Consider the following 144,179-nt stretch of genomic DNA (forward strand, 5'->3'; position numbering starts at 1 on the left):
CCTGCCGGGGTCTGAGGGCCCACTGACCACTGTGTTGCAGGTATTCTGTTCAGTCTCGGAAGGATAGCTCTGGGGCAATGTGCTCGCCTTGGAAGCAAGACGACACGGAGCAACACAGGTTCGATCCCCAGGTCCGCGCTTAGAAATCTCTGGGTATTAAGCGTGTTATAAATAGCCTATCATATCATATCATACCACCTCACTTGTATTTCGCAAAGGGCAATACTAGACTAACCATATGAATTATTTTCTGATGGAAGGTTATCATACCAAGATGAACAGTGTGGTACACTCTTATTGTACCTCTATGAGAGTGGAAAAGGGGACAAATAGCACCAGTGAGGGTTCCTGTATGCTTGCATTAAATCACAGAGCATTTCAGGACTAGAACAGTGATCAGAGATCTCTATATTCAATAATCAAGTCTGTGATAAAAGGATATTATGTGTGAATCTCTAAATTCATAACAGATGCATGGCTTGGTGCTCACATCACTGTTCACAACACTCACCCCAACATTAAAATGTTTGTAACCATGAACCATATATAATCATTTGGACAACTTAAGTTTTTGGATGTGAGGCAACAATGGCTGCAACATCAGCCACTGAAATGGGGTACAAGGTTTTTTTTGCTTCTTGTTTCGGGAGAATTTTAGATGAGGAGGGGCTGGGTCTCAGTGTGAGCATGCTGAACCCCCAATACAGAAATATATTTTGGGAACTATATCTATAGACAGGACAGTATACTGTAGAAGAGAGCCCAAATAAACAATGCACAGTGAGGAGTGTACCTCATACAAACTTTAGCCTGACCAGTAATAAACTGAAGAAGCATTTTAAACATAAACGGCTTCTAATGAATGGTAAAGGGTCCACAGTTCCTCAGCCACTACCTCCTCACTATTACGCAGACCTCCGGGGTTATTTCTGCAAAAACCAGCAGGCCCATGCTTTATTTTACAGAGCTGGCATAAGCATCGCTCATTAGTGCTGGCCTGCAGCTAGTGAAAGTCATGGTGTGGCAGTGTAGACAGGGCGTTTGGCCTCGTGGATTTACAATTAGAGGCAACCTCTTTGATTGCTTTATGCGTTTAAGTGTGGGCACAGTACGGCATGCTCGTCAGAGCCACATGCACAAAACCGTCAAGTATGCTAATGTATGGACATTGCACACATAAGACAAAGACAGACATATGTGCTGGTACATACAGGAGTGCCAGTTAGATGCCATTAACCGACAAGGTGGTGGCTTGTGCAGCGCACAAATCGTTGCTGCACACATATCACTGCATTGATTTACCATGGACTACTGTCTGCATGGTGACACACAATTAACTCTATTTTCCTAATCAAGGTGCCAAGTGACATTGAGGTGCCATCTGGTGTGTGCTAGGCAGTGGCTGGCTTGTTTAGACAATTAAAAGACCGTTCATGCTGAGCGGGTGCATTTAGTCCATGTCCCAAAGTAGCCACTAGACCACATAGGCAAGAAAATTACAGTTAACTTACTCAACGATGCGCCATATTTTACTAGAAAGTAATATACAAAAACATTTTTTTGGTGTGTCAAATAAAGAGACATGAAAATAAAGAAAATAGCTTAAAACGTTTTCTGTGTGGCATTTTAATTCTCTTTGAAGAATGCATGGGTTTGGGCAGCTGATACTTGTGCTGACCTGCTGAATAAAAAAGCCCCATGTTCAGTTCTTAACACTGTGTAAAGACAATGGCTTGTTAAATGAGCCTTCACTTATAAATTACCCCACTTGAAAGGCTGTCAACACAAAGAATGAGGGGCACGGGGTGTGTGACCCCCAGATCATCTCACACACTGCATTTGGAATATGCATTCCTTCATTTGCATATACCGGAAGCATCTCAGTCATCCACAAGTCGGCAGAGAGCAGCCAGCCGCATATCTCAGAGGAGCACCCACAGGCACAGAAGGCTGTTTAATCTGTTGTCCGGCCAGACCAGAGTCAGCTTTCTGGGTGGGCCCTTTACTGCGCTGCCCTGCTAAGCTATTTAGCTCTGCGCCCGGGCCTTCCTCCGCTCCTGTTGGGGAAAAAAGAAACAGGGCTGTTTCTGCCCCCTTGGTGGCGCAAAATGCAGCCCGACAGCCATGGAGCAGGTTGTTATCTTGGTCGTTCTTGTTAACTTTAGGCAAGACCACAATTCCAGTACGTATTGCAGGTTTCCATAGTATTCTGGTTAGCACACACTGCAAGTTTTCACAACATCCCTGTATATACACTGGGCAATTGTGAGATTGCTTACCAGTAACCTTCCTTACTCCTAGGGCTAACCTTCCTTGTCCCAGTACTCACCAATGAGGCTTGTGCTCCCACCAGAAAACTCTATTCCCAAACCTTTTGTCTAGGCTATGCCCCTCCCTGGGTGGTACAACCATGCAACCTACCCACAGACTCTAGTTTTTAATGCCTGAGCGGAGTCACTGGACCCTTCCCGCAAAAGGAAGGGCGAGATGCTACGTCTGTACTGGGACGAGGAAGAGTATGCATAGGAGGAATGAAGACTACCAGTAAGCAATCCCACCATTAGCTCCACAGCCCTCTTACTCGTCCAAGTGCTTACCTTTAAGATCTACCAAAGCCATCATGCATGGAAAGGCGTCCAATGACAAATCACCCAAACACAGACTGCGCGGCACTGCACCCATCACCACACTTTATTGAAGCAGAAGAAAACAGACAGGAAGCGCAGAGCCCATCAGCCCGTTCCTGAACGCACCCAAAAGAAGTGGTCTGGCGATTGACCACATTTAGTCTGTAATGTCTGATAAGGGTGTCGGGGGAGGCCCAGGTGGCCGCCCTGCAGATCTCCAGGAGTGACATCCCCTGCACACTAGCCCAAAAAGCAGTTATACCACTAGTGGAGGGACCCTGAGCTGGACCCGTGGGATGCAACGCCCTCAGGTTCTAAACCATCAGGATGACTTCCGTAATCCACCTACTAATGGTCAATGTGGAGGCCTTTTCCCCGTTCTGCCAGGCCCAAACATGAACAACAGTTCATCAGATTTCCAAAAGGGCTCTGTATGATTCAGGTACTCCCGGACCACCCGTCTGACATCTCAACAGTGCCGTTCCCTCCCAGCCTGAGAAGCTGGGTTTATTTTATTTTTTATATTTTATTTATTTGACATTTGTATGGTGCCTATACAGCAGAAAGTGTTTCCAGGCGCCACAAAACAAAATGGGAGGTTGAACAGGAGAGGATAAAAACAAAAGACGGTACCACTAGGCCTTGTGACATTCGATCGTGCAAGTGCAGTAAACAAGTGCAGGGGGGAGGAGGCCCCAGGTCTAAGGCAGGCTAGGTGCTAGGGGAGCCCAAGGAGGGCAGTGAACAGGGGGAAAGGGGTAAAATGTGCGAGGAGTAGGGGTGGACCAGGCTCAGTAGCCTAGTCAGGGAAAGAGGCCTGAAGGCAAGCGTTGGTAATGGGATACTGTAAAAGACTAGCAGGAGGGCTTGGCCCCTGTAAGACTCAGAAGGGACCAGGCACCCAGTCGTAGCAGCAGGAAGGATTAGCAGGTGAGTGGGAGATGGAAGGGGAGGAGAAGAAGAACGTCTTGAGGAGATCCGGATTAAGTCTGAGAGGGGTAGGGACGACATTCCAGAGGGAGGCTCCTGCCAAGGAATGAGATCTACCCCCCAACGTTCTGCTTGGCAAAACGCTTGAACTGCAGGGAGTTAGAGCTAGAGGACCAAGGGACTCTAGCAGGGAGGTATTTAGGGAGAGAGAGTTGGATGTAGCACGGCCCCAGGGCCCGGAAACCCTTGTGGATGATGCAGAGGGTCTTGAATTTGATCCTTGCAGCCACTGGGAACTTCTGGAAAGCTTTTAGCACTGGAGAGATGTGGTCCCTGGCTTTGGGGCCAAGGATAAGTCTTGCAGCCCTATTCTGGATTAGTTGAAGAGGGCGAAGGGAGGAAAGAGACAGATTGAGGAAGAGGCTGTTGTGGCAGTCCAGCATGGAGAGGACCAGAGGTCTGGAGACATTGAGTTTCTGAGGAAGGTGAGGAAAAGGAGAATGCCTCTGAGGATGTATGTATGTATTTTATATATTAGGCATTTGTAAGGCCCTCATACATCAATGATAAAACATTTCTAAGCGCCCACAGGGCAAAGGGAAGGGAACCATGGAAACAGCAAGACAATGGAAAATGCAAAATACAGACAAAACGGTCCTACTAGGCCTTGTGAACATGTGGATCATGCAAGTGCAGAGAGAGAGAAGGGACAGGGCAAAGGGGTAAGTGCTAGAGGATCCATAGAGGGCTGAAGTGCCAGGACGGTAGTTGCAAGCAACAGGTAAGTGCAAGTGCACTTACGAAGGCAACAGGTAAGTGCAAGTGCCGGTTGCGAAGGCAACAGGTAAGTGCAAGTGCCGGTTGCGAAGGCAACAGGTAAGTGCCAGGCAATGACCACTAGTTGGAGGAGGGGTCACCAGCCCATCCAATAAGTGCAGGCCTGTGAGGCAGCACAGGGCAAGTGGTGCCCAAAGGGAAGTGCAGGGGGAGGGCGGATGCTGCGGGCGATCGGACAGAAGGCCAGGACCCAGAAGGACACATAAGGTCCCTGGCCACCAATCACAGCTACTGTGGGGTAGAGCTGAATGTGGGCCTGCTTGCCAAGGTCCGCGATATGAGGGGAGAAGGAGAGAGAGGAGTCGAAGATCAATCCAAGGTTTTTTGCCACACAAGAGGGTGAGGGGAGGGGGCCCATGGAGGGCGACCAGAGATTAGGGGGAAATGAGGGGGTAGGAGTCCCAATGAGAAGGATCTCAGTCTTACTGGCATAAAGGCAGAGATCATTAGCAGCGCACCATGCCCGAATAGCTGTCAGATAATCGGGAATGAGAAGGGAAGGAGAGGAGGTAGAGGAGGGCAGCTTAAAAGAAAACTGTGTGTTATCTGCATAACACTGGAAATGAGAAGAGAAGGTGGAGATCAAGTGGTCAAGTGGGTAAGGTAAATGTTGAAAAGCCACAGTGAGAGGCTAAAGCCCTGAGGGACGCCGCAGGCAGAGAGAGAGGTAGAGGCGTACAAAGGGCCCATTTGAACCTTTGAGGGCCAATGTGAAAGGAAAAAGGTCAACTAAGCTAATGCCTGGTCCGTGATGCCCAGAGTATTGCAGAGATGATTTAAGAGAGTGGCATGATTGACGGTGTCGAAGGCAGAGGACAGATCAAGAAGGATGAGAACAGAAGGAGAGCAGGAGTCGAGATTAGAGAACAAGTCTCCACAGGTGTTCAGGAGAGCAGTTTCCATTCCGGAAGAAAGCCAGAAGCACAATCACCTCCGAGAATGGTACAACCTTTGGCATGAAGGATGGACCACAGAGCAGAACAATAGCATCCTGGTGAACCTTCAACAAGGGAGGACTGCATTGGAGGGCCCCAATTTCCCCTGACCATCTAGTGGGCGTGATGGCCATGAGGAAGGTGATTCCTTCCTTGTGGCTGCAACCTCAGATGCAAACCCCAGGGGCTTGAAAGGTGCCTCCTGCAATACATCCAGCGCCATGAGGTGGTCCCAGGTGGGGTCCCTGAAAAAGGCACGGGTCGAGAGATGAAAACATTCTTAAGGAGCCTGGTCACCAACACCTCCCCTTCATTTGGGAAAGCCCAATGATCCCTAAAAGCCTTGATAGCTGACAACTTGATGCGTAAGGATGAGGCGGGATCCCCTTTCCCACCCCTTCCTGCAGAAAACTGAGAATGTCGGGGAGCCCACAATCCAAGGACGAGAGATCATTACAACTGCACCAGGCCACAAGGTGCAGAGAGCCCTAATTGCAGCAAGCCCCTCTGTTCAACTTCCACACCAATTATGGAATCGAGTGGCTGGAGACGTGGTCCCGAGGGCGCAGTAGAGGGGAAGGCCACCGGGCGATCAGCCACTGGGGTGCCATACACTACTCCAGCAGGGAGGGAACCTGCGCAGCCACAGCAAAAATGTTACCACCAGAATCATCGAGGCCCCCACTTCCCTGACTGCCTCAAGACGACTGGTATTAGGGGAATGGGAAGAAAGGCATCCAGCAACATCCGGGGCCAGTCTGACAACATGGCATCCATTCCCCAGGCCCCAAGAGACTGGAAGCAGTACATTAACCTGGTGACCTGGGCGTTCAGGGGGGAGGCAAACAGATCCATCCATGGGGTCCCAAACCTCTGGCAGATTTCTGAAAAGACTGGTGGCCTTCCCCTCTACCGGTAATCTCCATCTGGGCCAGCCCGCTGCCACATTGTCACCCCCTGTTATGGACCGCTTCTAGGGACACCAGGGCCTTCTCCGCCCACAGAAGAATGTCCGTTGCCAGCACATGCAGGGCCACGTCCTTCGTCCCTCCTTGCCGGGAGATGTAGGAAAGGGCTGTGGTATTGCCCATGCTCATCATCAACGCCTGGCCCTTCAGCAGCTCCTTGAAGATGTAGAGGAGCAGATAAACGTTTTCTTCCCTGTTCCTGCCCCCTCACTGCCATCATATTCGAACAGTGGAAGAAAAGCCACAGATGGGACCCACTGAATCGTTCCTATACCGCATCAAGTGTGTGTGAGACATTATGCAGTCAGACAGCCATACAGAATGCACCCGCGCACTGAACGTGTGATAAGATGTTGCATGAAAGAAAGCCACATGGGAGGGTTCCGCTTGCCAAGATGTCAGAATGCATCATGGACAGGCATTAAAGTGAAATCTGGCGAGGACAATGTGGTGTCAAGAAGAAAATATATGAACCTATGTTGAAACGATATGAAAATATGAAGTAACAATGTAACTGATGCACTGAGAGTAACATGAACCTAAAGCTAAAGTAATCGTGGATCTAAAGAAGCTGCAGTAACTTACTGACCAATAACTGTAAATATGCAGTAACGCAAGGTAGAGAGAAAATGTATAGAAGCTTGCTATAGAGGAATATATAACGTGGCAGGTTCGGCCATGTTAGGAAACATTGAATTTAACTAAGCCACCTCAGAGACAGACCGAGGCTGTGAGAATCAGGAGATGCAGAAAAATAGCCCTGTGAGCAGACCCGACGATGAGTCAAGGTTGGCCCAGAGCGAAGATGCTATGTTAGGGGATAAGCGCAGAGCACAAAGGGAGTGCATGGATACGCTCTGAATGTGGGACATTCGTTATAGATGAAGGAAGACGAAAACATCTGTGCGAGCCAAACTGCTGGTCAATAAAAGTGTATAAAGTTCATATGAGATAGAGTCAGCAAGTGTCTAGAGGCCAAGAGGAGCAACTGCACCCTGCATAATGCAGGAATATAGCAGGAAATGTAAGGTTGAAATGCACACATGTGTGGTCTTTTCACGTGTGACTCAGAAGTCGAAAACAAAGGCTGTTCATCAGAGCCTCAAGTTAAGATAATGGTGTGCTCACACTACTCCCTTGAGTGTTCCAGGACAGTGAGCAACAACAAGGTCAATTACAGATGGAAGACTTTGCTGATGGCCTACAGATGACAGATGATGGGCTGATTGGTAAAATGAGGAGTAGTCTGACGCGATTCAAAGCACCTAGGTTTCGTTTCACGTACATGCTGCTAAAGAGCCGAAAGTGCAAGGCTGGGATAGTATGCCAACCAATCAGTGGGCCTAAGGGGAAACCAAGCATGCAATGTTGCATAGACCAAGCCACTGTTATGTTTTCCACTATATTCAGTACTATATGTGTTTAGAGGTAGTTCAAGGCATGCCCGACAGACAAGGGGTAGCCAGTAAAGCACTAATCCTTATATGTTCTACAAGTAGATATGTTCTCTTAACCAATCCCTTCCCTGTAATATTGGTTTTGTATTTTGCCACATAGAATAATGTCATAGATGATGTATATTGAGGTATAAGACCTACATGTAATCAAACTTGGGTGTGAGTGTGCATGCATCAGTACGATACCAGTCAGTTGACTCTACTTTATTAAACTGGGAATAAAGTTGTACTTTGCCATATCCTTCAGTCTGTCCGGTTATTTGGTTTGTGACCATTATTGTAATTCCATCTAGCACAAAAGACGCTTCAAAGTGCTACAGCACAAAGACTTTCAGGTCCCGCCCTATAGCTGTCAGCTCCTTCCAGTTGGAGGACCAGTGGGACTCCATCAGGGACCATTGTTCATAGTAGCACAGGTCACGCGCAGTGGCTGCCCGTCCTGCTAGCGTTTGAAGCAAGGATGATCCTTTGAAATTGAGTCAAGCTTTGACCTCTCTGAGGTGAGACCTCCACCATCTTAGGTTCTCCTTCAGGGCAGGCGAGATCGGGATGGCATGCTGTAAACTTTGGGAGGAGGGTACACGATCTCTGAGGATGTGAATCAAAAGTCAATTTGTAACAACATAAACTTCTGCAATCTGTCAAGGACTTTCGATTGCACAAAGCATTTGACTTGACCTTTGTATGACCACCTTAACACCTTCTAGCAAGGCCTCCCCTACAACCTCTTGGTATTTGTAGTTTCTTTACTCTCAATGTTCAAAACAGTCTCTTTGTTCAGGAGAGGGGTACCAGTCAGAGACCTTTCAACTGAGCGCCCACGTGGCGCCGGTCCACTCTGTCTCTGGTACCAACTTTGTTCACAAAAGACCTCTTGTATATTTATCTTCTTAATGTTGCCACTGCAACCTTGAGCCTACCACGATGGCAACCATGTCTCCCCCCCTGGCTATCAGCGCGGGAGGGTGCCATGTACCCCTGACATCCGTAAGACCACTCGCCAGCTGCAATTCTCGGTCTTATGTTTCTTTCATAGAAGGCTTTGCAGGTCTGGGTTAAAAAGGGCCAGGGCAAATCCCTCTTTAACGTCCTTTTAGGTCTCGCCACCTTTCTCCTCCATTTGAACTGCCGTCCTGGAATGGCTGCTTCCTCGTGCCTTCGGCCTTGCTCGGAGTGTGCTCATGTGCTCCGCCTTCTATCCCTATGAGGAAGAGAAAGGATGGTCAGGTGTGTCTAGTTGTCGGTAATTGCTGATTCTGCTTGACCCTTGTGTTGGGACATGTCAGGTAAGCGACTCAGGTATTGGTCTGTTTTCGTTCATGCTGTGGGGAAGTGTTTGTGTTAGAAAAGGAGGGGTTGAGTTTCTGAGTATCCTACCGGGCAGGATGGGGAAAAGGTGTCGTAAGGCAGGGGATATCGCATCTCACCCTTCGGTGTCCCACTTCTTCTCCCTGAGGATCCCTCATCCAAGTGATCCTCCCTCACTAGTCCATCCACAGGAACTGGATCTAATAGCAATGGCCGTGTCCTGGCCACCTGGATGACAGATCCCTGGGGACTAGTCAGTGAAACCCCTTCAGGTTTCTCAAAAACCAAGAGCAAACACAATCATAAAGGTATAACAGGCACAGTCAAGAGATATACCCCCTTGCCTTTTATGGTACCATGGGCATAGGAAAGGCTAAACTCTCAAGAGGGGTGTGAATGTGGTTCAGTAGCAACCCAAACTGTGAAGTATAACAGTTCAAAATAAAGGAATGTCCAATCAAGGTTCTATAAAAAATGTATACACTTTTAATTAAACACACCATATGCAATAACTAACTAGAAAAACACTACACAAAACCCACCCCTGAGTAAAGAACACAGAATATGCAAAGCTAGTAGATGCGGCACTCTGGGTAACGAATCAGGGTTGAAAGGCAAACAAAAGCAACAATGTTCTTGGAAAAGGATGTCTACTTGTGGGCAAAAAGCTAACCAGTCTCTGTAGCCCACAAATCGACCAAGAGGACAGGTAGCATTCAAGAATGCCTTCTTTACCGTTCTTGGTGGTTCAACAGTGCCGAACCAGGCTTCTTGGCACTGTGCAAAGATCAGGAGACAGCAAAACACAGCAACAGAGGGTCCTGCTGGTTCAAATGTGTTTAACAGTTCTTGAAACACACTCCAAGCAGTTCAATGGGAAAAATCACTATGATCCCGGCTGTCTTGGCTCTCACGGTATTGTGAGTACCAATCCAGGGGCTCAGGGACAAGATTAGTCCTTTTCTAGTCCTCCCACGAGGGAGGCTGGCACACAACTGAAGGGGTCCTCCAATATTGTGACATCCTGAGTACCGCTGTGGCTGGCAGAGAGGCTGTCTTGCTCTAACAAGGCTGAAACACGTGTATGGGGTTGCTGTTGGTATTCTTGTTCAGAAGCAAATTGCTTTAGCATTTCGGTGCTGGATTGCCCATGTGGGAGGGGCAACGACTGATGTGCAAATGGATATTTCCCATCTGTGAAAGGTACAGTGAGCAAAAAGCGATGGCTGCGGACTCTCAAAGTGGGAAGAAAAAAACACAGAACAGGCTATCATGCCATGTTCTTTCTGGAGAGGGGTGCCTGCTACCTTTTTTGAAATAATGTTGCAAGGAACTTGGGGTTGCTCACCCTGAGTTACCTGGGGGAACCCAGACGTGACCCCCTGCTCACTGTGCTCAGAGAGGCACAGCTCTACCTCACTGATGAGGCCCAACAAGGCTGAAACACGTGTATGGGGTTGCTGTTGGTACTCTTGTTTAGAAGGGAAGTGCCATAGCATGTTGGTGCTGGACTGCCCATGTGGGCGGGACAAAGACTGATATGCAAATGGATATTTCCCAACTATGAAAGGTACAGTGTGTCATGAACCACCGGACGCGTCCCTTCTGGACTTTGTGGTCCCTGACCCATAGGGGACTGAACTCAGCAGTACTCCCAACATGGCCGCTGAACGTGAAACGCTGTTTGCCAGTCTCCGCGTTGTACGCTCTGCATTCTACAAAGCAGACAAGCCCCCGTGGCCCTGCGCGTCTCAACGCTACCGCTTGCAGTAGTCTGACGTGTGCTGCCGTAGTTCGTACAACAATTTCCACTGATTCCTGGTTCCCGGTCCCCTAATTTTCCTCCTCCTTCATCCTCCCCTTTTTTGTCCTCACCTTGCAATCCTGGATTTCCTTCGCACTCGCCTTCCGAGTGCGCTCCTCGCCATTTCCTGGACTTTTTTCCCAGACATCTGAATGCTCCCTGGAGACGGGACTCGAACCGCACGCTGGAAACCGAGGACTCACGCACAGGGTTATACAAGACCCGAACGGTGCAAAAGAAGACTTCATCGAAGAACTCGAACAAACAACACAGACAGGTGAGAATGAGGGAAACCTGTGACAGATTGAGACACCAACAAACTGATACAGTTACGGACATGGAGGATGCAGTTCAAGACCTCATGAGCGGCATGCAGGAGTTAACAACAGAAGTTCCGAATCTTAAGGCCGAGAATGCTGCATTGAAACAACTAGTCATGTCACATGATTCCGCGACCAAGGAAAGTGTGTTGCTGGGTGGAGTGGTGGATAAATATGATGGCTCATCAAAGAACCTTCGTGGCTTCCTCGATTTGTGTTTAGTGCACTTTACCTTTAAGCCCTACTACTTCTCCACCCCCAAGGCAAAGGTGGGCTTTATGATTTCACATCTTTCCGGGAATGCATTAACTTGGGCAACGCCCTTAGTTAATTCGGGTGATGCCCTCCTGGATGACTATGATGGTTTTGTACGGGTGCTAAAGACCATGTTTGACTGCCCAGAACAGGTTTACAGTGCCCAAGAACGCTTATTGGCCTTCCAACTAGGATCCCAGGATACGCTTACCTATGTAACACGCTTTAAGCAATTGGCCAAGGAAGCAGACTGGTCCTATGAGGCCTGTTTTACCCTCTTTCGAAGAGGGCTGAATGAAGAGATAAAAGACAGGCTCTCATGGACCTCTCTTTACAAATAGACTTTCGTATCCAGGAAAGGAAGGCGGAAAACAAGAAGACTAGAATGCCCTACCAAAGACCTCTACAGAACCTTCCTCTAGACCTGAGCCCGCTCCTTCCCCGACCACAGACTCAGAACCCATGCAACTAGGAGCCTTCCGCGGACCAATAACTCCGCAAGAAAGGATGCGACATATTCACACCGGCCTGTGCATGTACTGTGCCTCTGATAAACATCTTGTGAGAGAATGTCCATTAGCCCCTCCACAGCGTTCGGGAAACGCCAGCTTCTGATCCTAGATGGAGTACAGCTTCGGGAGAGAGATGTTTGCTCCACATCTATTCCATCCTTGAACTCTCCTGGACAAACAATCTTGTGATTCTGCAGGCCTTTCTATCGCCTTCCAAGAAAGAATCCTATCCCATTCTGGCATTAGTGGATTGTGGGGCCATGGGGATATTCATAGATCATGATTGGGTTACTACCCACCATATCCCTTATGAAACATGAGACATCATGAAACCTGTAGAGGCTATCGATGGAAGACCTCTTTCTTCAGGACCCATAACCCTGCAAACCAAAGAGATCCTGCTTTCAATAAACCACCATCAAGAGAGGATCAAATCTGACATCATAAGATCTGCCCATTATCCAATGATACTGGGTATGCCCTGGTTACAGAAGCACAACTCCTACATCAACTGAGCGGCAGGATCCTTGTTTCTTGGTTCAGAACACTGTATGTCCCACTGTCTATCCCTGAATTCCTTGTCAAGATTCTCTGAAGATAAGCGAACAGACCAGCAAGGTCCATTCACGGTCTCAAATATCATACAGGTTCCCAGGGCCTATCAGGATTACACTGATGTGTTCTCGACTGCCATAGTTCAGGCCCTACCCCCTCACAGACCTGAAGACTGCGCTATTGATACTGAACCCTCAGCAGTGATTCCCTTTGGAAGGATGTTCATTCTATCAGAACCAGAGAAAAGAGCCCTCCGAGAATACTTGGTTACCAATCTGGAAAATGGCACTATACGACCATCCAAATCCCCGGCGGGAACCTCGTTGTTTTTTGTTCCCAAGAAAGATACCAAGAAGCTTAGGCCTTGCCTTGATTATGGTGGTCTTAATCAATGCACCCTCAAGGACCGCTACCCATTGCCCTTGATCTCCGATATCCTGCAAGCGGTGAGAGGAGCTGTAGTGTTCACGAAATTAGATCTCAGAGGTGCCTACCATCTGATCCGTATAAAGGAGGGTGATGAATGGAAAACAGCCTTTAGAACACCTTTTGCTCATTTTGAATACCTGGTTATGCTCTTCGGACTCGCCAATGCCCCAGCGGTCTTCCAACATTTTATGGACCGGGTGTTTTCGATATGCTGTTCCTCTTTGTCATAGTTTACCTGGACGATATACTGATATACTCCAATGACCATCTGAAGCATGAAGAACATGTCAAAGCAGTCGTACAGCGTTTACGTGAACATAAGCTCCTGGCTAAACCTGAGAAATGCCTTTTCCATGTGTCTACTGTTCACTATCTTGGATTTGTCCTTAGCCCAGAAGGAATTGGAATGGGCCGCTCGAATGTTGACTCCATTCTATCCTTCCTGGGGCTTGCCAACTTCTACCGAAAATGCATACCTTCCTTTTCGGAGATAGTACAACCGATCATTACATTGTTGAAGAAGGATACTCCCTTTCACTGGACAACAGTCCAAGATGTGGCATTTCAACGATTGAAGTCGGAGTTTACACAAGCCCCCATCTTGGCTCAACCTGAAAATTGATCGACCCTTCCTAGGATGCCTCTAACTACGCCATCGGGCAGTCCTAAAACAGGAATTTGATGACAAATTAGAACACCCCATTGCCTATCTTTCGCGCACCTTGACTCCTAGCGAAACCCACTATTCTGTTCTGGAAAAGGAACTATTAGCCATCCGTCAAGCCGTCACAGATTGGTGTCATCTACTCCTGGGAGCGAAACATCCTGTTCAGGTCTGCACGGACCATCGGAATCTTCAAGTTCTGCAATCCCTGGAATGTAGGAACAGTCGTCAAGCCCGTTGGGCCTTCTTCTTTGCCCAGTACCAGTTTCAAATCCATCATGTTCCTGGAACACACAATATAATTGCTGACGCCTTATCCCGATGTCCGGACTATGAAATTCTTGAAGACCGACCCTTCCCAAAGATGTTTCCCCATACAATATTTGTTGCCCAAGCAATCAGTCTCCTGGAAGACATTCGGATTCAAACCCAGTCCTCTGGCATCTGGAAGGAGTTTACTGGGAAGAATCAATGGAATCTCAAAACAAAGGACGGATATTTGTTCAAGGATAATGGTCTGGTCATCCCCACGCAGAGATTGCGACAAAGGATCACAAGCCTATGTCATGACACCCTTCATTCAGGACACCGTGGCATCACCAACACTCTCAGTTTAATACAAAGACAGTTTTGGTGGCCGAAAATGAAAGATGACGCCCAGCATTACGTCCAGCATTACATCCAAACCTGTGCAGTCTGCACTCAAAATAAGCATGATAACAAGAAACCGGCGGGTCTCCTGCTCCAACCAGCGCTGCCAACAAGACCTTGGGAATTCATCGCTACGGACTTTATTGTGGAACTACCACCTTCCAGGGGATAGACAACTATCATGGTTACCATTGATTTATTCACTCACATGGCTCATTTCACACCCTTTTATAAACTACCATCCTCCTCTGAACTTGCTGGAATCTTCCTGGAACACATATTCCGACTTCATGGACTACCCTCCAAGATCATATCTGACAGAGGACCTCAGTACATATCTCAGTTCTGGAAACACTTACGTTGTATACTAGGAATTCAACGTGCCCTCTCCTCAGGTTATCATCTACAGACCAATGGAGCTACTGAACGCATGAACCAAACCCTGGAGCAATATCTTCGCTGTTTTGACACCAAGGTCCAGGACGATTGGTCACTTCTAACACCCGTGGCTGAATTCGCATACAATAATTCGTACCACTCGGCTGTCAAAACCAGCCCATTTTTCTGTAGCCAAGGATTCCACCCTTCGATTCCACCATCCATACTCCCACATCCTACCCCAGTTCCTACAGTTGACTCCTGGATTGAAACCTTCATCAACGTACACAGAGAAGCCAAAGAACACCTCGAAAAGGCCCAAACAAACACCAAGCATGCGGATTCCAAAAGAAGACCAGGGCCTTCATACGCAGTGGGTGATAAGGTCTGGCTATCCTCAAAACTACTACCTTGACACTTACGACCAAATAAGTTGGCTCCCCGGTACTATGGCCCTTTTTCCATAAAGGAAATCATTAACCCAGTGGCCTTCCGACTCAAACTACCAGAATCCTGGAAGAGGATCCACCCAGTTTTTCACACTTCTCTGTTGAAACCATACGCCCAGTCCTCCCGGACTGCTCCAAGATCTATCCCTGAGGTTGTCAATGATCAATTAGAATACGAAGTGTCCAGAATATGTGACTCCAGGTACAGACGTGGTCAGCTACAGTATCTGGTCGAGTGGAAAGGGTACCCTCTGTGATGCTGGAAATGCATCAGAGGGACAGGGCCTCCGTATCCTTGACCTTTATTGCCTTTTTATCATGTGTTCTGTCATATTTTACACGCAGGAGTTCATGTGGGACTCCTGGTGGTGCAGCTCTCTCTCTTTTAGTTTGGTGAACAGACCCATGGGATACCCTTAGGGCACCCATGGGTGGGGGGTACAACCCTGTGCCCGTAGTGTATGTTTTTGGGCACCTGTGGGTGGCCCGCAGAGCAGGGTATGGGGTTGTGGCAGCTCCATGCTGAATCTGACAGGTGGCTGAGTATCCTCCATTTTGGGATACCCTGGCCTTGCCATTGGAATCAGTTGATTCCTGATGGAAAACAAGATGGCCCCTGTGGCCTCTTGCTTTCTATTACCTATTACCTTGTTTTCCCAAAGTCCTGGGAAGCCCTGACTCTATCCCTTCCCCCTGACTGGCTGTTGGGTGGAAGTTCCATATATGGTGTTGTTGTGAAGTCCAGTCCAGACTGACTGGAGCCTTCCCAGTGACTGTATGTTGTGGGTACGCCCTGTGGGTGGGACCTGGGTGAATGGAGTGTGTGACCAATATGAACTTCTTGTTGTGGCTGACTGGTTTCTGGAATGAGAGACAAAGACTGAGACAGCCCTGCCCGAAAGTGGCCTGAATGCAGTGTGTAGTGTTGAATGGCTGGGTACTTGTCCCAATCCACATTCCTTTTTGTGAGTGTCTGAGGCGGAGGAGGATGGCCTGAATGCACTGTGTGCCTGATTGGCTGACTGACTGCATGAAGGCCCTTCTGTATGATTTGCTGCTGAGAGTGACCCAGCAGTGTGGATGAGAGACATGATAGTTTATCTGGGGACCTCTCACTACTGGACATTTTTCAGAAGCTGTGTCTACACTTTAAAAGTAACTGGAACTGCTGATCCTCGACGCCCAGCTGGAAGACAAAGACTTGCTGTTGCACTTGCTTTGACCTGATCTGAAAGCTGCGGAACTCGTCAAGAACTGATCCGAGAGAGGACCTGGTAAGGCGCCCTCTTCCTGTGCTCCGAGGGACCATCGAGCACCGCTAACCTTCGCCGAAGCTCCCTGGAAGTCAGACCCTCAAAAGGCTGCCGACCCGAGACGGGACTGCTGAGGAGAACGGAGCAAAGCAACCAGACTTCGCCGCTGTCGAAGTCTATTGCCGTCGACCAGGGTTTGCAGGTTTGTGTAACCGCTGGAGGCCCGTCGAAGTTGTTTTGCCCAGCCGTGGGGACCACTTGACACTGTGCCGCCTACGACCGGAGCCGCCCGCTCCTTTGCCTAAGAACATTTGAATGCAAGGACTCCCTTGTCCGCTACGTCGACCGCTTTGTCCCGCCGGAGAAAGTCGAGGACGACCAACGCGCCGAGGAGAATCCGCCGGTGGGTTTTCCGCCACCTGAAGGCCACAAAGACTTCGACGACTTGACGCCCTTGTTGGGCCACAGTTCTTCTGAAACTCTTTGCGGTCCTGAACAATCCATCGCCAAGGTGCCCCGCACACCTCATCCTCGCAGGACGTCGCTGACGAGCACCGCCTGGATCGACATCGGGGTATCAGCACCCTTGAACTTCTCATCGCCGCCGTCGACGATAAGTTCACCATCTTCGATGCCTCTCGACGATCCGTGGCTCCTGCTTTAAAGGGAGTCACTCAAGAAGGATCCTTCTACGTGTCTTCGAAGAACTCTACTCCACCAGGTACATTGGGGGGGTAAAACCTTAATAGGAGGAAATAAGGCTATTGAACAATATATGGACTGGGCTTGTGCTATATATCTTCATTTTACAGGTTGCCCAGGTGGGGGGATCTCCACACAGAACTGTGTCTATCGGTAGAGGCCAGCCTTCTGCCTATTGTTTCAACCATCTTGCGTTCCTTCCCATCTCTATTGCTGGTTTCCTCTTTATTTCTGTGTGACATTTTAACCGTACAGTTGATGCACTTTAATGAGATTTTATAACATTGGTGGTACCACTTTAGAATTGTATATATTTATCATTGTTATTTCCGAGTGCAAAGTGCGTTATTGTGATCGTGTACATACCTTTGAATATTAATTATATAAAGACTGTGTTTTCAGTAATACAGTGTGTGGACATTCCTTTGTGGGGGTTCGAAGACTACACTGTACTTAAGAACCAGCCTGCATCACCTCCTGAGAAGCTAGGCCTTGATTGTTCGACTACGTTACCAATAAAAGAGAATCTTGGCTAGGGTCCTCTGTGCCTCTCCTCTACCATATAGAGAGCGGAAGTACAGACACCCCCCTCCAGTCTTTACACCCTCCCAGTGAACGCACCTGGGAACCAGTCAAAAACATAAATGCCCCCAGACTACTTCGAAGGTACCACCTTATACACCCGGGTAAACCTCGGAGGAACTGGGTTTCGGAGGAGGCATGCTGTCATGAACCACCGGACATGTCCCTTCTGGACTTCGTGGTCCCTGACCCATAGCAGACTGAACTCAGCAGTACTCCCAACATGGCCGCTGAACGTGAAACGCTGTTTGCCAGTCTCAGCGTTGTACGCTCTGTGTTCTACAAAGCAGACCCGCCCCTGCGGCCCTGCGCGTCTCAACGCTACCGCTTGCAGTAGTCAGACATGTGCTGCCGTAGTTCGTACAGCGATTTCCACTGATTCCTGGTTCCCGGTCCCCTAATTTTCCTCCTCCTTCATCCTCCCCTTTTTTGTCCTCACGTTGCATTCCTGGATTTCCTTCGCACTCGCCTTCCGAGTGCGCTCCTCGCCATTTCCTGGACTTTTTCCCCGGACATCTGAACACTCCCTGGAGATAGACTCGAACCGCACGCTGGAAACCGAGGACCCACGCACAGGGTTATACAAGACCCGGACGGTGCGAAAGAAGACTTCATCGAAGAACTCGAGCAAACAACACAGACAGGTGAGAAGGGGGGAAACCTGTGAGACAGTGAGCAGAAAGTGGGAAAAAGCCACAGAACACGTTATCATGCCATGTTCTTTCTGCAGGGAGATGCTTGATAACTTTTTTGAAAAAATCTTGCTCCAGCAGCAGATCACTTCTCAGGTTCCTGAGAGTCCACTCGAGGGACTTGGGGACAAGATGGGTCCTTGTTCTTGGGCTTCCAAACACGGGAAGGCTGGCACACAACTGCAGGGGTCCTCTAACACAGTGTGGTCCTGGGTACCGCTGTGGCTGGCAGAGGGGCAGGTTCAGTTCTAGCATCAGTTCATCCCCAGTGGTCCCTGGGGGTGGTTAGAGGATAGAGCTGGTCTGTGCCTTGGAACACCGGCCTTCACTTCAGAACTGGAGGAATTCAGAGAGGACTGCTCTCCCAGCAGGGTCCAATCAAATCTTCAGGATGGTACAAGAGGATTCCAGATGATTCCAAGAAGTGGTGGGAGACCCCTTCCTTTATAGGTGGACTAAAGCTAGCCTACTTTAGGGGTGCAATCCCTGCTCTTGAAATGAGTGGACTTTTTCCCTTATGATGTCACACACAAATTGCTTTGCTCCAGAGGAAGGGGTGGGGACAGTAAAGAGAAAGAGAGACAAAGAGAAATAAAATGGCGGAACCCTCCAAAAACAGTGCAAACCACTCTCTGACTAGCCTAGCTCCGCCCTCTCCCTTTCTCAATAAGAATAAAGGCCTTTAGAAAAGCAGCACCCTGGTGTGAGGCTACTCGCTATGAATGGGGGTGCTCCTTTGATGCCTGGGCCCAGGGCAGCTGCCTGCTGTGAGGCTGTCCCTGATGGAGGGTGTTTCCTGCCCTCACAAAGAGATCAAAGAAGAGGCATGGTCATTCAGGTGTCTATCACGTCAGGCTCAACCTGTCTGGCCCGAATACACGAGCCTTTAAACGGGGGGCAGAAAGGACCCAAACAACTATCGCCCTATAGCCCTGTTGGACGTCAGAGGTAAGGTTTTTGCCAAACTAAATTTGGCAGGTCTGGAAAAATAGATTTAGGCATCAGGCAGGCTGGACCACTGGCAGTCAGGCTTTGTTAAAGGAAGGAACACGTCTTTCAACTTATTTGTGTTCAACCTTTTGAGGAAGAGGACAAGAAAATCCCAAAGTAAACTTTTGTGGGCGTTTATAGACTTGGTGCAAGCGTATGACTCAGTGGACAGAAGCAAGTTATGGACTAAACTGTCAAAGTGGGGATGTCCGGGTGACCTATTTGAGGCCATCAAGGATCTTCACACGGACACAGATTTACGAATAAGGCTGGACCAAGGGGGGTCACTGTCAACATCAATTCTAACGGCTAGAGGCCTAAAACAGGGCTGCCCGTTGGCGCCGTTCCTGTTCAACCTGTTCTTCTCAGACCTTCCTGATGCATTGAGCAACACACAGAGCTTCCCTCTAACATAGGTGGGGTGAAGACTGACCACCTACTGTAGGCGGACGATTTGGTCTTAATAGACCAAACTTCTGTTGGGCTAAAAAGGCAATTAAAAGCTTCAGAACACTATATGCTTGAGAAGGGACAAAGTCAATATGAAGAAGTCGAAGATCGTGACCTTGGGACAAGGCAGGGGAAGTAGCCCAAGAGAGAAAGCATGGTACCTGGAAAATGAAAAACTGTCGGAAGTATCCTCAATGGTATACTTGGGGTGATCTATAAACACTGCCTTAAGAAACTACCCACAAGAATGTATGCGTAGGAACAAAGTGAAAGCACTAACCTCCCAAGGAAGGCTGATCCAAAGGAAATATGGAACATTTTCCTTTATCCCAGCAATAACATTTAATTTATGTATTTAATTGTTTTTTAAATTGTGCCTAATTCCATAGCTGAGTTCGGTTTCTAAGCACAGATCTGGGATCTCTCCTCTACTGCTCTGCGTGGTCTTGCTTCCAGGACCAGCTCGTTGCCCCTGTGCTATCCTCCAACAATCCCTGTGCTATCCTCCAACAAAAGTTCACACCCACACTAAAGTATGGAGGGTAAACTTTCCTGGGCCAACCTTGAAGAGTTTGGGACTTCTTGGGAAGCATGTAGCAAAGTGTGCCCTTATGGCGGTAGTGGGACTAGAGCTGGGCCTAATCTCGCTCGAAGCACATATCACCTGGAAAAATCTTGCGCTCTTTTGGAAAGTTGTAGCAAGGGACCCGATAAGAGGCTTTAGGACATTGAAGTGGGCTCTACAGTGAGGAAGAGACGGGGGTTGCAGGATTGGATGAGAACTTGTAGGGGCGCATTGGTCCTTGTAACAGTGTGGGAAGACCGATTGATGTCTAATCCTGAGTATCTGGCTCCAGGATTGGATGCTGACGCAAGACAACGCGAGTAAAGCTAAACTGTGCTAGAAAGGGGTCCTTAGAACGCTCTGCCTAAATATTTGTCAAGGGTTCCACGCTGTGTAATAAGAATGACATTCATGAGATCTAGTTTGAATTTGCATCCCACCCAGGAGGTCTTGGCAGCGAGAGGCAAAGGGGCCAAGAGACACCAGGTGCAGATTATGTGAACTGAAGGATGGGAAGGAACTCTGAAGCACTTGGTCCCACTTTCCAAGGCCCTCACACCTCTAAGAACGCGAGCAGCACTGGGTGACATTTCTGGAAACTTGACGTCACACTCCGCTGATGATTGGTGGTTTTCTCTTCTGTCGCGAGAGAAGACCTCCTTGATTATTGCTTCGACGAACTTCCTAGACGAGATTTTTAAGGAAATAGCCAGTGGGTGTGGGAAGGGCTTGGGATTGCACCCCACGGGGAGTTGATGCCCTGAGAAGGCTGCTGTCTTTGAACAAGCTTTTAGCTGCTTATCTAATGTGGAGGGAGACGTCTTTCCTTTTGGTCTCTTCTATTGTTCAAATAAAGGTTGAAGGCGTACAACTTTTCTTAATTGAAAAGCGATGATGCTGTCTAAATAAAAAAAGGCACACACCTTCCACGGCTGAGCTGGGCTCACAGGAGCGGGCCCATTTGTGATATGAAATTGGATGCGATTGTAATAATTATCAGGATACCATCCCCCATACTATAACTCAGGTATTCAATGCAGCCCCTGCGCTCTGGAGACTTGGACTTTCACTGCAGCTGTCACAGGGCCCCCGCGACCCCTGCACGGCCCCGGCTCCGTGCCACCGTAGAGCAGGGGCTGCAGGTCAGGGGGCTGATGCAGCAGGGCACAGGTACACACTATGCTTTCGGCATAGAGCTTATGAAGGCGGGATCTGATGGGCAGGTTATCCTCTCAGAGATGCAAGTCCCGCATCATTGTATTCATTTAATAAAAATGAATAAAGGCAGGGCTTTCACACCAGTTCCAGGCTCGCCCAGTGAGGGCTGGGGGCCCCGACTGCTTCTCCCATGCCCATATACCAGGACTCGAACACCTGACAGGTCTTAGCCTTCCATCAGAAGCCACCCTTTGCACTTTAGCCCCCGCAAGCGTTGACCCTCTTCAGGGCATTCGCCCTATACTCCCTTGAAGCAGAAAGCTCCCCAATAGGGTCGCCAGGTCCCCTCCAGAGATTCGCGAGAGGCCAGGGCGTGCGAAGTGTAAGCAGGCTCCTGTCCGGGGCCATTAATGGGGCTGTCGGCCCTCCTGCAGCCGGCGCGCGCTGGGGCCTGCATTCAATCAGCGAGGGCTGTGGGGGGGAAACATCCCATCTCCCGCATAATGGCCCCTGTTGCCGCCAAAGGAGATTGGACCCTGAACGTTCAGCACGAGCCAGCAGCTCGGAAATGAAGCGAGGCAGCTGCTCCGAGGCCCCAGGGCCAGCCAGGCTCCGAGGGGACCCTCGAATAGCCACTTATCTCCTAAATAGAAAGCCCTCCTGGCGGGAACCTGCGTCTCATGTGTGCTTTAGTCACCATCAACGTCGCTCTTCCAGCCTGCGCAGGGCTGTCAGCTGGCGAGGTAGCTCGGTGGGCGGCGGGCCTGCTGCAGACTCAACTGCTAGAAGACAGTGGCAGACTTAAGGAAATGACAAAGGGCCCTGGAGGCAGGTCATGAGGCGGAGCCTAGAGTGGGCGGAGTTGCACAATGATGAACTTTAAAAGGGACCGACTCTAGCTGGGCACAGCTGGGCCTCCTCGTCAGGTGTTGATATTGAATGATCAGGCCTGAAGCTGATGATGGAAATCACAGGGTTCTGGGCAATGGGAGGGGCGTTACAGGGGGCAATATCACGGGATAATTCCCACAGCACGCAGATCAATTTTGTGCGTGTCTCTGGTCGTCTTACCCAGGGCTTTAAGTGGGGTAAGAAATCGAGAGGGGGCCCTCATTTGGGGGCGTGGCTTCTGGGAGGGGCGTGGCCTAAAAAGCGCGCAAATCGTAAGGTCTGCACACAAATATATATACATGTTATATATCTGTGTGCGTACCTTACTATGGTTTGTGTACTTTGCAGGCCATCTTTTCTAAACATAGAAATATGTAACATATGTTACATATTTCTATGTTTAGAAAAGATGGCCTGCAAAGTACACAAACCATAGTAAGGTACGCACACAGATATATAACATGTATCTATATTTGTGTGCAGACCTTACGGTTTGCCTAGTTTTCAGGCCATGTTTTCGGGTTTATAAAAGATGGATTTGAAAGTACACAATTCAAGCCATCTTTTATAAAGCTTTGACTACGGACAAAATTGTCCATCGGCAAAGCTTTATAAAAGATGGCTTGAAATGTGTACTTTCAAAGCCATCTTTTATAAACCTCGAAATATGTCGAGGAATCCCCAGGTTCGCTGAGGGTTAAAGACGCCTCGGCGACCTGGGGAAACAAAGGGACAGTAACTGCCTCTGATGACCCCTCGCGCGAGGGGTCACCAGAGGCAGTTACTATGACTGACGGAAGTGGCAGCCAGGCACAGCATCACTGTGGTTGGCTGCCACTTCTGTCAGCTCGCCTGACTTCATCGACGGCATAATGCATCCCGCCAATGTTGCGTGCGGTGGGACTGGGGGCCCCGGCAGGGCCCTGGCTCAGCCCCACTTTTTGGAGACTGCCGGGGCCTGGCCCCGGCAGGCCCCGGCCCACTTAAAGCACTGGTCTTACCCCACACACTTGTAATGTCATTGAACACCAAAGACTTAAAGGAGTTCACATTTTAATCTTAAAACATACCAGGGGTTACCTTTTGTGGGTGCTGCATGGGGCCCTTGAAAGACCCCTTACCTCCAACCCACCCCCTCCATATCTCCTGCAGCTGCACAGGGCGCTGCTGCAGGGCAGTGACTGGAAATGGAGCGGGAATAGGGCAGGATAGAGAGGGAGAAAAGTAGAGAAGGGGCAGGAACATGTACACTGAGGGGGCAGGAGAGTGGAGAGGGAAGGAGGGCAGAAGCGTGAGGGAGAGACTGAGGGTGAGGGAAGGCAGGAGATAAGGTGATTGGAGGAGCCAGGTGAGGGTAAAAGGGTGACTGGTCACAGAGAATGAACGAGGGCAGGAGAATGGATGGGGCAACAGTTAATGAGGCACAAGAGTGAGGGGGAACGCAGGGTAAAGAAGATTAAAGGGGGGAGGGGAGAGGGCAGGGGTTCAGGAGTGTAAGGAGAATGGGGAATAATGGAGGTCTAAAGAGTCAGGGAGAAATGAAGAGTGGGGGAGGGGAGGAGAAAGAGAGAGAAAGGAGGCAAGTGAGTGAGGAATAGCGAGTGGGGGTGCAAAGGCAAATGGTGTGTGATGTGGGCAAAGGAGGGAGGGACACATTGAGTGAAGGAAGGCAGGTGAGTATGCACATAGCAGCAGAATGAGGAAGAGGGCGGAATATTAGAACCTTAGTCGGCGCCTCAATGCCTACACTGATTGCGTTACACAAGTGTGATGAGGATGAGACATGAGACGGACAAAGACGACAGGATTAAAGGAATGAGGCAAACACAGGGGACGACATAGTAGGAGTGGGGAGTAAGAGAACAGAAAGAGTGGGATAGTAGAGAGGAAAAACAGAGGGCAACAAGAATGCTGTATTGGAGCAAAAGGAAGCAGGGGAAAAGGAGTGAAAGGGCGGCCTATTTGTGATGCGAGGTGGGCAGGGGCGTGCCCTTAGCTGCCCACCTATACACAGCCACAGCTGCAATAGATGAATGAACAGGGAACCATTAACATGCAGCCACTTAGATAAGATTGTATTAAAAAGGGCCAAAAAGATCCACATGGCTGACGGAAATCCGCTTTATGCGAGTTCTCCGCGTTCACCTTATACCAAGTTGGCAGCTGGACAAGCCCAGAGGCAACCCAACGTTGGGGAACAGGGCTGGGTCTGTATGGTGACCAATCACCCCGCATTTAGTGGCACTGTTCCATTTTCACGGGCTGTGTCTCGCACACAGCCAGTTCAGGACAGGAATAAGCCCCAGATTTTCTGGTCTGAAGCCAGATCAGCTGTCCAAAGCTTCCCAGCTCACACTTTTCATGTGATAGTTAACAACGCAGAGAAGCACAACACATTTCCCACTGCCCCCCCCCAGCACCCCGAGGTTCAGCTTTGTGCAAACCTCATTTCAATAAACCGATTACAGGTTGATGATCCAGAGACAGGGGTGCCTGGGTAAAGACTGTTGTCCCTTAAAAGGTGTGATTGGTGGGTGATAATAGATGGGAGGGGAGTATAACGCTGCATGCTGTGTAAAATATTGGCTCAAGCAGATTAACTTTCGCTGTGAATATGTTTTTTCAAACCAAATGTGATTGTTTTTGGTCGACTTACTTTTGCAGGCTGCTCCTGCAATCTGACATTCAAAGTGGTGAAAATAAAGCTATACATGTCTTTTTACTTGACCTACTTCTATAACACTGTATGGAATGTCTGATAGGCTTCTTATGTGATTTGTGTTTTTTAAGGCATTGCTAGAAAACAAATTATTTATTTTTTGGAAATCCAAACCTTAAAAAAAAATACTTATGTGACCTATCACTGGGAAGATATGTAGTCAAGAGTTTAAATCACAACCTGGGTCCAAATACTAATTTCACCACTGTGGTAAAATGTGTGATCCTTGGCAAATAATTGAATCTCAGTGCCCGCTCTGCTGACACTGAGTGTTCCTAGAAGTGATTCAGTTTGTAACCTTTGCTGTGAAGAAAAACCCTTGTGGTTCACTAAACTATCGAGTTGTTGCATATTAGTAATAGTGACCTTTCATATATGAAACACCAGAGTATTCTCTTGGCTTACACGTGAAAACATCTTTCAATGTCTTTGTCAATGGTGTCCTATAGCACTGACGACTGATGTCACTGCTTGTAAGGTTATTTCAGCAATTATCGCTTCTGATCATGTCAATCCATATCATGTAAATTAAGTCTCTGCATATCGTTTGCTGAACAGACCCAGATAGGTCCTGAAGGCAAATCGAACATGTCAGTGCCTTGTATGCCTAGCAGTCCCACGCTGTTGTGATTTCGTTGCATGCTTCCAGCATGACCTATTCCAATCTGTATGTGCTTATCCAGTGCTGTTTGTTTTCTTTGTATTCTGGGACTTGTAGTTCCACTTTTCCCATTATAAAACTCAGACCACAAGTCCCAGAATGCAAAGAAAAAAACAGGATTGGATAAGCACCTACAGATTGGAACCGGTCATATTGGCAACTAGGTTGTTTTGCTGTGTATATGTCCAAGAGCCTCTGGAAGTGGGTGACTTTGCCTTGCGTGCATGTTACAGGCTGAGCTTTGCTGGCTGCTGTCACCTTAACTGGAGATCACCTCTTTGCCTTTACTCTGGTTTCATCTGTGTTAGCACTTTGCTGACAGAGCAATTATTAACTTTTCAGTGTCAGTTTAGTGTTTCAGCTACCCTCAGGCTGCCTGCCCCGTGAGATTAAAGACCATTTCTTTGTATCCATTCATTCTTTGAGCAAGTACCAAGATTTCTGCTTGTTATTCCACTGTGGCTGCTGCCAGCAGGGAGGTATCAGGGTGCACCTAAGGCACCCGGGGGACTGCTCCAAGCGCAAAGTTCACCTCTGCTAGCAGGGCATGTTGAAGGAACAATTCTGGGTCCGTCGGTAATTAACTGCTAATGCATTCTGGGAGTTAGAGTCTTGGTAAATTTCATTGAACACAGTTACCTTAAGCAGCAGATATAATGATTTATAAAAGGAAGGGGCAGGGCTGGAAAATGAACTCTGCCCCAAATGGAAGCCCACTGAGGACTTCATACCAAGTAGAATCCCCCGAGGGCGCATCAAATGGAAGCCCACCCAGGACATCTGCACAAAATGGACACCCACCAAGGACTTCTGCACCAAGTGGAAGCCCACTGAGGATGCACCACATGGAAGCCCACCCATGACCTATGCACCAAACGGAAGCCCACCAAGGGCTTCTGCACCAAGTGGAAGTCCACCAAGGACTTCTGCACCAAGTGGAAGCCCACAGAGGACATCTGCTCGAAATGAAAGATTACCTAGGACTTCTGCACCAAATGGAAGCCCACCAAGGACATCTGCACCAAGTGGAAGCCCACTGAGGACATCTGCACCAAATGGAAGCCCACCGAAAAACATCTGCACCAAGTGGAAGCCCACTGAGGACATCTGCACCAAATGGAAGCCCACCGAGGACATCTGCACCAAATGGAAGCCTGCCAAGGACTTCTGCACCAAATGAAAGTCCACCAAGGACTTCTGCATCAAGTGGAAGTCCACTGAGAACATCTGCACCAAATGGAAGCCCACGGAAAAACATCTGCACCAAGTGGAAGTCCACTGAGGACATCTGCACCAAATGGAAGCCCACGAGGACATCTGCACCAAGTAGAAGCCTGCCAAGGACTTCTGCACCAAATGAAAGTCCACCAAGGACTTCTGCATCAAGTGGAAGTCCACTGAGAACATCTGCACCAAATGGAAGCCCACGGAAAAACATCTGCACCAAGTGGAAGTCCACTGAGGACATCTGCACCAAATGGAAGCCCACGAGGACATCTGCACCAAGTGGAAGCCTGCCAAGGACTTCTGCACCAAATGAAAGTCCACCAAGGACTTCTGCATCAAGTGGAAGTCCACTGAGGACATCTGCACCAAATGGAAGCCCACGAGGACATCTGCACCAAGTGGAAACCCACAGAGGACATCTGGTTTAGTTTAGTTTAGTTTAGTTTAGTTTTGTTTAGTTTAGTTTAGTTTAGTTTGTTTATTTGTATAACGCAGCCAAACTCTGGGGTAACTGGGTGCATTAACTTGTAGAACAACATAGGTTACAAATGATTACACATGCAATGAGATGCAAATGACAGTAATAAATACAATAAATAGCAAAGGGACCAGGTTACAGGATGGTCTGAGTCAATGTGTAGCACAATTGTTGCAAAGAGGACCAGGTTAACGAATGGTCCGAGTCTATAGCTAGCAGTGATATTACAACATGAAGGGGTTAGTAAGGGTAGATATCAACTGTGTGTGTCTAAGTGTCGCAGTGGTGCCTTAACAAGGTTGGTGTTACTGAGTTGTGAGCAGAGCCTTCACCTTGGCTCTGAATGGCCAGAATGAAGGGTCAGCTCTGATGTCCATGGGGAGTGAGTTCCAGCATTTCGCAGCAAGCACAGGGAAGCTTGCTCCCCCTGCTGTTTTCAGGTTGAACTTAGGAATGTTTAGTTGGTGCAGATATGGGGATCTGGCCGATCTGGAAGTGCCTTGTCTGGTAAGTTTGTCTGATAGGTAACGTGGTGCTGTCAAGGAAAGGCATTTATGTGTAATAACGAGTGATCGTAATTTAATTCTGTCACGAATAGGAAGCCCGTGAATTTCCTTTCAAAGGTGGAGATGTGGGCCTTGCGTGGTAGATTGAGGGCACATCTGAGGGTGCTGTTCTGGAGAACCTGTAGTCTATTCAGATTGTGATTAGTTGAACCAAGAAAGAGTGTATTGAAGTAATCCAATCTGGTCAGAATCAGAGCTCTAGCCAGGGTGAGGCAGTTATTGGTAGATAGGAATGGTTTACAGGCATTGATGAGTTTATTAGTGTAAGGAGTGAATGAGATAGTGGCGTTAATTTGTTTTTTAAGCGAGAGTGTGGAGTCATGATACACGCACAGTGTTTTTACTTCTTTTGAGAATTTTATAATCTTACCGTCAATGGTAAAGGACTTCTACCATGGGTCGAGTTTATTGAGATGGGACTGGCAGCCCACGATCAGCAGTTCCGTCTTGTCGTCATTTAAGCAAAGGCTTTGGGGAGCCATCCAGGCTTGGATTTCAAGGTAGATTTCATTTAGTTTTACAACATCTTTCTCATAGCAACCTGTGAGGGTGATGAGGACCTGGGTATCGTCAGTATAATTTGTAAATGTGACACCCAAATCATCAAGACGGTCCAAGAGGAGTTTAGTAAAGATGTTGTAAAGTGTATAGGAAATACAAGACCTATGGGGGACGGCGCATTGGATTGGGACAGGGGCAGCTGCAGCCGATGGAGTGAAGACCCTGGCCGTTCTGTCAGACAGGAAGGATTAAATCCAATTGGTGTCATGCTTACAATAGCTCTGCGGTAGTATCTGGAACCTCCGTCCTGGACTATCCTCTCAACTGCTCCTCCCCTTGAGAATGACTGCATCTCATATAAGTGTGTAGTAGGCTCTCCGTCCTGCTCTCTCTCCTCAGCATGGGTACAAAGTCCAGCACCATCAGTTACTTCACTGGTGAAACCAACGTCCAGGCCTGCTGCGGCGTCGGGTAGGTGCTTGTTGTGCTTTGCGAGCGAGTGCTTATTCTTTAATGAGCTTTCTTTCTCTCCTTGCTTGCTTGCTGTCTCTTTCTGACCTTCTTCGGTCTTTGGTCAAGTGATGCTTGTCCTACTTTGGTTACTACTCACTGTTTTCTTGCGGATTACTGCTGGCTGCTTTTGTGCATGCTACAGTTCTTTCTCCCTTTTCCTATAGTCTTTTGCACTGCTTGCCCCTCCCAGTAATGGCAAGTCCTTTGCACGTGTGTTTTGCACTTATTTTCAGCAATACTAATTGTCGGTGTCCTCACCACGTCTTTGTGCTTTGCTTTGCAGGTTCCGAGATGTAGGGCGTGGAGAAGGGGCCGTGTGCTGTCTAGCGGCTTCCAGCTAGAAAGACACAGAGTACCGAGGGCATAGCGGGCTGACGGAGCTGCTACAGGCGTCGCGGGAGCTGGAAACTGGTAAGTAGAGACTTGGAGGCAGCCGGGCGGTCCGCGGGATGACAAGAGCTGCTGCAGGCGTCGCCGGGTCAGGAAACAGGTAAGCAGAGTCTTGGAGGCAGCCGGGCGGTTAGATGCAGAACGCAGGTAACTGCGCGTGGCCAAGCAGACTACTGCTGGCTGTGATGGATCTCCGGAGGCACGATGAGCGTGCGCTGCCTTAGGGCAGTTTAACGCGAAGCGTGGGATGGTGCCTGGGTGTGGCTTAAATAGCCAGCCACACCCAGAGACTGGAGCACTGTCTGTGGTTTTCTGCAGGGCTGCATTTCCACCATGTTGGGTGATTTAGCCCTAGATTGGATAATGCAGCTGGTGCTAGGCGCTCCATGCCCTGGTCCAGCTGGGTTGCTTCCAAGTTCCCCACATGGGGTTGTGAGGTGAAGTCCTGTGAGCCCAATGGAAGGGCATTGGGGTAATTATGTGAGAGTGAGTTATTGGGTTGGTGGAGGTCATGACAGTACTCCTCCCCAAGACCCCCCCTAAGGTGGAAACCATGGGCCCGGGTTTGGTGGGGTGTGTGCGATGGAACATTTTTACTAACCGGGGGGCGTGGATATGGTCACTGGGTTACCAGGATGTGTCTTGTGGGCCATACCCTTTCCATTCAACTAGATAATATAACTTGGATCTTACGGTCTTTGAGTCTAGTATATCCTTGACCTCATATTCTAGTTCTCTGTCCACCATTGTAGGTGGTGGGGGTGCTTGTAACCGGGTGCCTGGATGGACAGATTTCAGGAGTGACACATTTCCCACTGGGTGGATACGCATGCTTACTGGTAAGGTTAGCCTTACTGCCACCGGGTTGATGATTGCTTCGATGGTGTAAGGACCTAGATACCTTGGCCGAAATGTTCGAGGTCCTTTCATTGGGACGTGTCTCAAGGCCAACCATACTGCGTCTCCGACTTGATAGCTTGGCGCCACCCTCCGATGCTGGTCTGCAAATTTCTTATGTCTTTCTTTAGCCTTTATCAACTGTTCTGTGGCCTCCGTAAACGCTTGCCTGATGGTTGCATGCAATGTTTTCACTGCTGGCATTTCAAGTTCCTCTGGAGGATCAAAAGGAGAGGTTTGTGGGTGTCGTCCGTACAGAACATAGAATGGGCTTTGTCCGGTGGTGGAGTGCTGCGAGTTGTTGTAAGCGTACTCTGCAATCCATAGAACGTCTTTCCAAGTGCTTTCTGATTGATGAAGTAAAGATCTGAGGTATTGCTCAAGTGTCTGATTAGTTCGTTCCGTTTGGCCGTCGGTTTGTGGGTGGTGACTGGTAGATAGGCGTACATCCAGCTGAGCTAGTTCACAACTTTTTTTCCAGAACTTAGAGATAAATTGTCTACCCCGGTCCAACTCTAAGATCGATGGGAAGCCGTGTAATCTGACTATTTGCTCCAAGAATACCTTGGCTAGGGTGTATGTTGTTGGTAATCCTTTCAAAGAAATGAAATGGTCCATCTTCGAGAATATATCCACTACAACCTGTATTGTATTGTACCCATTGCAAGGGGGCAGGTCCGTAATGAAATTAAGGGACAATGTATGCCATGATGTGGGTGGAATGGCTAATGGATGTAGAAGGCCCGCTGGTTTCTGTTTTTGGGATTTGTTCTGTGTACAGGTACCACAAGAGAGGACGAACTGAGTGATGTCTTTTCGCCAGGTAGGCCACCAGTAGTTTCTTTGGATTTTGGCCACTGTTTTGGCTATTCCAGGGTATCCTTCTAGTAATGTATCGTGATAGGTGGCGATGATCTTTTCCCCTTGAGTTTCAGTCGGTAGGTAGAGTCGTTCTCGAAAATAAGGCAAGCCGTTGATTACGGTATGTTGACTGCTATTGGAAACCTAGGTCTGGAGTTCCTCTTTACCCATGTGTTGTAGCATTTCGGTCTTCAGTTCATCTAATGGAGCAATTGCTGTGACCCCTAGGATTTTACTTTCAGGTATTATGGCAATTGGTTCCGCTTCTTCGTGGATCTTGTCCTCATTACCCAATCGTGATAATGCGTCGGCCTTGCCATTGTACATCCCAGGACAATACGTAATGTCATAAATCGTATTGCTTTTACATATTGTAAATACTATTTCTTCTATTATGTCATGTTTGCTTTTTATGTTTCCTTAGATTGCTTCTCTAGCTTTGCTTTTTTTCTCAATATGATTCTATGTGGACAATTTCAAATCTTATTTTGTATCTCTTTGTTGATCTAATTATGTGTAAAGGTTTGTACTAAACCATATACAAAAAAAAAAAGATTGCCACCATAAAACTCAACAAATGTTCATGATCCTCACTGACTGTGAAATAATGGGCCCTTTTTACTATGTGGCTTTTCTTCCAAAGAGAGATGGTGAAGAGGAAGGGAAACGGCAGTCAAGGATATGGGGCTGATCGGTCCAGATGGAATTTCATGTTTATCCTATTTATCATAATAAATGTATTTTATATAATTGTATTTCTGACTTGTTTCTTTATACCCTTGTAAATGAACCAGTGAGTATTATGTAGTATATATGCACGAAAACAAAATATATATATTGTGAAATGCAACCTATCTTGTAGTTCAGGTTATTTCTATGGCTAGGTGAGATGTCCAGATCTTCTGTCACACTGCCAACCATGTCCAGATGTGACGTTCCACTACTAACCATGTCCAGATCTTCTGTCACACTGCCAACCATGTCCAGATGTGACGTTCCACTACTAACCATGTCCAGATCTTCTGTCACACTGCCAACCATGTCCAGATGTGACATCCCGCTGCCAATTCGGAGCTTGGTTACAACATGAGCATACATGTGTGTGCAAGTGCCGATTGGTTAGATGTGGGAACAATAAGGTTATGATATAGATATGCAGGTACATTGTGGCATGCGTAGATTTACAAGGCAGTTGGTGCTGCTGGTGCCTGTAATGTGGAGAGAGTTGCGGGCAAAGTCAGCGGGTATGTGCCTAGATGTCGGCATCTTTGAGCCAACTAGTGATGCTCTGGCGGAACCTGTGATAGGTTTGATTGATTCTTAGAGGGGATGGTAGTGAGTTCCATAGGTGTGCTGCCTTGATCTGGAAGCTGCTGCCTCTGATTTTGGCACGTTTGTATCTGGGGACCCAGAGGTAGTTGGTGTTGGCGAGTCTGGTGATTCTTGTGGTCGGCTCCAAAGTGAATCTGTCGGATAGGTAACGGGGTGCTGCATTATTCAAGCATTTGTGGGTGAGGGATGCAGTTTTTAGTTTTATTATATCGTGGGTGGAGAGCCAGTTGTTGGCTCATCTGGTATTAGAGACATGTTCTCTCTTGGGGATTCCTAGGGCTGCTCTCAGCACATTATTTTGTAGGAGTTGGATTCTTTTGATGGTTTGTTTATTGGCTCCTATATATAGAGCGTTGCAGTAGTCCAGCCTGGATAAGATGAGAACTCTGGCTAGGGTGATGCAGCTGTCCTGTGACAGGAAGGCCTTGCCAGCTCTAATCAACTTGCATGTATATTCCGTGGCCGAGGCCAAGGCATTGACCTGCTTGTTGAAGGAGAGAGTGGGGTCCAGAAAGAAACCCAAAGTTTTATCCTGCTTGGCAACGGTAATAATATTATTGTCTATGTTGAATGCTGAGTATTCAGGGCTGAGTTTTTGAGGGTTGAGGGAGTGCCCAGGATGATGATCTCTGTTTTGTCATCATTCAGGCATAGACCGTGGGTGGCCATCCATGCCTGGATGATGAGATATATCCTGTTCACCAAGGCCAAATCCTTGTCGTGATCACTGGTAAGCGGTAGGAGAATCTGTGTGTCGTCTGCATAGTTAGTGTAGGTGACACCCAGAAGGTCCAGATTATCGAAAAGGGGCTTGGTAAAGATATTATAGAGGGTGGGTGAGACGCAAGATCCCTGGGACACTCCGCAAGTTATGGGGATGGGGTTGGCTGCTGCCGTAGGAGAGAAGACTCTCATGGTCCTGTTGGTTAGGAAAGATTGTATCCATGCTATGGCTTCTTTGGAGAAGTGAGCTGCGGAGTCCAGGTGGTTGCATAGGACCCTGTGGTCGACCAGGTCGAAGGCAGCTGATAAATCCAGGAGTAGATGGAGGGCTGATTTCCCTTTATCCCGGAGTTCGTCTATCTGTGATTTGAGGTCTAGGAGGGCTGTTTCTGTCCCATGTTGGGGTCGGAAGCCTGATTGTCTGGTTCCTAGTAGAGAGTTGGTTTCTAAGTATTTTTGTATCTGGGAGTGCGCCATTTTATCTAAGATCTTTAGGTGAAAAGGCACTGTAATAATCGGGCGGTAATTAGTGGGTCTAGGGTCTGCTTTTTCAGTAGAGGAAGCACCCATGATTCTTTGAGGTTGGATGGGATGGTATTGGTGGAGAAGGATGAGTTGATAAGTTTCGTGATAAAAGGGGCTAGATCTCTGGCTGCATCCTTTAGATGTTGAGCTGGGCATAGGTCGCCTTGACAGTTGGTGGGTTTGAGAGATAGTATAGAATTTTCTGTGTCTTTTGTGGAGACTTTGGAGAACTTAAATATGGGGTGACTGGTAGGGTTACTTCGTTGCTCTGGTGACACTACAGAAAACAATTGTAAAAGTTGACTAACCGTTACTTAGAAGAACAGATGAGCTGACTCAGCAAGCAAGGTAAAAAGTGGAGAGCTGGAGATATCAGTTGTCGATCTCACAGATGTTTTCTTGTTAACTCCCACAGGGTTTATAAAGGGTTACAGAAGTAGGTGTGTATGTGAATGTCTGACGTGTTCATTCACACCCACCAGGCCTCTATGACAATGTTTGACCTCCTCAATCCTGTCTGTGCAGCCCCCTTGCAAACTGTAATTGATAACAGAGGGGGTGTATGTGAATGATGCAAGCGCAATAGTCCCGGAACACAGTCAAAGGACACTGACATATGTTGAATGCAGGGATGGGGTCTTCAAAGGGAGACTGGAGATACCGGGTCTGGGGTGGCCATGTGGATAAGGGTGCCCATGGGAAAGAACCCTTTGTCGTGCACATGGTGTTCGGCAGCTTGAGCGTTCCTATCCTCCTAGCCCCTTTGCGGGCGCAGGCCCACAGGTGCAAACAGCCATTGATACCGGAGGGGGGATGGACGTGCATGAGGGCAGTTCAATTTGTCTGTAACATAGACAAAGGACACAGGGGTATGTAGATTTCAGGGATGGGGTTGTCAAAGGGGAGTCTGGAGACACTGGGACTGGGTTGTCCATGTGGCCAATGGTCCCCATGTGTAAAAACCCTTTGTGGTGTAGATGGTACTTGGCATTCTGGGGCCGGGGCACGTACTTCATCCAACTCTCTCTTTCAAAATACCTTCCTTCCCGAGCCCTTTGCTCAGCTATCTCCAACGCTCTGAGGGTCAGACGCTTCTCCAGGCAGAGTGTGGGGTGTAGATTTCTCTCCTCTACACGTGCCTCCCTCTGGAATGGTCTCCCTGCCCCTCTCAAACGTGAGCCGGACCACCTGAAGTTCCAGAAACAGCTCAAACCCTTCTTTTTCATCTCTGCGTTCTCTCTCTCCCTCCCCTGATGACCTGCTTGACTGCTGTGCCAACTGGTTGCTGGGTATTGTAAAAAAACAGAGGGTGTTCCACAACCAAGTGCCCGGGGATCCTTTACTGAGGTGGCCAGGGAAAGGCCATCACTTTTGGATCCCGACCCTGGGGGTGGACAAGTGAAGGAGGATCACCTGGGTGGGGGGTCCTTGGGGTGTGGGGGAGAAACACCCAATGGCGAGACATGGTATCCCCCTTTTCCCACAACCCATCTAACCCCTATCCCGGTTTATTTTATGGGAAACTACAACTCCCATAATTCCTCCCCACTTTGTTTTGACAAACGTAGTTTAGTTTAGTTTAGTTTAGTTTAGTTTATTATTTGTAGTGCGCTCCAGACGCGAGGGTATTCTGGCGCAAGGCATAAGGATATTCAAAGCTTGGTTACAACATGAGCATACATTTGTGTGCAAGTGCCAATTGGTTACATTTGGGACACTAAGGTTACGATATAGATATGCAGGTACATTGTGACATGCGTAGATTTACAAGGTAGTTGGTGCTGCTGGTGCCTGTAATGTGGAGAGAGTTGCGGGCAAAGTCAGCGGGTATGTGCCTAGATGTCGGCATCTTTGAGCCAACTAGTGATGCTCTGACGGAACTTGTGATAGTATTGATCGATTCTTAAAGGGGATGGTAGTGAGTTCCATAGGAGTGCTGCCTTGACCTGGAAGCTGCTGCCTCTGATTTTGGCACGTTTGTATCTGGGGACCCAGAGGTAGTTGGTGTTGGCGAGTCTGGTGATTCTTGTGGTCGGCTCCAAAGTGAATCTGTCGGATAGGTAACAGGGTGCTGCATTATTCAAGCATTTGTGGGTGAGGGATGCAGTTTTTAGTTTTATTTTATCGTGTGTGGAGAGCCAGTTGTTGGCTCTTCTGGTATTAGAGACATGTTCTCTCTTGGGGATTCCTAGGGCTGCTCTCAGCGCATTATTTTGTAGGAGTTGGATTCTTTTGATGGTTTGTTTATTGGCTCCTATATATAGAGCGTTGCAGTAGTCCAGCCTGGATAAGATGAGAACTCTGGCTAGGGTGATGCAGCTGTCCTGTGACAGGGAGGCCTTGCCAGCTCTAATCAACTTGCATGTATATGCCGTGGCCGAGGCCAAGGCATAGACCTGCTTGTTGAAGGAGAGAGTGGGGTCCAGAAAGAAACCCAAAGTTTTATCCTGTTTGGCGACGGTAATAATATTATTGTCTACGTTGAATGCTGAGTATTCGGGGCTGAGTTTTTGAGGGTTGAGGGAGTGCCCAGGATGATGATCTCTGTTTTGTCATCATTCAGGCATAGACCGTGGGTGGCCATCCATGCCTGGATGATGAGATATAGCCTTTTCACCAAGGCCAAATCCTTGTCGTGATCACCGGTAAGCGGTAGGAGAATCTGTGTGTCAAATGCATAGTTAGTGTAGGTGACACCCAGAAGGTCCAGATTATCGAAAAGGGGCTTGGTAAAGATATTATAGAGGGTGGGTGAGACGCAAGATCCCTGGGACACTCCGCAAGTTATGGGGATGGGGTTGGCTGCTGCCGTAGGAGAGAAGACTCTCATGGTCCTGTTGGTTAGGAAAGATTGTATCCATTCTATGGCTTCTTTGGAGAAGTGAGCTGCCGAGTCCAGGTGGTTGCATAGGACCCTGTGGTCGACCAGGTCGAAGGCTGCTGATAAATCCAGGAGTAGAAGGAGGGCTGATTTCCCTTCCTCCCGGAGTTCGTCTATCTGTGATTTGAGGTCTAGGAGGGCTGTTTCTGTCCCATGTTGGGGTCGGAAGCCTGATTGTCTGGTTCCTAGTAAAGAGTTGGTTTCTAAGTATTTTTGTATCTGGGAGTACGCCATTTTATCTAAGATCTTTAGGTGAAAAGGCACTGTAATAATCGGGCGGTAATTGGTGGGTATTAGTGGGTCTAGGGTCTGCTTTTTCAGTAGAGGAAGCACCCATTATTCTTTGAGGTTGGATGGGATGGTATTGGTGGAGAAGGATGAGTTGATAAGTTTCGTGATAAAAGGGGCTAGATCTCTGGCTGCATCCTTTAGATGTTGAGCGGGGCATAGTTCGCCTTGACAGTTGGTGGGTTTGAGAGATAGTATAGTATTTTCTGTTTCTTTTTTGGAGACTTTGGAGAACTTAAATCTGGGGTGATTGGTAGGGTTACTTGGTTGCTCTGGGTTGATGCTGATGGGTTTGTTGCCGGCGAGTGTGGCTTTTTTCTTGGCAATTTTTGTTTGAAGGGTAGTGACTTTGTTGGCTAGATCTTGCTGTATGTTGGAGCACCAGAGTTGGTCTTTGATGCAGTTGTCTGGCACAGGGATGGGTGCTTCTAGCTCTTTGAGGATGACAAAGAGTTCTTTTGTGCTGGAGTTGGCTTGGGCAATTCTGGCGTTGTAGGTTTCGCATTTAGCTAGGATGATTTCTTTTTTGTATAGGGCTGTAATGGATCTGAGGTTGGTTTTGTTGTCGTCAGAGGGTTGTGCTCACCAGGATGTCTCACAATGCCTTTTTTGTTTGCACAGTGATTTTAGGTATGGGGTATACCATGAATTGAGATGGGCTTTGGGTTTGCTTTGTCTAAGTTTGAGTGGTGCGATAGAGTCTGGAGATGTGGTCATGATCTGGTTAAATTCCTTAACCATAGCTTCGGGGTCCAGGTTTTCCAGGATAGCATTGAGGGTAGGGAGGATGAGGGGTAGCAGTTTGCCACAGGTGATGTTTTTTTTGTTCCGGGTAGGGATGGACGGCGCTAGAGGTGCGGGTGCCAGGGTGGGTTTGGTGGTAGATAGGGTAAAGGTTATGAGGTGGTGATCTGTCCAAATCTGGGGGGATATGGAGGCTATCGTGGCATTGCAGTTGTGGTCTGCTACCGAGTCCAGGGTTCTGCCTTTGTTGTGTGAGGGGGAGAGCACTCTTTGGGTAAATCCTTGTTCCGCTAGGATACTAGCCACATTGGATGCATGTGTGTCTTTGGGGTCGTTATAACCTAAATTCAAGTCGCCTAGTAGTAGGACCTGAGAGGAATTTATTAGGTTATTCGAGATGACATTAGATATGTCATATTCAAAGGTCCCAATAGGGCCTGGAGGTCTGTAGACCAGGTAGATTGTGAGGGTCTGGGAGTTGTTTATGTTTAGTTTGGCTGTCATGAGCTCACATGAGTTGATGACCGGGGATGGCACTAGTCTGCAAGGTAGATTGTTTCTGGATATGAGTGCAATGCCTCCACCCCTAGTATCGGTTCTGTCTGATCGCAGTATGTTATATCCGTTGGGAATGGCCAGTGAGAGGGCGGGTCCTGCTGCGGCGTGTAGCCAAGATTCGGTGACTGCTAGGAGGTCTAACTGTTCAGAGTGGATGATGTCTGCTTTCTCTGTAGCGTGTGCAACTAGCGATCTAGTGTTTATTAGGCCACCCTTGAGGCTGGGTTTGTTTATCTCGGGTAGGGTGGGACTAGCTGTAATTTGGTCCTTGGAGGGGGGGCTGTTGGTGGTGGTTGGAGTGGGTGAGTGTTTAGTTGTTCATTTGTTAGAGGATGCCAGGGTTCTAGCTAGTGGTTCATAGAGTTTTGCAAGTCTTGAGCGAAGTCTGCCGTTCCTCTCGGTGGTATTGCAAGGTAGAGTGTTTGGTGTCTGGCGTTGCAGACGGCAGTCAGTTGGCCAGGGTTTGTTAGCGTGGTTGAGAGGTAGTGACATGCTGTTGTGGTGAGTGGTGCGGTATTGGTACGTTGCTAGTACTAGGAGCAGGATGTGCATGAAACTTGTGTAAGAGGTGGGGGGTAGGATGCGCCACGGTGTGTGCATTGTTAGTATGGGTGCTGTAAGCGGGGGAGCCTGTGTCAAATTTGGTATTGGTGTGCTAACTAGGTCGGGTCTAAGCAGTGTAGCTAAGTGCAGGGTTCAAGATGCAGATACGGGAGTAGTCTAAATGCAATATTTGTAAAGGGCGCAGCATTGACTAAGTAAAAGAGCAAAATGTAAGTACAGATACAGCTACAGCCATTCAGATACACAGACAGTGGGTCACCTAGATTCAAGTTTGCAGTGGTGCCTAAAATGCAGCAGTTCAAATACACAGACAGTGGGTCACCTAGATTCAATTTTGCAGTGGGTGCCTAAAAAGCAGCAGTTCAAATACACAGACAGTGGGTCACCTAGATTCAATTTGCAGAGAAGATAGGGTGATGGTGTGCATTGTAGGCTTGGAGAGATAGTATTAGGCAAGTGGGGCACAGTCAACAAATGGGCATTTGGGTCTAAGTGAGCACAGGTTATTGAGGATAGGGTTGTAATAAGGTGGCAGGGTAAATACAAGTTTAATGTCAGGTAAAGTGAGTAGGTTCCTGGTTTCATAGGTTACTCACAGTCCCAGTAAGCAGGGGCAAGGGGTCTGGCCCTGGACTCTGGTCAGCTCGGGACAGTCTCCGGACAGTTGTTGGCCTTACCCTCAGGGCCTTTCCAGGAAGGGCCGGCTTGCGCCTCCCGGCGTCGGGTTGGTTGGTATCTTTCCTGATACAGTCAATCAGGGAGGTGCTGGCCTCAGATGGATGGTGCAAGGAGGCACCAAGAAATTAGGCAACACGGGCGGCCATCTTTGATTGGCTCGCACCTCGTGTGCATCAATGGCGCTGTAGTGGGCGTCGGGATTGCTAGTGCTAATAGTGGCAGGTATGCGCTTTCGGGCTCAAGCACATACATATTCACATAAATGGTATGAGATACCGCGCCTATTGCGCTAAGAATATCAAGGAAGATGAGGAATGAGGTCAGAAGGATTATCTCCCTTGACTTCCATTGACCTTGTCCCTATAATAAAGCCAGGCAGAGTCAGGCATGTAGTTCTAATAATATACACCTACCACTTGTTAAGTCTCACTGTGGAAATCAAAGGTGGCGTGCAAAAGCACACTTTGAATGAGGCTGGGTACGTGAAGGAACACCTCTTCCGAGGCTGATGTGAACTAGGCTGTGGGAGTTGGAAGGCTAATGGTCCAATCAAAAATTGATAGAATCGAGGATAAGCCAGGCAAGATTTCCAAGCATTCTGGAAGCTGTGAGTGCTCGAAAAGCAGAGCCGAGGGAGCAGAGGCATGAAACCATTCAGGTGTCAGGAAACGGCCCCCAACACTACCGGGTGAATGGCAGAGTTGGGGAGAAGCAGAGTAGGCACTGATAGCAGGCATGAAGTGCAGAGAAAAGATGAAAACAAGGCATATGGCACAACTGGTTAGTTATCAAGAGCAACAAAGGTCTGGTTGCTGTTAAAGAGAAGGTGACTGTGATCTGAAAGTTGAAGGTTGCACGTCTGCCGATATAATGTGAATGAAAAGGACAATTGTTAAAGGAAAAGGAAACACAATAGGAGAGTGCTCATGTGCAAGGGAATCACACATTCAAAAGTCTCTGTGAAATGTTATGAACTTTGTTTGAAAGATATTACAAGCAGAGATCAAAGTAAAGAAAGTTGAATATGAAGAAAGTGAAATATGAACATTTGGAACAAGCCAAGTGTGCAAAAGTTGAGTATAAGAACTTTGGAAAGGGCCAAGAAGGCAAGTAAAAGGGAATAAGAACTACAAGTACCAGAAGGTATTGGTGCTACAAGAAAAGATTGTGAATTAAAGCAAAGTAGGAAGAGTGGTTGAAGTGGTCATGCATAGGTGTATGGAAATTCCTTGCAGTTTCGAAAGCCTTCGACAGTGAAAGATATATTGGATGAAAACGTGGGGACGGGAACCCCCATGAAAAGACAGGCCCGAGCCCAGTAGAGGGAAGCCGGTGAAGAACTATAAGAAATAGTGTGATAAAGAAAAACAAGACAGGCTTGAGCCTGGCAGATGGAAACCTGTGCAGAACTGTGAGAAATTGAAAGCATATGAACTAAGTATTGATGGCAAGGCTGCTGAATCCAAAGGAAGTGATTGAACTACCAAGAGTTACAAGCCTAAGATTGAACTGTTGAACTCTACCAGTAAACTAAAGTGTGCAAAACTGATAGAACTGTGGCATCCACCTACCCTTTGTTTATTGGGCCTCTCATGACCCTGTCGTGTTGAACCTGGGGAATGGAGCCATTCTGACATTTCTTTTTGACACACTATTTTCCTTTTTTGTATTCCCTTAACACATTTTGTATCTTGAGAAGGAGGGCAAGGTTGGGTTTTCTTAGGAAAGGCCTTTTTATTTTGAACAGACTGACTTGGACATATTTGTTTTTGTTTGATGATCGAGATTACTCTCATTACAAAGTTAGGGCAAGTTAGGAATTCTACCATCCCAACTAAATTCATAAATAAAGGTTTTCAAAACTTAAACTTGTATCCATTGTGTCTGTGTCTACTGCTCAAGACCATGCCTTCCTCACAGTACCCTCAGAGTCTCAGTGGGTACCAGGCTCCTCCATGATCAGTCTCCCCTGCACTGCCTCCGGGTTTACCGTGCACTTAGTGGCTGTAACTGTAACCTCTACAGAACCCTGCCTCCTGGCACTTTCCCAGAGCCGCGTTGCCCTGGCTGCACTTACTCAGAGCAATGCTACTCTGATTGCACTTCCCCCTTCATCTCCCTGGCACTTTCCCCTTTCCGTTCCCCCTGCACTTTGCCTTGTTGCACTTGCACAATCTGAATGACACAGGGCCTAGTAGGATTGCTGTATTGTCCTCCCTCTGTCTTCCCTCCCTTGTCCTGTTGCACCTAGAAACACTTGCATACAGGTGCATTACAAATGACATATCATATCATATCGTGTAACCTTGAGCGTTCCCATCTTCCCAGCCCAGTTACGAGCGCATGCCCACAGCTGCGAACAGCCATTGATAGCAGAGGGGGGAGGGATGGGAGTGCAATAGGCCAGTAAACTTGTTAAAGCACCCCAATCTTTTAGGTTACTGTTAGATGGTTGGACGTGCTGTGGACTGTAAGGAAGGCTTGGTATCAAACAGTGAAGACAGACACAAGTGATCACAATCAAGGGTGTTTAGTGAACTTCAGTGGGTTGGTTGAACGCCTACCTAAGCCTAAATCTAAGGATGGGAGCAAGCTACGACCATCAAATAAGAACACAGTCCTAGTGGAGACTCTGTCAAATAAAAAGGCATGTACTAATAAACCTATTGCCAATCCTTACTTCTGAATACAAAAGGGCGTGGGACAATGGTGGCTTCCCTTCGCCACGTTTTCAGCACGGGGCAAGGCGGCACGTTTGAGCTTTGCATAGACTCTGGCTTCTCAGCCACGAGGATACAGTTCAAAGCACAGACATCAAGGCCTTCTGCCAAAGCCTCTTTTCCTATGACAGTCTCTAACCGCAGAGGGTCTGTCGTACCAAATAAATCTCAAGGTTCCATTCCCATCAAAATTTTCACATAAACATGTTCTCACTTTCAATGTTCATCATGGGTCTTCAGGCTGAGACCCCCTTTTTATCACAATGTTCACACTTGGTCTCCCTCATTCGGGCTTGGACCATAGATCTCCCTTAATTCGGGCAAAGATTGTCTTGATATGGATCTCCCTTGATCAGGCTTGGATACGCTTGATATGGATATCCCTCATTCGGGCTCAGATCCTATACTCTTGATATCAAGACTTTCGATTGTAAGATGGGTTTTGCTTAAACCATCACAGGACCACTTTGATTCCCTTCACACAGTTGATCTCATCAATCTTCTACTTTCGTTTCTCTTGGGAGGATACCTTACAGAGACCTTCGATTGAGCACATCCATGGTGCCGGACCACTCTGCCAATGGTATTGTATCTTTCCTTCACAAGTTCAAACATTCATCAGCAGGTTAGATTTACTCGCGTCTTTCATCTCACGCATCTTAACAATGTTCGTTTCAGCACTCGTTATACAATGTTGCTGCTTGCAACCTTGACTACAACACAGACCGGGGTTGCATCAGTCTCCCCAACTCACCGGCTGTGTTGATTTCTCTAGCGTTTCTTTGTTCTTGGAGCCAAGGACAATACCACAGCGGATGCTGCTGCTCCTTCCTGCATTTGTCAGTGATAGGGGAGGGCCTTCGGTATCTCTGACATACAATGCAGGATGCTTCAGTCTGGTTTCCTGGCCTTACACTTTCTGTCTTGAAGGTTCCTTGAAACTACCGGCGTCTTGCCGAAAAAGGTCAAGGATAATTCCATTCTTACTAACCCTTCTTGATTTGCCGTCTCTCTCCCCTCGTTCAGCTACCGACTTGAAACCGATGCACCTTTGTGTGCTTTGCCTCACTCAGAGTGTGCTTTCATATTCTGCCTTTTATCAATGTGGGGAAGTTCAATGCAAGTCAGGTGTGAATGATTGTCAGTAATTGCCGGACCTGGCCTGACCATAGTAGCAGGACATGTCGGATACACTGCTCAGGTGTGAGTCTGTTTTCTTACAGAGCGGGCTGTCCATGTGAAAATATTGGAGAAGGGAAATGGGGGGGAGAAGGTTCTGTAAGGAACTAATGGTGGCAACAGTAAAGACAGACAGAAGTGATCACAGTTTAAGGGCAATTATTAAACTGTACAAATGGGTGAGAAGTGAGGAAAAAATCTAATCCAAACCTAAATCTAAGATGGAAGCAAGCTACGATCATCAAATAACAATAAGGCAGTCCTAGTGGTGTTTTGTCAAATAAAAAGGGCCTATACCAAAACAATACTATTGCCAATCCCTACAACTAAGTTACAAAATAGTGTGGGATAATGTTCACCAGAAAAGAAAGAAGTGTTCACAAAATGATAAGTCAGGATGGTATAGCTGGGGTCTCCCTTCCCCATGTTTTTTAGTACAGGACAAGGCGGGACTCCTGAGCACAACACACAACTGGGCTTCTCCAGCACAAGGTTACAGTTCCTTTTAGCAATATCAGGACCTTCTGTCTCTTTCATACAAAGTCTCTTGCTTCGGAGGGCCTGATGTGTCAACAATAACAAAACAAATGTTCCTTTACGTATCTTTTTTACCTTGTGTGATAACTCTTCACCCCTGGATCCCACTCAACCCGGCCCCTATCCTTCTTGAATGAATGTTATCCTCCCTCCGTCGGGTTCACTATGGCCTTTCACTCAAAACATTTTCACCTGTAGTGTTCTTCATAGTCTCAACAATCTTTCACTGTGGACATCACTCAGCCGCGTTCACTCTTGTGAACACAATGTTCACAGGGTTATTATGCTTCACCCCGACTTGCAGACATCCCTCAGCCAGGTTCACATTTGCCAAATACACAATTCACTTTGCTTTATCATAAATGTGGGATTCACTCCCTTAGCTTTCCTCTTGGATACGGGTCAAAGACTTTCGATTGTACAAAGGGTTTTAATTGACCCTTGTATGGCAACTTTGATCTCTTATGTCGGGCTCTCGTAGGGCCTCCTGGTATCTGTAGTTTCAACAAAAGGGGACCAGCCAGAATCTTTCTAATGAACGCCCACGTGGCACTGTACCACTCTGCAGCTGGTCTTTCCCTGGGCTTTATAAGTTCAGTAACACACAACTTCTTTGTTCATAAGTTCTTTCAATTCATATAATTTTCCCGTTTACAAACATTGCTCAACACAGTCTGCTTTACTATCGGGTTCTCCCTCAGACTCAACAGCTGTCCCAAACTCCTTAGCGATTCTTGTCTTTGGAGTCAAGGATGGTACCACGTTAGCAGGTGCGTCACTCTGCCTTGGCTTGCTCAAAGAGTGCTCTCGTGCTCGGCCTTTTATCCCTATGGGCAAAGGAAGGGGCTGTCAGGTGTGTGTAGTTATTGTCAATTGCCTGACTCTCCCAGACCCTTGTATTGGGACATGTCAGGTAAACGGCTCTGGTGTTAGTCCGTTGTGTTTAACAGTGTAAGAAAGTGTTCATTTCGAAAAGGGAAAGGGTAGAGCTTCTAAATATCCTACGGGGTTGGATGGTGAAAAGGTGCCATAAGGAAGAGGGTACAGCGTGTCCCACTCCCACTCCCCGAAGACCCCCCAACCAGGTGATCCTCCCCACGGGTCCACCCCCATGGACTGGATCCAATAGCGATGGCCTTGTCCTGGCCTCCTGGATGACAGATCTTAGGTCACTAGCGGGTGAGACACCTTCAGGTTTCTCACAGTTCCCATGTACCCTACCTGGTAGGATGGGGTAAAGGTGTTACAGGGGGAGGGATACCGCATCTCGCCATCCGTTGTCCCACTCCTACTCCCCAAAGACCCCTCTCCCAGGTGATCCTCCCGCGCTGGTCCGCCCCCAGTGTCTGGATCCAAAGATGATGGCTGGGCATTAGCCACTTGAGAGAGAGATCCACGCGAGGCTTGCGGGTGAGACACCTTCTGGTTTCTCCCAGGACTTAGAAAATAATTCTAACAACTGTTCAAATTAACTCATTTTTTATATTTTTTTATTTAGTTTGGTAAGGTGAATGCCAATGACACTACAAATTATACTGCTGTGGTCTGGGTACTGTCTAATAATCCACGGAATTGTCCGTGGTCACTGGGGAATTCATCACGAATGGCACGAACCACAAATGCAGGTATTACTAGTCGAACGCGAAATCCCAGTCTTCCATGAATCCCCCATGTAAAGGCATGATATGCCACAAGTCTGTACCACCTGCATAAGAGATACAGAAATAGTTTACTTGAATGAACCCAATAATACATTTTTTTGGTTTGCACTACCTTGTAAAATGTAAGGCATTGTTATGCTTTAAAAAGTACCTTTTTGTGACAGTACTTGTGATTTCAAGTAGGAATCAATTAGAAATGTGAATGCACATTCCAGCAAAAACAGTTTGGGAGATACTGAAGGCACGTCCCTTATCTGCACGTCCCAAATAATCGCAATAATAATAATAGGAATGCACCCCGTCAGGGAATGAGACCAAGAGATAGTTTTGCAAGGATAACAACATTTATATAATATAGAAAAAATGCCAGAAAATACACAGGCAGCATAATATAAAAGACAATTACATCATCGATGACGATTTCAGGCTGTGGTAGATGTTAGGATACTGGATGTTGGGGAACATATAGATTTGTCTGTTCCATAGGGGATGCCAGACGACTGCTGGTCGTTGCTCCCCCAGTCGATCTTGAAGCATGTGGGTCAGCTGGGCTCATCTCCGCGGTGAAGGTCAGTTCAAGCCGGAGTTACATTTCTAACTATCTAAGCTAAACAACAGGAACTGAGTAATGGCAGACACATGGACATCACATGCAACAGGGCCCTTTGTAGATGGTGTGAAATAATATATTGGCATGCCGACCTCCACATTCGGGTCTTCATTGATACCGCACCTCCTGCACTCAGTATCTCTCTTGGGGGCTCGATTTACTGCCTACCTTTCTTGTGCCTCATGATATGAACAGACATGTGTTGTTATTTGGAAGAATATATTGCTACCAAAGATTGGGCCTAGGGTGAGTGTTCTGGAATAGTCAAGGCGAGGGGGTTAGTGTTAGGCAGAATTATATGCAGCACCCTTTGGGAACACTACACACAATTAAGACTACAAGTGACAGTACAAATTCACCTTTGGTACAAGCCTGTACTACACAGTTAAAGTGGTAGCGATGGCTGAGCAGCCAGACTTATCTCAAGAGTAAGTGAGCAGTACCAGATAGTTACACAAAGGACAGCAATTACTATGATTCAGGCAAACACTGACTCAAGGTTTTCAAGTAAAATAATATACATTTATTTCACTCTTCAGTTGTTTAACATTACAATATTATAAGCAGTTTAAAAATCACACTCTTAATACACCACACCACTTCCCTTAAATTCCAAACAAGTTAAGCTCACAAAATGAAGTGGGAGCAAAATGGCACTCCAGCAATTTAAAAGGGAGGGAAAGACAAAGTTAATAGAAATTGAACCACTCCAACAAGTAAGTACTCGGGGCAATAGAGCAAGAAGAACTGCAGTGATCGAATCAGGTAGAAAAGGCTTAGGGCCAAAGTCAATAGGACAAAAGTCTTCGGCTCAAGATCACACAGTTCAGGGTAGTTCGCAGTAAAGTTTGTGCCACAGATTTCGGACGAGGTTGGGTGGTAGAAAAGTTAGTTCAAAGAGAAGAGAAGGACAAGCCCTCGGATTTCACACACTTTCCCCGCGGCTGAACGAAACGAGCAACCGGATTTGCACAGTACCGCAAAACGCAGAGGAAGCTATAGCTGAGGCGGACGTTCCTGGTAGTTCCTGCAGGCTCACGGTTCCTGAAGCGACTGTCGGACTAACACGAAGTAGGAAGACTGGATGGTCCTGCACTACCCAGAGAAGAAACCAGCAGCAGAGCAAAGCAACAAATAAAAGGTGAGCTCCTTAAAACCTAAAACCCAAGCAGGGTCTGACCTTACTGGCTATCCGGCCCACTGTAGCTCTGTACAGTGAATTCGACCAGAGGAGGGGTCCTGGCTTGGAGTTTGGGTGAACTGGTTGGTCCCACCAGCTCAAGGGAAGATGTTTTCTGGAGGATCTTCTCTGTCGGCAAATTCTGACGATTCGGACCTGCAGCAGGGCTTCACCGGGCGGTTCAGTCGTTGTAGGGGTCCTCTTCCATCAGCTCCTTGTTGGTTCTTTCATTCCAGTGGTGACTCTGCCTTTCCAGTCCCAGAGACCTGCTTTTTATGCGGTTTTCCCCCATTCACACAACCTGGCTGTCAATCACACCGCAGGGTGGCTGTCCTGGCAAGGACAGTCACCCAGCCAATCAAACAGGAGTGCGACTTGAGTTACCAAGGGAACCCATGGCAGGGGTCCTAAGACCCCTCCCTCACATCCTGCCTACCCACACTTTCAGGCACCATAAGGAGGGCTTCTGTGCAGAAGCCCGCGAAAAGATGGCGATCAAAGGAATCAACCCCGGTTGGGCGCTCAGACAAGAACACGAGAAAGACTTTAACAAAAAGAAATGGGAAATAAACCCATCCGGGGCCGAAACAAAATGTATTTGGTCAAGCGGGTTTATGTTTGAGGCTAATATGATAGCCTAAAACAATACCATGGTTATATAAGATAACCGCGGTAGAAAAGTTAGGGAAGTTACCACTGCCACCAGCCAAGTCTTGATGTAAAGGGAGTGAAACAAGGCTCCAAGAGACACAGACAAAAAGGGATAGGAATTAACCCTTTCCAATACCCCATGTAAGATGGGGTGTACTTTGTCTGTAGTTTAAAGAGACTACATAAAGTTAATGGCAACTTTACATGTTTCTGGGAGACAGTAGTCAGTCCCAGAAAAATGGAGTCAGAGGGAAGTCTAAAAGACAACCCTGTGTCACTGCAATGAAGGTGCTGTGTAACACACACAAACCTGGTGCTCATGGAGTAGGTGAGGCTCCAGAGCCCAAGATCACACACATGAAAAAAACACACAGATCAAAACACATGTAAGAGTGGGAAAAAGGCTCATACTAGTACCAGGTGAAAAAAAATCTAGAAATCCAGCAAAGCTGCTGAGGGACTCAGTAGGTAAGGGAAATTAGCCATTTATGAGAATTTTCCCTAACAGATGCTTATCATGAAAGGGACAGGGGGGTTGGGGCATGCGAGCTCAGGCCTGGCAGGGTGGAGGGTAAGTGGGCACGGGCAGGTTAGTGGAGATGGATGGGCATTTGTTCTGCAGCCTGTCCCAGTCCCATGCTCTTCACCGAGCGCATTCTGTACAAGAATGATACTAAAGAATTGCAACATTGAAAGGACAGTGCACGGATGGACTTCTGTGAGAACAAGGCTTGTGCGGAGCTAGCCTAATGTGTGAATAGCCTGGTCCCTCTGCGAGAGAGGCTGGAGGTGCGAATGCTGCAGCCTCTCAGAGTGGCGGATTTTGGGCCTAGTAGAAAGATGGTGTTTAGGCTTGGTACAAAATGGAGTCCTAATGACGTGGCAGGGGTTGTGTTATAGTTCGTTATGTTAGATGGCTCTTACTCATGCAATGTAGGAGGGGGCTTCTTCCTGCATGGTTGTGAGGACGTTCATTCTCTTTGGCGCTGCCTAGGGGGGTGGGATAGGACCATATCCCTCCCAACAATACTTCCAAGTGAAAGAAACGTAATTGTTCGGACGATAATTCTAACGATGAACCCTTTGGTTTCAGATTAGAATGCGTAATTTATTCAATATACTGAAAAATTCTTTCATCAATGATCCATCGAAGTTATATTCATGTAGGGAAACAACATATTGTGCTAGCCATCTCAATCGTCACACAACATATATAGAGTGAACATACTTGTTACTTGAATTACGAGGGTGAATTGTAGCTCAAAGTGCGTGCATAAGGACCACCATCATTTGCAACGCGGATCCTGTAAGGCAGGCGGCCCAAATGTCATGCAGCTCAGTAACGCATAGTGGCAGTGTGTCTCCTTCAGCAATGTAGCACAAGCAGCCGGAGATTTCTCTGCAACAGTTCTCCACCAGAGTAGGCATAAGCTCACCACGATGGCAGGTACACCAGTCGGAAACGTCTTCCATGCGACCGGTTTCAGGCTTTGGCAATTGATCCTCATGACTTTCATCTGATTCCACGTCATGTCGACTTTTTTCTCTTTCAAGGATTTCCTCTTCTAAATATTTGGGCTTGTACAGGTAGGGCTGAATTGTTGCCATAGTTCCTGAATAGTGAAGAAGCACAAAATCAACAGAGATGCAAATCAAAACCTTCTTGTTTGTATACAGCAAAGAAAAGAGGTTTCCCATTAACAATGAATGTTAAAGAAAGAGCGACTACTGGGTTAATGGTTTAGGCAGTATAAGTACCTGTTTTCAGTATGTCATACGTGGCAGAGAGCTGAACAGAGCAGAAACACGTCAGGGAAGCTCGAAATGAAATAAACTGACACAAAGGAAATAGAAACTCCAACGTTGTGCGCTCAAAAAGGGTTTGTTTACACTTGTCGAGGAACGAGGCGTCTTGGCATTTCCATGGAGACACGACAATAGATTGTGCAGAGAGAACGTTGACATGAGACGTGCAGGTTATGAAATTGAGCGTGAGCGTCTAGTGATGTCAGCGTTAGGGGTGGGTGATCTGAATTGGTGCTACGAGGGAACTTGAATTTAGGGCGATGGATTAACGGATAAGAATACCACAAGATGCCGGTACCAGACCTGTCATTTCGCATGTGTTAAAATGGGGAAAACTCAGGTAAATTGCATTGGACATTTTTGTAAGATCGATCGATGTATGATCTAAAATACATGCCTAACCGATTGGGCCAATAACATTTCTGACCAAACTACCCCTTTAAAACACATTTTCGTTTTGTGCCTTAAAATAAGTAGCAATATGGAAATTACTGCTCTCATAAGTTAAACTAGGGCAGTGCACAAACTAAACATGCTACCGTAGACAGCGGTTCTCAATTATTGGCCATAAAGTGTTACTGTTTTACAGTAAAGAAACCTGAAAAGCCTCTTCCGGCTTTAATTAGGTGCCGCGGCGGAAGCTGGAATTCTGCTCTGTGCTGGCCCAAGCAGCGGGAATTGTGACATCACAACTGAAGCGTAATAACTGATTACAGAGCTGCAGTGATGCCCTTTTCTAGTTAATGGTCAGGAGTGACGTCACAACTAACCTGGAGGAGAGTTATTTGCAGGCTTGTATACAGGTATTGGAGTCTAAGAGTTTGGCAGCAATACTTTGAAGGGGGTTGCAATGAAAAAGGAAAGTCGTTGGCGGAACTCCAGACCCATTGTGGAAACACCCCCTAAACACTGCTGCCTGCATTATCATATCTAGGGGTGCGCAATCCCCAAAACAAAGGAATTTGGGTAATCTCCTGTCTCCCTCCATGTGGGGTGCAGGGATGCGTTCCTATTGAAGCACCCAATGTCTGGGAAAGAGAGACCATGGGCGCTGCCAGTACACCCCTAAAACGTGATGCTGTCCGGAATTTAAATTATCTCCATAACTCAGAAAGGCATAAATGCGTGGGTGCGGGGTAAGCAAAGCTCCTCGATTTCTCCAGCTGTCGGCGGCGCTCCAGAGATGATCAAGTCCAGCACGGGTCTTTTCAGCCCTGTACATTTTAAGGTATGGAAGTTATCATTTGATATTCATATATTCATTTATTCATTGGTGTTTTCCTAGTTGTCACAGGCCGCACGCAGCCGCTTCGGAGCGATAAAGGCGGCTGAAAAGCTCTCAAAATGGACCTCTTCTAAAAGAACCCACTCTGCATCCAAACGTGACAGCAATCCTTCATCCAGGTGCAAGCCAGGGATGTCATTTGGGGGACGCCAGGGGTCGCGCGTGCGACCTCTGAGGTCTCCCTTTCTACTCCTGTGGTCTCCCCTGCTACCCCTAATAGATAAATAGCTTTTTTTTAAGGGAAGCTCCTGGACTGTGGCCCTCCTGGACTGTGGCCAGCGCCATGAAGCTCTTTGTTTCTGGAGGGGCTGGCTTCCTTGATCAGGCCTCTTAAAAAAACAGGGGGTTCCACAAGTGTAACACTTTGAGCAGTGATCCTATACACGAAATAACAAATAATGGGCCTCATTACGAGTCTGGCGGTAGCCGTGCCGGAAGAACCGGCAGGCTGCTGCCGGACCCGGAATGAGTTACCGCCTCCGTGATTGCCGGAATCACTACGGCATTACAACCCCAGTGACCCGGTAATTCCGAAAGTGTAATTCCGTTAATCCCTATTCCCGTGGAGTCCCATAGGACAGCACGGGGATGGGGACAATGGAAACTCTGGCACCGTAAATAACTGTGCTGGTGTTTCCATTTCCGTCTGCAGGTGGGTGGCATTACTCCCGCCAGGTCAGACCTGGTGGGACTGACACCACCCACCTGCAGAACTCGTAGTCTGCCGGTCCGGAGACAACGATGGCGGCAGATTTACCGCCACCGTTGTTTCCGGACCAGCCGGCTTGTAATGAGGCCCAATGTCTTTCTGGAGTTCTATCCAATAATTGCTAGACTCATTAAATGTTTATTCCAGGCACACTTCAGGGGGTGAGTCACTGATTTAGTCTGTTCTTAAACAACTCAAATTCACAATGCAGACACAAACTTCCAAAAAGCTTTTAGAGTAGAATAAGCATCCATTTCAGACTATGGGGGCCATTACGAAGTTGGTGGTAGGGGTTTAACGGGGCCGGATGAGCTGCCGGCCCATTAAACCCCTACCGCCGCATTACGAGGTTTGCTTGTGGGAGCCGCAAAGGGCACCTGGTAAAACCGGTTTATCGGTACCGGTGCCACCAGAATCCAGGAGCACAGCCTGTAATGATCCTTAGAACAGAGCTCCACAATTCACACACTCTGGGGCACCAGAATCCAGGAGCATACCCTTTAATGATCTTTAGGGCAGAGCTCCACAGTCCAAACACTCTGCACTGCTAGAATTCAGGAGCATACCCTTGAATAATCTGTAGGGCAGAGCTCCACTGTCCACACACTTTGTGCCATCAGAATCTAGGAGCACACCCTTTATTGATCCTTAGGAGAGAGCTCCACAGTGCACACACTCTGGGCTGCCAGAATCCAGGAGCATACACTTTATTGATCTCCACAGTCCGCACACTCAGGGCCACCAAAATCCAGAAGCCTGCCCTTTAATAATCCTTAGGACAGAGCTCCACAGTCACACACTGTGCACCACCAGAATCCAGTAGCATACCCTTTAATGATCCTTACAAAGAGCTCCACAGTCCACACACTTTGGGCCCCCAGAATCCTGGGGCACACCCTTTAATGATCCTTAGGACAGAGCTCCAAAGTCCACACACGCTGCGCCTCTAAAATCCAGGGCCACGCTCCTTAATGAGCCTTAGGACAGACCTCAACAGTCCACACACTCATGGCCGCTAGAATCCAGGAGCATACACTGTAATGATCCTTAGGAAAGAGCTCCACAGTCCACGCACTCTGGGCCACCAGAATACAGGGGCACACCCTTTCATGATCTTTAAGACAGAGCTCCAATGTCCACACACTCTGTGCCCCCAAAATCCAGGAGCACGCCCTTTAATGATCCTTAGGACAGACCTCAACAGTCCACACACTCTGGGCGCTGGAATCCAGGAGCATACACATTAATGATCCTTAGGACAGAGCGCCACAGTCCATGCACTCTGGGCCGCCAGAATCCAGGAGCACACCCTTTCATGATCCTTAGGACAGAGCTCCATAGTCCACGCACTCTGGGCCACCAGAATCCAGGAGCATACCCTTAAATGATCCTTAGGACTTAGTTCTACAGGCCACACTCTGGCCCACCAGAATCCAGGAGCATACCCTTTAATGATCCTTAGGAGAGAGCTCCAAAGTCCACACACTCTGGGCCACCAGAATCTAGGAGCACACACTTTAATGATCCTTAGGACAGAGTTCCACAGTCCACACACCCTGGGCCGCCAGAAACCAGAAGCATACCCTTTAACGATCCTTAGAACAGAGCTCCACTGTCCACGCACTCTGGGCCACCAGAATCCAGGAGCACACCCTTTAATGATCCTTAGAACAGAGCTCCACAATCCACACACTCTGGGCCACCAGAATCTAGGAGCACACCCTTTAATGATCCTTAGGACAGAGTTCCACAGTCCATACACCCTGGGCCGCCAGAATCTAGGAGCATACTCTTTAATGATCCTTAGAACAGAGCTCCACAGTCCATGCACTCCGGGCCACCAGAATCCAGGAGAACACCCTTTAATGATCCTTAGAACAGATCTCCACACTTCATGCACTCGGGGCCACCAGAATCCAGGAGCACAGCCTGTAATGATCCTTAGAACAGAGCTCCACAATTCACACACTCTGGGGCACCAGAATCCAGGAGCATACCCTTTAATGATCCTTAGAACAGAGCTCCACAGTCCACGCACTCGGGGCCACCAGAAACCAGGAGCACAGCCTGTAATGATCCTTAGAACAGAGCTCCACAATTCACACACTCTGGGGCACCAGAATCCAGGAGCATACACTTTAATGATCTTTAGGACAGACCTGCGCCCTCCAGACACTGCGGGATACCAGAATCCACCCAGCAGCCTGCAGCTTGTCGCCAAGGAGGATGCACTTTGTTGATCCTTAGGAGAAATCTTCTTATTCTACATATTCTGGGCTACCAAAACTGCTCCAGCCGGCTGGGGTTAGTTGCCAGCGAGGTGTAGAAGGCGGGGCAGGCTGTAACGTCCTTTATTGAGGTGGCCATTCCATGTGGGATCCTCAAGGTTCAGCTTAGTCACCTGTTTTCTTGAATGGCTGCATTTGCCCCTTTGCAGATGGTCAGGAAAGATTTTCTTTTTACACCTTTCTCTCCTTAGATTTCTATGGGACATCCGTTCTTTTTGCTTATTTTGAACCCTGCTGCTTGCGTGAGCAAGGGAGCTTTGCGTGTTTGAGCCAGACGAGGGGGCAGGGACAGTCCCAGTCCACCTCCCCTGGCACGTGAAAGGCTGTTGCTGGACAGGTGTGGTGGCCAGATCGGACAACGCCTAGCTGTTTGAATGATGCAGATCCTTACCATTGGTGGGCTTTGGCTTGCTCCCAGCAGGGATCTTGGATAAAAGGAGGGCTCCTGCAATAGTTCATCAGATCGATGTTGGAGCCAAGGTTGCTCTGAAGATGGGCAGCCCACTGACGACCCAAGGACGACCGCTGCAGCTGACCAGCATCGACCTCCATTGATTGGCCCAGTGAAGGCCTGCTCCCCTGGATGATCTCAGAAGGCCCTACTTGGTTCCTCGACACTTGGACCAATGGGAACAACCAGACTCGACCCCGGATCTGCTCGGGGATCCGTGCCTTGGGAGCCTTCGGAAGTGTCCCACTGTATTCCTTTCCTTAATATTGCATTTCTAGTAAGAAGCCAAAATGATTTTTCCATTGTGCTCTCACTCCCTGCACCTGGCCTTTAAATCAAAGAGGTCATATTTAATTGAGGCCTGGAGCGTGGGGATTGCTGGGGGGAAAGTATGGTTTCAAATTAAGCCACCCCTGTGTGTCTTATATTATATTGTGGATGTTTTATATAGTTTCCTTTACAAGAAAAACTACATTTTATTCTGACTGCAAATCTCAAAATTATCTCTGTGTGTTGTAGTAACAAAAAGCTGGGTAACAATATATGCTAGTCACTTGGTGGAGACAATTGGAATTTATGATATTGTGTCGAGACACGGCGAGACACGTGGCTGAGTTGTAATTGTCATGTTATTCTGGGTCCAAATTTAAATAAATATATATTCTGACTATACACCAGCCTGGTTCCTAGCTAATTGGTTGTGTGCTTGTCAGAGCTTGCGAGACGGGTAGAAGACATCACCAAATTTGAATCTGTAAAGAGATTTATCGTGCATCACTTCGCTCATGGGGAGAAGGATTTCCCTGAGTTGAGAGTGACTGCTCTATTAATCTGTAACAAGAGTTCCACCCTCTGATGGACATATCCTGGTCTCCATCCAGTACACTCTGGCCGGAGGGTACAGTTCCTCCCTCTGATGAACATCCCCATGTCTTCATCCAGTAGACTCTGGCTGAGGGGCACAGTTCCACCCTCTGATGGACATCTCCTGGCCTCCATCCAGTAGACTCTGGTCGGGGGGCACAGTTCCCCCTCTGATGGACATGTCTGGCCTCCATCCAGTAGACTCTGGCCAGGGCCACAGTTCCCCCTCTGATGGACATCCCCTGGTCTCCATCAAGTAGACTCTGACCAGGGCCACATTTCCCCCCTATGATGGATATCTCCTGGTCTCCATCAAGTAGACTCTGGTCAGGGGGGCACAGTTCCCTCCTCTGATGGACATCCCCTGGCCTCCATCCAGTAGGCTACAGGTGGGGGGCACAGTTCCCTCTTCTGATGGACATCCCCTGGCCTCCATTCAGTAGACTCTGGCCGGGGGGGGGCACAGTTCCCTCCTCTGCTGGACATCCTATGGCCTCCATCCATCAGACTCTGGCCGGGGGGGCACAGTTCCCTCCTCTGATGGACCTATCCATGCCTCCATCCAGTAGACTCTGGCCGGGGGGCCAGTTCCCTCCTCTGATGGACACCCCCTGGTCTGGCCTGGTCTCCATCCAGTATACTCTGGCAGAGGGGCACAGTTCCCTCCTCTGATGGACATCCCCTGGTCTCTATCCAGTAGATTCTTGCCAGGTCTGCAGTCCCTCCTCTGATGAACATCCCCTGGTTTTCATCCAGTAGAGGCTGGCCAGGCCAACAGTCCCCACTCTGATGGACATATCCTGGTCTCCATCCAATAGACTCTGGCCGGGGGGTACAGTTCCTCCCTCTGATGAACATCCCCATGTCTTCACCCAGTAGACTCTGGCTGAAGGCCACAGTTCCCCCCTCTGATGGACATCTCCTGGCCTCCGTCCAGTAGACTCTGGCCAGGGCCACAGTTCCCCCTCTGATGGACATCCCCTTGTCTCAATCCAATAGACTCTGGTCGGGGGGGATCAGGTCCCCCTCTCTGATAAACATCCCCTGGCCTCCATCCAATAGACTCTGTCCAGGGGGTACAGATCCCCACTCTGATGGATATCCCCAGGCCTCCATCCAGTAGACTCTGGCCGGGGCCACATTTCCCCCCTCTTATGGATATCCCCGAGTCTTGATCAAGTAGACTCCCACTGGGGGGCACAGTTCCCTCCTCTGATGAACATCCCCTGGCCTCCATCCAGTAGACTCTGGGTGGAGGGCAGAGTTCCCTTCTCTGATGGACATCCCCTGGCCTCCATCCAGTAGACTTTGGCAGGGGAGCACAGTTCCCTCCTCTGCTGGATCCCAAGGGCTCCATCCAGTAGACTCTGACCGGGGTGCACAGTTCCCACCACTGATAGACATCCCTCTGGTCTCTATTCAGTAAACTCTGGCCAGCGCTGCAGTTCCCTTCTCTGATGGACATTCCATAGCCTACATCCAGCAGAATCTGGCCGGGGCCACAGTTCGCCCCTATGTTGGACATCCCCTGCTCTCCATCCAGTAGACTCTGGCTGAGGGGCACAGGTCTCCCTCTGATGGACATCCCTTGGCCTCCATCCAGTAGACTCTGGCGGAGGGGCACAGTTCCCTCCTCTGATGGACATCGCTGGGCCTCCATCCAGTAGACTCTGGCCAGGGCTGCAGTCCCCTCTCTGATGGACATCCCCTGGTCTTCATCTGACTCTGGCCAGGGCCGCAGTCCACCTCTCTGATGGACATCCCCTAGCCTCCATCCAGTAGAGTCTGGCCAGGACCGCAGTGCCCCCTTTGATGGATATCCCCTGGCCTCCATCCAGTAGACTCTGGCCAGAACCAGAGTCCCCCTTTTGATGGACACCCCCTGGTCTCCATCCAGTGGACTCTGGCCGGGGGGCACAGTTCCCTCCTCTAATGGACATCCCCTGGCCTCCATCCAGTAGACTCTGGGTGGGGGGCAGAGGTCCCTCCTCTGATGGACATCCCCTGGTCTCCATTCAGTAGACTCTGGCCAGCGCTGCAGTCCCCTTCTCTGATGGACATCCCATGGCCTCCATCCAGCAGACTCTGGCCGGGGCCACAGTTCGCCCCTCTGATGGACATCCCCTGGTCTCCATCCAGCAGACTGTGGCTGAGGGGCACAGTTCCTTCCTCTGATGGACATCCCCTAGTGCACTGGGGAGACCCCCAGCCGGCCCATAGAGTCTGGGTTTGCTCCAGAGTACTTTAAAACAAGATAGCTGCACCTTGAGATGGATGGGGGTGCAGGTTGTCTTACGCCAACACCAATCAATAAGGACAACTCAATGGTTTGGCAAAGGGGAGTCCGTTTAATGACAAGTACAAAAAATGGGGAAACATGGAAATCAACAGTGATGCGATAGTCCGTCTCGCTTCAACTTCGGCGTACTTCATACAAACAGTAACATTTATAACCAAAACTCATCATCATTGACGTGTAACACTCAAAAGTTAACATGCGATTCTATTGGTTAGGAAAGGGTAACTTTACTATAGGTACTATATCTGTATATGGTAACGGAGTAAGAGGATTGGATAAACGCTATCAGGTGGGCGTCTAAGCCCTTCCTTCTAACATTACTCTAGTAGACACTATGAGTACCACGTCCCATTGGTTCTACTATCTATAGAACCCTAGATTATTTGGTCCATTGTGATTGGGTTGGCTTCAACCGCATGCATAAATCTCCACTTTACTTAGCAGCACGCAGAATGGTCAGCCAGGAGCAGGGTGCCCTAAGATTCACCCTGTCTTCCCTCAATCCATCAATACTTTAGTGGCTATGTGTCAATTAATTGGCCGTGGTCGGCCTCAAAATTGTATCTTCTTGTCAGAAAAAGTTATGATATCTCTGTCTGGGCGACAGCCAGGCGTAGGTGTGAACCTGTGCCTCTTCTTGCTCGGATGGTCACATGCTGCTCCCACCGTGAATCTGCCTAGTTTCCTTCAATTTGTGCATTTACTTCTTATTAGGCTTGCCACATGCCTACGCCTCCTTATCTCAGTCTTCCTGAGATAGGCTATTCTGTTCTTAAGTTTTGATTCCGCGAAGCTACTGTTCACTCCTTCTGTTGGTCTGACCTTGGCTCTTCCTGGCTCACGTTGCCTCTGCTGAGTTTCGATTCAGCCATCTCTTCTCGTTTTAGCTGGAATACAAATACTGTCCTGTTTGACCTCTAGTAACCTGAGTTAATTCTGCTTTTGTGTAAAGTGGACTTGCACTTGTATAATGTGCTTCATTGAGGTAGATACGTATGGGTGGCGCTTGCCGCGGTCTATCTTCTACTAAGCATAGCAAGCCGCACTGTTTTCTTAGCTTTCTTGCGGTTACAAGCATATGTACAGGCGGAAGCTGGTGGAATATCTTCATCCTGCTTACAGTTTAAGCTCCTTTGTCTTTCATCAACGTTCTCTACTTTTAGTTTCACGATATCTTTATTCATGGCATTTCGTCTCTTTATGTCATCCTTGGGTCGTCACATCTTCTATGGGTGCGTTATTCCAGGCCCTCGTGATGTCACCATTCATCTTCCATTAAGGACTTTTTAGTTTCTTCCTGTACAGTACTTAAGCAGTCTTCATTTTGTCATATTTGCTGGTAGGGTTCTCTCAATGGGTACCTTACTGCCCATTGTTATCTGGTTATTGGTACTTCAATAGGTATTGTTCTTCTGAAAAGCACGGGCAGAGCCTTACTGCGGCTCTCTGCTGGTTTATTTGCTCCTCGTATGTCACATATCTCGATGTGAATGTTCCTGGTACTTCAAAATGGGTGACTGGAGTGCAGGCTCTATTTGGGACCTCCTCTACACTCCCCCCCTTGTTCGATTCATCGACCACTTCCACTACCTCTGTTGAATTTATCTTACTTGGTTCTTCTGTATTCATCTTCACTCCATCTTCTGGGTTCATCCCCTCTTCATCTTTGGGTCCTGTACATGAGGGTTTGAAGAAGTGTCTCTTTGGAGTCCATATTTTTATAACTCCTTTCAGGCTTCCTGCTGTCCTTACATGTTCATCTTTGTTCCATGTCATCAGCTGACATTGGCCATTTGGGATGCAGTAAACCCATCTTCCCACATACTTTCGGTGCTTCCTGGGATAGAGAAACTTTGTACCTTCCGGTGCGTGCTTGCTAGCCTTCACAAAGTCTCTTATTTCTTCATCAGTTAGATCTCTGGGCTTCCATCCTGGTTTGACATCAGTCATAATCTTCATCCCTATGGCTTTCTTCACACTTTTCTGGCATTGCGAGATTATTATCTTGATAACACAAAATCCTAGTAATATCATCACTAGCAGGGCTCCCAAGAATTTGAATGCATCTGCCATCCATTGTGGAACCCATGAAAACAGTGATCCCAACCAGCTGTCATCATCAACTTCGTCGGTTTCATTGATCATCTGGTTCTGCAGATTTGTCAGCATACTTATAGCTTCTGGTAAAGTTCCATTTTCCTCATTGTGAGAAGGTATAAACATGCAACATGATTCTCCTATTTTTACACAAACTCCTCCATCCATAGCTGTGATCATGTCAAGTACATATCTGTTCTGGAGAGTCATCAGTCGGATGGCTCTTAACTCTTCCTTGATTGCATTGAATCTTTTTATTGTCGTGTTGATGGTTTGCAGTAACTCCCATCTGATTATCTGCAACCATTTAATATTTACTCCAACTTGGATTTGTGGCATGAAAATCGTTGTGAACACTGATGAGGTGAGGCTGAACAGCCTGTGTTCATATGGGATCGCATGAAAGGCTTCTTCTGATTCGGCAGAGAAGTAATTCTCTCTCTTCATTCGGGTTATTAGATCCACAGATCTTTTCTTCCTCAGGTGAGAATCTGCTTTAAAAAAACTGTCAATATTCAGGTCACTTTTCGGGATCACTAGTGCTGGAACGTGGACGTTCACTATTGTGCATATGCCTCCCAAGTTTTTCGTCAGTCTGATTGTCATCCGGGGGGCAGTGTGTTTTAGTCCTCTCTTTTTTGGCCATGATGCGTGGCTCAGTCTTCCTGGGAGGAACCTGCCGGGAGCTTAAAGACCGCCTTTTCCCCAGCAGACTTCGCGTTGCAACCCCCATCGGATGTTATTCTTCTGGGTTAATTCGCTCCTGAGGCTTGGCGCTCCGTTACTGTTGCTGCCCAACCTCGCTTTCTCTGTGCTAGCTTCATTGCTCTTGCGAAGCCTTTTTCCTTGACATTGCTTTCTTCCCCCGCCTTCCGGCGGTCTCCTGGGTTTTCTCAGGTCCGGCTCTCTCGCCCCCCGGACCTGCCTCACCTCTCCTTACCTTTCCTGGCCTTCTCTGACTCCCGCCTTCCCTGCTGGTTTTCCCAGTCCTCCAGTTCTGTCTTTCCTTTTTTCTTTTCCTGTTCGGTTCCGGGTTTCTCCCTGGGCCACAGCTCGCCAACACCCTCGCCGGCAGTCCTTGCGGGCATCTCTGCAGCCAGTGTTGCTCCTTCTCTTTGCTTCCCTCCAAGATTCTTCTTGAGCACTACGCCAGTCTGCACCATCACCTTTCTGCTCAGCTATCATCTCCTACCTACGGAAAGAGGAGAAGAGATTCCACGTGTTACAAAGGGTTTTTTATTCCCAATTTGGTTTTTCCCTTCCTCCGGCTTGATTCCGGAAAGGGAGCCACGGAACTGCTGTTCCCTAGCAGTAACTGTGGCTTCCTTCCGTGACGAGCATATCCACCCAAGAAGGGAGAAGGACTACTTAGCCAGGCGGAACTTACAGTCTACGAACAACGATTCCAGCAGCTCACGTGAGGAGAGTGCAAAAGGAGGGGGAGAGGAGGGAACCAAGGGACCTGAACAGCCACACTGATGTATGTTTTGGGTCCACACGCCCAATAATGATCCATGATCACTGCAGTTCCATGAGTCATTCCTGCAGCCTCAAAAATGTGTCCGAAGTTTTGATTCTCCCCCATTTTCCTTGTGCCATTGCTCCAGAAGCCCAATTTCGGACTTTCTAGTGGCACTATCTGCAGGGGTTCTCCTCTGTCTTCAACCCATGTCAGTAATTTTGTACGTTTGGGCCAGAGTGGTTTGCACAGTCTTTGTGAGTTTTCGATAGCTTCCTTGCAGGCTTCGAGGACCATCCTTGCTCAGCAGATCACTACTCCTTGCTCCCATCCGTTTGGTGAAAATACTGTTCCCCAAATCTGCATTTGGCCTCTGGTTTTCCTAATTTGAGCCTTTTCTGGAGTTTCCCCTTGGACGTTGAGTCACGGGTTTGCTTCCCATCGTATTCCTGTTCCTTTAACTCCAGGCTTCTCGTACCTGATAACATGATTCCTTGTATGAGCTCTGTTTCTTGTCTTAATGTCTTGAACATAATGATCTTCATCGGGATAGTGTAACGCTCACCTGATTCTCGCAGAGGCGCCGGTCTTGACTGGGCGACTACCGTATCTTCAAAGGTGATGTGTAGCACCCGGTTGGCTCTTTGGGCTGGACCTCTGTGCACTGTATGCCTGACTTCAAGAGTAAGATGTCTGCAGATAGGAAATATGGGATTAATGAACTGGGGTTATTGGGGTGTCCCTATCTCTTTCCTTTTTTGCTCTCCTGTAGACCCCCAAAGGTTAACGCTCTCACCTTAGGTAAGTGAATGCCAAGCTCTCCATCTGCAACGGGGCAGGGTGCTGTAACCAGTTTCTTCACTGGATAGGTAGCGCAGGCCTCTTGACTTCAGAGGACTGTTGTCCGTCGTTTACTGCACGAACGGTAAGTTTCGAGTAATTCAATTGTCTTTAAAGTCTTTAGTAATGATGTCTCTTGTTTTGCAGGATTCCGGCGATGGCGGATGACGGGCTGAAGTGAGTTGAAGATGGAGTCCGTGTGATGAATAGAAGCGCCTGGAAGCACGTAAGTAAGCGCTTGTTGCCTGCTTCACGATGCGCTCTAACTGTCTTTTTATTTTGCAGGTACGAGTTCGGAGCGGCTGCAGGGTGCCGGAATACCCACTGGGTTAGATGTGGAAAGGAGTAATGGCACGTGAGTATTAAAGTTCCCCAATGTCTTTAAACGAACCTTGTTTTGTCTTTCAGATGCAGGATGCAGCGCCGAAGGCCTCCGGAGCGTGCGAAGAGTTGGTAAGCTTTTGTCTTTCAGATGCCGGAATGCAGTGTGAAGACCTCCGGAGCGCACGAAGAGTAGGTAAGCCTTTGTCTTTCAGATGCCGGAATGCTAACCTGTTCTTTCTTGTCTTTATAGGTGTTGCTGAAGACTGGATTCAGGATGGTAAGCCTTTTTCCTTAAGCCCAGGATCCGATGCAGAAGACACGATGAGCGTTCTGCTGCAGAGGTTGCAGAATAACGCAAAGCAAGATTCATCCACCGGGTGTGGTTTGAATAGCCTCCTGTAGTGCTTAGGTGTCTCCTTCCACAGCCACGCCTAGGTAAGAAAAGAGTTCCTGCTTTCCAGAAGAGTTCCAGTGTTCTGAATCTAGGGAGTGGCTCCTGCCCCACCCAACAGGAAAAGTAGTTCCAAACAGAAGAGGATCAGAGGCTCAACTGGCAGGCAAGTAAGCAGCATGGTCTGCTGCAGGTAAGTCCACCCAAGCATTATGAGCCCGGCACTTCCAGCGCTGGGACTGGGCATATTTATGAGCCTGGTGCCACTGGCGCCAGGACTGGGTCCAAAAGGTCCCAATTGGGACTGGTTGGCACTCGGAACCTGGGTTATGGATCTGCTTCCAAGGGAGTTGGGAAAACCCTGACCTTTTGGAAGTAGAGATCATGACAGTACCCCCCCTCAAGGCCTCTCCCAAACCGGGCTTCTCTGGGGGTTTTGGCTTGTCAGGAAATGTTCGGTGAAATCTTTTGATTAGGCGAGGAGCGTGGACATATTCAGCAGGTTCCCAGGATCTCTCTTGGGGGCCGTAGCCTTTCCAGTCAATTAGGTAAAATAGTTTAGATTTGGAGATCTTGGAGTCCAGAATGCTTTTGACTTCAAACTCGAGTTCTCCATCAACTAGGATGGGTTTTGGAGATTTAGTTAGTCAGGTTTGAGGTTGCACAGGTTTTAATAGAGAGACGTGGAAGACCGGACGTATCTTCATGTGCGGGGGCAAGTCCAACTTGACCGCTACTGGGTTTACTATGGTAGTGATGGAATAGGGACCAAGGTATCTTGGGTTGAATGTGCGTGGCCCTTTTAGAGGTAGATATTTGGTGGATAACCAGACTTGGTCCCCTACCTGATATTGAGGGGCTTCCTTCCGATGTTGATCTGCTCCTTTCTTGTATTGTTCTTTAGCCCTTTGAAGGTGAGAAACAGCTTCCTTAAAGGCTTGGGTGATTGTAGAATGCAGGTAGTCTACTGCTGGTGTTTCAAGATCTTGGAGGGGAGTTCGGGGCGAGGGTGTTTTAAGATTGGTGCAGAGATAAATTTAGTCTTCAAATCCTGGAAAGCTTGTTCCGCCTCGGTAGACCATTCAAAACGTTTGTTTTTCTTTAACAAGGCAGTGATGGGCTGGACTATTCGAGAGAATTTGGGGATAAACCTGCGGTAAAAGTTAGCGAAGCCTAACATGCTTTGCACACCTTTTACGGAGGATGGTGATGGCCATTTGAGAACTGCATCGACCTTCTTTGAATCCATACGTACTCCGCCAGGTGATAATATGAATCCCAAGAATTCAACTTCCGTCACGTTGAAAACACATTTTTCCAACTTAGCGAAAAGTTTGTGTTGACGCAATCTTTCGAGGACCATTTTCACGTGTTTCCGATGTTCAGATTCCGATGAAGAATAAACGAGGATGTCGTCAATGTAAACAACCACACACACATCTATGAGCTCTCTGAGGACATCGTTCATAAAATATTGAAAGGCGGCCGGGGCATTGCAAAGTCCGAAGGGCATGACCTGATATTCAAATAGCCCATACTTGGTGCGGAAGGCCGTCTTCCATTCATCGCCCTCTTTTACTCGTACCAAGTGGTAAGCTCCTCTAAGATCCAGCTTTGTATATATGCATGCTTTTCTGACTTGGTCCAGGAGTTCAGGGATCAAAGGTAACGGATATCTATTCTTAACGGTGATCTGGTTCAGGGAGCGATAATCGATACAAGTTCTAAGGTCTCCTTCCTTTTTTGGACGAAGAACAAAGCTGAAGAAGCAGGGGACTTGGAAGGATGAATAAACCCATTCGCTAGGTATTGATCCAGGTATTGTCGAAGGTGAAGGTTCTCAGGCTCGGTGAGGGCATAAATTCTACTACAAGGAGGAGTAGATCCAGGTATCAGGTCTATCTGGCAGTCATAAGACCTATGAGGAGGTAGAGAGTTAGCCTGATCCTTCCGGAAAACATCTTGGTATTCTAGGTATTCGGGAGGTAACTGGGGAGTCTCTGAAGAAATTGCTGCCAGTGCAACACCAGGTGGAGGGTGACAAGTAGAGACACATTCTGGAAACTGGACCGTTCTTCCTCGCCAATCGATCAGAGGATTGTGTTTCTCTAACCAAGGTATTCCTAGAATAATCTGAAACTGAGGGGCCTTGATCACATCGAACACGATCTTCTCATGGTGTCCATCTTGACTTACTAGCGTCACCTCTTGAGTGGTATGGGTTACTGGCCCGGAGGCTATCTCCGTACCATCCACTGTAGTAATGACGTCCTTTACAGCCTTGGGACAAAGAGTTAGATTCATCCTCAAAACCATTTCATGATCCACATAATTGCCGATGGCACCGCTGTCGACGTAAGCTTCAATTGCATGTAATCGATCCGGATTATCAGGGCTAATGAGGACCATAGGTATCACGAAATGCGAGGTCACGGAACTGGTTTTCACGCTCGGCAAGAGGACCTCTATTCTTGTCGGGCGAGGTCGTTTCCCTGCTCAGAGTTTGTAACTTTGGTAACTGCAGCTCCTACTGCCTTCTTGGCAGGTTTCACCGGACAGTCTCGAAGAAAGTGCCCTGAGTTTCCGCAATATAGGCATAGTTGCAACTGTTTTCTCCTTTCCCGCTCCTTTTGTGTTAGAGGACCTTTCAGACCCCCTATTTGCATGGGTTCCCCGGAGTCTACTCCTTTGGAAGGAGTCGGCGGTTTGGAAAATACTCGAGCATCAAACTTGGAACGGTCGGCCTTCCTGTTCTGCAGTCTATGATCTATTTGAACGACCAAGTCTATATAATCCGAACAGTCTTGTGGGGGATTCACTACTTGGGCTAAAACGTCTTTGAGCTCTCCACGTAGACCTCTATAAAACAGCGTAATCCTCTTGTCCTCAGGCCATTGAGTTTCCACTATTAGTCTATTGAAAGATGCAATATAAGCCAAAAGGTCTTGATTACCCTGTCGCAACGAAAGAAGCTCATTGTCCAAGGCCTGCCCCTGTGAATGTCTTGCGAACAGTTTTTTCATACAAAGCTGAAAGGCTTGAAAATCATGGAGAACCGGATCATCTTGATTAACTAGAGGGATCGACCAGTCTGCCGCATTGCCACTAAGGTATGAAAGTACAAAAGCTACTTTAGCTTGATCAGTTGGAAAGGCTGCTGGCCGGCATAAGAAGTGCAACCGGCACTGATTGATAAATACTGCAAACCTCTTTGGGTCACCAGAAAATCGTTCGGGCGGAGCCAGAGGTACATTCCCAGGTAGGTTGATCTGCACTGGATTCATAGAGGATGTTGAAGGAAGATTTGCCCCTGATGCGGGTAACGGGGTTTGTCCGGCTTGTGACTGTAGCAATTGTCTAGCAAGACCGTCTGTTCTCTCCTTGGAAATAATTAGTTCCCTTCTTAGAGCATTCGTTTCCTGACGAGCTGCATGCACTTCTGCCCTTAGTTCCCCAAGTAACCGGGCTAGGTGGTCAGTATCCGAGGTTTCCATAGCGCCTGGGCGAGAGTTTTGTGGTAGGCTTTGCGTTCTGTAACGCTCACCTGATTCTCGCAGAGGCGCCGGTCTTGACTGGGCGACTACCGTATCTTCAAAGGTGATGTGTAGCACCCGGTTGGCTCTTTGGGCTGGACCTCTGTGCACTGTATGCCTGACTTCAAGAGTAAGATGTCTGCAGATAGGAAATATGGGATTAATGAACTGGGGTTATTGGGGTGTCCCTATCTCTTTCCTTTTTTGCTCTCCTGTAGACCCCCAAAGGTTAACGCTCTCACCTTAGGTAAGTGAATGCCAAGCTCTCCATCTGCCTCGGGGCAGGGTGCTGTAACCAGTTTCTTCACTGGATAGGTAGCGCAGGCCTCTTGACTTCAGAGGACTGTTGTCCGTCGTTTACTGCACGAACGGTAAGTTTCGAGTAATTCAATTGTCTTTAAAGTCTTTAGTAATGATGTCTCTTGTTTTGCAGGGTTCCGGCGATGGCGGATGACGGGCTGAAGTGAGTTGAAGATGGAGTCCGTGTGATGAATAGAAGCGCCTGGAAGCACGTAAGTAAGCGCTTGTTGCCTGCTTCACGATGCGCTCTAACTGTCTTTTTATTTTGCAGGTACGAGTTCGGAGCGGCTGCAGGGTGCCGGAATACCCACTGGGTTAGATGTGGAAAGGAGTAATGGCACGTGAGTATTAAAGTTCCCCAATGTCTTTAAACGAACCTTGTTTTGTCTTTCAGATGCAGGATGCAGCGCCGAAGGCCTCCGGAGCGTGCGAAGAGTTGGTAAGCTTTTGTCTTTCAGATGCCGGAATGCAGTGTGAAGACCTCCGGAGCGCACGAAGAGTAGGTAAGCCTTTGTCTTTCAGATGCCGGAATGCTAACCTGTTCTTTCTTGTCTTTATAGGTGTTGCTGAAGACTGGATTCAGGATGGTAAGCCTTTTTCCTTAAGCCCAGGATCCGATGCAGAAGACACGATGAGCGTTCTGCTGCAGAGGTTGCAGAATAACGCAAAGCAAGATTCATCCACCGGGTGTGGTTTGAATAGCCTCCTGTAGTGCTTAGGTGTCTCCTTCCACAGCCACGCCTAGGTAAGAAAAGAGTTCCTGCTTTCCAGAAGAGTTCCAGTGTTCTGAATCTAGGGAGTGGCTCCTGCCCCACCCAACAGGAAAAGTAGTTCCAAACAGAAGAGGATCAGAGGCTCAACTGGCAGGCAAGTAAGCAGCATGGTCTGCTGCAGGTAAGTCCACCCAAGCATTATGAGCCCGGCGCTTCCAGCGCTGGGACTGGGCATATTTATGAGCCTGGTGCCACTGGCGCCAGGACTGGGTCCAAAAGGTCCCAATTGGGACTGGTTGGCACTCGGAACCTGGGTTATGGATCTGCTTCCAAGGGAGTTGGGAAAACCCTGACCTTTTGGAAGTAGAGATCATGACAGTACCCCCCCTCAAGGCCTCTCCCAAACCGGGCTTCTCTGGGGGTTTTGGCTTGTCAGGAAATGTTCGGTGAAATCTTTTGATTAGGCGAGGAGCATGGACATATTCAGCAGGTTCCCAGGATCTCTCTTGGGGGCCGTAGCCTTTCCAGTCAATTAGGTAAAATAGTTTAGATTTGGAGATCTTGGAGTCCAGAATGCTTTTGACTTCAAACTCGAGTTCTCCATCAACTAGGATGGGTTTTGGAGATTTAGTTAGTCGGGTTTGAGGTTGCACGGGTTTTAATAGAGAGACGTGGAAGACCGGACGTATCTTCATGTGCGGGGGCAAGTCCAACTTGACCGCTACTGGGTTTACTATGGTAGTGATGGAATAGGGACCAAGGTATCTTGGGTTGAATGTGCGTGGCCCTTTTAGAGGTAGATATTTGGTGGATAACCAGACTTGGTCCCCTACCTGATATTGAGGGGCTTCCTTCCGATGTTGATCTGCTCCTTTCTTGTATTGTTCTTTAGCCCTTTGAAGGTGAGAAACAGCTTCCTTAAAGGCTTGGGTGATTGTAGAATGCAGGTAGTCTACTGCTGGTGTTTCAAGATCTTGGAGGGGAGTTCGGGGCGAGGGTGTTTTAAGATTGGTGCAGAGATAAATTTAGTCTTCAAATCCTGGAAAGCTTGTTCCGCCTCGGTAGACCATTCAAAACGTTTGTTTTTCTTTAACAAGGCAGTGATGGGCTGGACTATTCGAGAGAATTTGGGGATAAACCTGCGGTAAAAGTTAGCGAAGCCTAACATGCTTTGCACACCTTTTACGGAGGATGGTGATGGCCATTTGAGAACTGCATCGACCTTCTTTGAATCCATACGTACTCCGCCAGGTGATAATATGAATCCCAAGAATTCAACTTCCGTCACGTTGAAAACACATTTTTCCAACTTAGCGAAAAGTTTGTGTTGACGCAATCTTTCGAGGACCATTTTCACGTGTTTCCGATGTTCAGATTCCGATGAAGAATAAACGAGGATGTCGTCAATGTAAACAACCACACACACATCTATGAGCTCTCTGAGGACATCGTTCATAAAATATTGAAAGGCGGCCGGGGCATTGCAAAGTCCGAAGGGCATGACCTGATATTCAAATAGCCCATACTTGGTGCGGAAGGCCGTCTTCCATTCATCGCCCTCTTTTACTCGTACCAAGTGGTAAGCTCCTCTAAGATCCAGCTTTGTATATATGCATGCTTTTCTGACTTGGTCCAGGAGTTCAGGGATCAAAGGTAACGGATATCTATTCTTAACGGTGATCTGGTTCAGGGAGCGATAATCGATACAAGTTCTAAGGTCTCCTTCCTTTTTTGGACGAAGAACAAAGCTGAAGAAGCAGGGGACTTGGAAGGATGAATAAACCCATTCGCTAGGTATTGATCCAGGTATTGTCGAAGGTGAAGGTTCTCAGGCTCGGTGAGGGCATAAATTCTACTACAAGGAGGAGTAGATCCAGGTATCAGGTCTATCTGGCAGTCATAAGACCTATGAGGAGGTAGAGAGTTAGCCTGATCCTTCCGGAAAACATCTTGGTATTCTAGGTATTCGGGAGGTAACTGGGGAGTCTCTGAAGAAATTGCTGCCAGTGCAACACCAGGTGGAGGGTGACAAGTAGAGACACATTCTGGAAACTGGACCGTTCTTCCTCGCCAATCGATCAGAGGATTGTGTTTCTCTAACCAAGGTATTCCTAGAATAATCTGAAACTGAGGGGCCTTGATCACATCGAACACGATCTTCTCATGGTGTCCATCTTGACTTACTAGCGTCACCTCTTGAGTGGTATGGGTTACTGGCCCGGAGGCTATCTCCGTACCATCCACTGTAGTAATGACGTCCTTTACAGCCTTGGGACAAAGAGTTAGATTCATCCTCAAAACCATTTCATGATCCACATAATTGCCGATGGCACCGCTGTCGACGTAAGCTTCAATTGCATGTAATCGATCCGGATTATCAGGGCTAATGAGGACCATAGGTATCACGAAATGCGAGGTCACGGAACTGGTTTTCACGCTCGGCAAGAGGACCTCTATTCTTGTCGGGCGAGGTCGTTTCCCTGCTCAGAGTTTGTAACTTTGGTAACTGCAGCTCCTACTGCCTTCTTGGCAGGTTTCACCGGACAGTCTCGAAGAAAGTGCCCTGAGTTTCCGCAATATAGGCATAGTTGCAACTGTTTTCTCCTTTCCCGCTCCTTTTGTGTTAGAGGACCTTTCAGACCCCCTATTTGCATGGGTTCCCCGGAGTCTACTCCTTTGGAAGGAGTCGGCGGTTTGGAAAATACTCGAGCATCAAACTTGGAACGGTCGGCCTTCCTGTTCTGCAGTCTATGATCTATTTGAACGACCAAGTCTATATAATCCGAACAGTCTTGTGGGGGATTCACTACTTGGGCTAAAACGTCTTTGAGCTCTCCACGTAGACCTCTATAAAACAGCGTAATCCTCTTGTCCTCAGGCCATTGAGTTTCCACTATTAGTCTATTGAAAGATGCAATATAAGCCAAAAGGTCTTGATTACCCTGTCGCAACGAAAGAAGCTCATTGTCCAAGGCCTGCCCCTGTGAATGTCTTGCGAACAGTTTTTTCATACAAAGCTGAAAGGCTTGAAAATCATGGAGAACCGGATCATCTTGATTAACTAGAGGGATCGACCAGTCTGCCGCATTGCCACTAAGGTATGAAAGTACAAAAGCTACTTTAGCTTGATCAGTTGGAAAGGCTGCTGGCCGGCATAAGAAGTGCAACCGGCACTGATTGATAAATACTGCAAACCTCTTTGGGTCACCAGAAAATCGTTCGGGCGGAGCCAGAGGTACATTCCCAGGTAGGTTGATCTGCACTGGATTCATAGAGGATGTTGAAGGAAGATTTGCCCCTGATGCGGGTAACGGGGTTTGTCCGGCTTGTGACTGTAGCAATTGTCTAGCAAGACCGTCTGTTCTCTCCTTGGAAATAATTAGTTCCCTTCTTAGAGCATTCGTTTCCTGACGAGCTGCATGCACTTCTGCCCTTAGTTCCCCAAGTAACCGGGCTAGGTGGTCAGTATCCGAGGTTTCCATAGCGCCTGGGCGAGAGTTTTGTGGTAGGCTTTGCGTTCTGTAACGCTCACCTGATTCTCGCAGAGGCGCCGGTCTTGACTGGGCGACTACCGTATCTTCAAAGGTGATGTGTAGCACCCGGTTGGCTCTTTGGGCTGGACCTCTGTGCACTGTATGCCTGACTTCAAGAGTAAGATGTCTGCAGATAGGAAATATGGGATTAATGAACTGGGGTTATTGGGGTGTCCCTATCTCTTTCCTTTTTTGCTCTCCTGTAGACCCCCAAAGGTTAACGCTCTCACCTTAGGTAAGTGAATGCCAAGCTCTCCATCTGCCTCGGGGCAGGGTGCTGTAACCAGTTTCTTCACTGGATAGGTAGCGCAGGCCTCTTGACTTCAGAGGACTGTTGTCCGTCGTTTACTGCACGAACGGTAAGTTTCGAGTAATTCAATTGTCTTTAAAGTCTTTAGTAATGATGTCTCTTGTTTTGCAGGGTTCCGGCGATGGCGGATGACGGGCTGAAGTGAGTTGAAGATGGAGTCCGTGTGATGAATAGAAGCGCCTGGAAGCACGTAAGTAAGCGCTTGTTGCCTGCTTCACGATGCGCTCTAACTGTCTTTTTATTTTGCAGGTACGAGTTCGGAGCGGCTGCAGGGTGCCGGAATACCCACTGGGTTAGATGTGGAAAGGAGTAATGGCACGTGAGTATTAAAGTTCCCCAATGTCTTTAAACGAACCTTGTTTTGTCTTTCAGATGCAGGATGCAGCGCCGAAGGCCTCCGGAGCGTGCGAAGAGTTGGTAAGCTTTTGTCTTTCAGATGCCGGAAAGCAGTGTGAAGACCTCCGGAGCGCACGAAGAGTAGGTAAGCCTTTGTCTTTCAGATGCCGGAATGCTAACCTGTTCTTTCTTGTCTTTATAGGTGTTGCTGAAGACTGGATTCAGGATGGTAAGCCTTTTTCCTTAAGCCCAGGATCCGATGCAGAAGACACGATGAGCGTTCTGCTGCAGAGGATGCAGAATAACGCAAAGCAAGATTCATCCACCGGGTGTGGTTTAAATAGCCTCCTGTAGTGCTTAGGTGTCTCCTTCCACAGCCACGCCTAGGTAAGAAAAGAGTTCCTGCTTTCCAGAAGAGTTCCAGTGTTCTGAATCTAGGGAGTGGCTCCTGCCCCACCCAACAGGAAAAGTAGTTCCAAACAGAAGAGGATCAGAGGCTCAACTGGCAGGCAAGTAAGCAGCATGGTCTGCTGCAGGTAAGTCCACCCAAGCATTATGAGCCCGGCGCTTCCAGCGCTGGGACTGGGCATATTTATGAGCCTGGTGCCACTGGCGCCAGGAGTGGGTCCAAAAGGTCCCAATTGGGACTGGTTGGCACTCGGAACCTGGGTTATGGATCTGCTTCCAAGGGAGTTGGGAAAACCCTGACCTTTTGGAAGCAGAGATCATGACAATAGGCTGTTTCAGTTGCCCATATTAGGGAAGCATCACTTCCCATAAACTGGCCTCTAGTTTTGCACATGGCTATGTGTGAAAGACAGTGTGCTGTCTTAGCATCAATTTCTACAGCTACGAAGATCTTGGATTTCCCCATGCTGTACGTTAGGAGTGCGCAGACGAAGCATTCCCCTTCGGAATTTCGTCTTCCAAATTCTTTCATGTGCCGGTACCAAACGTTGTTACCTAGGTGTGCTGTGATATCCAGGTAGTCGTTCAGTTCATTGTCTTCTTCATGCATGCTTCTCTTGATTCTTAGTGTTTTCCTTTAGTTTGCTATTACTACATCTCTGAATGCATCTGTATGACTCTTTCTTGCTGGAGGGTTCTCAGGTATCCCGGTCCATGGTGCAGGCCTCTTCATCTGCGCCGTTTGAGTGGACAAGAGTCTGGCAGCTCTTTCCTGGTCCTCATGCATCTTTTCTATGCTGCGTGCAAATGCCCATGCCAACCAGCCTGACACTGGTCCGGAATATGGCTATATTGTGGAACTGGTACTTGTCCCTTGTGTTGGAACATATATGCTGGGTAATGCAGTCTCTGTGGTTTAATTTTTCAGTTCCTCATGCAGTTTCCTCGCTCTGGCTATGTGCGGGAATAGTAAGTCTACTATCATTTGTGTCTATGCGGTTTTTCTGAGGCTGCTTCTGTTGGTCTTTCTCTTAATTCTTCTTTTTTTCTCCTCACACTATCTTCTGTGAAGGTTTTTATAGCAGGCAGTCTCATCTTCTCTGCTGTTTTCATTTGTGGTTCAGCGGTCATTGACACTAGGCCTGTTTCGTGTGCATTCAGTGTGTGTGTGCGTGTAGTTGTCAGTGTTTGTTCTTCATTCATTTCCGGCCGACCCTGTCTCCGGCTTTCCTGCTCATTCGGTACCATAAGTCTTTGTATATCACTATTAATCACATTCATTTGAAGTTCATTTACTCTACCATCAGATTTTCTAGGAACTAGAATGACTATATAAGGTCTGGGTGCTTTTGTGGGTTTCATGCGTGTATCATCAGGTGGGTGCACTGAAATTGGAACGCTTCGTGCACCAATAAAGAATGCAGTTCTGATCGTTAATGACAGTAAAATAATGATAAATACAATGCATAAGTACATTATGGTTCGATATGCTAGGCGATAGCATTTCCTTCCAAAGAAGCGGGGGTGCCTCTCTGCTTGTGGGAGGACCAGGTTGCTGCTCTGGGCCCCCCATCTCGATCATTCACCAAATGTCAATGTTATTATTTCCTTAACCAATATTGTCTTTCAAATACGGCGTTGGCAAGTGTTAGATGGTTTACAAGTGTCCCCACTCATGCGGGCGACGGATTGTCTCTTATTTCAGGATACAGTTCCTCTGTTAGACTATGGGAAAAACAGATTATATAACACTTCAGTGAGCCCTTTTACTGTGCATGTTCAAAGTAGGTCAGCTCCCAGTCCACCCCTCGAATCTGTTTCAGTCCTGAGGACATGTTGGACACTGGTCAGCATGAAGAAATAGGGAAAAAATAACAACAAATATAATAAATGGAGTTCTCGACTCTGCTCCTTCGATCTGTCCCTCGGCGGAAAGTTTCACGATCTTCTCCTAAGGATTTGATGGAGATTGGAAATGTTGATTTGAGCTTTAATACCATGCAAGAGCATGTTTAGCTGCGTACGCTTTACTGGATCTCCGAGAAATGTAAGTACGTCAACATTGATTGGTCTTCCCACTAGCTCTGGAAAGTTCTCAATGAGGTGAAAGAAGACGTATGCCAATCTGCTGTCGTCTGGTGAAAAGGACATCTGTTCTGTCTTCTTTGGGATTCAGGATCATAGGTGTTTTCCTTGATGTAAACAATGTCTGCACTGTCCAGAATGTGATCTTATTCAAGAGATGGCTCAAATGTTCTGTATTTGCTGGATCTTGAAGAAATGTGAGTGTGTCTGTTGTTCACCCAATGAGAGTTGAACAATCTTTGATTATGCGAAAGAACAGTGTGTTGATGAGCTCATCTATTTCCGCCTGTGTTGAGATAATTTGATTCTTCCTTACTGTACTCAGGGAGTATAATAAATTGTTCAGCAATGACAGTAAGCAGTTGTCTTATTATTTTTTTCGTTTTCAGGATCTTGGAGAAAGTCTGTGACACTAGTGAGTCTTCCTACCAATGACGGGTATGATCTTAGCACTAAGTTGAAATAGGTGACCACGTCCTTTGTGATGTCTCTATTGTGGGACACCATAAGTGATTTCGAATAAGGTCTTGGTGCTGAATGAATCGGGATACTGTATTTGTTTCCAATGTAAATGTCCTCGGTCAAAATTTGGCATAGTCTTTTTCTCATCAAGGCTTCAGCGTGCCTCAGTCCAAAGTCAACAGACTATGTTGTGGATTACACATGCAATTTTCTTCTTCACCCTGCAACTAGGATGCACAGAGTGTCTGTTTTTATGTCCGTATCCCCTTTTTTGCTTAGAGGAATGTCCAAAATGAAGCCGCAACCTTTTGCACAAAAATTCCTTGTCTTTGGATAGCTGGTCATGCGTCCGTCTTCCTCGTCATGGATCTTGTCTGCATGTGCTGTGGTTCTTCCCTGTTGCTCATCAATTCCTCTCATTGGGGTGCAGGCAGGGGCCTTCTCCGATGTAGGATTTGATATCACTGAGAAAAATCTATGCTCTCCTGCCCTGTAGCTTCACAGCAGACGGAGTGCAGTCCTCTATGATAAAAGGACCTTTGAATCTTGGCTCGTCCAACCTTTTCTTTGTACGGTTTCTCACTAAGACGGCCTCTCCAAGGAAGACGAGTGGAACACGTAGACCTTGAACTGAGTCTGATGTAGTGTCTCCTTCTGCGTTTTGTGCTACGCTGCACCCTTTTCGTCATCGCTGCAGCTGGTCTAAAATTACAGTAAGGCAAGATGTCATATAGTTCAGATAGTTTTGCATTTCACATCCTAAAACCTCTCCTGTTGACTGGGCATCACATCTAGCTCTATCTCGTGGTGTTAGGGGAGTTCTCATTCTTCGTCGTGTGGCCAAGATGATGGTCGGACCCTGGTTGGTTCCGAAGAGCATACAGTGCCAGTGGAAGGTAGTGCAACCATCCCTTCTTTAGAGTAAGCTTCAACTTGGCTATTCTTTCCTTTAACAAGCCGTTGAACTTCTCACATATTCCATTACCTTGCGGATGATACGCTTATGATAACTTGTGCTTTATACCAAGCAACAAGCCGATCTGCTCAAAAACTGCATTAACAAAATGAGGGCCATTATCTGATCTCATGACTTTGCACACCCCCCACCTGGTGAACACTTCCCTCATGCTTCCCTCACTAAAAATGTGGCCGCACAGGTAGAGTTTGGGTGTGTACATGGATCTGCCTCTATCCATCTAGAGAATGGACACACCACAACAAATAAGTATCTGTACCCGTTACATACTTGAATCATGTCGATGTTATCGACATGCAAGTGCTGTAAAGGCCCTTTTGGCCTGGGGATGACTCCTCTCATTACTTTTAATGGGTGCCCAGCGGTGAATTTCTGGCAGATTTCACCATAAAGAATGCAACATGCTCAGATAAATTCGGTATGAACCAGTCTTCCATGAGCGTTGCTGCTAGATTCTCCTTTGTCATATGCTCCGGGTAATGTAACTGCTCCAGCACTATTTTTAATAGGGCTACAGGCATTACTGGTTTACCAGTGCTGTCTTGTCGCCACAAGCTGTCAGAGGGGTTTAAAGAACACCCTTGACGTTTCCACAGGTTCTTCTCTTCCTGCAGTGCCTCCCCTTGGAGTTCCATTAACTGTGTTTGCCCCAAATTGTTGTAACCTTCAGGTGTGGTTCGTGTAAGCATCATTAGTCCATTGGCATGGATAGCTTCCACTGCCATAACTGTGTCACTTTTTGATGCCATTTGCTTGGCTTCCGTGTCTGTTGCTTGATTTCCGCATGAGATAAAATATGTCCCTTTGGTGTGTGCGGCATATTTCACGACCGCTATGCCCACTGGGAGCTGCAGTGCCTTAATCAGCCTGTCCAATAAGGCTGCGTGCTGCACTGGCGTGCTGTCTGCTCGGAGGTAGCCCCTCCTTTTCCAGCGTGCTAAGCCTGCGTGCACTGTTGACGTCACATAGGCGGAGTCACTGTACACCGTTACTTCCTGGTCTGCGTGATTCTCAATGGCGAGTATCAACGCCAATAATTCTGCAGCCTGTGCTGAATAATGAGATGGTATTCATGCACTAAGTGGCACTTGAAACTCTCCATTAGCTGTGTGCTTATCACAGCAACGCCTGTGTATCTTTGCCCATCACTTTGTTCGATTCTAGAAGACCCGTCAATAAATCAATAAAGATGATCTCTCCTCCTGCCAAGTCATTTTCTTTTACCCTGGGAATTTCATCATAGAGTTCTTCATAATTCGCGCAGTCATGTATCGGCTCTCCCTCAGTGACTGGATCTGCGATGAACATAGCTGGGTGTACTATCTTCCATTAGACTATTTTAATCGATAGGTTTGATATGATCACTTTATAAGCAGAAGCTCTCTGAGATGTCAATGTGCTCTTTGGTTTCTCTAGAATGGCAAATAATGAGTGCTCGACGTACAACGGCATGTAGCATCCAATTACAATGGTTGTCGCCTACTCTATGGCAAACGCTGCGGCAGCTAAACTTTGTTCACATGGGAAGTGACCTCTCATTACTGGGTCCTGATTCCCACTGTAGTATGCCAGGAGCTTGTACCCCAAGGAGGTTCTTTGAGCGAGCACTGCCGTCATGACACTGCCATCTGTGTGTGAAAACAGGAAAAATTCTCTGCATAATTGGGAATTCCGAGAACTGGAGCTGTACAAATAGCTCTCTTGAGTTCAGCAAACCCTTTCTCCATTGTTTCAGACCATTCAATCTGTTCTTTCGTCACATGGGCCTTCTGTAGGGCCTGAATTAAATGTTTAGTATAAGAGCTGTAGTCGATGACCCATGCCCTAACATAGTTGCATAGGCCTAGAAAGCTCTGCATCTGCTTTATCGTGTGAGGCTTAGCCGTGTTAAGTATGGATTCAGCCCTTTCTGGGGTTACTTTCTTTCCTTCATGTGAGATCAGCTGGCCTATGTACAGCACTTCTTTTTGACAATATTGTAACTTTTCCTTGTCAACTTTATATCCTTTCTCAGCCAATATAGTAAATAGCTGAACAGAATCGTGCCTGCATTGATCTTCTGTGGTGCTGCAAATTAGGATGTCTTCCACATATTGTAAGACAACACTTTCTAGTGTAATATTGCTCCAATCCATCTGCAGGACTCTGTTGAAAATAGACGGAAACTCACAGTACCCCTGTGGCAGCCTCGTGCTTCTCAGACGCATTTGTCTGAACGTGAAGGACGTCAGATCTTGTGAGTCACGGTGCAACGGGATTGAGAAAAATGCATTTTTCAAATCAACCACCGTGAAATATTTTGCCTCAACGGGTAAATTAAATAGAATTGTAGCGGGGTTAGGGACTAAAGGGAACTTGGCCTCAACAATATAATTTATTGGGCGTAAATCCTGAATTAAGCGGCAAGACCCTCCTTTTGATTTTTTGACAAGATACACAGATGTATTAGATGGTGACTCTGACGTTACTAAGATGCCCTGGTCCATAATGGCATAAATTGTCTTAGAAATCCCCTCATCTGCCTCTCTTGACATCGGATATTGTCGGGCTCTTGGTAGAGTTGCTCCTGGTTTTAGTTTAATCCTTCCTTCTCCAACCCTCTTCAAGAGACCCACGTCATAGGGTCCGATAGTCCACACTGAGACAGGCACTTTAGCTATATCGTCATCAAAATATTCAGGACGTTTTCGTGCCAACATAAATCGCTGTGGTGATTCTCTTTTAATCATCTTTACCAGAAAGGTGAGACTTATTTCTACCATTCTCTCTCCTATTTCTGCTTGTTCTTCAAATAGATCGGCATCGGTGACGTCAGTCACTCGATATCCTTCTTCGATGGTGATTATCGCGCACCACTGTCTGCCCTCATTATCGTAACCATCAACCAAAACCACTTTCCCTCGCACTGCTGCTGTGTGTATCATCAAGGGAAATACTTGTCCCTCCTCCTCATGCATCAGTATTCTTGGTCTAAATAGGAACTCATCAGAGGTTCTCATGATTTTGTCTCCAAGGCCTGGCAATCCTGCCATAAGCACACGCATGCTATATGCGAACATTTCTAGCTTTAATGGTATGGCCCTCATAGCTATGTGTCCTGAGTATGCTCTAATCATTTTGCATACATTTGAGTAGTGCATCCCTGGAGTGGAACATACTATGCCCTCCTCCGTTAATGAGATTGTCATGTTCAACTTTGTCATTAAGTCTCGACCCAAGATATTTACACGGGTTTGACGCGAGTATAATAAAGGTACATTCATTTCGCACTCTCCTATGGAGACTGGGAGTGTATTTGTAAAGGGAACTCGACTGTCAGCTCCTGTAAAACTCTGGGTATCTATGGCCTCACCGGACAAGGAAAACTTGCCTTCACATGTGCACGAGTGTGTCACACCCGTGTCAACTAGGAAGGAATATTCTTTACCCCCTTCAACGACATCCACCCTAGGGTCCCTATGAGGGTCTGGTGTCACTGATAGATTAGAGCACATCAGGGTTCCCAGTGAGCTGTCCTAGTTCATATACAAGTTTGGCCCACTGTGCACTTGTGGATTTTCCCCATTCCCATTGTTACTTCCCATTCCAGGGTTCTGGGTCTGTCCTGAGCTCATTGTGTGTGACACTTGCAATGGTGCCTGGTGGGTTTGTCTTTGTGAAAAATTGCCAATGCTCTGAGGTTGCACTCCTTGTTGCGCTCTTGGTGCTTGTTGTTGCACCGTGTGATTCTGTGCAAAGCCCTTTTGTAAAACTGCAGGTGGATTTGCCATGTCTGCTCCCATTCCTTTGCCGTTCTGAATCATGACTTGATTTCTGCATGTGCGCGCCAAATGCTCTGTCATTCCACACAGCCAACATACTGGCGGTGGTTGGATTATTTGCCCATTTGACATATCCGGGTTACCATTTTGCACATTTTGAAAGCCTCTTTGATTATTTTGGAAACCTCCCTGATTGATCTGCCATCTTCTTCCTCTAAATTCTATTCCCCGTTGGTAAAACCCTACGTTACCCTGATTATTCTGCTGTGGATTTGCCACCTGATGCATGCTTTGTTCAGCTGCGCTAGTCAGCATGGCTCCTTCAAGAGCATACTTTGATAGTTTCTTTTGCACCAATTTTGCTTACTCACCCTTTCGAGTTGCTTCCTTTTTGCTATTCTTTTCCTGCAGCAGTCTTCAATAATGTGTGATAGTCAACTGTATTTCAGCCCAAGGTTTAGCCTCAACTCCTATCAATTTCTTGAGTTGTTTCTGCACCGGTTCTGGCAACCCTTGGCACAATATATGGTAAAACACAGGTATTGATTTCGTCCAAGATTCATGCGTTTCGAGCACCCACGCGTCTTGGAAATTCTGTATATAAATTAACAGATCCTCAGAATCCTTCATTTTTCGAGTCATTATAGCTCCCATATCGGAAGTATCTGGGCAAAGTACTCATAGCGCTTTCCATACTGCTGCTCTACAATGTTAAATGGCGCTCCGTCATGCGCTGTATTAATTGTGGTTACGACAGGGTAGCCTGCCCGTTCCCACACATCGTCTGCTCTCTCACCAAATATGGCGATTAGGAGGCCCTTAATGTCGCCTATAGCTAACGTGTTTCCTCCTGTCATTTTGTCTAACTCATGTATCCACTTTCTGGCTCCCGATGTCAGCATTGGAAGCTTGTTTCTCAACTTTTCTCGATCAATGTGTGGCCATGGAATATATTGCAGTCTTATTCCCCCCTTCTCTAGTAGTGGAAATTGGAATGCTTAGCCCTCTTTTTCTTCTCTCATTGTTCTCTTGTCTATTGCAGGGGTAATATTCCTGCATCGTCGTCTACCTGGCAATGTCCTTAGTCTGTCTACATAGGGCGGTGAAGATACCCCCCTCTGACCATGAGGTACTCCTTCATGTCGGTGAAGAGGGAAAATCGAGATCAAACTCCTGCCCCCTCTCCCCAGGCATATCAACAGGAAGAACAGCAGGAAGAATAATGAGCGCACTATCATGTGCACCAAGATCCAGTGCGCCCATGGCTGACAAATATGCTGAAAGACACCCACTTCATCAACATTGCAACCTACATGCTACATTAGCCTCAATGCAGCAATACCAGAATCTACAAAACACAAGAAATCCTGTGTAAAGGCTTGCAGATGCTCGTATGAATTAAACTAATCAAATGGCACAGTGTAAAGCCATGCTTCAGGAAAATTACAGCCAAGTACACTTGTCTCACTGAACACCAGCCACAGTGGGAATTCGTGCTGACTTCAGCAATGCGCCTCGCAAACCCAGGAGCAGCCCAAGGTCTTACACTAAGATAAGATTCCTATCCTTGAATGACAGTGAACTCTGGCAGACAAGCATTTTTAATTCTTCACAAATACAAGTAAGTCAGAGCAGAACACCCAGGGCCCAGTGTTTTTTCTCTGGGAACGAAAGACATTTTTGCAAGACCCACACATCAATTGAAACATAATTGTAACAAGAATGGCTCAACTCTGGCCAATGAACTCTGAGGGCCCAGGGGCGAAAAGCCTGTTCAAGCTAAAACTAATGGGAACAAATTCACAATGCAACAATTTTAGAATTAGGTAATGGGGGAGGAGCAGTTAAACCAGCCAACGGCCACCAAAGTCCAGAGGTCCAATGATCAGGCATCCTATAAGGGCACTATAGGTTACCTATGAGCTTAGCAGCCAATCTCAGGATGAGATAGGTTTCTGGGAGCTGGTCCAATTCTGTGATGTCAGCCTGCAGTGTGTTACAAAGCTGGCTTGCAAGACAGCCCGGGAGAGACGGTGCCTGGATTTTCGCTGTGCACGAAGCCCTCTGTGTGTTTTTTTGTTGCCCAGAAATAAACACAGTTTGGAACATGTTGCTGCTTGCTTGGAACTCTGCTGCATTTCTTTGGGCAAAATGGAAGGTGTTGGGGCCTCCCATAGCTGGACCCCCAGAAGCCCTGGGGGGGTCCACCTTCTCCCCAACATCGGTCAGACTGCGTGGCTGACTCTGATGCCCTCGGTGCAGACTCCCTAGTGTCTGACCATCATATCCCTTTTTCCCTTGGGAGTCGTCTTTCGCTCTGCCTCCCTTCTTCGTTTTCCTCACGAGTCAGACATTGTTTGTCCCCAATTCACGCAACTTCTTGTGTCTTCATTGTTTCTACTGATTTCTAATCTATCCAGGGATAGTTCCCTATTCCCACTACTTCGGGTGACATCCTCAGTGTCATACAGCTGAGTGCTTTCCAAGCGCTCGTCCTCCCCCTCTCCTTGGGGTATTTGTTCTATCCCCATTTCATCATATATTTTATCGATCGTTTCTCTGATGCTTCTGGTGTCGAAGTCATCTTCAATATTTGCCCTAGACGTGCCTGGTACTGAATCGTATGCAGGAAAGAAGAATTCTTCGATGTCTTCCCAGTCTACAACTGGATCAGGTTTTTAACCTCCCTCTCCAAATACTCAAGATTGCGTGCTCTCTGTCTTCGCTTACGTTTGATATCATCATCAAATTCTTTGTGCTTCCTCGCCTCTTCTCTGATCCTATCTTCTTCCTTTCTCTTTTCATTTCTACGTTCATCAGCCCTTCGAATTTCCTCATCTCTTTGTCTCCTTATTATTTTTTCACGTATCCTTTGCTCTTCTTCTAACTTTTGCTGTTTCTGTCTGTCTTGATCGTAGGCTGCTCTTGGGTTGCGATCAAGCTGTTTTTCTTGCTGTTCGCGATATATCTGTCCTCGCCTTTGTCTGTCTTTCCTTCTTATCCTTTCGTCTCTTAACTCCTTTTCTTTCCCCTTTCTCTGTGTCTCATCTAATCTCTCCTTTTGTCTTGCGTCACCAATGCCTTTACCATCGAATTTCAATATAATTTGTCCTCCCATCCATTCGTCTTTCGCGAATGCTATCTCATCAGTTCTGTCTTCGCTCCCTTTCCATCTCTTCCCTTCTCTCTCTTTGTCGAGAGATGCACTTGTCTGTACCTGATCTTTCCTTTCATCATCGCGTCTCCCCTTGTCCCTTGGGACTGCGTAGGTAAGATTCTTGTCCTTATCCTTCCCTTGATTTTCATCACTACTATGTGTAGGTGACTCATATGCAGGGTTGTTGTACCCCGTGGCTGCTTTAAGTTCCCTTAACGGGTATAAACCCACATCCTTACTTCCTTCAACTGTCATTTCGGGCGGGGCAGGTGGCACGGTAGTCATCTCACCCCCCTCTGTGCATACATTAAGTATCCAATCTGTTGGCGGCTCTTCCTCCTTTACCTGTTCGTACATTTTCCACATTCGAGAACAGCAAGGCGTTTTTCTAACTTCTTGCCTGTATACGTGGCATGCAAATATGTCGTCATATGTTGTAAGACGGCTTTAGATAAAGACCCATTTTGTGGCCAAGGCATAAACATCTTGTGGGTGGTACCTTTAACCCACTCGGTACTATAATTCTTTAGCTTGGGTGCATGTTTTGGCAATTGATTGCATAAGTGTGCTAATGGAGTTATGTCTTCCATGCTTTAATCTGTTCCCTTTCCTCTTATATAACACTTGTCAATGCTTTCGTGTGGTTTAAACAGCTTCTAACAATATGAGTGAGCACCAAATATCGCAAGCTCCAACCCAAATTCTCCACAAAAATGTTTTACTACCGATTTGTTCAAAAAACATCAATTAATGTGCGATCCTGTCTCAGCTATCAAATCAGTTTTCTTTAAAAAAAAAAATTCAGTGCATATGTGTGACGTCACAAAAGAGAAACATGTAAAACTGACACTTAACAGACTAGATGGACACCAGCTGGGCACAAATATCTCCATCTCTATCCTCTGATGGACATCCCCTGGTCTCCAGCCAGTAGACTCTGGTTAGGGCCGCAGTCCCCTATCTGATGGACATCCCCTGGTCTTCATGCGCTAGATTCTGGCGAGGCCTGCAGTTCCCCCTCTGATGGACATTCCCTGGACACCATCCAGTTAACTCTGGCCGGGGGGCACAGTTTCCCCCTCTGATGGACATCCCCTGGCCTCCATCCAGTAGACACTGGCTGGAGAGCACAATTCCCTTCTCTGATGGACATCCCCTGGTCTCCATCCAGTAGACTCTGGCTGAGGGGCACTGTTCCTCCCTCTGATGGACATCCCCTGGTCTCCATCCAGTAGACTCTGGCTGAGGGGCGCTGTTCCTCCCTCTGATGGACATTCCCTGGTCTCCATCCAGTAGACTCTGGCCGGGGGGCACTGTTCCCTCCTCTGATGGCCATCCCCTCGCCTCCATCCAGTAGACTCTGGCCAGGGCCGCAGTTCCCTCTCTGATGGACATCCCCTGGTCTTCATGCGCTAGATTCTGGCGAGGCCTGCAGTTCCCCATCTGATGGACATCCCCTGGACACCAACCAGTTGACTCTGACCGGGGGGCACCGTTCCCCCTCTGATGGACATCCCCTGGCCTCCATCCAGTAGACTCTGGCTGGAGAGCACAATTCCCTTCTCTGATGGACATCCCCTGGTCTCCATCCAGTAGACTCTGGCTGAGGGGCACTGTTCCTCCCTCTGATGGACATCCCCTGGTCTCCATCCAGTAGACTCTGGCTGAGGGGCGCTGTTCCTCCCTCTGATGGACATCCCCTGGTCTCCATCCAGTAGACTCTGGCCGGGGGGCACTGTTCCCTCCTCTGATGGCCATCCCCTCGCCTCCATCCAGTAGACTCTGGCCAGGGCCGCAGTTCCCTCTCTGATGGACATCCCCTGGTCTTCATGCGCTAGATTCTGGCGAGGCCTGCAGTTCCCCCTCTGATGGACATTCCCTGGACACCATCCAGTTAACTCTGACCGGGGGGCACAGTTTCCCCCTCTGATGGACATCCCCTGGCCTCCATCCAGTAGACTCTGGCTGGAGAGCACAATTCCCTTCTCTGATGGACATCCCCTGGTCTCCATCCAGTAGACTCTGGCTGAGGGGCACTGTTCCTCCCTCTGATGGACATCCCCTGGTCTCCATCCAGTAGACTCTGGCTGAGGGGCGCTGTTCCTCCCTCTGATGGACATCCCCTGCTCTCCATCCAGTAGACTCTGGCCGGGGGGCACTGTTCCCTCCTCTGATGGCCATCCCCTCGCCTCCATCCAGTAGACTCTGGCCAGGGCCGCAGTTCCCTCTCTGATGGACATCCCCTGGTCTTCATGCGCTAGATTCTGGCGAGGCCTGCAGTTCCCCATCTGATGGACATCCCCTGGACACCAACCAGTTGACTCTGACCGGGGGGCACCGTTCCCCCTCTGATGGACATCCCCTGGCCTCCATCCAGTAGACTCTGGGTGGGGGGGCACAGTTCCCGCTCTGATGGACATGCCCTGGCCCCCATCCAGTAGACTCTGGGTGGGGGGGCACAGTCCCCCCCTCTGATGGACATCCCCTGGTCTCCATCCAGTAGACTCTGGCTGAGGGGCGCTGTTCCTCCCTCTGATGGACATTCCCTGGTCTCCATCCAGTAGACTCTGGCTGGGGGGCACTGTTCCCTCCTCTGATGGCCATCCCCTCGCCTCCATCCAGTAGACTCTGGCCAGGGCCGCAGTTCCCTCTCTGATGGACATCCCCTGGTCTTCATGCGCTAGATTCTGGCGAGGCCTGCAGTTCCCCATCTGATGGACATCCCCTGGACACCAACCAGTTGACTCTGACCGGGGGGCACCGTTCCCCCTCTGATGGACATCCCCTGGCCTCCATCCAGTAGACTCTGGCTGGAGAGCACAATTCCCTTCTCTGATGGACATCCCCTGGTCTCCATCCAGTAGACTCTGGCTGAGGGGCACTGTTCCTCCCTCTGATGGACATCCCCTGGTCTCCATCCAGTAGACTCTGGCTGAGGGGCGCTGTTCCTCCCTCTGATGGACATCCCCTGGTCTCCATCCAGCAGACTCTGGCCGGGGGGCACTGTTCCCTCCTCTGATGGCCATCCCCTCGCCTCCATCCAGTAGACTCTGGCCAGGGCCGCAGTTCCCCCTCTGATGGACATCCCCTGGTCTTCATGCGCTAGATTCTGGCGAGGCCTGCAGTTCCCCCTCTGATGGACATTCCCTGGACACCATCCAGTTAACTCTGGCCGGGGGGCACAGTTTCACCCTCTGATGGACATCCCCTGGCCTCCATCCAGTAGACTCTGGCTGGAGAGCACAATTCCCTTCTCTGATGGACATCCCCTGGTCTCCATCCAGTAGACTCTGGCTGAGGGGCACTGTTCCTCCCTCTGATGGACATCCCCTGGTCTCCATCCAGTAGACTCTGGCTGAGGGGCGCTGTTCCTCCCTCTGATGGACATCCCCTGGTCTCCATCCAGTAGACTCTGGCCGGGGGGCACTGTTCCCTCCTCCGATGGCCATCCCCTCGCCTCCATCCAGTAGACTCTGGCCAGGGCCGCAGTTCCCTCTCTGATGGACATCCCCTGGTCTTCATGCGCTAGATTCTGGCGAGGCCTGCAGTTCCCCATCTGATGGACATCCCCTGGACACCAACCAGTTGACTCTGACCGGGGGGCACCGTTCCCCCTCTGATGGACATCGCCTGGCCTCCATCCAGTAGACTCTGGGTGGGGGGGGCACAATTCCCGCTCTGATGGACATGCCCTGGCCCCCATCCAGTAGACTCTGGGTGGGGGGGGCACAGCCCCCCCCTCTGATGGACATCCCCAGGTCTCCATGCGGTAGACTCTGGCCGGGGCCGCAGTACCATATACCAAGTGGACCCGCCCCTCTCCTGACCCCCTCTGCAGCTGTGTCTCAAGGCATCAGAGTAGAAAAGCACTTGGGTTACTGCAGTTCAGAGCATGGCAGCATGGCCCTTGATTTAGTGCCCTGCCCAGGGTACCTTCGGGTGTTATTTATTAAAGGTGGATTAAAATTCCTAATGTCTAAATAAATAAGCGCCGGCCGGGCCAATCTGTCGCGGCGCCACTGTGGCGGCGCCCAGGGCGCCGGCAGCTGGGGGCCATATTTCACATCCATAAATGTTTGCATGAATCCTGCGGGGCGCAGCGCTGTGAGCAGACCCTTTCCAGCTGCCTGGGGGGAGCTGTGCGGAACCGCCCCCAGATTTATAGCCCCGCGTTCCAATCTCCTGCATGTAGGGGGGGGGACTCAGGGGGGCAGCAGGCAGAGCTCGCAGTGTGGCTGGCTGGATCTGCCCGGACGGGTTTGCACGTGGGTCTGGGTGCACACTGGGGTGCGTCTGCCTCGGTGGATTCAGTGGGATGCGAAATCGAGCGGGGCTCTAAAAGGGGTGTGGCCTAAATGCTGGGCGTGGCCTAATGGGGGTGCCGCCTGCCCCAAACAACACACCATGTTCTCGGCTGGCGCTGCATGCATGCACCCAGCTGCATGTTGCAGTTTAATGTACCCAGGGTTTGATGCTGTCAACGTTATAACTCGTGTTTTCTTCTGTACACAAATACCAAAGAGACAGAGGAATGGCGCAGCGGTGCGTGCCAGGGTCGGGTACTATGGCAGCATGTACTAAGCACACTGAGCTGCCTTGTTACGCATGGTGGCATCTAAACTTACCAGAATGCCATCTCGTCGGCATATTGCCCAGAGAAGCTTGCAATATAATTGTGGACGGCAGCTAGGCAGGTGGCAATTCATCTTATAGTGGGAGCTGGCCGGAATCACGACTAGCGCCCCCCGCCATGGCCCTGCTCAAGGGAACTGAGGTGCTAATGGCCGGGCACCCCAGCCTGAAAACACCAGCTCTCAAGCAGCTAGCCCTGCAACGTGTGTGCTGAAAAGCATGCACACGGCGGGGGGGGGGGGGGGCATCCTCCTGCACTACTGGGGGCTTGCATATCAAGGCAGAGAGCTGAGCACGGTCATGGACATTCCCCCAGAGGGCGCTATTCAGTCTTTAAAATCCAGTTGTGATGTAAACGTCCAAAAAAGTGGCACCGATCCCCGAAGCACGTCCGTGAAAAGGTTCCTTTGAATTGTGTGGTGCCGCTCTTCCTGCAGTCACCCACGTGGAGCTATTCTGCGGAGAATTATTGTGAGGCTGCAACAGATGACGACATTACCCCCGCCCCGCCCCCTCCATCTCACTGTGCTCAGCTCCCAGCATGTTCAAGAAGCACCAGGAATTCCGTGTTTTTGAGCTCCAGACTGCTTACGGGAGACGTGACAGGAGCTCAGGCAGCGCCACTCTGCAGGCGCACATCAGGCGGGAAATGCATGGCTGATGATGGCAGCGCTCTGGCTCGGGACCCTGGAGCGCCGCCCCACTTAAAGCCTAGTCTCTCTCTCTCTGGCGGTCTGATTGTCTGCCTGCGTAGGTCCTCATGTGCCCACCTGTGCTTGACTGGCTGCCTGCCTGTATAACTTCGCCTGTCTCAATATGGCCGTCTGTTTGCTTTCTGCTCTTTGTGTCTCGGTGTCTGCCCGGCTTTGCCAGTTTGCCTTTCTCTTTATCTATCAATGGATCCAGTCTGTAGTGAAAGCGTGTCTTCTGTGAGGACCTGCTTTTGGGATGTTCGTATGGACCAGGCTGACTGAGCATGCTGGCTGTGTGTGTGAGAGGGTGGACGGTCTGCTGGAGCCCGGGCCCAGTAGCTGACTCTGGGCCGGCACCAGCTTCAAGCCCCTGCCTTTCAGATCCGGTCAGAATATCTTGCCTGACCGGCTGCAGAGGGTGACATCTGGGTGATTTACCGGCCGTGCACCAGCACCGTGTCCCTCGCCCGGCTGTCTGAATTCTGGAGTCTTCCTGCTGGCAACTCTCAAGCAGAGCGAGGGGCGGCCAGTCCTTGTGACCGGCCTGTGACAGCCACCCATCACAATGGATGCCTGTAGGTCCGGCGACAGCAGAGCCTCGCGCCATTAGGACCAGAAATTCATGTGTGTCACTTTCATGGGTGAAAATGACACACGCAATAGCCTACTGCTTTTTAAACGGTCTAATGCATGTCTGTTGCCACGGCTGTTGCCAACAAGCAAACACGAGTCCTACATTGTCTTCCCATCGTGCACGCTGCAAGCTTGCTGTGAAAGTATAATCACACGATCAGAGAAGTTTTAAGCTGCCATTACAAGATAAAACCTGCACTCATTTTGCTTACCATGAGACTTTATGTTAGGGAGAATTCTCTTCTAAGGCTAATTTCCCAAACCTAGTGAGTCCCCCAGCAGCTTTGCTGGAGTTGAAGCGTTTATTTTTTTCTCCTGCTAAGAGTGAGACTCTTTTCCCACTCTTAGGCAGATTGCTAGTGTGTGTTTTAGGCTATTTTGTGGGCTTATTGTCTATGGGGTTTTTCCTCACTATCATAGGAATCAACTTTTTAGCATGTGTGTTACACAGCATCCACAGTGCAGTGACAAAGGGGTGTCATAGTGACCCCCAAACATACGCTCCATACCCTGGGACTGACTGCTGTCTCCCAGGGCATGTAAAGTCCCCATTGACTTTACTAGTCAATAATTATGAACTAAACCAGTACAACCCATCTTACTATGGAAGTACTGGGAAGGGTTAATAGTTTTTCCCTGGTGTTTATTTTCGAGAGGGTACCGTGCAGTCCCTCTCTTAAAAGTTTCTGGCTGGTGGCAGTGGTTAATACCGTAAATATTTGACCGCAAATATTTCCCTATGGGATTTTCCCATTGTTCAAGGCTACCACTTTTACTGACAGACTCTAACATACTGCCGGTTTATTTTAATATTAACTTTACTCCGGTAGAGTTTTATTGCCAGATCTTTAATAATATTTCTTTCTCGTGTCTTTCTCTGAAATCCTAACCCAGTTTGGGGATCCTTTGTTCGTCCTTTTGGCGAGCTTCTGCACAGAAGCCCTCCTCTCGGCGCTACTGAGTCTGGCGTAGACAGGATGTGTGGGAGGGGGAACAGGCACCCTGGACAGGGTTGCCTACGCAACCCAAGTCGCACTCTACCCTAATAGGCTGGGGGGTTCTCCCGCCAGGAGAGCCACCCCACTGTGTGACAGATAGGCTGTATGAATGGGGGCCTTGATGCATAAAAGCAGGACTCCTAGGACTGGAGGACAAGACGTAGCCACTGGAACTAGAAACCTGAAGAGGAGAGAAGCTGAAGGCATCTGCAACGACTGAACCACCGGTGAAGCCCTGCTGCAGATCCTCACCACTTTTCTCCAACAACTCGAGAAGATCTTCGCCTGCAGGGGTCTTCTTCCCTTGAGCTGGTGGGGCCAACTAGTTCACCAATCACCTTCCAGGACCTGCCTTGTTCGAATCACTAGTGCCCTGCATTCGGAGACCAGGTAGCCAGGCACACGTCCACCACGACTGCAATTTAAAGGAGTGTACTGTTTATTCGTTTTGGCAGCACCGCGGCTGGCTTCATCCCTGGGCAGTGCAGTAACTCGAACCTTCCTCTACTGGATCTCCCGAACTGCAGGAACTGCCACAAACTACCGCCACCGCAGAAGCCTCTTCCATTTTAAAGGTACATCGTTCGTCCAGGCCTCCCGTTTCGTTGGGTATCGCTAAAGGTGTTTTAAATCCTTTACTTAGCTACTGGTTTGGCCGCCCCTCTCGTCTGACATTATATTTTACCTTTTGCAACTGCCTTTTCAAATCGTTAAACAAAGACTTGATTGCAGCGACTAGAACAGTTTGATCCTGGGCACATTGCCTTGTACCATTGACCCTGGCACAAGCCTATTGACTCTGGCTAAATCTGTTACACTGCCTTCTCTACATTGTTTCTTAACTAGGAATGTGTTGGTGCACCTAACTCTTATAACCACCTTTTTTCCTTCCCCTCTTTAATCTTGTGAAGTGCCATTTTGCTCGGTTTTCCCCTCAGTATTATACATGCTAAAGTACTGCCTTGCCTAACTTGTTCACAATCTACTTGGTAAGTGTTGCTGGTGTGTTGAAGAGTCTAAATCTGTATAACTTGTCCTTTCCCTCCCTTTTGAGAAATTGTTAGAGTGCCATTTCTGCTTGGTTTACACTGTGCCGTTTTGCTCAGTTTTCACTCTTGCTCAAACTTGTCTACAATTTAAATAGGGAGTTGTGTATACTTTTCTTGACTGTTTTAACTTGCTTTAATAATAGTGATTTGTGTGTGAACATCAGAGTGTGTAAAATAAATATATATATTATTTTTGATACAAAGCTTTGGTCAGTGTTTCCTTGTTTCATAGTATTGTAGTCCTATTGTGTAAACCCTGAATACTGCTCATCTCCCTCTTGAGATAAGTCTGACTGCTTAGCCACAGCTACCAACTAAATGTTTGTGGTACTGACTGATACCAAAGGGGATTTTCTTGCATATACCTGTAGTCTTAATCTTCTGTAGAGCTCCCTAAGGGAACTGCACAGGATTCTGCCTAACACTTTACATATTGTCGGGTTTGTTTATAATGTGATTTGTGGACTTTCGAGGCATTTGAGGACTTTCGAGTTATCACTATAAAAACAGCATCAAATGAACACTTATTTTCATGCATGCAGACATGCCCCATTCCATTAATGATATGCTAGGCCAGTCCTATTTATTTTCCGAGCCTTGTGGGACTTGTAGTTTTGCATTCACCCTTTTTAACTGTAGGGCTACAAGAGACTTGTAGAGAAAAGTGTGTGTGTTGTGGGAACATAAAGATAATGTACCACTGTGCAGTCAGTTTCTTTTATTGCAGTTAGTTTGATTGAGTGTGAGTTTTGTGTATTCTTGAGACCAGCTTTTGCGTTAGCTGGCTGTGTGACAGTGTTGCTTTGTATTTTTACATGTTAATTCTTGTGTGTATTGAAGGGTACATTGATCATTATTGTATGTTGATCTGAATGTTGCTACAGGTAGCTGTGTGGGTAAATGTGTGTTAGTGGTTGTGTTTCTTCGTGGCATATGAGCTCTGTGCATTTGTGTGCACGTGTGTTGCATTGGTGGGACTATTCCTGTGTGATCGGTGTGTTTCCTGTGTGAGTTTGTAATTGCATGGACGTGCATGTTTGGAATTGTTTTTCGGCGTGGTTGAGGGTGTCTGTGTTGCTGGGTGTGTCTTGGTGTTTCTTGATGGGAATGTGTTTGCAAAGGAAATATGCTTGTGGATTTACTTGGTTATTTGTGCACTTGTACGCTATTTGGGTTGTGTGAAAGATTGCTTGTGTGTTTATGGCAGTGTTTGGTCTGAGTTTGTGCTATTTTGTGAAAGGATGCGTGTGTGCTCATCCCTTTTAGTCTGTGCCTTTTGGAGGGCAGGTGTTTGTGTGGGAGTGAGTTGTGTTGTGTATCACACAGGCTTATGTGTGGTTGGCATGCTGGTGTGTATGGGGTTGTGTGTCTCTTTCTCAGCGTGTGTTTGCATGTACAGGTGCGGGTCGGAGGCGAGCACTGCTAGACAGTGGAGGAACTTTGCTGGAAATGTTGGGGGGAGGACATGACATCTGAAGAAAAGCTGCCCCAGCCAAATTAATGGGGATAACATGGTGTGCCATGAAAGTTGGGGGGGACAAACACCCCGCCCCCCCTAAAATTACACCCATGCTACTGGAGATGAAGGGAGTTTACACTGTGAGCCCACCACTGTAAGTTCATGGTGAGAGCGGTGGTGTGTGGCTGGTGCAGGAGTGGTGCAAGGGGTGGAGTCGTTGCCCAGACTGATTGGGAGCCGTGGAAATACCACGTTTTCCATTAAAGTCAAACTGCCTTGAGTGTAACAGTTCCAAATTGCTGCAAAGCAGACTCATATATATATATATATTTATGTAATATTCAACACAAGGCTAACATCAGCCACCAATGCTGTGGCAGCACCCAAGATCACAATAACTCGGTTATATAAAACAACATAGGTGACATTTTGAAAAATGCGATAATAGCTTACACAGATTCAATTTCAACGTAACCAATGGAAAACGTTCCCAATGCCATACAAGATCCACAGGAATAACTTAATTTGAAACAACACATGTGTCCCAGCAACCCCCACCTTCCAGGCCTCAATTAAATATGACCCCTTTGATTTCAAGGCCAGGTGTAAGGAGTGTGAGCACAATGGAACATCTTTTTGCTGCTGATTTAAAAAGGCGCTGTTTGGGAAAGGAATTCAATTGGAAAATCGTTTTTGGGCTTGTTAATTAAAAAGCGAGGTTGGGAAAAAGGAACTCAAATGAAAATCGTTTTCCAACACCTTGAAAATAAAAGGCATGACATGATAACTTGGGGTCAGAGAAAAATGGGAACCAACAGGGAAATTAACACTTTTGTATCCACAGACCGATGAGATGCAATACTTTGTAATTCTGATTTAAAAGGAATGGGGAATTCCATTTTCAACACACATACAAATGAGAACAATACTTTGTAGTTCTGATTTAACATGAATGAAGAGTTTTGTTTTTGCACCCTCCACCCTAACTTGAAAAGTGGTGTTTTGTAGATTACTTCCTTTGGGATTATAGATCCCCCTCCCCCCTCCTTTGTGGAAGTCAAGGATTTCGGAAACGGTCAACCAAGTCTGTATGGGCTATACCAGCTCTAACACACTGGGCATGAGCTTTTGTTTGTTTCGAATTCTAACAACCCTCATCCCGTAATTTTGAATATGGGAATTTATTGATTTATTTTAATCAAATGTGCTAAGGGTCTACACAGTTTCCCCAGTCTCCACACTTCAATGGAAAGTTTTAAGGATGGCTGCTCCCTACACAATGCGATTTCAACAGAGAGGGTGATTTTCTATGGGGAATTTACTTATGATGAATTTAATAAATGATGTGAAGGGCCTAACCAGTTTCACCCCCTCCTTGACCCACCAATCAAAAGGGATAAAGACAGGCGACTCCCCGCACAATTGATGGCTTTGGCATATCTACTTACATGGCAGGCTGTGGTCAGGGACAGCACAGGTCTGGTCAAGGGCTTTCAGTCAGGGATTTTCTCCTGCACCCAGACTCCTTCTGCTCTCTGGTTTGGGTCCCTGCTAGCTTCTCTATGTCCTAGCCACTGTCTCCAATGCAAGGATTGAGGCCTCTCTGCTAGCTGTTCCTCACAAGGATCCAGCAGCAGCTCTCTCCCGGAATAATTCACAAAAAGCCCAGTTCTGATTCAAACACTGCCTTTTCTAGGGCTGTCGGGTGCATTTAAGGCCCTAAACAGAAATCTCTTTTCATTTGAAAAACCTCATTGAAACTCTGTGCTTTGCTTTCCCTATCAGATGAGTGGCAAGCAGTTGAACCTTGCAATCTAAAAACGGCCCTGCTTTGCTTTTGCTTCACTTGAATGACATGAAGCCATGCACTGTATCAAAAACGGACTTATTGTACTTTTCATTCACACGAGGGGCAAGAACTGCAATCCTACAACCAGACATGGCTTTTGCTTTCCATTTCACTTGAACGTCTGCCCTTTAAAACATTGCAAATGAAAAACGGCTTGGCTTTTTCTTTTATTCAGTGTCAAATCAAAGAACCCTTTGGCAGGGGGCCTACCCTGCATTGTCATTGGACCAACAGCAAATGCCAACTCACTCAAAAAGGACAAATGAAAGAATCCAGTGGCATACAAGATAGGAGTTCAAACATCAGATGCAGAAACAGCTTGCACACGTGTAAGAAAAAAAAAACTTTAAAAAGCCACTGTGAAAGGATAGCTTTGCTCACACAGAAATGTCAGGGAAAAATGCTGTGGGGAGGGGGTTGACTAAGCAATGTAAATTATGTTCCCACCCAAAAGACTTCATTCACCTTGGAAGAGGCTCACAATACCGGAAAAAACAATTTTTGGGTTCAGGCAAGAAACGTCTTAATTGAAAGCCCTGCTTGCCACTGAATGTCGCACCTACTGGTGAATCGGCCTGCAAGGACATGTGATGTACTGAGGGCGTTATAATTCCCTGCTCTGCCAGACTTGAAGGCAGGGGCTCAGAGAGTTCAAGGGAAGCAAGTTTGGCTAAAAACCTGACTGGGAGGTGTGAGTTCCTCCTGCACCCACTACCAAGGACAAACTGACAACTTCAAAGGGGGGTAATCAAAACCTCTGGTCACTGGCTGTGTGGGATGAAAGCGCTCCTCCCACAGAGGGGGACAGATCTTCCAAATAAAAAAATTGACATTAAAAGTCTGAGTCAATTTTTAGGCATTTTCGTAACAATTATAATGAGAAATAATTTCATTTTATGTTATGTTTTAATGTAATTTCCAGGTGGTTTTTAAGAGCTATAGTGCATTTTCCTAGCACTTTGGGGACTGAAATGGCCACTTAAGACTCGTTGATGGCTGCTCGGAAGATGTGACAAGTATGGGATTTGATGGAAAGATAGAAGGTGATATTAGGGAATATGCCTGATCATTTGCAAAGTCATAACTATTATATATTTTAAGAAAATGATAAAAATGTGCCAAACGGCCATGCTACCTTCTACAGAGTTGCCTATCGGCTTATCTAATTCCCCACGACCCCCTCAAACTGCATATCTAATGCATATGTCAGGGGCTAGTCGAAATATGAAGTTATAAGACATAACTGGGTTTTTGTCAAAAAGTGGCCAAGAGAACAAAGAAGGGTAATGAAATGCCAATAGACAGATGGTGCTCTCTTCCCTTGGACCAATCATACTAGGGGGAAGAGAGAGGAATGGTAAACTGTCCTATCTGAGGGATAGGGGTAATTATAGAGTACTCCCCCTAGATTGTAAATTGAATGATGTCATTTGGGCTATATGAGAGGGGCTGTACTAAGTCAAGGGGCACATCTCGAATGTGCGGAGAAAATACAACTGGCTAAAAATTAGCGATAGGATCACCTTCAAAATTGTCACACTAACATTCAAATGTCTGAACAATGCAGCCCCCCCATGTCTTAGGGATAGAATAATAAGAAAAACCACTGCACGACCAACCAGAACAGCCAACTCTTTCTGCCTCCAAACCCCTAGATTCCGACTAAAGAAAACAGGAGGTAATAGCTTCCCTGTGCAAGCAGCCCAGTACAGGAACGCCCTACCAGTTGAACTAAGAAGGGACCAGCCCTACAACAGTTTCAGGCACCATACCCGCACCTGGCTTCGACGCAATGACCTCTGAAACCGGTGACCCTGAGCATTGTGACCTGATGGCACACATACCCCTCCACTCTTACATGTAAAATGTACATAATGTATTTACTGTATATAATTTGTTACCTTTCCACCCTTACATGTAAAGAATGTACATAATGTAATTACTGTATACCATTTATGTTACCAACAACCTGTAATATGCAACCTGTAACCAAGTTATAAGCATTCTTGTTATTCTGTGCGCCCAGCTACCCAAGGGTTTTCGGGCGCTCTATAAACAAACAAACAAACAAACACAAAAATTCGGGGAGACTGGAGAGGAGGCAGCTGAACCATGCCAAGGAGAGTGCAGTGACCAGACCCCTTGCCTAGCTGCTGTCCAGAGTGTCCTGAGATCCAGCTGGCTGTCCAGAATCTCAAACCAAGGACAGTGCAGTGACCAGACCCCTTGCCTAGCTGTCCAGAGGGTCCTGAGATCCAGCTGACATTCCAGAATCCCAAACCAAGGCTTACTTTGTAAGGAGCAAATAACACCAGCCCTAAATTGCATAAGCCCTTTCTTTTGTAGCATTTAAAACTCAGAGAAATCCCTATTGAAAACCCATTGAAAAACCCATTGAAAACCCAATTGAAAACCTCACAGTGCTAGTGTAATTCCGTCACCTTCCCATAGAAGTATCTGTGTTTAGCCTGTGTATGTTAGCATATTCCCTATGGTAAACCTCTCAGTGTCTGTGTAAATACTTAGCATATTCTTAAGTAAATCAATTAATCCCCCCATTGAAATTCACGGTACAAGTTGGTTAAAATTCAAAATTAACCTCTTTGTCCCTAGTTTCTTTCTTTAATAATCATAGTCATTAAAGTGTTTCCTCAAAAGAATTAATCTCCTTGTCAATGAAAACCAAATTTTCCCATGCATTGTGTGCCTTACCCCACAAATTCCTAGTTGCATCAGACCTATTAAAACCACAAACCGTAGTCCCATTGAGAGCAATCCCTTTTTCCTACACGTCTACCTGTTTGTAATTTGTAATTTGTAATTTTTAATATTTGTAATGCGTCCCAGACCCAGGGGTATCAGGGAGCAATAGGCATCAAGAGGGTTGTTCAGCTTAGGTTACATTACTATACATTGCTCTACAGTATTATACATTATATACAGAAAATGGTGAAAGGGCAGTTTGTACAGTGTAGGCATGAGACTGGTCGGTTACATGTTTAAAAGACACAGCCAGAACTAGTTACACAGTAAAAGATACAGAAGACAGTATATACAGTATTTACAAGAGGAAATGGGAGTTCTGGTGCATATATATTGAGAGGTTTAGATGTCATTTTCCTTGATCCAGCGGATGGAGTTAGATCTAAAGCGAGGATAAGGTTTGTTATTATGTATCTCTGCCCATGTGAATGAAAACCAATTAGCCTATTCAGAGCTATACCCCTTGCCTGTCATTGTAAATCCAGTGTAAAACAAATTTCCATTTGCCGTTTGTATTTTTCCTTTTTTAAATTTTTTTATTTTATTGTAAAATTAGTTTGATACAAAAGAAAGAAAAAACTTTAAGTTACAGTTCTTCACCAAATAAGATCAAAAGTATCACTCCGTGTTGTTGTTTATGCTCCGAGCATCCATAAAATTTATTATAGCACAAGTTAACTGAGTATTGAGTCCTGCAATCAAGTAACACCACCATGCGTCCATGTTTCCCGATAATGTTGCAAAGTGTGCTAAATGTAAATCACGCTGTGCTGTGATCGCTTCGCATTCAATAATTAGATGCCAAACAGATTCTGTCGCTTGATTGCAAAACCAACATTGTGCGTACTGTACAAGCGGATCACGCCTCAACACTTGTATCTCCCTGGTTTAATAAAGGTTGAGATGTAGGCGTAGGAACATGTTCCGATGAAGCATGATGGGAATTTCTCCAAGTATTTGGGGATTGCATCGAGTTTGTTTAAAGCACTTCCAAGGTCCAAAGAAGATACCAGTTTGTTACAACTCTCTTCGTTTGTTATCTAGTTTCGTAGTCAAATTTTCTTTTTTGAATCTTGAGGACGTAGCAGCACTGTCTCAAGGGAGACATCAGCGTTGTCTAATACGAGATGTAATTTTTTCCCCCACTCATTCAATAAAAATGCAGATGGGTGCTCTGAGACTGACTGTAGAATTTCGTATGGTTTTACTACTGACTCCAACCACATTTTCCTAAAGGTGGAGATTGATTTCCACAGAACGGATCCATATAGAGAGTCAATACCTAACTCGTACCGTATTGCCAGAATTGAAGAATTATTCGGCAATCCTAGTACCTTTCGCAAAAATTTCCCTTCGAGTTTGTCCCACAAATCTTGTGGAATATTCCAGCTTGTTTCACTCCCAAAGGTTATCGCAGGAACTACTTTTTGGATATAAAATGTTGAGATTGGCTTAAAAGTACATTTTCCGTGTGCTGCATGCAATTTTGCCCCCTGTAATGCAAACATTTTCATGCGAACCAACAGATCTTGCGTCCAATCCCACTCTCGTATTGAGGTGTTGAATAATACACCTAAGTAACGGATGCTGTGTGATATCTCAAGGAATTCAGCGTTTATCTTCCAGGCAAATTTACTTAGTCTCTTTAGCTTGCCTTGACCAACCACAATGATCTTTGACTTTTTGATGTTGATTCGTAAATCATTTTGCAAGCAATAGCCTTGCAGCGCATTTAGCAGTCGCTGTAGTCCTCTTGGAGTGGAATCCATAAGCACGATGTCGTCTGCATTGATGGCCCAACTTTTTTGCCCGTTGACTGACGGGGGGAAGACCCTTTGGTCATTTAATGTCAGCGGAAAGTCTGAGATGAAGAGCTTAAATAGTTGGGCAGCAAGGGGACAACCTTGCTTCACTCCTCGTTTTGTGTAGATTTCATCAGATAGGTCCCCTTGCTCGTTTAGCCGTACTCTGATGGACGTCTTAGTGTGTAGAGCAATCAGTGGAGATAGCAACTCGCTAGGACATTTCCAGGCATTACATTTTTTCCATAAACGATTTCGATTGATGCTGTTAAATGCCTGACTCAGGTCTATGAAAGTGGTGAACAACTTTCTCTTCTGCATAAGAGTATCTAATTTTAAACAGTTCAGAAGGACCAAATTAAGCTCAACTCCCACTCCTTTTGTAATACCTGTTTGACGTGAGTCACCCACTGCGACATCTTCAGCCCAGCGCGCAAGTCGTTTCTGAAGAAAGGAACCAAAGACCTTGCCAATTGTATCCAAAAGGGCAATCGGGCGGTAGTTGTAAGGGTCATCCCGATTACCCTTTTTGAATATCGGCACGACCACCGCCTTTACCCATGACTTAGGCAACACTTGCTCATATGCAATTCTTTCAAAAAGAATACTCATCAGGTTGGCCCATAAGGTACTATGAGTTTTCAGCATCACATTTGATACACCGTCCGGACCGGCCGCCCTAGAGGACTTTAACTTCTGGATTGCCCATTCGATGTCTTCTTCTGAATCTGCCACATTCCATCTTCCAGCAGTTATAATTAGTGGTGAGACCTCAATACAGTTGTGGTCGTCAAATACGTTCGTGAAATGCGCCACCCAACTTGCCCCAGTTACTCCGTTTGACATTGAGTATGTATGTTTGACACTACCAGTATTGATGATCTCCCAAATATGTCTACTGTCTTTTTGTAGAATTAATTTTAGCATCTGTTTGGCTTGCTCCTGTACCCGAATCAGATTAAAGGATTTAATCCAATTTCGGTAGTGCTGTCTTCTTGTTTTTATTTGCTTAATGTTACTGCCAGAGTGGTCTTTTTTCAGAAGTCTAATATCGTCCCGAAGTTTTTTCTTTTCTCTACTTATTATTGAGTTAGAGGGGTGTTTTGCTTCAATATCGTTCACCTTATGTATATTACTCCTCACTTTAAATTGATGTAATAACAAGGGATAATTTATCCTAGAAGTGGTTGAATTTGCATTAGCAAAGTTAGTTTTCATCATTGCCAACTGGGGTGCATTCAGGCGTAGTCTGTTTGCTCCGTTGTTTATGGTGATGTTCTCAGAGTACTTATTAGTCGCAATTGTTGGAGCTTTTAACCAGTGCAGTATCAATGCATCGTGGTCGCTCTTGTCTGCCTTTATGACTTTGAGAGATATGACTTGGGCTAAGAAATTCCTGGACACCCAGATATAATCGAGTGTCTTCTTGCACTCGCCTCGCTTCCAGGTAAACCCTGGGGGATGTCTCCACATGTGCATCCATTCAGCATAGAGCAATCTCTCAGGGCGATCTCGTTGGACCAATGATCGCCACAGTCCTGCATTTGAGCATCACTCCTTGATCCAGAAGTTATACATTTTATCGCCGGACTGTTTAACCAGGCATAATTAAAGTCCCCACATATTAAAATTGTGGGATCTATAAATGATAGTAGGCACTCATCAATAGCTGACATGACTACTGCAATGAAAATCGATTGTAAAATCATTGCAGTGTTCCAATAGATATTGACTATCAGTTTCACTTGAGTGCGTGGATTTGAGGTCCGGGTATTTTGAATTGTGGTGACTTGCACAAACATGTTAAGATTTTTCGAGGATAGAATCTTCCAATCATTGCTGGTTTTTACCATTGTGATCAAACCAGAAAAGGGGCGACCAAATAGGTTCTTTCCAGCCGGATTAAGGAGAACTGTGTAGCCATCGCGCCCTGGACATTCGCGCAGCCAAGTTTCTTGCAAACATATGATGGGAATTTGATCTGAAAATTGCCAGTTATCGTCAAAAGGTGGGCAAATCCTCGGGTTTTCCACGATAATAACTGATGATTAACTCCTTTTTCCTTTTACATTTTCTTTCTCCCCAATTCGATTTTCCTACTTTATTTCCACATTGCTCTGGTGTGCTGATCAGTAGCGAGTCGCAGTGTGAGTAATAATCAAAACCCGATTCTGCCGTTTTGCTCCAAAAACGGGTTTTCACTTTCTTAGCAGGCCTCCCATCCTGGGGTGGTGGGCTTTACTCAAAATCTCCTTTTCTCTCTCTATCCCTACTCCTTGCCACAGCCTTCAATTCAAAGGAATCAAGTTAGCTAATGTTTGGGGGTGAGTGTTGCAGGGGGAGTACTAAACCATTGGGTTACCTCTTTCTAAACATTTTTCTTTTTCTGTGTTGCCATTAAAGATTGTGAGAATTGTAACAGTATATCTTCACTGAATTGTTTTGTAGAGATTAGTGCAATGGTATACCACAACAGTAGTGGCTACAAAATTGTTTGATTTTCCTTTTCCATTAAATAATAAATTAATAAATATCTTATTGATACACACCGGCCTGATTCCTGGTCCATTGCGACACGGGGTTTTTGTGGGGGTTGGGTGCGAGACCGGTGGGAGGCCTACTCAAATAAAATAATCCATCATTTATTAAAAATAAAAAGCGCTTTATTGTACGCCACAATCATTGTCGTGGAAGGAGTCCCTGGCTGGAGTGTGCCGTGTAATAAAACTGTAACCGGGCTAGTAACACAGCAACCGTGTCATAATTCCCATGGTCAGGATTGGCTAGCATATTCCCTTCACCTCCCACCAGAACACCCACTGGCTGCTTATAGGACAAGAAGTTGAGAGATATGTATGATGTCGGCTGAGGGTGGGGAATAGCTACATCATTTCAAATTGACAAGGATTTGTGCATCTTTTGTTCTGAAAAATCTCATACTGCAATAACTTATATATATGAGTTCTATATTTTATGACGAATCAGACCATACTAATTTTACTTCGGCATGCCCTTCCTGAGTGGAGCTACTATTTTCTGTGGGTATCTGCAGTGCGGAAATTGTGACAGTTCCCCATTTAAACCTTATTTTCATGATCTACCCCCGTGCCAACTCTCCCATTGCTCAGGTGAATGTAAATGACAAAAATCATACTTTTCTACATAACGTAAAATACGTACATTACAAAAATGTTGTTTTTACATGGTCACAATGGCCTATTTCTCCTGCTTAATTTGAACCCAAAGCGGGCGCTATCGGACGCATGCTGCTCTTCTTATTAAGAAAAACCTGTATTCAATGTTTCATTAATGGCAGGGCATAATATTGCCTCAATAGGTAGGTTTCTATTTCCCTGAAAACATGTGACCAGTCATCTGGTTTATCTGTGTTTATCTTAACATGTCCTTCTGCTGGGCTTCAATGCCCTTGCTCATTGCTTAATGTACACTTTTATGGAAAGCTTGACCTCAAAGTTACTTCTGCAGGACATGTTATCAGCAACTAATTGACCACCAGATATTCTTCTTGGTAGGCCCAGCTCCAAAAAGCCTGGTGTTCAGATTTCAAAGGGTTTTTGTTCAGAACTAATTGCACTTTTTATTGGGAACCTGACTTCAAGGGTTGTGTCTGTTGGCTGTGTTATCAACAACCCCCCACAAATTCAATCTCTAGCTTTGTGTTTCTTTCTATTTTACTGAATTTACAGGCTGGTGGCCTTGGTGAACCAAGCCCCCCAAGGTCGGGGTCACAATTCCAGATACCCAGTAGCTCAGTGGAGGAAAACAAACAGCAGCCAGTTACCTGCATGGTCCTAAAGGAATAACATTTCCCCTTGGCACTGTATGTTTCACATGTTGTATTTCAGTTTACATTTAGGCCTGATGGTCATACATCCAGTATTTTCTTTATATAATATTAACAGAAATGAGATCACTCTAGCCCCACAGACAGGCCATAGTTACATCAGGAATCAGTATTCAAATCTACACCAATGAAATAGGCTTTTCTTTGTCCATGCTGTCATTATATGATGAAACCAGGTCTCTTCCCTGCGGATGAATGTAATCTGTCCTTCACTCTATTTCTGGGTTTGCAAATGCATTGTTTCTCCTTTTTAGCTTCCCCGTGTGCATTGCTACAGTATTTTAATCTGTCCATGTGTAATGTAAGGCGGAAGTGGTGCGAAAGTGGTGTTGTTGGTGTTGGCGTGGGACCCTTCAACATTGTGACCGGTGCACCATTGACTATCTTCGGATTTAGCCCTGTTGCGGCGCTGCCTTGCTGTGCAGCCTTCCCCTTAAGGCTCAGAGGAGGAGCCTGCTGCAGCCCGGCTATCAGCCCGACACACCACTTAAAAGCATCCACTTCCACGTCAGCGGAGCGGAAGTGGTGCGAAAATGGTGTTCTCGGTGTTGCTGGTGGTGCAGTGTGCCGGAGTGCGGTCTTTGGAACACCAGAAGACAACTTTATCGACTGCTACCCTTCATCTTTTTTTCTGATAATTAGAGAGGAGCTGCACTACGTGGGCAGTGGGACGCTTGAAGAGTGATACAACAGACCTGGGGGCAGAAGAGAGAATTAAAACGAGACAACAGGTAAGGCAGCGCGTAACCTCCTACCCGGCCCCGGCTGCGGCATTATCACCGGCTATAGCGTGCCCAAACAAAAGTATATTGCCCCTTAGACAGAGCAGGCTCCTTTTTGTAAGCAAAGCTCAGGATAAAGGGCCGACACTGACGCCAATGTCAGAAGTTGAAGTGGCATCACCCATGGACTTCAGGGGCAGGGGGAATGAGACTGTAGTACCAGCTATCCAGCCTGTGTCCCCACTAGTAGCAAGGGAGCCAGTGACATCCATAGCTTTTACCAAGACTCTGGATGACCCGAGTCAGTATACCCAACTGAACGAGATGGAGGAAACGGCGCATCTGCACAGTCTAGCGGAGGGAAATGACTATGCGCATGAACTAAACCATTTAATGGACCAGGACCAGGCGGCCCAGATAACAGGACTGACCTGCCTCCCGAAAAGTATGAACCAGTTGGACCCGAATAAAGAGCTGAAAAGCCCTCATGCTTGGGCTCTTAATAAAACGGCAAGGGGAACACCAAGTATGAAAAAGCACACTCAGGAAATCTCCGGGGCCAGTGAAAATATGAAGGATCTTATGATACCGCAAGAATCCCCCATAAATCTGGAGGGGATGGTGGGAGAAATCACTGAAAATGGACAGGCGGAATGGATGGAAATAGAAACCTCAAATTCTGAGAAAGATCTGCCTATTAAGTGACCAACAGCCCCAAGGGAAACCAGTAGCCTGGTTGGACAACAGGGGCTCAGAGAAGTGAATGAGAATGCTCACTTAAAAACTCCCCCTGCCGGAGAGCCATCAATGAATAGTTCAATGGCACCGGGGGTGGTGCAAAACCATTCATGTTTAATTACATGGAGTCTCGCTCGGAATGTACCTGTGAGATGGGGAGCCCGACCTTGGAAAATGACAAAAATAATGCTTCATAAGTGGGGCCCAACAATTCGGCCCAGGAAAACGTAAGTAATTCAAGGCTCGCGTCCAAACTAATTCAGGATATATCAAACCTCACAGGGAAAATCGTAAGGGAAAAACGGCAAAGCCTATCATTTATAAATGACAAACTGTCTGCACTTGATGATGAGGACATATTGGATCCATCTGATTTAAATCTAACACGGCCATGGGGCAAAGTCCAACAGGACTCAAGTAACATACAGATGGACCAAAGAAGGGGTTTCCCCCCTCTGGAACCTAAAGATGACCAGAAGCTGAGGATTCATGATATTTCCATTAGGAAAATAAGTGATTTGTGCAGTAAGGGTACAATGGACGATTTTGTCCATACCCAGAATGTGGTGATGGCAGCGTTGAACATCACGATCGCCCCATTCCTTAAACTCTATGAAACTATCAATGAAACCCTGCAATCACTCTATACATTAAATCTGAAAACAAAAGAGGAGATTGGCGAAATCGCAAGTTTCACGAAACAATTGGACGTGAGATTGGAAAAGGAGTCAGACCTGGCACATCAATGGCAACATCGCTTATGTGACCTGGCACGACAAGAATCGAATGATAAGCAACTTCTGATCGAGGCTATACTAGAAGACCATAAGTGGATAAGGAAGTTTAACCAGCAATGCTTGTCAGCCAAAGACATCTCTCAGGGCCTCTCAAGCGGCCTAGAATCGGAAGGAAAGACGGCTAACCAACTGGAAACTAAGAAACCCAAGCAAAAAGTAGGGGGCCCTCTAGTGCTGGGAAAGGGTGCAAAGGCCCTCAGGCCAGTTAACTCAGACTGCCTGTTAATCCTGGATGATGAAGAGTTAAAATCGAGCTATGCTATCTTCCAGGACCCCACCCAATTATCTAAGAAAAACACTGGTAAGTCTGGAAGCTATTCCACAGAAAGATTGTATGGAGAAGGCCCAAAAGAAAACTAAATAACAAGCAACAAAGCAAATGGAAAATGGCTCTAGAGTCTTTTTAAGAAATATCAAATTGCCGTCAAACGAAGATCCAGAACCCTTACCAAAGAAACCAAGGCGAGAAATAAACTTGACTAATGCATTGAAAGAGAAAGCCACAAATAAATTTGCTTTAACACATGGGACGGATCTCGACTAAGACAATGAAAAAGAGCAGGATACAAATGACTGCCTGAGTGCCTAATAGAAACAATTGAAAATAACAAATAGGAGGAACTCTGGGATAATATTAGTCTATCCGATTGGCAAGCCATAGACAATCAATTAAGCTCAGGAAAATCAAAGGAAGATTTAAAGAAGAAGGAACCAGTAAAAATAAAGAAAAATGTAGGGGGTAAAGTGGAAAATCAACATTCACAATACCCTAGAGAAGAAATAAATAAAGACAAGATGATTACTCCGGTGAGAAAACCGATCAAGACGGAGATCAAAGCCCCGTGTACAACCCTCAAAGGACCAACGAGAAAAAAGAGATACTAAAAACCGAGACACCCGAACACCAACTGCAGACAGAAGGAGGACTCGGTATAGGACCACCAATAGTCCAGATCTCCTAAGACAACTTGAAGCCAGACAAAGAGTAAGATACCAGACGAGTACTGGAAACTCACAGAGATCGCTGTTTGTTCTGACTTGAGTGTCGTGTAGACCGATGAGACCTCCGTCCCCAAGTGACGCACAGGGGAACTAAAGAAACCCGCTGTGCGACCTTTGAGGCCACAGGTGGGAGATGACTTCCCAGATCCACGGAACCTCTGGAACACCGATGCTGCTGTCAAAAAGGAACGAGGTTAAGTACCAGGCAATAACAATACCTATTCAGTAAATCAAAGGATCTAAAAGGTCTTACCTATCGGGTGTTCGGAAAACCCAGGGAGCCTAGTAGAGGTTCGAGACTCAAATGATGTGGCAGTCCCTGAAATAGTAGGACCGTTAGATATCGTGGATGTAGGACCGGCCACATGTAGGAGTGAAGGCGTGACCTGGATCCCCAGAAGGGAAATGGCATAGGAGTTCCGTGAAGTACCAAGGGATGATCCAAAAGGCAAGTCAGGAAGTAGTCCAAAGTCCGGCAACAGGTAAACAGTTCCAAGCAAAGGTATAAAGGGTGTCCGAAGGAGTCCGAGGTAGAGTTCCGTGATCAAGGTAACAGTGGAGCAGTAGGTAACGCCAAACAGAGTCTGAAGACAGCTGAGAAGCAATGAGTGTTCTGTCTCTCAGACCTTTATACTGTGTGTTTCTGGGTCATGTGACGTCTCTGGGTCATGTGACGTCCACCAAGGTCACGTGAGGAACGCCACTCTGGATCACGTGATCGACGTGGAGACGTAACACCGCCCCTTCTGCTATACGTTCTCCAAGGCAATTGCCAATGCAGAAAGGGTTGCAATCGAGCCCGTACACCATAGCTGGTACGGAGTTTCCGGTCCTTTGGGTTCACCGAATCACTTGAGCCTCGAACCGTGGGAGGAGATGTTGGGGAAATGTGAGCAGTGTTCTGGTGTGTGTTCTGGTGTGTAGCGGACTGGTGTGCAGAGGATCGCCTAACACTGTTGTACAACAACATAAGACATAGGATTACAGAAAAGTCAACCTTTGAGGACAATCAAAGGACAAGTTGAGAGGAGACAAATTCTGCTGGGCAAACTTATAAATTAAAATTGGAACGGATTTGGAGAGATAAAAAGAGGATCCTACTGAATAGGAATAGGCTGACGGCAATCCTCAATGAACTACCAGCGACTTTAAAGATCCAAGACGAAGATGTAGTAATTGTCGAGTTCATTGATGAACAAAGAACTGATGTGATCTTAGTATATCTAAGATCACAGAGAATAAAAGAGAAACTATGGTGAGCAAGGACTAAGCTGGCGGACTGGGGCGTTAGGCTCACTGACTCGGAAACTAAAGAGGTGAGGCGTGAGGACAAGATCCCAAGATCCACTGAAGTGCGACTGGAACAAAGAAGGAAAATAGTTGAACTAAATTCTATCAAGCACCGGCAGAGAGAGATGTCAAACTCAAAGTCTAGAATCAAGCAACGTCCGGAGGAAGTAGAAAGAGTCAGCACGGAACAAGCAAACAACATCGACTGATACTATGTTAGCAAAGCTAAGGTTCACTGTTGATAACTCGAGCCTGAAGGCCAAAGAGTCAGGCCGGGGAGACAAGAACCAGAAGAAACATGAAACGAGATCTCTAACATCTAGTATCTGGACGGAAAAAAAGAGACAATAAATTGCTGCAGGGGGAGATGGGAAAAAATCTCTCCTGGCCTCATGGAACACACAGGGATTTGGCCACCTGTACTCTAGTGAAAGTAACTTCCTGGGAACATTTGAAGTAATCTGCTTGCAGGAGAGCTGGATAAGAACAACTCCAGTGTGTTAAGGATACCAGGTGTACATAAATCTGGCACAGAAAGCTCCCCTAGGGAGACCTCGTGCTGGACTTCTGACTCTAGTTAAAGATGATTGTCAACTACAAGTATTCGAACATCGGACACCAAATCCTCTCGTCCAGATGTTAAAACTAGTGAAAAATCGAGGACCATATGAGAGCAGACTTCTCCTGATTAACACGTATTGGAGTACTAAAGACTCCGAAATGGGAAATTATCTTGCGGATATTATGGCGGCTATTGATGCTTCAATGTTAGAGGATAAAAATCAACTAATCATTATCTGCGGTGACTTGAATATTAAACTTCTGGACAAAGATGGCTTGCTGAAAAGAAGAGCCGCTCTGGAAACCAAGGAAAAACGTTGGCTGTTAGAAATGGGCATCAGAGCGATGACAATGCTGAATGGTCAAATAACAGGTGATCTCCTAGAGGCTGACACCTGGGCCTGTAATTCAGTAAGCACACGTCTGGACTACTGTTTTGTTGCCAGAAATACTTTAATATGGATCCTCTCTTTGAAAGTAATCAAACAGAAAGCCAGTGATCATGCGCTACTGAAAGTAGAACTCCTCTGGAAGACCGAAGAACCGAAGCAACGCATCGTCCCCGCACTGGAACTAACATGGGGAAGGAATAGGTTAAAAATGAAATCACTGGCCATTCCTAAACTAGTTGATCGGTTCACCTGCACTCTTAAAACCAACCAAGAGGCAGTGGAGTACAGATGGCTACTGAAGGAGTTTGAAATAAAGAGCGATATAAATAAAAACGAAATACTGGAAAGGAAACATGCACACAACAAAGACCTGGTGGAAAAAAGGAGGGAACATCGAGCTGCAGTGAGACGATTGCATAGAAGTACCCTCCCTAACAAAGAGGAACTCTTAAGACAATGCAAACAGTCTTAGAAGAACTGGTTAAAATCCTCAAGGGCTTGGAGAATACAAGCAGACGCCGAAAAAATGCTGGCAGCAATAAGTGCATCTAACACAAGATCTCTATGGGAGATAATAAATAAAGGAGAGGACTTCCAAGTAGCCCTAACCTCTAATCATGTTTCAAAGGAGCAATGGGTAAAATTGTATACGGACCTCTTTCAGGAGAAAGACATAGTTGAGCCAAAGCAAAGATCATGCAACCCGTGGCTCATTGAAATTGATAGGGAAGATGTACTATCAAGGATCAAGAATTTGAGTTCTTCAAGAGCAGCTGGCCCGGACGGCATTTCCAACTGTATGCTGAAGGAAAATGAGGAAGTTTGGGCGGACTTTATCCTGGTATTATTCCAACAGATACTAAAAACGAGAACAATCCCACAATCTTGGAAAGAGGCCCTAATCGTTCCAATCTTCAAGAAAGGGGACCACATAAACCGCAAGAACTACAGGACAGTCGCCCTTCTCGACTCGATTGGAAAGCTGTTCTCCTCTATTCTCCAGAGAGACCTAAAAAGCTGGGCTATAAGGAGAGGAGTCCTAGACAAGCGTAAAAAAGCATTTATGAGTGGCGTTGGTACATCCCTGAACTTATTCATCCTGAACATGTTAAAACTTTGTGCACTGGAAACTAAAAGGAACATATACCTGGGTTTCATTCATCTCTAACAGGCCTTTGATGGAATTAGTAGAGGACTGCTCTGGGCCAAGCTAAAAAAATGGAATTGTCCGGAAGATTTGCTCGAAGCCATCCAAGGGTTTTACACCAATACTGCAATTCAAATTCTGGTCTCCAAAGGAGGTGATGTAACAAAAAAGATCATGACGTCCAAAGGTATCAAGCAAGGATGTGCACTGGCACCTTTTCTGTTAGTCCTTTATATGGCTGACATGAAGGAGTCCCAAGAACAAATTCAAGCATTTCCACCTGTATTCCAGGACGAGGGCCTGTTCTGGATCCTATACCCTGACGATGTTGTATTCATGGACCAAACTCCTATAGGTCTCCAAAGACGTATTGCTGAATTCAAGATCTATTTAAGCATGAAGATTTATGAAGATCAACATAAAAAAATCGATGATCTTGATAATGCAGTCGGCTCGAGGATCCAAGGAAAGCAAAAAAAATGTATTTACTTGGTCAATTGATAACCATCCCTTGGAAATAGTAGACTCAATTGTTTACCTGGGAGTCTGAATCAACAAAAACGTGAATGAACAGGCACAACAGAGTTTCATTAGAGAGAGACTGATTAAACTATCAAACCAGGGACGAGCCCTCCATCCGAGATATGGAACTTTTTCAACAATGTCACTAATTTTATTCTATAAACAAAAGGTTGTGGCGATTCTGACTTATGGTGCCGAGTCCCTATTAAACCTCCATTGGAAAACTTCGGGGGGTGTTTGAGGCTCTTTTCTGAAGAAAGGTCCTTAGGCTTCCCAACTGTCTATCAGTCTCGACGATAAAACACAATCTGAGGCTGCAATCTCTGGTATCGGTAGAGCTGTGGAAGACTATTTCCTTATATCGGAAATGTATGCTGGCAAATAAAGATGTAAGAAAGGCAGATACCAACTTCCAGGAGGTACAGTGTTTAAGGAAACAAATCACAGCCCAAGATGCTAGATGTCGGTTTTGTGACAATCCAGAAATGTTAGAATCGGTAAAACACTGGATGTTATCATGCCCGAAATTGATCACCCAAAGAAAGCAATATTTGGGAGAGTGGGTGGCCAAAGTAAATACATCGACGGAAGAGGACTACTGGGAACGAATATTGACGGCAGATAGAGTCGGCATAACTTTGGATGCCCTCAAATTTGTAGAACTGATCCTCACAGTGATTAATGGAGGACTGTAATGAAGAACATTCAGTGATAGGTAGCAGTTTCACTGTGAGATATCGGAAAGAGAATGACATTATTCGCGAGTCATATGTTAAAGGTTGAAATTTTGTTTAACCAATAAAATATATATTTTTTTATGTATTTCTTTAATATTACAGTTGACATGACATGAGTATCCCTTCAGTATTGTCCACGCATGGGCCATAGTTAACATAGGAAACCAGTTTTCACTTCTGCCACAAGTAGGCCTTACCTTTTAAATGATGGAATTTTAATGTTGAAAAGTAAGTGTTTTTATTCGTGACGCATACTAAGTGCTTGTCTTCACTTTAGATTTCTGGATCATAGTCTCATGTTGCATAAAGATGATGTACACGCTGCTATCTGTCTCTTTAAGCACAAAGTGTAGCTTTCCATGTATTTAGGAAAACAGCATTTTCAGCCACATTGATCTTTTGCCATGCATTGGGCACCTGCAGCACTTTTAAGTTTTCGGGCACATTTGCCTACACTCGAGCGCCTGTACATTCTGGTAAGATTGCAAGAGACCCATTGCTGTTCATGCCCTAGGCCTTAAGTCAGAAACACACATTTTTTCTTCATTCTAAAATTTTAGAAGATCTTGACATCATGAGTAACAACCTGCAAGTCTGTGCCCAACAATGATCATAAGCAAGTAGCCTTACCACACAGTGGGTCTGATTCATGGCATTGCGTGGGAAATCGGGACTTTGCTCTCCAAACCGTGCACAAATCCCCCTTTGTCGATTTACGAATCCCCCTTTGTCGATTTACGGAATCGACTGTGCAGGACTTTTCCATACTTTGCAGCGACTTTGCGCAGGCTCCACATGTTTCTGCAAATGGCCGAGTTCCTTGTACGAGACACCACACAGAGCATTGGCCTGGCCTGTGCAGAGACCACAGTAGGGGGTGCAACACACAAAATGTTCAGGCAGGCAACCATTTGTCTCTGCCGGAGTCCTAAAAACCCTTACGATTGACCGAGTCAAAAGCAGGCACTTGACACAGAGCCTCCACCGCCCTAGCGTCAACCTAGGCAGGAGGGATGCAGGGTGAGAATCGTCTGCGCAAGGCTCATTGGTTAAATCGATGGAATAAGCAGTGCAAAGACCTTAACAATGGCAGTCGGGTACTGCCGTCCCACCCCTCGAACATACGCCCAATTCCTCTGTAGCTTGCCTTGTTTGAATAGCCGGGGCCAGACCAAGCTCTTCTTTTTGCGGCAAAACAATGCTGTTGTTTATTATTACATATTTACAACCATAAACACACATTAATTTTCAATAACCGAGACGATCAGCAGCACCCTTTTCATCATCAGCACCCCCTTTTTTCTTATTATTCATCTCCAGTCAACTCTCTTTTTCTCCTTAGCAAGCAGACTTAGATTTCACTCCCCGAACCTACCCGAGCCTCCTGTTTGGGGTGAAACCCATTGGCAGCCACTGCTGTTGGGCTGCGGGGAGCGCCACCATGGTTTCCTTTGCACCAGCCAAGGCTGGAAGCTGATGACCAACTGGGGGGTGCACCTCTGTATCCGGCCTTGCCGTCCGCCACTGTGATAGGCTAACAGGGGGCTATTTACTCCTGGTCATCCTTGCCTCTGTCAGGAGGTTAGTTTTGGCACTTCTCGGTCGCCTGAGTACTCCCCACAGCAAAGAGGGGTTTTCCCCCCTTTGCCGGCCCATCAGTGTAAAAATGTGCTTTTCACCCTCCCTCTCTTAAAGCATCTATTACATTTAATACAAATTGCCCATGTTCCCTTCCACATTTCTTTCCTTTCCTACACCCCTCAAATGCTATTCCTTCAGCTTTCCTTCCTCAATCCTCCTCATTGCACTGCCCATAATCCAGGACTCGCCCCCCGAACCTTCCTGAGCCCCGAGCTCAATAAGAATGTGGCTGTGGGGGGGACACCGTTATTGCCTTCATCTTGCAAGCTGAGGCTGGAAGCTGAAAATGGGGATGCCCATATTAGGGGGTCCTCTATGTTGGGTGCTGAGAAGGCCCTTCCCACCTCCCAAAGGCGAACCCCCTCTTTCTCGTAATCACCCGGTCCTCCCAGCTTCAGCACGCCGTGACTGACAGTTGAAAAGCCATGCGCGCCAGCAGATCTTTTGCCATCGCCCTATCCGATGGCTTCCATTACTTACCAATATCTTGTGCATCTTTGTCCCCCACCCCAATGGTAACTGGGTATCATCTCTGGCAGCATGAGCTCACCCGAGCCCCCCTGCAGCTGATTAGTCCACAAAAGTGGCACCCTTCTCCTTGAGCCACATACACGTACCCCCCTGTGCCACCTCATTCCCCACCTCGCTCTCGTATCATTGCTTCTGGGGGTAATTCTGCATTATTATCGCATCTGGAGGTATTTCTTCGGGCAGCTGCACCTTTGATGTAGTAACAAGGTCTTCCTATCTGGTTCCTCGTTGCCCCATCTCAGCATTTCTGACTAGTTGGGTCAGCGCCTCCGCATTTCAAATTTAACCATTCAACCATGCCTTCATTGCCAAAACAAGCCTAGGACTCAGAGTAACTACCTCTCCTGCTGTCAAGTCATGTGAACTAGTCACAGTTAAATTCGCCACATCCAAGACAAGCACCTTAACCATGCATCTAATCTACAGACCTCCTGGTCCTATCGGATCATTCTAACCCACATTGCAAATCTTACTGCTAGGCAACTTCAATCTGGGCTATCACTACCCCAATGACCCCCAGGCCAAGGCACTCTTTAATGCCTTAACCGAACTTCACAGAAAGAGTAAATCAACCCACCCATGAAAAGGACAGAATACTAGATTGGGTAGCAGACTTCAATGTGGAGACTTCCATCTCATCTATCCTACCCTAACCTGGACTGACCACTATCTTATCTCCTTTACCATACACACCTAACACATACTCCCGTCAAGCAAGCAGACAGCGCCACCCCTTCTTACACGGAGCAAACGAAACATAACCACTGGCCTCTCATAATACCGACATTGAACTCCTCACCAGAAACAGGTGACCCCGCTGAACTAGTTGAAATGTACAACTCCACTATGACTCTAGCCTTAGATGCCATCGTACCTCTCAAGCTATGAAAAAGCAAACCAAAAGCCCATCTAAATACTTGGTTCACCCTTCAGCTTAAAATTATGCAGGCAGAAAAAAGAAAACTTTAAGTACTATGGAGAAACTCCCCGACCGTAGAAAACGAACGTAACTTAACTGAACTAACAAACAAATACAAAACTGAAATCATACGTACCAAAAGAGAAACTTACGTTGATAGGATCAGCAAGGCCAGTTCCAGCACTAAGGAACTCTTTGTGACCCTCAGGGAACTGGAGTCCCCTACAACCCTTGAAAATACCTACATGAAGGTTAAAGTATGGTGTACAGACATACAAAAATGCCTTGTGTAACAAAATGGTCACCCTACAAAATAAAATTGCAGCCAAAAGAATTACCTTACCTCAACCTGACGTGGCCAAAGTACCCATAAATATCCATTCTAACTGCACCACTGAATTCAAATTCTCAGAAGTCACCACTGCAGAAGTGGTAAAAATCATTGCATCTCTCAAGCCCGCAAGATGCCAAGGCGATATATGCCCTGCCCAGATAATTAAAGAGACTGCAAGAGACCTTGCTCTATTCATCACTAAATTAATAAATGCCTCCTTCCGCACCAGTAAAGTCCCCGCTAACCATAGGGATGCCTGGGTCCTACCCTTGCAAAAAAAAAAAGCCTCACTAAACCCATCTATCCCTACTAAATATAGGCCTATAACAACAGTCACATTCCTCCTCAAAATACAAGATAAGACCGCATATATCCAGATCCAACAATATCTGGAGTCAAACAATCTCCTAGGACTCAAAAAATCGGGCTTCAGACCACTTCATATTACCAAATTACTGTGAATGCAAGCAGACGTCCATGACCAAATGATAATGATGTGTTATTATATAGCACTTACGCTTAAGCGCTTTATATAGAACAAATATACACCCAATATCACCCAACCTGTGTTGGTACTCATTTACTGACCTCAAACGGATGAAAGGCTGAGTTGAGGTGTTTAAGAACAGACTAAATCAGTGACTCACCCCCTGAAGTGTGCCTGAAATAAACCTTTAATGAGTCTAGCAATTATTGTATTGAATTCCAGAAAAACACAGTATTTGTTATTCCTATTCTTTTTTTCTTTAGGGTCACTGCTCAAAGTGTTACACTTGGAGTATCCCCTGTTTTTTTTTTTAAGAGGCCTGAACAAGAAAGTCATTTTTTTTAATGGGTTGCAAGGGAGACCTCAGGGGTCACACCAGTGACCCCTGGAGGCCCCAAATGGCATCCCTGGCCCTTGCACATGTAAGCACACAGAACCTCACAGTGAGTTACACTCCCTCCTGTTACCCTGCTAAACATAGCGCCAAGAACATGCATGGCAGCGCTACCTCTTATCTCAATCAGTTTAATACTGGGGGCCACTTCTTTTTATAAGGCCTTGCCATAGTGTGGTATTATCGGAAAGCCTAACCTGGCTTAAGGATAAAGTTAATATCCGCTGCTTATCACGAGCCGGAAATCCCGCGGGAGGCTAAAAGTAAATGCCCACTGAAGACCTCTAATCCTTCTTTGTCCAACCTAACCTATGCCCCAATGAAGGCCTTCATGCAACAAACCTCGGCGTATGTGTATGTCGTTTGGACGGGGGTGACCAATGAGGCGGGTCTGAAGTATATGGACCACCCAGCGTTAGTGCTTGCTCCTTTCCCGCGGGTGCAGGTCCCTAACTCCCTGTGCGGGGTCAGTGTACCACTGGGGTCGCTGTACCTCAGCTCTCGACTCTTCGCTCCCCTGGCTCCTTCAGACCGACACTGTCCCTGGCCCAGGCTGGTTAACACTCCCTGTGACCGAACGCAGTTTACTTGCACTCTCACCCAAGATATGCACAACATGAAAACGCTTGAACCGTAAGGGGTAAGTCTCGCCCAAGACACGGACAACATGAGAAGACTAGAACCGTAAGAGGTAAGTCTCTCCCAAGGCATGCACAACATGAGAAGGCTAGAACCGAAAGAGGTAAGTCTCTCCAAAGATATGCACAACATGAAAACGCTTGAACCGTAAGAGATAAGTCTCGCCCAAGACACGCACAACATGAGAAGGCTAGAACCGTAAGAGGCAAGTCTCACCCAAGACATGCACAACATGAGAAGGCTAGAACCGTAAGAGGTAAGTCTCGCCCAAGACATGCACAGCATGAAAACGCTAGAACCGTAAGAGGTAAGTCTCGCCCAAGACATGCACAACATGAAAACGCTAGAACCGTAAGAGGTAAGTCTCACCCAAGACATGCACAACATGAAAACGCAAGAACCGTAAGAGGTAAGTCTTTCCCAAGACACGCACAACATGAGTAGACTAGAACCGTAAGAGGTAAGTCTCACCCAAGACATGCACAACATGAGAAGGCTAGAACCGTAAGAGGTAAGTCTCGCCCAAGACATGCACAGCATGAAAACGCTAGAACCGTAAGAGGTAAGTCTCGCCCAAGACATGCACAACATGAAAACGCTAGAACCGTAAGAGGTAAGTCTCACCCAAGACATGCACAACATGAAAACGCAAGAACCGTAAGAGGTAAGTCTCGCCCAAGACACGCACAACATGAGAAGACTAGAACCGTAAGAGGTAAGTCTCTCCCAAGACATGCACAACATGAGAAGGCTAGAACCGTAAGAGGCAAGTCTCACCCAAGACATGCACAACATGAGAAGGCTAGAACCGTAAGAGGTAAGTCTCGCCCAAGACATGCACAGCATGAAAACGCTAGAACCGTAAGAGGTAAGTCTCCCCAAGACATGCACAACATGAAAACGCTAGAACCGTAAGAGGTAAGTCTCACCCAAGACATGCACAACATGAAAACGCAAGAACCGTAAGAGGTAAGTCTTTCCCAAGACACGCACAACATGAGTAGACTAGAACCGTAAGAGGTAAGTCTCGCCCAAGACATGCAAAATATGAGAAGGCTAGAACCGTAAGAGGTAAGTCTCGCCCAAGACATGCACAACATGAAAACGCTAGAACCGTAAGAGGCAAGTCTCGCCCAAGACATGCGCAACATGAGAAGGCTAGAACCGTAAGAGGTAAGTCTCGCCCAAGACATGCACAACATGAAAACGCTAGAACCGTAAGCGGTAAGTCTCGCCCAAGACATGCACAACATGGGAAGGCTAGAACCGTAAGTGGTAAGTCTCGCCTAAGACATGCACGACATGAGAAGGCTAGAACCGAAAGAGGTAAGTCTCTCCAAAGATATGCACAACATGAAAACGCTTGAACCGTAAGAGATAAGTCTCGCCCAAGACACGCACAACATGAGAAGACTAGAACCGTAAGAGGTAATTCTCTCCAAAGATATGCACAACATGAAAACGCTTGAACCGTAAGAGGTAAGTCTCGCCCAAGACACGCACAACATGAGAAGACTAGAACCGTAAGAGGTAAGTCTCTCCCAAGACATGCACAACATGAGAAGGCTAGAACCGAAAGAGGTAAGTCTCTCCAAAGATATGCACAACATGAAAACACTTGAACCGTAAGAGATAAGTCTCGCCCAAGACACGCACAACATGAGAAGACTAGAACCGTAAGAGGTAAGTCTCTCCAAAGATATGCACAACATGAAAACGCTTGAACCGTAAGAGGTAAGTCTGGCCCAAGACACGCACAACATGAGAAGACTAGAACCGTAAGAGGTAAGTCTCTCCCAAGACATGCACAACATGAGAAGGCTAGAACCGTAAGAGGCAAGTCTCACCCAAGAAATGCACAACATGAGAAGGCTAGAACCGTAAGAGGTAAGTCTCGCCCAAGACATGCACAGCATGAAAACGCTAGAACCGTAAGAGGTAAGTCTCGCCCAAGACATGCACAACATGAAAACGCTAGAACCGTAAGAGGTAAGTCTCACCCAAGACATGCACAACATGAAAACGCAAGAACCGTAAGAGGTAAGTCTTGCCCAAGACACGCACAACATGAGAAGGCTAGAACCGTAAGAGGTAAGTCTCGCCCAAGACATGCAAAATATGAGAAGGCTAGAACCGTAAGAGGTAAGTCTCGCCCAAGACATGCACAACATGAAAACGCTAGAACCGTAAGAGGCAAGTCTTGCCCAAGACATGCACAACATGAGAAGGCTAGAACCGTAAGAGGTAAGTCTCGCCCAAGACATGCACAACATGAAAACGCTAGAACGGTAAGCGGTAAGTCTCGCCCAAGACATGCACAACATGAGAAGGCTAGAACCGTAAGTGGTAAGTCTCGCCTAAGACATGCACGACATGAAAAGACTAGAACCGTAAGAGGTAAGTCTTGCCCAAGACACGCACAACAGAAGAAGGCTAGAACCATAAGAAGTAAGTCTCAGTCAAGACACGCACAACATGAGAAGGCTAGAACCATAAGAGGTAAGTCTTGCCCCAAGACATGCACAACATGAGAAGGTTAGAACCGTAAGAGGTAAGTCTCGGCCAAGAAACATACAACATGAAAACGCTAGAACCGTAAGAGGTAAGTCTCACCCAAGACATGCACAACATGAGAAGGCTAGAACCGTAAGAGGTAAGTCTCACCCAAGACAAGCACAACATGAGAAGGCTAGAACCGTAAGAGGTAAGTCTCGTCCAAGACATGCACAACATTAGAAGGCTAGAACTGTAAGAGGTAAGTCTCACCCAAGACATGCACAACATGAGAAGGCTAGAACCGTAAGAGGTAAGTCTCACCCAAGACATGCACAACATGAGAAGGCTAGAACTGTAAGAGGTAAGTCTCGCACAAGACATGCACAACATAAAACGCTAGAGTTCAGTCTCGCCCAAGACATGCACAAAATGAAAACGCTAGAACCATAAGAGGTAAGTCTTGCCCAAGACATGCACAACATGAGAAGGCTAGAACCATAAGAGGTAAGTATCGCCCAAGACATACACAACATGAGAAGGCTAGAACTGTAAGAGGTAAATCTCGCCCAAGACATACACAACATGAAAATGCTAGAGGTAAGTCTTGCCCAAGACATGCACAACATGAAAATGCTAGAACTGTAAGAGGTAAGTCTCGCCCAAGACAAGCACAACATGAGAAGGCTAGAACCGTAAGAGGTAAGTCTCGCCCAAGACATGAAAAATATGAGAAGGCTAGAACCGAAAGAGGTAAGTATCGCCAAAGACATGCGCAACATGATAAGGCTAGAACCGTAAGAGGCAAGTCTCGACCAAGACATGCACAACATGAGAAGGCTAGAACCGTAAGAGGTAAGTCTCGCCCAAGACATGCACAACATGAAAACGCTAGAACTGTAAGAGGTAAGTCTCGCCCAAGCCATGCACAACATGAGAAGGCTAGAACCGTAAGAGGCAAGTCTCGCCAAAGACATGCACAACATGAGAAGGCTAGAACCGTAAGTGGTAAGTCTCGACTAAGACATGCACGACATGAAAAGACTAGAACCGTAAGAGGTAAGTCTCGCCCAAGACACGCACAACAGAAGAAGGCTAGAACCGTAAGAGGTAAGTCTCGCCCAAGACACGCACAACATGAGAAGGCTAGAACCATAAGAGGTTAGTCTTGCCCGAAGACATGCACAACAGGAGAAGTTTAGAACCGCAAGAGGTAAGTCTCGCCCAAGAAACGTACAACATGAAATCGCTAGAACCGTAAGAGGTAAGTCTCGCCCAAGACATGCACAACATGAGAACACTAGAACTGTAACAGGTAAGTCACGCCCAAGACAAGCACAACATGAGAAGGCTAGAACCGTAAGAGGTAAGTCTCGCCCAAGACATGCAAACATTAGAAGGCTAGAACCGTAAGAGGTAAGTATCGCCCAAGACATGCACAACATGAGAAGGCTAGAACCGTAAGAGGTAAGTCTTACCCAAGACATGCACAACATGAGAAGGCTACAACCACAAGAGGTAAGTATCGCCCAAGACATACACAACATGAGAAGGCTAGAACTGTAAGAGGTAAGTCTCGCCCAAGACATACACAACATGAAAATAATAGAGGTAAGTCTCGCCCAAGACATGCACACCATGAAAATGCTAGAACCGTAAGAGGTAAGTCTTGCCCAAGAAAAACACAACATGAGAAGTCTAAAACCATAAAAGGTAAGTCTCGCCCAAGACATGCACAACATGAAAATGCTAGAACCGTAAGAGGTAAGTCTCGCCCCAGACATGCACAACATGAGAAGGCTAGAACTTTAACAGGTAAGTCTAGCCCAAGACATGCACAACATGAAAACGCTAGAAGCGTAAGAGGTCTCGCCCAAGAAATGCACAACATGAGAAGGCTAGACCCATAAGAGGTAAGTCTCGGCCAAGACATGCACAACATGAGAAGGCTAGAACCGTAAGAGGTAAGTCTCGCCCAAGACATGCACAAGATGAAAACGCTAGAACCGTAAAAGGTAAGTCTTGCACAAGACAAGCACAACATGAGAAGGCTAGAACCATAAGAGGTAAGTCTTGCCCAAGACAAGCACAACATGAAAACACTAGAACTGTGAGAGGTAAGTCTCGCCCAAGACATGCACAACATGAGAAGGCTAGAACCGTAAGAGGTAAGTCTCGGCCAAGACATGCACAACATGAGAAGGCTAGAACAGTAAGAGGTAAGTCTCGCCCAAGACATGCACAACATAAGAAGGCTAGAACTGTAACAGGTAAGTCTCGCCCAACACATGCACAACATGAAAACGCTAGAAGCGTAAGAGGTAAGTCTCACCCAAGAAATGCACAACATGAGAAGGCTAGACCCGTAAGAGGTAAGTCTCACCCAAGACATGCACAACATGAGAAGGCTAGAACTGTAAGAGGTAAGTCTCGCCCAAGACATTCACAACATGAGAAGGCTAGAACTGTAAGAGGTAAGTCTCGCCCAAGACATTCACAACATGAGAAGGCTAGAACCGTAAGAGGTAAGTATCGCCCAAGACATGCACAAAATGAAAACGCTAGAGGTAAGTCTCGCCCAAGGCATGCACAAAATGAAAACGCTAGAACCGTAAGAGGTAAGTCTCACCCAAGACATGCACAACATGAGAAGGCTAGAACCGTAAGAGGTAAGTATCGCCCAAGACATGCACAACAAGAGAAGGCTAGAACTGTAAGAGGTAAGTCTCGCCCAAGACATGCACAACATGAAAACGCTAGAACTGTAAGAGATAAGTCTCGCACAAGACAAGCACAACATGAGAAGGCTAGAACCATAAAAGGTAAGTCTTGCCCAAGACAAGCACAACATCAAAACACTAGAACCGTGAGAGGTAAGTCTCGCCCAAGACATGCACAACATGAGAAGGCTAGAACCGTAAGAGGTAAGTCTCGCCCAAGACATGCACAACATGAGAAGGCTAGAACCGTAAGAGGTAAGTCTCGCCCAAGACATGCACAACATGAGAAGGCTAGAACCGTAAGAGGCAAGTCTCGCCCAAGACATGCACAACATGAAAACGTTAGAACCATAATAGGTAAGTCTCGGCCAAGACATGCACAACATGAGAAGGCTAGAACCTTAAGAGGTAAGTCTCGCCGAAGACATGCACAACATGAGAAGGCTAGAACCGTAAGAGGTAAGTCTCGCCCAAGACATACACAACATGAAAATAATAGAGGTAAGTCTCACCCAAGACATGCACAACATGAAAACGCTAGAAGCGTAAGAGGTCTCGCCCAAGACATGCACAACATGAGAAGGCTAGAACCATAAGAGGTAAGTCTCGCCCAAGACATGCACAACATGAAAACACTAGAACCGTAAGAGGTAAGTCTCGCCCCAGACATGCACAACATGAGAAGGCTAGAACTGTAACAGGTAAGTCTCGCCCAAGACATGCACAACATGAAAACGCTAGAAGCGTAAGAGGTCTCGCCCAAGAAATGCACAACATGAGAAGGGTAGACCCATAAGAGGTAAGTCTCACCCAAGACATGCACAACATGAGAAGGCTAGCACCGTAAGAGGTAAGTCTCGCCCAAGACATGCAAAACATTAGAAGGCTAGAACCGTAAGAGGTAAGTCTCGCCCAAGACATGCACAACATGAGAAGGCTAGAACCGTAAGAGGTAAGTCTCACCCAAGACATGCACAACATGAGAAGTCTAGAACTGTAAGAGGTAAGTCTCGCCCAAGACATGCACAACATGAAAACGCTAGAACCATAAGAGGTAAGTCTCACCCAAGACATGCACAACATGAGAAGGCTAGAACCATAAGAGGTAAGTATCGCCCAAGACATACACAACATGAGAAGGCTAGAACTGTAAGAGGTAAGTCTCGCCCAAGACATACACAACATGAAAATAATAGAGGTAAGTCTCGCCCAAGACATGCACACCATGAAAATGCTAGAACCGTAAGAGGTAAGTCTCGCCCAAGACAAGCACAACATGAGAAGGCTAGAACCATAAGAGGTAAGTCTCGCCCAAGACATGCACAACATGAAAACGCTAGAACCGTAAGAGGTAAGTCTCGCCCCAGACATGCACAACATGAGAAGGCTAGAACTGTAACAGGTAAGTCTCGCCCAAGACATGCACAACATGAAAACGCTAGAAGCGTAAGAGGTCTCGCCCAAGAAATGCACAACATGAGAAGGCTAGACCCATAAGAGGTAAGTCTCGGCCAAGACATGCACAACATGAGAAGGCTAGAACCGTAAGAGGTAAGTCTCGCCCAAGACATGCACAAGATGAAAACGCTAGAACCGTAAAAGGTAAGTCTCGCACAAGACAAGCACAACATGAAAACACTAGAACTGTGAGAGGTAAGTCTCGCCCAAGACATGCACAACATGAGAAGGCTAGAACTGTAACAGGTAAGTCTCGCCCAACACATGCACAACATGAAAACGCTAGAAGCGTAAGAGGTAAGTCTCACCCAAGAAATGCACAACATGAGAAGGCTAGACCCGTAAGAGAAAAGTCTCACCCAAGACATGCACAACATGAGAAGGCTAGAACTGTAAGAGGTAAGTCTAGCCCAAGAAATTCACAACATGAGAAGGCTAGAACTGTAAGAGGTAAGTCTCGCCCAAGACATTCACAACATGAGAAGGCTAGAACCGTAAGAGGTAAGTCTCGCCCAAGACATGCACAACATGAAAACGCTAGAGGTAAGTCTCGCCCAAGGCATGCACAAAATGAAAACGCTAGACCCGTAAGAGGTAAGTCTCACCCAAGTCATGCACAACATGAGAAGGCTAGAACCATAAAAGGTAAGTCTCGCCCAAGACATGCACAACATGAAAACGCTAGAACCGTAAGAGGTAAGTCTCGCCCCAGACATGCACAACATGAGAAGGCTAGAACTGTAACAGGTAAGTCTCGCCCAAGACATGCACAACATGAAAACGCAAGAAGCGTAAGAGGTCTCGCCCAAGAAATGCACAACATGAGAAGGCTAGACCCATAAGAGGTAAGTCTCGGCCAAGACATGCACAACATGAGAAGGCTAGAACCGTAAGAGGTAGGTCTCGCCCAAGACATGCACAAGATGAAAACGCTAGAACCGTAAAAGGTAAGTCTTGCACAAGACAAGCACAACATGAGAAACTAGAACCATAAGAGGCAAGTCTTGCCCAAGACAAGCACAACATGAAAACACTAGAACTGTGAGAGGTAAGTCTCGCCAAAGACATGCACAACATGAGAAGGCTAGAACCGTAAGAGGTAAGTCTCGGCCAAGACATGCACAACATGAGAAGGCTAGAACTGTAACAGGTAAGTCTCGCCCAACACATGCACAACATGAAAACGCTAGAAGCGTAAGAGGTAAGTCTCACCCAAGAAATGCACAACATGAGAAGGCTAGACCCGTAAGAGGTAAGTCTCACCCAATACATGCACAACATGAGAAGGCTAGAACTGTAAGAGGTAAGTCTCGCCCAAGACATTCACAACATGAGAAGGCTAGAACCGTAAGAGGTAAGTATCGCCCAAGACATGCACAAAATGAAAACGCTAGAGGTAAGTCTCGCCCAAGGCATGCACAAAATGAAAACGCTAGAACCGTAAGAGGTAAGTCTCACCCAAGACATGCACAACATGAGAAGGCTAGAACCGTAAGAGGTAAGTATCGCCCAAGACATGCACAACAAGAGAAGGCTAGAACTGTAAGAGGTAAGTCTCGCCCAAGACATGCACAACATGAAAACGCCAGAACTGTAAGAGGTAAGTCTCGCACAAGACAAGCACAACATGAGAAGGCTAGAACCATAAAAGGTAAGTCTTGCCCAAGACAAGCACAACATGAAAACACTAGAACCGTGAGAGGTAAGTCTCGCCCAAGACATGCACAACATGAGAAGGCTAGAACCGTAAGAGGTAGGTCTCGCCCAAGACATGCACAACATGAGAAGGCTAGAACCGTAAGAGGCAAGTCTCGCCCAAGACATGCACAACATGAAAACGTTAGAACCATAATAGGTAAGTCTCGGCCAAGACATGCACAACATGAGAAGGCTAGAACCTTAAGAGGTAAGTCTCGCCCAAGACATGCACAACATGAGAAGGCTAGAACCGTAAGAGGTAAGTCTCGCCCAAGACATACACAACATGAAAATAATAGAGGTAAGTCTCGCCCAAGACATGCACAACATGAAAACGCTAGAAGCGTAAGAGGTCTCGCCCAAGACATGCACAACATGAGAAGGCTAGAACCATAAGAGGTAAGTCTCGCCCAAGACATGCACAACATGAAAACGCTAGAACCGTAAGAGGTAAGTCTCGCCCCAGACATGCACAACATGAGAAGGCTAGAACTGTAACAGGTAAGTCTCGCCCAAGACATGCACAACATGAAAACGCTAGAAGCGTAAGAGGTCTCGCCCAAGAAATGCACAACATGAGAAGGCTAGACCCATAAGAGGTAAGTCTCACCCAAGACATGCACAACATGAGAAGGCTAGCACCGTAAGAGGTAAGTCTCGCCCAAGACATGCAAAACATTAGAAGGCTAGAACCGTAAGAGGTAAGTCTCGCCCAAAACATGCACAACATGAGAAGGCTAGAACCGTAAGAGGTAAGTCTCACCCAAGACATGCACAACATGAGAAGTCTAGAACTGTAAGAGGTAAGTCTCGCCCAAGACATGCACAACATGAAAACGCTAGAACCATAAGAGGTAAGTCTCACCCAAGACATGCACAACATGAGAAGGCTAGAACCATAAGAGGTAAGTATCGCCCAAGACATACACAACATGAGAAGGCTAGAACTGTAAGAGGTAATTCTCGCCCAAGACATACACAACATGAAAATAATAGAGGTAAGTCTCGCCCAAGACATGCACACCATGAAAATGCTAGAACCGTAAGAGGTAAGTCTTGCCCAAGACAAGCACAACATGAGAAGGCTAGAACCATAAGAGGTAAGTCTCGCCCAAGACATGCACAACATGAAAACGCTAGAACCGTAAGAGGTAAGACTCGCCCCAGACATGCACAACATGAGAAGGCTAGAACTGTAACAGGTAAGTCTCGCCCAACACATGCACAACATGAAAACGCTAGAAGCGTAAGAGGTAAGTCTCACCCAAGAAATGCACAACATGAGAAGGCTAGACCCGTAAGAGGTAAGTCTCACCCAAGACATGCACAACATGAGAAGGCTAGAACTGTAAGAGGTAAGTCTCGCCCAAGACATTCACAACATGAGAAGGCTAGAACTGTAAGAGGTAAGTCTCGCCCAAGACATTCACAACATGAGAAGGCTAGAACCGTAAGAGGTAAGTATCGCCCAAGACATGCACAAAATGAAAACGCTAGAGGTAAGTCTCGCCCAAGGCATGCACAAAATGAAAACGCTAGAACCGTAAGAGGTAAGTCTCACCCAAGACATGCACAACATGAGAAGGCTAGAACCGTAAGAGGTAAGTATCGCCCAAGACATGCACAACAAGAGAAGGCTAGAACTGTAAGAGGTAAGTCTCGCCCAAGACATGCACAACATGAAAACGCTAGAACTGTAAGAGGTAAGTCTCGCACAAGACAAGCACAACATGAGAAGGCTAGAACCGTAAGAGGTAAGTCTCGCCCAAGACATGCACAACATGAGAAGGCTAGAACCGTAAGAGGCAAGTCTCGCCCAAGACATGCACAACATGAAAACGTTAGAACCATAATAGGTAAGTCTCGGCCAAGACATGCACAACATGAGAAGGCTAGAACCTTAAGAGGTAAGTCTCGCCCAAGACATGCACAACATGAGAAGGCTAGAACCGTAAGAGGTAAGTCTCGCCCAAGACATACACAACATGAAAATAATAGAGGTAAGTCTTGCCCAAGACATGCACAACATGAAAACGCTAGAAGCGTAAGAGGTCTCGCCCAAGATATGCACAACATGAGAAGGCTAGAACCATAAGAGGTAAGTCTCGCCCAAGACATGCACAACATGAAAACGCTAGAACCGTAAGAGGTAAGTCTCGCCCCAGACATGCACAACATGAGAAGGCTAGAACTGTAACAGGTAAGTCTCGCCCAAGACATGCACAACATGAAAACGCTAGAAGCGTAAGAGGTCTCGCCCAAGAAATGCACAACATGAGAAGGCTAGACCCATAAGAGGTAAGTCTCACCCAAGACATGCACAACATGAGAAGGCTAGCACCGTAAGAGTTAAGTCTCGCCCAAGACATGCAAAACATTAGAAGGCTAGAACCGTAAGAGGTAAGTCTCGCCCAAGACATGCACAACATGAGAAGGCTAGAACCGTAAGAGGTAAGTCTCACCCAAGACATGCACAACATGAGAAGTCTAGAACTGTAAGAGGTAAGTCTCGCCCAAGACATGCACAACATGAAAACGCTAGAACCATAAGAGGTAAGTCTCACCCAAGACATGCACAACATGAGAAGGCTAGAACCATAAGAGGTAAGTATCGCCCAAGACATACACAACATGAGAAGGCTAGAACTGTAAGAGGTAAGTCTCGCCCAAGACATGCACACCATGAAAATGCTAGAACCGTAAGAGGTAAGTCTCGCTCAAGACAAGCACAACATGAGAAGGCTAGAACCATAAGAGGTAAGTCTCGCCCAAGACATGCACAACATGAAAACGCTAGAACCGTAAGAGGTAAGACTCGCCCCAGACATGCACAACATGAGAAGACTAGAACTGCAACAGGTAAGTCTCGCCCAAGACATGCACAACATGAAAACGCTAGAAGCGTAAGAGGTCTCGCCCAAGAAATGCACAACATGAGAAGGCTAGACCCATAAGAGGTAAGTCTCGGCCAAGACATGCACAACATGAGAAGGCTAGAACCGTAAGAGGTAAGTCTCGCCCAAGACATGCACAAGATGAAAACGCTAGAACCGTAAAAGGTAAGTCTCGCACAAGACAAGCACAACATGAAAACACTAGAACTGTGAGAGGTAAGTCTCGCCCAAGACATGCACAACATGAGAAGGCTAGAACTGTAACAGGTAAGTCTCGCCCAAAACATGCACAACATGAAAACGCTAGAAGCGTAAGAGGTAAGTCTCACCCAAGAAATGCACAACATGAGAAGGCTAGACCCGTAAGAGAAAAGTCTCACCCAAGACATGCACAACATGAGAAGGCTAGAACTGTAAGAGGTAAGTCTAGCCCAAGAAATTCACAACATGAGAAGGCTAGAACTGTAAGAGGTAAGTCTCGCCCAAGACATTCACAACATGAGAAGGCTAGAACCGTAAGAGGTAAGTCTCGCCCAAGACAGGCACAACATGAAAACGCTAGAGGTAAGTCTCGCCCAAGGCATGCACAAAATGAAAACGCTAGACCCGTAAGAGGTAAGTCTCACCCAAGTCATGCACAACATGAGAAGGCTAGAACCATAAAAGGTAAGTCTCGCCCAAGACATGCACAACATGAAAACCCTAGAACCGTAAGAGGTAAGTCTCGCCCCAGACATGCACAACATGAGAAGGCTAGAACTGTAACAGGTAAGTCTCGCCCAAGACATGCACAACATGAAAACGCTAGAAGCGTAAGAGGTCTCGCCCAAGAAATGGACAACATGAGAAGGCTAGACCCATAAGAGGTAAGTCTCGGCCAAGACATGCACAACATGAGAAGGCTAGAACCGTAAGAGGTAAGTCTCGCCCAAGACATGCACAAGATGAAAACGCTAGAACCGTAAAAGGTAAGTCTTGCACAAGACAAGCACAACATGAGAAGGCTAGAACCATAAGAGGCAAGTCTTGCCCAAGACAAGCACAACATGAAAACACTAGAATTGTGAGAGGTAAGTCTCGCCCAAGACATGCACAACATGAGAAGGCTAGAACCGTAAGAGGTAAGTCTCGGCCAAGACATGCACAACATGAGAAGGCTAGAACAGTAAGAGGTAAGTCTCGCCCAAGACATGCACAACATGAGAAGGCTAGAACTGTAACAGGTAAGTCTCGCCCAACACATGCACAACATGAAAACGCTAGAAGCGTAAGAGGTAAGTCTCACCCAAGAAATGCACAACATGAGAAGACTAGACCCGTAAGAGGTAAGTCTCACCCAAGACATGCACAACATGAGAAGGCTAGAACTGTAAGAGGTAAGTCTCGCCCAAGACATTCACAACATGAGAAGGCTAGAACTGTAAGAGGTAAGTCTCGCCCAAGACATTCACAACATGAGAAGGCTAGAACCGTAAGAGGTAAGTCTCGCCCAAGACATGCACAAAATGAAAATGCTAGAGGTAAGTCTCGCCCAAGGCATGCACAAAATGAAAACGCTAGAACCGTAAGAGGTAAGTCTCACCCAAGACATGCACAACATGAGAAGGCTAGAACCGTAAGAGGTAAGTCTCGCCCAAGACATGCACAACATGAGAAGGCTAGAACCGTAAGAGGTAAGTCTCACCCAAGAAATGCACAACATGAGAAGGCTAGAGGTAAGTCTCGCCCAAGGCATGCACAAAATGAAAACGCTAGAACCGTAAGAGGTAAGTCTCACCCAAGACATGCACAACATGAGAAGGCTAGAACCGTAAGAGGTAAGTCTCGCCCAAGACATGCACAACATGAAAATGCTAGAACTGTAAGAGGTAAGTCTCGCACAAGACAAGCACAACATGAGAAGGCTAGAACCATAAAAGGTAAGTCTTGCCCAAGACAAGCACAACATGAAAACACTAGAACCGTGAGAGGTAAGTCTCGCCCAAGACATGCACAACATGAGAAGGCTAGAACCGTAAGAGGTAAGTCTCGCCCAAGACATGCACAACATGAGAAGGCTAGAACCGTAAGAGGTAAGTCTCGCCCAAGACATGCACAACATGAGAAGGCTAGAACTGTAAGAGGCAAGTCTCGCCCAAGACATGCACAACATGAAAACGTTAGAACCATAATAGGTAAGTCTCGGCCAAGACATGCACAACATGAGAAGGCTAGAACCTTAAGAGGTAAGTCTCGCCCAAGACATGCACAACATGAGAAGGCTAGAACCGTAAGAGGTGTGTCTCGCCCAAGACATACACAACATGAAAATAATAGAGGTAAGTCTCGCCCAAGACATGCACAACATGAAAACGCTAGAAGCGTAAGAGGTCTCGCCCAAGACATGAACAACATGAGAAGGCTAGAACCATAAGAGGTAAGTCTCACCCAAGACATGCACAACATGAAAACGCTAGAACCGTAAGAGGTAAGTCTTGCCCCAGACATGCACAACATGAGAAGGCTAGAACTGTAACAGGTAAGTCTCGCCCAAGACATGCACAACATGAAAACGCTAGAAGCGTAAGAGGTCTCGCCCAAGAAATGCACAACATGAGAAGGCTAGACCCATAAGAGGTAAGTCTCACCCAAGACATGCACAACATGAGAAGGCTAGAACCGTAAGAGGTAAGTCTCGCCCAAGACATGCAAAACATTAGAAGGCTAGAACCGTAAGAGGTAAGTCTCGCCCAAGACATGCACAACATGAGAAGGCTAGAACCGTAAGAGGTAAGTCTCACCCAAGACATGCACAACATGAGAAGTCTAGAACTGTAAGAGGTAAGTCTCGCCCAAGACATGCACAACATGAAAACGCTAGAACCATAAGAGGTAAGTCTCACCCAAAACATGCACAACATGAGAAGGCTAGAACCATAAGAGGTAAGTATCGCCCAAGACATACACAACATGAGAAGGCTAGAACTGTAAGAGGTAAGTCTCGCCCAAGACATACACAACATGAAAATAATAGAGGTAAGTCTCGCCCAAGACATGCACACCATGAAAATGCTAGAACCGTAAGAGGAAGTCTCGCCCAAGACAAGCACAACATGAGAAGGCTAGAACCATAAGAAGTAAGTCTCGCCCAAGACATGCACAACATGAAAACGCTAGAACCGTAAGAGGTAAGTCTCGCCCCAGACATGCACAACATGAGAAGGATAGAACTGTAACAGGTAAGTCTCGCCCAAGACATGCACAACATGAAAACGCTAGAAGCATAAGAGGTCTCGCCCAAGAAATGCACAACATGAGAAGGCTAGACCCATAAGAGGTAAGTCTCGGCCAAGACATGCACAACATGAGAAGGCTAGAACCGTAAGAGGTAAATCTCGCCCAAGACATGCACAAGATGAAAACGCTAGAAGCGTAAGAGGTAAGTCTCACCCAAGAAATGCACAACATGAGAAGGCTAGACCCGTAAGAGGTAAGTCTCACCCAAGACATGCACAACATGAGAAGGCTAGAACTGTAAGAGGTAAGTCTCTCCCAAGACATTCACAACATGAGAAGGCTAGAACTGTAAGAGGTAAGTCTCGCCTAAGACATTCACAATATGAGAAGGCTAGAACCGTAAGAGGTAAGTCTCGCCCAAGACATGCACAACATGAAAACGCTAGAGGTAAGTCTCGCCCAAGGCATGCACAAAATGAAAATGCTAGAACCGTAAGAGGCAAGTCTCACCCAAGTCATGCACAACATGAGAAGGCTAGAACCGTAAGAGGTAAGTATCGCCACGGACATGCACAACAAGAGAAGGCTAGAACTGTAAGAGGTAAGTCTCGCCCAAGACATGCACAACATGAAAACGCTAGATCCGTAAGAGGTAAGTCTCACACAAGACAAGCACAAAATGAGAAGGCTAATACCATAAAAGGTAAGTCTTGCCCAAGACAAGCACAACATGAAAACACTAGAACCGTGAGAGGTAAGTCTCGCCCAAGACATGCACAACATGAGAAGGCTAGAACCGTAAGAGTTAAGTCTCGCCCAAGACATGCACAACATGAGAAGGCTAGAACAGTAAGAGGTAAGTCTCGCCCAAGACATGCACAACATGAGAAGGCTAGAACCGTAAGAGGTAAGTCTCGCCCAAGACATGCACAACATGAACATGTTAGAACCATAATAGGGAAGTCTCGGCCAAGACATTCACAACATGAGAAGGCTAGAACCTTAAGAGGTAAGTCTCGCCCAAGACATGCACAACATGAGAAAGCTAGAACCGTAAGAGGTAAGTCTCGCCCAAGACATGCACAACATGAAAACACTAGAACCGTGAGAGGTAAGTCTCGCCCAAGACATGCACAACATGAGAAGGCTAGAACCGTAAGAGGTAAGTCTCGCCCAAGACATGCACAACATGAGAAGGCTAGAACCGTAAGAGGTAAGTCTCGCCCAAGACATGCACAACATGAGAAGGCTAGAACTGTAAGAGGCAAGTCTCGCCCAAGACATGCACAACATGAAAACGTTAGAACCATAATAGGTAAGTCTCGGCCAAGACATGCACAACATGAGAAGGCTAGAACCTTAAGAGGTAAGTCTCGCCCAAGACATGCACAACATGAGAAGGCTAGAACCGTAAGAGGTGTGTCTCGCCCAAGACATACACAACATGAAAATAATAGAGGTAAGTCTCGCCCAAGACATGCACAACATGAAAACGCTAGAAGCGTAAGAGGTCTCGCCCAAGACATGAACAACATGAGAAGGCTAGAACCATAAGAGGTAAGTCTCACCCAAGACATGCACAACATGAAAACGCTAGAACCGTAAGAGGTAAGTCTTGCCCCAGACATGCACAACATGAGAAGGCTAGAACTGTAACAGATAAGTCTCGCCCAAGACATGCACAACATGAAAACGCTAGAAGCGTAAGAGGTCTCGCCCAAGAAATGCACAACATGAGAAGGCTAGACCCATAAGAGGTAAGTCTCACCCAAGACATGCACAACATGAGAAGGCTAGAACCGTAAGAGGTAAGTCTCGCCCAAGACATGCAAAACATTAGAAGGCTAGAACCGTAAGAGGTAAGTCTCGCCCAAGACATGCACAACATGAGAAGGCTAGAACCGTAAGAGGTAAGTCTCACCCAAGACATGCACAACATGAGAAGTCTAGAACTGTAAGAGGTAAGTCTCGCCCAAGACATGCACAACATGAAAACGCTAGAACCATAAGAGGTAAGTCTCGCCCAAAACATGCACAACATGAGAAGGCTAGAACCATAAGAGGTAAGTATCGCCCAAGACATACACAACATGAGAAGGCTAGAACTGTAAGAGGTAAGTCTCGCCCAAGACATACACAACATGAAAATAATAGAGGTAAGTCTCGCCCAAGACATGCACACCATGAAAATGCTAGAACCGTAAGAGGAAGTCTCGCCCAAGACAAGCACAACATGAGAAGGCTAGAACCATAAGAAGTAAGTCTCGCCCAAGACATGCACAACATGAAAACGCTAGAACCGTAAGAGGTAAGTCTCGCCCCAGACATGCACAACATGAGAAGGCTAGAACTGTAACAGGTAAGTCTCGCCCAAGACATGCACAACATGAAAACGCTAGAAGCATAAGAGGTCTCGCCCAAGAAATGCACAACATGAGAAGGCTAGACCCATAAGAGGTAAGTCTCGGCCAAGACATGCACAACATGAGAAGGCTAGAACCGTAAGAGGTAAATCTCGCCCAAGACATGCACAAGATGAAAACGCTAGAAGCGTAAGAGGTAAGTCTCACCCAAGAAATGCACAACATGAGAAGGCTAGACCCGTAAGAGGTAAGTCTCACCCAAGACATGCACAACATGAGAAGGCTAGAACTGTAAGAGGTAAGTCTCGCCCAAGACATTCACAACATGAGAAGGCTAGAACTGTAAGAGGTAAGTCTCGCCTAAGACATTCACAATATGAGAAGGCTAGAACCGTAAGAGGTAAGTCTCGCCCAAGACATGCACAACATGAAAACGCTAGAGGTAAGTCTCGCCCAAGGCATGCACAAAATGAAAATGCTAGAACCGTAAGAGGCAAGTCTCACCCAAGTCATGCACAACATGAGAAGGCTAGAACCGTAAGAGTTAAGTCTCGCCCAAGACATGCACAACATGAGAAGGCTAGAACTGTAAGAGGTAAGTCTCGCCCAAGACATGCACAACATGAGAAGGCTAGAACCGTAAGAGGTAAGTCTCGCCCAAGACATGCACAACATGAACATGTTAGAACCATAATAGGGAAGTCTCGGCCAAGACATTCACAACATGAGAAGGCTAGAACCTTAAGAGGTAAGTCTCGCCCAAGACATGCACAACATGAGAAAGCTAGAACCGTAAGAGGTAAGTCTCGCCCAAGACATGCACAAAATGAAAACGCTAGAAGAGTAAGAGGTAAGTCTCGCCCAAGAAATGCACAACATGAGAAGGCTAGAACCGTAAGAGGTAAGTCTCGCCCAAGATATGCACAACATGAGAAGGCTAGAACCGTAAGAGGTTAGTCTCACCCAAGACATGCATAACATCAGAAGGCCAGAACCGTAAGAGGTAAGTCTCGCCCAAGACATGCATAACATCAGAAGGCTAGAACCGTAAGAGGTAAGTCTCGCCCAAGACATGCACAACATGAAAAGACTAGAACCGTAAGAGGTAAGTCTCGCCCAAGACATACACAACATGAGAAGGCTAGAACCGTAAGAGGTAAGTCTCACCCAAGACATGCATAACATCAGAAGGCTAGAACCGTAAGAGGTAAGTCTCGCCAAAAACATGCACAACATGAGAAGACTAGAACCGTAAGAGGTAAGTCTCGCCCAAGACATACACAACATGAGAAGGCTAGAACCGTAAGAGGTAAGTCTCCCCCAAGACATGCATAACATCAGAAGGCTAGAACCGTAAGAGGTTAGTCTCGCCCAAGACATGCACAACATGAGAAGGCTAGAACCGTAAGAGGTAAGTCTCGCCCAAGACATGCACAACATGAGAAGGTTAGAACCGTAAGAGGTAAGTCTTGCTCAAGACATGCACAAAATGAAAACGCTAGAACCGTAAGAGGTAAGTCTCTCCAAAGATATGCACAACATGAAAACGCTTGAACCGTAAGGGGTAAGTCTCACCCAAGACATGGACAACATGCGAAGACTAGAACCGTAAGAGGTAAGTCTCTCCCAAGACATGCACAACATGAGAAGGCTAGAACCGAAAGAGGTAAGTCTCGCCAAAGATATGCACAACATGAAAACGCTTGAACCGTAAGAGGTAAGTCTCGCCCAAGACACACACAACATGAGAAGACTAGAACCGTAAGAGGTAAGTCTCTCCAAAGATATGCACAACATGAAAACGCTTGAACCGTAAGAGGTAAGTCTCGCCCAAGACACGCACACCATGAGAAGACTAGAACCGTAAGAGGTAAGTCTCTCCCAAGACATGCACAACATGAGAAGGCTAGAACCGTAAGAGGCAAGTCTCACCCAAGACATGCACAACATGAGAAGGCTAGAACCGTAAGAGGTAAGTCTCGGCCAAGACATGCACAGCATGAAAACGCTAGAACCGTAGGAGGTAAGTCTCGCCCAAGACATGCACAACCTGAAAACGCTAGAACCGTAAGAGGTAAGTCTCACCCAAGACATGCACAACATGAAAATGCTCGAACCGTAAGAGGTAAGTCTTGCCCAAGACACGCACAACATGAGTAGACTAGAACTGTAAGAGGTAAGTCTGGCCCAAGACATGCAAAATATGAGAAGGCTAGAACCGTAAGAGGTAAGTCTCGCCCAAGACATGCACAACATGAAAAAGCTAGAACCGTAAGAGGAAAGTCTCGCCCAAGACATGCACAACATGAGAAGGCTAGAACTGTAAGAGGCAAGTCTCGCCCAAGACATGCACAACATGAAAACGTTAGAACCATAATAGGTAAGTCTCGGCCAAGACATGCACAACATGAGAAGGCTAGAACCTTAAGAGGTAAGTCTCGCCCAAGACATGCACAACATGAGAAGGCTAGAACCGTAAGAGGTGTGTCTCGCCCAAGACATACACAACATGAAAATAATAGAGGTAAGTCTCGCCCAAGACATGCACAACATGAAAACGCTAGAAGCGTAAGAGGTCTCGCCCAAGACATGAACAACATGAGAAGGCTAGAACCATAAGAGGTAAGTCTCACCCAAGACATGCACAACATGAAAACGCTAGAACCGTAAGAGGTAAGTCTTGCCCCAGACATGCACAACATGAGAAGGCTAGAACTGTAACAGGTAAGTCTCGCCCAAGACATGCACAACATGAAAACGCTAGAAGCGTAAGAGGTCTCGCCCAAGAAATGCACAACATGAGAAGGCTAGACCCATAAGAGGTAAGTCTCACCCAAGACATGCACAACATGAGAAGGCTAGAACCGTAAGAGGTAAGTCTCGCCCAAGACATGCAAAACATTAGAAGGCTAGAACCGTAAGAGGTAAGTCTCGCCCAAGACATGCACAACATGAGAAGGCTAGAACCGTAAGAGGTAAGTCTCACCCAAGACATGCACAACATGAGAAGTCTAGAACTGTAAGAGGTAAGTCTCGCCCAAGACATGCACAACATGAAAACGCTAGAACCATAAGAGGTAAGTCTCACCCAAAACATGCACAACATGAGAAGGCTAGAACCATAAGAGGTAAGTATCGCCCAAGACATACACAACATGAGAAGGCTAGAACTGTAAGAGGTAAGTCTCGCCCGAGACATACACAACATGAAAATAATAGAGGTAAGTCTCGCCCAAGACATGCACACCATGAAAATGCTAGAACCGTAAGAGGAAGTCTCGCCCAAGACAAGCACAACATGAGAAGGCTAGAACCATAAGAGGTAAGTCTCGCCCAAGACATGCACAACATGAAAACGCTAGAACCGTAAGAGGTAAGTCTCGCCCCAGACATCCACAACATGAGAAGGCTAGAACTGTAACAGGTAAGTCTCGCCCAAGACATGCACAACATGAAAACGCTAGAAGCATAAGAGGTCTCGCCCAAGAAATGCACAACATGAGAAGGCTAGACCCATAAGAGGTAAGTCTCGGCCAAGACATGCACAACATGAGAAGGCTAGAACCGTAAGAGGTAAATCTCGCCCAAGACATGCACAAGATGAAAACGATAGAACCGTAAAAGGTAAGTCTTGCACAAGACAAGCACAACATGAAAACACTAGAACTGTGAGAGGTAAGTCTCGCCCAAGACATGCACAACATGAGAAGGCTAGAACTGTAACAGGTAAGTCTCGCCCAACACATGCACAACATGAAAACGCTAGAAGCGTAAGAGGTAAGTCTCACCCAAGAAATGCACAACATGAGAAGGCTAGACCCGTAAGAGGTAAGTCTCACCCAAGACATGCACAACATGAGAAGGCTAGAACTGTAAGAGGTAAGTCTCGCCCAAGACATTCACAACATGAGAAGGCTAGAACTGTAAGAGGTAAGTCTCGCCCAAGACATTCACAATATGAGAAGGCTAGAACCGTAAGAGGTAAGTCTCGCCCAAGACATGCACAACATGAAAACGCTAGAGGTAAGTCTCGCCCAAGGCATGCACAAAATGAAAATGCTAGAACCGTAAGAGGTAAGTCTCACCCAAGTCATGCACAACAAGAGAAGGCTAGAACTGTAAGAGGTAAGTCTCGCCCAAGACATGCACAACATGAAAACGCTAGAACCGTAAGAGGTAAGTCTCGCACAAGACAAGCACAAAATGAGAAGGCTAATACCATAAAAGGTAAGTCTTGCCCAAGACAAGCACAACATGAAAACACTAGAACCGTGAGAGGTAAGTCTCGCCCAAGACATGCACAACATGAGAAGGCTAGAACCGTAAGAGTTAAGTCTCGCCCAAGACATGCACAACATGAGAAGGCTAGAACAGTAAGAGGTAAGTCTCGCCCAAGACATGCACAACATGAGAAGGCTAGAACCGTAAGAGGTAAGTCTCGCCCAAGACATGCACAACATGAACATGTTAGAACCATAATAGGGAAGTCTCGGCCAAGACATTCACAACATGAGAAGGCTAGAACCTTAAGAGGTAAGTCTCGCCCAAGACATGCACAACATGAGAAAGCTAGAACCGTAAAAGGTAAGTCTCGCCCAAGACATGCACAAAATGAAAACGCTAGAAGAGTAAGAGGTAAGTCTCGCCCAAGAAATGCACAACATGAGAAGGCTAGAACCGTAAGAGGTAAGTCTCGCCCAAGATATGCACAACATGAGAAGGCTAGAACCGTAAGAGGTAAGTCTCACCCAAGACATGCATAACATCAGAAGGCCAGAACCGTAAGAGGTAAGTCTCGCCCAACACATGCACAACATGAGAAGGCTAGAACCGTAAGAGGTAAGTCTCACCCAAGACATGCATAACATCAGAAGGCTAGAACCGTAAGAGGTAAGTCTCGCCCAAGACATGCACAACATGAAAAGACTAGAACCGTAAGAGGTAAGTCTCGCCCAAGACATACACAACATGAGAAGGCTAGAACCATAAGAGGTAAGTCTCACCCAAGACATGCATAACATCAGAAGGCTAGAACCGTAAGAGGTAAGTCTCGCCAAAAACATGCACAACATGAGAAGACTAGAACCGTAAGAGGTAAATCTCGCCCAAGACATACACAACATGAGAAGGCTAGAACCGTAAGAGGTAAGTCTCCCCCAAGACATGCATAACATCAGAAGGCTAGAAGCATAAGAGGTAAGTCTCGCCCAAGACATGCACAACATGAGAAGGCTAGAACCGTAAGAGGTAAGTCTCGCCCAAGACATGCACAACATGAAAACGCTAGAGGTAAGTCTCGCCCAAGGCATGCACAAAATGAAAACGCTAGACCCGTAAGAGGTAAGTCTCACCCAAGTCATGCACAACATGAGAAGGCTAGAACCATAAAAGGTAAGTCTCGCCCAAGACATGCACAACATGAAAACGCTAGAACCGTAAGAGGTAAGTCTCGCCCCAGACATGCACAACATGAGAAGGCTAGAACTGTAACAGGTAAGTCTCGCCCAAGACATGCACAACATGAAAACGCTAGAAGCGTAAGAGGTCTCGCCCAAGAAATGCACAACATGAGAAGGCTAGACCCATAAGAGGTAAGTCTCGGCCAAGACATGCACAACATGAGAAGGCTAGAACCGTAAGAGGTAGGTCTCGCCCAAGACATGCACAAGATGAAAACGCTAGAACCGTAAAAGGTAAGTCTTGCACAAGACAAGCACAACATGAGAAACTAGAACCATAAGAGGCAAGTCTTGCCCAAGACAAGCACAACATGAAAACACTAGAACTGTGAGAGGTAAGTCTCGCCAAAGACATGCACAACATGAGAAGGCTAGAACCATAAGAGGTAAGTCTCGGCCAAGACATGCACAACATGAGAAGGCTAGAACTGTAACAGGTAAGTCTCGCCCAACACATGCACAACATGAAAACGCTAGAAGCGTAAGAGGTAAGTCTCACCCAAGAAATGCACAACATGAGAAGGCTAGACCCGTAAGAGGTAAGTCTCACCCAATACATGCACAACATGAGAAGGCTAGAACTGTAAGAGGTAAGTCTCGCCCAAGACATTCACAACATGAGAAGGCTAGAACCGTAAGAGGTAAGTATCGCCCAAGACATGCACAAAATGAAAACGCTAGAGGTAAGTCTCGCCCAAGGCATGCACAAAATGAAAACGCTAGAACCGTAAGAGGTAAGTCTCACCCAAGACATGCACAACATGAGAAGGCTAGAACCGTAAGAGGTAAGTATCGCCCAAGACATGCACAACAAGAGAAGGCTAGAACTGTAAGAGGTAAGTCTCGCCCAAGACATGCACAACATGAAAACGCCAGAACTGTAAGAGGTAAGTCTCGCACAAGACAAGCACAACATGAGAAGGCTAGAACCATAAAAGGTAAGTCTTGCCCAAGACAAGCACAACATGAAAACACTAGAACCGTGAGAGGTAAGTCTCGCCCAAGACATGCACAACATGAGAAGGCTAGAACCGTAAGAGGTAAGTCTCGCCCAAGACATGCACAAAATGAGAAGGCTAGAACCGTAAGAGGTAAGTCTCGCCCAAGACATGCACAACATGAGAAGGCTAGAACCGTAAGAGGCAAGTCTCGCCCAAGACATGCACAACATGAAAACGTTAGAACCATAATAGGCAAGTCTCGGCCAAGACATGCACAACATGAGAAGGCTAGAACCTTAAGAGGTAAGTCTCGCCCAAGACATGCACAACATGAGAAGGCTAGAACCGTAAGAGGTAAGTCTCGCCCAAGACATACACAACATGAAAATAATAGAGGTAAGTCTCGCCCAAGACATGCACAACATGAAAACGCTAGAAGCGTAAGAGGTCTCGCCCAAGACATGCACAACATGAGAAGGCTAGAACCATAAGAGGTAAGTCTCGCCCAAGACATGCACAACATGAAAACGCTAGAACCGTAAGAGGTAAGTCTCGCCCCAGACATGCACAACATGAGAAGGCTAGAACCGTAAGAGGTAAGTCTCGCCCAAGACATGCACAAAATGAAAATGCTAGAGGTAAGTCTCGCCCAAGGCATGCACAAAATGAAAACGCTAGAACCGTAAGAGGTAAGTCTCACCCAAGACATGCACAACATGAGAAGGCTAGAACCGTAAGAGGTAAGTCTCGCCCAAGACATGCACAACATGAGAAGGCTAGAACCGTAAGAGGTAAGTCTCACCCAAGAAATGCACAACATGAGAAGGCTAGAGGTAAGTCTCGCCCAAGGCATGCACAAAATGAAAACGCTAGAACCGTAAGAGGTAAGTCTCACCCAAGACATGCACAACATGAGAAGGCTAGAACCGTAAGAGGTAAGTCTCGCCCAAGACATGCACAACATGAAAACGCTAGAACTGTAAGAGGTAAGTCTCGCACAAGACAAGCACAACATGAGAAGGCTAGAACCATAAAAGGTAAGTCTTGCCCAAGACAAGCACAACATGAAAACACTAGAACCGTGAGAGGTAAGTCTCGCCCAAGACATGCACAACATGAGAAGGCTAGAACCGTAAGAGGTAAGTCTCGCCCAAGACATGCACAACATGAGAAGGCTAGAACCGTAAGAGGTAAGTCTCGCCCAAGACATGCACAACATGAGAAGGCTAGAACTGTAAGAGGCAAGTCTCGCCCAAGACATGCACAACATGAAAACGTTAGAACCATAATAGGTAAGTCTCGGCCAAGACATGCACAACATGAGAAGGCTAGAACCTTAAGAGGTAAGTCTCGCCCAAGACATGCACAACATGAGAAGGCTAGAACCGTAAGAGGTGTGTCTCGCCCAAGACATACACAACATGAAAATAATAGAGGTAAGTCTCGCCCAAGACATGCACAACATGAAAACGCTAGAAGCGTAAGAGGTCTCGCCCAAGACATGAACAACATGAGAAGGCTAGAACCATAAGAGGTAAGTCTCACCCAAGACATGCACAACATGAAAACGCTAGAACCGTAAGAGGTAAGTCTTGCCCCAGACATGCACAACATGAGAAGGCTAGAACTGTAACAGGTAAGTCTCGCCCAAGACATGCACAACATGAAAACGCTAGAAGCGTAAGAGGTCTCGCCCAAGAAATGCACAACATGAGAAGGCTAGACCCATAAGAGGTAAGTCTCACCCAAGACATGCACAACATGAGAAGGCTAGAACCGTAAGAGGTAAGTCTCGCCCAAGACATGCAAAACATTAGAAGGCTAGAACCGTAAGAGGTAAGTCTCGCCCAAGACATGCACAACATGAGAAGGCTAGAACCGTAAGAGGTAAGTCTCACCCAAGACATGCACAACATGAGAAGTCTAGAACTGTAAGAGGTAAGTCTCGCCCAAGACATGCACAACATGAAAACGCTAGAACCATAAGAGGTAAGTCTCACCCAAAACATGCACAACATGAGAAGGCTAGAACCATAAGAGGTAAGTATCGCCCAAGACATACACAACATGAGAAGGCTAGAACTGTAAGAGGTAAGTCTCGCCCAAGACATACACAACATGAAAATAATAGAGGTAAGTCTCGCCCAAGACATGCACACCATGAAAATGCTAGAACCGTAAGAGGAAGTCTCGCCCAAGACAAGCACAACATGAGAAGGCTAGAACCATAAGAAGTAAGTCTCGCCCAAGACATGCACAACATGAAAACGCTAGAACCGTAAGAGGTAAGTCTCGCCCCAGACATGCACAACATGAGAAGGCTAGAACTGTAACAGGTAAGTCTCGCCCAAGACATGCACAACATGAAAACGCTAGAAGCATAAGAGGTCTCGCCCAAGAAATGCACAACATGAGAAGGCTAGACCCATAAGAGGTAAGTCTCGGCCAAGACATGCACAACATGAGAAGGCTAGAACCGTAAGAGGTAAATCTCGCCCAAGACATGCACAAGATGAAAACGCTAGAACCGTAAAAGGTAAGTCTCGCACAAGACAAGCACAACATGAAAACACTAGAACTGTGAGAGGTAAGTCTCGCCCAAGACATGCACAACATGAGAAGGCTAGAACTGTAACAGGTAAGTCTCGCCCAACACATGCACAACATGAAAACGCTAGAAGCGTAAGAGGTAAGTCTCACCCAAGAAATGCACAACATGAGAAGGCTAGACCCGTAAGAGGTAAGTCTCACCCAAGACATGCACAACATGAGAAGGCTAGAACTGTAAGAGGTAAGTCTCGCCCAAGACATTCACAACATGAGAAGGCTAGAACTGTAAGAGGTAAGTCTCGCCCAAGACATTCACAATATGAGAAGGCTAGAACCGTAAGAGGTAAGTCTCGCCCAAGACATGCACAACATGAAAACGCTAGAGGTAAGTCTCGCCCAAGGCATGCACAAAATGAAAATGCTAGAACCGTAAGAGGCAAGTCTCACCCAAGTCATGCACAACATGAGAAGGCTAGAACCGTAAGAGGTAAGTATCGCCACGGACATGCACAACAAGAGAAGGCTAGAACTGTAAGAGGTAAGTCTCGCCCAAGACATGCACAACATGAAAACGCTAGAACCGTAAGAGGTAAGTCTCACACAAGACAAGCACAAAATGAGAAGGCTAATACCATAAAAGGTAAGTCTTGCCCAAGACAAGCACAACATGAAAACACTAGAACCGTGAGAGGTAAGTCTCGCCCAAGACATGCACAACATGAGAAGGCTAGAACCGTAAGAGTTAAGTCTCGCCCAAGACATGCACAACATGAGAAGGCTAGAACCGTAAGAGGTAAGTCTCGCCCAAGACATGCACAACATGAACATGTTAGAACCATAATAGGGAAGTCTCGGCCAAGACATTCACAACATGAGAAGGCTAGAACCTTAAGAGGTAAGTCTCGCCCAAGACATGCACAACATGAGAAAGCTAGAACCGTAAGAGGTAAGTCTCGCCCAAGACATGCACAAAATGAAAACGCTAGAAGAGTAAGAGGTAAGTCTCGCCCAAGAAATGCACAACATGAGAAGGCTAGAACCGTAAGAGGTAAGTCTCGCCCAAGATATGCACAACATGAGAAGGCTAGAACCGTAAGAGGTTAGTCTCACCCAAGACATGCATAACATCAGAAGGCCAGAACCGTAAGAGGTAAGTCTCGCCCAAGACATGCATAACATCAGAAGGCTAGAACCGTAAGAGGTAAGTCTCGCCCAAGACATGCACAACATGAAAAGACTAGAACCGTAAGAGGTAAGTCTCGCCCAAGACATACACAACATGAGAAGGCTAGAACCGTAAGAGGTAAGTCTCACCCAAGACATGCATAACATCAGAAGGCTAGAACCGTAAGAGGTAAGTCTCGCCAAAAACATGCACAACATGAGAAGACTAGAACCGTAAGAGGTAAGTCTCGCCCAAGACATACACAACATGAGAAGGCTAGAACTGTAAGAGGTAAGTCTCCCCCAAGACATGCATAACATCAGAAGGCTAGAACCGTAAGAGGTAAGTCTCGCCCAAGACATGCACAACATGAGAAGGCTAGAACCGTAAGAGGTAAGTCTCGCCCAAGACATGCACAACATGAGAAGGTTAGAACCGTAAGAGGTAAGTCTTGCTCAAGACATGCACAAAATGAAAACGCTAGAACCGTAAGAGGTAAGTCTCTCCAAAGATATGCACAACATGAAAACGCTTGAACCGTAAGGGGTAAGTCTCACCCAAGACATGGACAACATGCGAAGACTAGAACCGTAAGAGGTAAGTCTCTCCCAAGACATGCACAACATGAGAAGGCTAGAACCGAAAGAGGTAAGTCTCGCCAAAGATATGCACAACATGAAAACGCTTGAACCGTAAGAGGTAAGTCTCGCCCAAGACACACACAACATGAGAAGACTAGAACCGTAAGAGGTAAGTCTCTCCAAAGATATGCACAACATGAAAACGCTTGAACCGTAAGAGGTAAGTCTCGCCCAAGACACGCACACCATGAGAAGACTAGAACCGTAAGAGGTAAGTCTCTCCCAAGACATGCACAACATGAGAAGGCTAGAACCGTAAGAGGCAAGTCTCACCCAAGACATGCACAACATGAGAAGGCTAGAACCGTAAGAGGTAAGTCTCGGCCAAGACATGCACAGCATGAAAACGCTAGAACCGTAGGAGGTAAGTCTCGCCCAAGACATGCACAACCTGAAAACGCTAGAACCGTAAGAGGTAAGTCTCACCCAAGACATGCACAACATGAAAATGCTCGAACCGTAAGAGGTAAGTCTTGCCCAAGACACGCACAACATGAGTAGACTAGAACTGTAAGAGGTAAGTCTGGCCCAAGACATGCACAACATGAGAAGGCTAGAACTGTAAGAGGCAAGTCTCGCCCAAGACATGCACAACATGAAAACGTTAGAACCATAATAGGTAAGTCTCGGCCAAGACATGCACAACATGAGAAGGCTAGAACCTTAAGAGGTAAGTCTCGCCCAAGACATGCACAACATGAGAAGGCTAGAACCGTAAGAGGTGTGTCTCGCCCAAGACATACACAACATGAAAATAATAGAGGTAAGTCTCGCCCAAGACATGCACAACATGAAAACGCTAGAAGCGTAAGAGGTCTCGCCCAAGACATGAACAACATGAGAAGGCTAGAACCATAAGAGGTAAGTCTCACCCAAGACATGCACAACATGAAAACGCTAGAACCGTAAGAGGTAAGTCTTGCCCCAGACATGCACAACATGAGAAGGCTAGAACTGTAACAGGTAAGTCTCGCCCAAGACATGCACAACATGAAAACGCTAGAAGCGTAAGAGGTCTCGCCCAAGAAATGCACAACATGAGAAGGCTAGACCCATAAGAGGTAAGTCTCACCCAAGACATGCACAACATGAGAAGGCTAGAACCGTAAGAGGTAAGTCTCGCCCAAGACATGCAAAACATTAGAAGGCTAGAACCGTAAGAGGTAAGTCTCGCCCAAGACATGCACAACATGAGAAGGCTAGAACCGTAAGAGGTAAGTCTCACCCAAGACATGCACAACATGAGAAGTCTAGAACTGTAAGAGGTAAGTCTCGCCCAAGACATGCACAACATGAAAACGCTAGAACCATAAGAGGTAAGTCTCACCCAAAACATGCACAACATGAGAAGGCTAGAACCATAAGAGGTAAGTATCGCCCAAGACATACACAACATGAGAAGGCTAGAACTGTAAGAGGTAAGTCTCGCCCGAGACATACACAACATGAAAATAATAGAGGTAAGTCTCGCCCAAGACATGCACACCATGAAAATGCTAGAACCGTAAGAGGAAGTCTCGCCCAAGACAAGCACAACATGAGAAGGCTAGAACCATAAGAGGTAAGTCTCGCCCAAGACATGCACAACATGAA

Source organism: Ambystoma mexicanum, chromosome 4q (assembly GCF_040938575.1).
Source record: "Ambystoma mexicanum isolate Mex_15411 chromosome 4q, UKY_AmexF1_1, whole genome shotgun sequence".
NCBI lineage: Eukaryota > Metazoa > Chordata > Amphibia > Caudata > Ambystomatidae > Ambystoma > Ambystoma mexicanum.